The 121896-nt window shown below is 43.7% G+C and overlaps 3 protein-coding genes across 21 annotated transcripts; 1 reads left to right on the forward strand and 2 right to left on the reverse strand.

The window, feature by feature from the left end:
* Window positions 1-33696: 33696 nt before the first annotated feature.
* On the forward strand, window positions 33697-41820 carry NXT2 (nuclear transport factor 2 like export factor 2). Of its 3 annotated transcripts, XM_090061359.1 has the most exons (5): window positions 33715-33820; window positions 34615-34718; window positions 36200-36286; window positions 37596-37740; window positions 38711-41809. In XM_090061359.1, exons 3-5 carry the CDS (start codon window positions 36269-36271, stop codon window positions 38887-38889), a joined length of 342 nt encoding a protein of 113 aa, XP_089917485.1. In that variant the 5' UTR covers window positions 33715-33820; window positions 34615-34718; window positions 36200-36268; the 3' UTR covers window positions 38890-41809. The 3 variants fall into 3 exon arrangements, with proteins under 3 accessions (XP_089917484.1, XP_089917483.1, XP_089917485.1); XM_090061358.1 differs by lacking the exon at window positions 34615-34718 and having other exon boundaries at window positions 33697-33820; window positions 37596-37641; window positions 38711-41820; XM_090061357.1 differs by lacking the exon at window positions 34615-34718 and having other exon boundaries at window positions 33697-33820.
* A 3947-nt stretch (window positions 41821-45767) lies between these two features.
* KCNE5 (potassium voltage-gated channel subfamily E regulatory subunit 5) lies at window positions 45768-49688 on the reverse strand. The gene has a single exon (XM_090061360.1). It carries the CDS (start codon window positions 49545-49547, stop codon window positions 49215-49217), a length of 333 nt encoding a protein of 110 aa, XP_089917486.1. The 5' UTR covers window positions 49548-49688; the 3' UTR covers window positions 45768-49214.
* A 3423-nt stretch (window positions 49689-53111) lies between these two features.
* Window positions 53112-119560, reverse strand: ACSL4 (acyl-CoA synthetase long chain family member 4). 17 transcript variants are annotated; one of them, XM_090061356.1, is made up of 19 exons: window positions 119499-119556; window positions 100480-100533; window positions 97096-97173; window positions 87200-87274; window positions 79792-79836; window positions 76389-76625; window positions 75880-76057; window positions 74701-74810; window positions 74478-74616; window positions 73334-73481; window positions 71924-72047; window positions 69924-69995; window positions 67430-67569; window positions 66745-66917; window positions 66500-66574; window positions 64148-64339; window positions 63213-63327; window positions 60713-60870; window positions 53112-56518 (listed from the first exon to the last, which is right to left on the reverse strand). In XM_090061356.1, exons 6-19 carry the CDS (start codon window positions 76614-76616, stop codon window positions 56361-56363), a joined length of 2010 nt encoding a protein of 669 aa, XP_089917482.1. In that variant the 5' UTR covers window positions 76617-76625; window positions 79792-79836; window positions 87200-87274; window positions 97096-97173; window positions 100480-100533; window positions 119499-119556; the 3' UTR covers window positions 53112-56360. The 17 variants fall into 17 exon arrangements, with proteins under 17 accessions (XP_089917482.1, XP_089917473.1, XP_089917474.1 ...); XM_090061347.1 differs by having other exon boundaries at window positions 73334-73484; XM_090061348.1 differs by having other exon boundaries at window positions 73334-73484; window positions 76389-76628.
* Between the last annotated feature and the right edge of the window lie 2336 nt (window positions 119561-121896).

Consider the following 121896-nt stretch of genomic DNA (forward strand, 5'->3'; position numbering starts at 1 on the left):
ACTCACATGAATACCTCCATTAAGAACAAGGTCACATTCTGAAAGGTGTTCAGCATATGAAATACATCTTTTCTTTACTGAGAGTAGCAGATGCTTAGTCCAGGGCTCGTTCACAAATTTTCCATCAAAAATGTCTTTAAAGGAAAACTGGGTTTTCAACTAAGTTAAGTTATTCTGAAACAGTGTGTGCTTTCCATGCAAGAATTTGTGTTTAAAAAACAAACATCTGAAAACCAGGGAGTGGGGGGGTGGGGTAGTGTCTTTGGGTCAAAACAGATGAAAACTTGTTGCCAGTAAATAGCTGGGTTTGTTTTTTATGTTGTCTGTTTAACCAAAAAAACCCACTTCATTTTAGTTGACATTTCCAGTGGAAAAAAAGACTCATTTTCCATCTATTTCTCTATTTCTCAAGATCTGGCTCAAAGAAGTAACTCACATAAGCAAAGTATAAAGAACCATACAAAATAACTAGTTGTTCCTGGTAACATGTAATCCTTTATATATTTTTGCAGCTAGGAAGTATCAATGCATATGGTAAGTGCTTATCAGAATAATTTAGATTATTTTAATAAATTTTATTTATACTGCCCTTATCTGCCATGGCAATCCTGAGAAACTCATAATGAAAGTGCATTAACAGCAGAGATAAATCCTGCTAAAACCATTTTAAAAAAAATCACAATTTGGTGCAAACGGCTGAGAAAAGAATAAAATGCATCTCTGAAAGTCTATTAAGATAAACCAAATCTATTACTTGTGCTAGCTCTTTCCCCCAAAATCCCATCCAAAGCAAAAGCCCAAGTACTGCTATTGCCAAAGCTAAACATTCAAAAATCATACCAAGATACCAAACACTGCAAGACTGAGTTGACAATACTGAGACAGCCTTGGCCTAAAAGTGATCTGGTTTAGGGTGTTAAGCCATTTATGGGTTAGAAAGATAACACTATAAAAGTGGACACTTCATGGAGTGGATAGTGACAGGGCAGAGGTGGCTTTAACTAACCTCAGCAATGTTTTGTCGTGATATCCTTTATTGGACCAACTGTATAGGTGGGAGAAATGTTAGACTGTGATAGGTTAACGATGTTCTGGGTAGTACTTTCCTGACCCCCTCCTGTGTCCTGGTACACTGCCTGTGCGGGCTCTTGTTGCAAAAGTTGATTCCACTTTTGATCCACAAAAACCCTTTGCCTCTCATACATTTCCTAGACCATTGTGGCTACAATAACATTCCAACGCTACTTTAAGTCATCTAGTTACTTTTACAATCCCTATTTTCTAGACCCTGTGTAACTTCTAAGTCTGAGGAATGGTGAAATTAAATCGTAATTTCAGTACCTCCTAGTTCTGCATGGACTGGGAAAAGCAGGCTCCTCCTTTCTTTTTAAAACCCTTTCAACCTCCCTGCTGGGTTTTAGAAGTTGAGCTGAATATACCAGCTCTCTGCAAGCCAGAGATCCCCAGATTCCTAGGGGATGTCTTCACCTTTATGGCTTTTCTCTGTCACCAGAGCTATATAGCAGGGGCAAATGAAGAATTATTCAGGAAATAATAACCCCAAGAGGGCTGGAAGCTTCTAAATGTCACAGTATTGGAAGCCCAACAAAAAACTGTTTCAACATGATGGAAACACAAGAAGAATGGCAAGAGACCAATGGGGCTGCACAAAGAGCCTCTAGGATGCCTCAAACGTAAAAGACAGCATACAGGCAATGGAAAGATGGTCAGGACATGAAGGAAGTATCCCAGGAAACAGCGAGAACTTGCAGGGACAAAACCCAGGAAGGCAAATATGAAAAGAAAGACTTTCAGCTGGGAAGGCAAGCTAAGAACAAGGGCTTCTATAAATATATTGGCCAGATCAAGGAAGCTGTGGCTCTACTACTAAATAACCGAAGAGAACTCTTAACAGAAGATGCAAAGAAGAAGGAGATGCTCAACAACTCTTTTGCCTCAGTCCTCAAAAAAAGTTAGGTTGCAACCAGACAGGTAATAAGGATCATTTGAATATGGAAGGAGAAAAGCTGAGGGATAAGATAAAATAAACAGTCAGAGATCTTTTGATTGGTTAGAATGAATTCAGATCAGCATGGCCTGATGAACTTCATCCCAAGGTACTGAAGGAACTGGCAAAGGAGATCCCAGAGCCCTTGGCAATAATAAATACAAAAGTCTGCGAGGCATACAAGATACCATAGGACTGCAGGTACCAACACAGTGCCCCTCTTTAAAAAAGATGAAAAGGAGGACCTTGGGAAATAAAGGCTGGTTAGCCTCACCTCAATATCCAGGAAGTAACTGGAGCATATCATAAGGGAGTCCATTTGCAAGCATTTGAAGAAGGAGAGGCTGATCGCAAGCAACCAGCATGGATTTACTACAAGCCCACTATGCCAAACAAACTTGCTCTCCTTCAACAAGAAAGCTGCTGGATGAAGGGAATGCTGTGGCTATCGTATATCCAGGCTTCAGCAAGGCTTTTGACAAAGCCCCACATGACTTCATAAACAAATTGGAAAAATGTGGGCTAGGCAAAACAACCTTAAAGTGGATAGATGACCAGCTCAGTAGTAGCAAGCAAAGAGTAATTATAAATAGATCCATGTCAAAATGGTAGGAGGTTTCTGTGGAGTCCCACAAGGGGCAGGTTCCTCTATATATTTATATCTAGATCAGAGAGAGGTAGTGAGCCATGTCAGTCAGTAACTTGTTGCAGCTGAACAGCTTGAAGTTATTTCTAGTTGAAATGCATTAGCTTTTACATGGGCTAGATTTCCAAAATTGCTCTGCACCCAGTAGTCATTTTAACACTGCACTAATCGGTTTTGAAAATCCAGTCTTAGTTGTAGGTTAGATCTGAGAAGGCACTGATTCTTGACTATATGAAGCTCAGAGGCTTATGGAACTAATATTTGTTCAGTGAGTTTCAGTATAAGGAAGGTCCTTTTCTTTAAAAACCAGGAGGGGTGTTTATCAGGATGAGTCATTAGACTCCTGGAGCCTCAGTATGATGAGAACTTGAGGTGAAGCAGTGCAGGATTCAGAGTCCTTGTGGGAGTCTAACTGCAGCTGAGAGATCCTGTATTACATCAATCTGTTGTAATACATCTGTTTTTTTGTTGAAAATGAGGCTCCAGCAGTAGCTCTCACTGAACCCATTCCAGTTTGGTTAATCCAAATACGAACTGAAACGCATCTGGCTTTAGTGCTTTTTCCAGTAGATACTAACATGGGCCACAGCTTGAGGGATGCTGAGGACCTGTGGGTTATCCACATCCCACTGAAATCAACAGGCCAAAACCTGGGATTCTCACTCAGTTTTTGTTCAGGCAAAACTCTTCAATAGCACTTCAGTAAGGATTTGACCCAGTAGGAACTGTGCATGGCCAGCACATCTCCGGATTTTACCCAGTGTCGGTAGCTACGTTGGCTTAGTAATCCCATTAACTTCAAGGGAAGATCTGAACACTGTCTCACAGGGAACATTCAGCGTCTTACAGGATTCAGTGTTTTACATGATAGTATCTACAATTGCTACACTGTGAGGAGCTGTAAACTTTCTGCTGTGTAAGCTTTTAGGCTGAAGTGTGATATCTCACAACATTATTTCCCTGCTGAATCAGTGGCCTGGATGGAAGCCTTCCTGTAAACAGCATCACATCTGTTAAATCTGTGTAGTGTCATTAGACATTATTAACAAGTATGTCATACAAATTTTAAACAGATGTTTATTAACTTAATTTAGGAAAGGAAGACCCACCACTGCAATGTAGAAGATCTGTGGCAATGGTAAAGTGGTGCTGTGAAGGCTGGTAAGCAGGGAAAAAGATACTAACTTACAAGTTTAATTTTAATTCACAGGTGCAGGACAAAGGCTGTCCTGCTACAAAAATGGACAACACTGCTGCCCTCTACTGCCTTGAGAGTTTGTTTTTCAGGTTTTGTCCAGCCCTTACTCACCTCATGAGGCTGCCAAATGCACTCAGTAATAGGAGGTTCTTTTTAGAAGAGATTTGTTTTCACATTTGGAGGATATTCAGTTCTGTTTGTGTGGCTTTAAATGAGAACAGATTAGAAACCAATACTAGTGGGCATCCAATGGGAACATTTACCAGATTAAGACTGCTCATATCAAAGGTTTGCAAAGCGCAAGACTTAAGAATCCAGTTCTGCTCCTACTGAGGTCAGTGTAAAAAGTTCACAATAATTTGATCAGTAAAGAACTTGGATCTAAATTTGGAAAGAAACCGAGAAAAACCTAGTCTCCCATTTAGGTTTTGCCAAATGTTAAACCGGATTAATTCAAGCATAATAGAGCATGATATGGGAAACTTGGGTAAGAAGGATGGATTTTTGAAGGTTTCTCTCTTTTAACTTGTTTGGAGAGTGAAATATTAATAAAGTGTTCTTCCCACGATACATCCAGGAGAACACAAAACAACAGCAGACTCTCCCTATGCCTGAAGAAGGGTGTGAAAGTTTGCAAAGAACAATTTTTTCCAGCAATTTAGTTGGTCTAATAAAAGATATTACATTTACCCAACAAAAAATGTAAAACCTGCCGACATATCCCCAGCACTCCTGCAATAACTACAGCCCACAACAGAACCATCACCATTCCTCAATCTTATACCTGCACCTCCAGAAATGTTATATATCTCATCCAGTGCACAAAATGCCCTGATGGAAAATATGTAGGAGAAAACAAACAACAATGGTGTATCAGAATGAACGCATACCAAAAATCTATCAAAGACAGAAATAGCCAATTACCTGAGGGTGCGCACTTCCCACAAGACAACCACTCTCTTTCCAATCCCTCGGTTCGAATCCTCAAAAACAATATACAAAACACCTTTCGTAGATGAGCTTACAAACTTCATAAATCTACTGGATACAAAAAATCATGGACTAAATATAGACATTCGATTTATGGCACATTAGAACCTGTCTGCCGTCTGATAATCCCAAGTAACCTGTCCGCATTTTACCAGCTACAATCTATCACCAGGTCAACATCCCCACATTTTCCCCCCTCCCCCCACCTACCTGTCTCACACCTATTGTCTCGCATGGCCTCTAATCCTCACTGCCATGTATTTGCATTTTCACAGACCTGCATTTTGCATACTGGCTTCTATTCCACCCAGGAGATCACACAATACCAATAGACTCTCCCTACGTCTGAAGAGGAGTGTTTGTGCTGAAAAGCTTGCAAGGAACAATTTTCCAACTAATTAGTTGGTCTAATAAAAGATACTACATTTACCCAAAGAAACCTTGTCTGCCTTTCTACTGTACTGACATTTTCATATCAAAGATTCAGACACTGTGGCCCTGATTGTGAAAAATCAAATCAATCAGAGCTTTGCCATTGATTTTGATGAGTTCAGGATCAGACCCAGGAAAAAACAAAAGGAAATAACACAGTCCAGAGGGCCAGATTTCCTATTGCAGCTCAGTACTTTTCAGGAAAACAACTCTCTCCTCTCTTTTAAATACAATTTCATGGTTGTGGCATTTAGACTCTCAAAGCACAACAGTTTTTGATTAAAGCAGTGTTCAGTCCTCTTAACTTGGCATTCCCACTGTGTGCTGAGCAGAATGTGTGCCTGCAGTATTAATGTGCCAATGTTTTCAGTGCAAACTATTTGGAAATTTTCCCTGCAAATAATAATTAAAACAGGTTATACCAATCTAATGCCAAAAAGCTAAAGGACCGTATTCTCCTCTCAGTTATCCTAGCTAACCCAAAGAACCTTACCAGGGTCATGTCTGAATTTGATCCAGGATATCTAAACTGACACAAAGCAAGTTCTGTTCCATATTGTAGGTGGGTGTACTGGAATACCAGATTCTGAAATCTTAGGGTAGAGGGCTCTTTTGTTGAATCGTTAATATCGAATACTTGAACCTTGCATAACGGTACATTGCAATTGCTGTTGAGTCATTCTAGCAGACGAATCTTTTAGTTTCAATCAGAATGTAAGTGGTAACTTGGGAGAGGGGGTCTGGTAAGAAAGTATTGTGAGCAACTGGGCTTGGGCAAAAATATTTATAGCTTGTTGTTTGAATTATTACTGAAGTTACACTTCTCATACAAAGTATGAGAATATTCTGCTCAGCACACAGTGGGAATGCTGTATGCTAGCAGTGAACCTGGAGGTCATAAACCCCTAAATCAGAAACTTACTCAAGCAAAAACAACTGGAGTCTTACTGTGAGCCCTTGATATAAGACAAAGACATTTCAAATGGAATTTTTCCCCCTCTGTTACTGGTGCCTTCTTGGTACAGAAAATTAATATTCAGAGAGCCTGTCTAGGTTGAGCATCTCAGAAGCATAGTTCTGTTCAAGCTGCACATGATTGAGGAAACAAGACTACAGTAGTTAGGTCATAGTAGTTGTGTTAGGCTAGGATGAGAGAAAAAGCAAGTGTGAGAGTCCTGAGATTCAAGCCATGCAGGAGGTGTTACTGCCAGGAAGGTCTGTATTTCAGTAGGAGTTAGTTTCCTAGAAAGATTACTGTAGAGCTTCTAAGAATGATAGTCCAGGATCACAGACTCTGGAAAGTAGAAGAACTATCATTAGGAGAAACTAACAGAGAAGATGACCTTCACTAATAGTGATCTTCATCTTGGGGGCTTATATTCATGGGTGTGTCTACATGTGTAATTAATGAGAAGCAATAAACTCCGGAGTTGATTGCTCCCGGGCATGTCATTTGAACATGCGCTCAGGACCACAGCATGTTGAACTGGGTTGGAGCAGCCCTGGTGGTCCACCTGCCAGCCCAGACTGTCCCCCCCAGCTCAACATGTTGCAGAGGGCGTGCCAAGGGCATGAAGGTACTCCAGTGTGGGCCTAGCCAGCAGGTAGCCCTTGGACTGAAGCACCCTCACGCTCGAGCTAGCCAGGGTAACATCTACACTTGTGCTACTGTGGAGTAAAAAACTGCCACAGGATAGTATTACTCTGCTGAGGAGATCATTAATTTACTCCAGCCTAATAGCAATGCATGTGTAGATACTCAACATTTATTGTGGGGTTAATTAGTCTACTCTGCAGTAAATGTTTTATGTAGATGCCTCCTTTTTATACTTCTGCAAAAAAGGAACAAGAAAAAGCTTAAGCTCCAGTGTTTGGGTCTGCTCACCTTCAAAATGCTTACTATCAGGTGCAGTGCTTACTTCCTTGAAGAATAACAATACTCAGCTCTTATATTTTACAACTAAGGTAAGCTTTACTAACTCCATGTTATAGATGGTACCTAGCTACCAGCATCAAATATGCCAGCAGTGCCACAGAACGGTGAATTGCCTAGGGTCTTCCAGCAAACTAGTAGCAGAATAGGAAATAGAGCACAGGGGCATTTATACACATGCTCTGGGAGTGGTGGGGGAGGGGGGTGCTGGTGCTTTAATTAGAGTGCCTCTGATTGCTGCTCTAATTAAAGCGCCCAGAGCATCTTGTGTATCAGCATTCCTGCACTGAAAAATGGTTGCAGGGTGGGGGTGTGCTTTAATTAGAGCTTGTTGAATGATACACGAGATGCTAGAGTCTGCTGGAGCATGGCAATTACCAAGCTGATTAATTAAGTCTGCTCCAATGTGCTGTAATTACAGTGCATCAGAGTAGCCTTACTGCTCATTTATAGGTGCCCCAGGTTTCCTGAGTCTCAGTCCAATGCCAAGTCTACAAGGCCTCATTGAAGGTGGGTTTACACTGTGGTCACAATGCCATCAGTGGACATTTGAACTAGCTTCAAACAAGTTCATTTTGGCAGCTTTCTTTATGCATCAGCATGGAGTTTAGCATGGTAAATTAGCCCATGTTGTATTCCCCACTGGTATAGCTAAATTGCTACTGGTGTAAGGGTCATTCTGAAAGGTATCAGTGCAAAGTTAACAGAATGACTGCTTCCTGCTCTGTATGTTCTGGATTTCATTTTTTCCCTTGATCATATCATTTCAAATATAGCCAAAAGGATCTACTTTTCATCTTCCTTCATGATAAGTTATATTCATACAAAATTACCACTACCCTCCTCTCCTGAATAGAAGGCACAACTTTTGCTTTATCACAGAGTTGCTGTGTAATTGTACAGCAAACAGAAAACATAAAGCAAAACTCTGTGCAAGTAGAACCACCTCATTTACTCATATCTCTCAAAGCTGAAAGTGGACTTGGATGTGAATACTTCCCTCATTGTTAGTATTGTATACAAAGTTTTCCATATCTCTTGATAAAGCCAGATAGGAATCTGAGATTCAGATTTTTTAAATCTAATTTGAATAGGGTTGCAGCAGCATAAAGAGTGATCTACATATAATGGAATCATAGAATTTAGAGTTGGAAGCAGCCAGTTAGAACATAGGTCATCGTTGCCAGGACAGAATTGTTCCCTAGAGTGTTAACAGTACCATCCACCAGAGGACACGCAATGCTAGCTAGAAAACATATGATCCTTTTTTCATTCACAAATATTTTAGAAAATTGGATTACTTTTGTCTCTTTGGAAATAAAGTAAATCAGAAGATTGTGTAAGTAAGAATCATGTATTGAAAAACTATCACTGCACATAGGGAAGGTAGGTTATTTGAGGACTCTTGACATATTTGCCAAGTCCCGGTCACTATTCAATTCCTTTGTCTGTTGAATGAACAACACTAAAATCTGGGTGTAAAATTTATTTTCAGCTACTTTTGCACATCATGTGCAGTACAGCAATCATTGAACTTGTTTATATGCACACTGAAGACACTGGCAAGAGATTCTCATTAACTTCAGCTGGCTGGGAACAGTGACATCTGCTATTTAAAAAAATATTTGAATTTTTCTTTTCTATTAAGAATCAGATTTAATCTTTATTGTAAAAAACAATTTTATTGCACTATACAATTACATGGCATTTTACAAATTTAGGTCTAGTCCTTCAAGATGAGATAAAAGGGAATTGCATGTACTATTATCTACATTTCTGCACAGACAGTCCCACATGATCATTATCTATTTAGATTGCCGTAGTGGCTAAGAGACCATTGTGCTTGGCACTGTACAAATCCAAGAAGTAAAACAGGAGATAATAGTGAGGGAGAAGAGAGAAGCAATGATACAATATTGGTTAGCATAAGGAACAGTGGTCTCAGCACTCCTACAGCCTACCTATTGTCAAGCAACACTGTGGGCACTGACAGATGTCAGGGCCCCACTCTAACTCATGGCGCTTTATGTAAAGAATCATGTGTTAGAGTGCCCCCCTATTGTGGGGGGACAGATATCAAGCCTACCTGCACCAGCCCTCCTGGCCAGCAGGTGGGGGTACTGGCCAGGACCGCCTGTCTCCCCAGCCCCCACCTCTTCCCCTGCAGCATCATAGTATCATAGTGCTTAGGGTCAGAAGGGACCTAAACAGATCATCAGGTCCAGGACCCCCTGCCCTGGGCAGGAATGGGTGCTGGAGTCATATCACCCCAGCCAAATATCTGTCCAGCCTCCTCTTGAAGACCCCCAAGGTAGGAGAGAGTACCACCTCACTTGGGAGCCCATTCCAGAGCCTGGCAGCCCTAACTGTAAAGTAATGTCTCCTGATGTCCAGCCTGAACCTTCTCTCTAACAATGTGTGGCCATTATTCCTAGTAACCCTGGGTGGTGCCCAGGGGAACAGAGCCTCCCCCAATTCCCGCTGGTCCCCCCTGGTGAGTTTGTAAACGGCCACCAGATCCCCTCTCAGCCTTCTCTTGTGGAGGCTGAATAGGTTCAGGCCCTTTAGCCTCTCTTCATAGGGCCTGCCCCACTGCCCCTTGACCATGCGAGTGGCCCTCCTCTGGACCCTCTCAATGCTAGCCACATCCCTCTTGAAGTGCAGTGCCCAGAACTGGATGCAGTACTCCAACTGTGGCCTGACCAATGCTGCATAGAGGGGAAGGATCACCTCCCTGGACCTGCTTGTGATGCATCTGTAGATGCACAACAAGGTGCAGTTAGCCTTACTGACTGCTTCCTCGCATTGGTGGCTCATGTTCATCCTGGAGTCAACAATGACTCCAAGATCCTTTCTGCCACCGTGTTGACAAGAAGGGTGTTCCCCAGCCTATAGGTGTGTTGCTGGTTCCTTCTCCCTAGATGCAGCACCTTGCACTTGTCTGCGTTGAATTCCATCCTATTCTCATCCCCACCTCTGTAATTTGTCTAGATCTAGCTGGATTCTGTCCCTCCCCTCCAGCTGTGCCCACCTCGCCCCACAACTTGGTGTCATCAGTGAATTTGGACAGTGTGCATTCCACACCCACATCCAGATCGCTGATAAAGATGTTGAACAGTACAGGTCCCAGGACTGAGCCCTGGGGGACTCCACTGCCCACATCCCTCCAGGCTGAAAACGACCTGTCCACCACCACTCTCTGGGTGTGACCATCTAGCCAATTTGCCACCCATCTGACTGTGTAGGCATCAATGCTGCAGTCACCTAGTTTTTTTAAGAGAATGTGGTGGGAAACCATGTCAAAGGCCTTCTTAAAGTCCAGGAAGATGACATCCACCCCGACACCCTCATCCAGGGACTTTGTGACCTGATCATAAAAAGAAACCAGGTTAGTCAGGCAGGACCTGCCCTCAGTGAACCCATGTTGGTTGCCCCTGAGCATTACCTCCCCTGCTGGGCCCTTGCAGATGTGCTCCTTGATAATTTTCTCAAAGGTCTTCCCAAGGACCGAGGTAAGACTGACTGGCCTATAATTGCTGAGGTCCTCCTTTCTCCCCTTCTTGTAAATGGGGACCACATTGGCCCTTTTCCAATCCTCTGGTACCTGGCCAGTGCCCCACGAGTGCTCATAGAGCCATGCCAGGGGCCCTGCTATGACCCCCGCCAATTCCCTCAGCACCCTGGGGTGAAGAGCATCTGGACCTACTGATTTAAACATATCCAGCCCCTCCAAAAGTTCCCTAATAGGTCATCCCTGACCCTAGGCATGGCGGTGCCTCCCCTGGGTCCATCTGCAATTCTAGTGGGGGAGATGTCCCGGTCCCTGTTCAGGAATATGGAGGCAAAGAATTCGTTAAAGAGGTCAGGTTTTTGTTTGCCGCAGTCACCAGATTGCCAAGCCTATCCTGTAGAGGTCCCACGTTACCCTGATACTGCCTTACTTCCTATGTATTTGAAAAAGGACTTTTTATTATCCTTAATTCTGGTCGCTAGCCCTAGCTCCATCTCTGCCTTGGCTTTCCTAACAGCCTCCCTGCAGTCCTGAGCAATGGAGGTGTAATCCTCCTTGGTGATAGCCCCTTGCTTCCACTGTTTGTACGCCTCCTTTTTTGCCCTCAGGCATCCCTGGATGCCTTTGCCAAGCCATGGGGGCTTCTTAGCACTCCTGCCCCCTTGTGCACATTGGGACTGACTCCCTTTGAGCTCAGAGGATCGTCCCCTTGAGGAACAACCACCCGTCTTGGACTCCCATCTCATTGAAGCTCCAAGACCCCAATGCCTTTCCTACTAACCTTCTTAGCCTACAGAAGTCAGCCCTCCTGAAGTCGAGGACCTCTGCCTTGCTGCTTGCTTTCACACCCTGTGCTGGATAGTAAATTCCAGCAGATGATGATCACTGTTACCCAGGTGGTCAAGTACCCGCAGACCCCTCACCAGGTCGTCACCTGTGGCAAGGACCAAGTCCAGCAAGGCATTTTCCCTGGTGGGACTATGCACCTCCTGGGTTAGGTGGAGGTCCTGTATCCTGGCTAGGAACCTACATGAGTGGTTGGACCTGGCTGACTGCACCTCCAGCAGATGTCTGGGTAGTTTAAGTCACCCATGACAACCACATCCCTTCACATTACTGCCTCCGTGAGCTGACCTGAGAATTCCAGGTCCAGCTCATCCCCTGGTGAGATGGTCTGTAGTAGACACCCATTATCAAGTCCCTTTACCCACACCCCCCTTGCATTCTTACCAAGAGTGCCTCATTTTGCTGGATTCTGTCCCTCCTCTGACCCCATCCTGATCACTGAGGACATGTATTGCTCTTTGATATATAGCGCTACACCCCACCCTCATTTCCTTGCTCTGTCTCGCCTGTACAGCCTGTATCCCTCGATGTCCACTGCCCAGTCATGGGTAGAATCCCACCAGGTTTCCATGAGCCCCACTAGGTCTGGGTTTTTGCTAGCTAGCAGGAGGATGAATTCCTCCTGCTTTTTCCCCAAGCTTCGAGCATTTGTGTAGAGACATTTGAGGCCTCCTGTAGGTGCCCCATGCTGCCCCCTTGTTCCTAAGCCTGCCCTGGCCCCTGTCACTTACCTGGGTACTACCTGAGCGCATCACCTGGCTTGACGGCGAAGTGTGCTCATGTTCCTCTGCATCCCCTTCCCCCATGTTAGGTCACAGCTGTCCCCTGTGTTAGGTCACAGCTGTAGAGAGCTTTCGGGGGCCAGATTGCATGAAAAATGCCACTTCTGTTTTTGCCCTGTCAGTAAACTTAAAACTTTAGCATTTTCCTGGTGTTCAGGCTATATGCACTGATAGAAGGAGTTGGGCAAGGAAGAATTGGGCCTTGGGAAAGCTCCTTGTGGTGATAATATCTATAACCCAATAATGGACAGATTCAGAAAAGAACTTAAGTACCTACCTAAAAAAGGACTTAGGCCAGTGATTCTCAAACATGGTGCAGTGGCACTCATAGTTTCAGAGTAGCTAGGGTCAGGAGGGACCTGAACGGATCATCTACCCTGACTCCTGCCACAGGCAGGAATGAATGCTGGGTTCACAAGACCCCAGACAGGTGATCATCCAACCTCCTCTTGAATTTGCCCATGGTAGGGGTGAGGACAACTTCCCTGGGAAGTTGGTTCCAGATATTAGCCACCCTAACTGTAAAATATTGACTTCTGATCTCTAACCTAAACCTATTCTCCATCAGCTTATTACCATTGTTCCTCGTCACCCCAGGTGGTGCTGGGGAGAAAAGGGCTCTGCCTATTTGCTGTTGATCTCCTCTGATGAGTTTGTAGGCAGCCACCAGGTCCCCCCTCAGCCTCCTCTTGCTGAGGCTGAACAGGTTTAGCTCCCTCAGTCTCTCATCGTAGGGCCTGTCCTGCTGCCCTCTCACCAAGTGGGTGGCCCTCTTCTGAACCCTCCCCAGGCTGGCCACATCCCTTTTGAAGTGCAGTGCCCAGTATTGGATGCATTACTGCAACTGCAGCCTCACCAAAGAGATACTCCCATAGAGAGGGAGTATCACCTCTCTGGACCAGCTTGAGATGCACCTTTGGATGCATGACAAGGTATGACTGGCCTTGCTGGCTGCGGTCTGGCATTGGCGGCTCATTTCATAGATTTCATAGACATTAGGGCTGGAAGGGACCTCGGGAGATCATCGAGTCCAGCCCCCTGCCCAAAGGGCAGGAAGTCAGCTGGAGTCATAGGATCCCAGCAAGATAAGCATCCAATTTACTCTTGAAGGTGTTCAATGTAGGTGCTTGAACCACCTCCGCTGGCAGACTGTTCCAGACCTTGGGGGCTTGGACAGTAAAGAAATTCTTCCTTATGTCCAGCCTGAAACGGTCTTGCAGGAGTTTGTCACCGTTCGACCTCGTCATCCGTTGGGGCGCTCTGGTGAACAAACGTTCCCCCAGATCCTGGTGGTCACCCCTGATAAACTTGTAGGTGGCCATCAGATCACCCCTGAGCCTGCGCTTTTCCAGGCTAAAGAGTCCCATGGCTCTCAGCCTGTCATCGTAAGATCTGTTTTCCTGACCACTGATCATGCACATGGCTCTCCTCTGGACTCTCTCAAGGTTCTCCACATCCTTTTTGAATTGTGGAGCCCAAAACTGGACGCAGTACTCCAGCTGCAGCCTCACCAAGGCCGAGTACAAGGGGAGAATGACGTCCCGGGATTTGCTCGAGAAGCATCTATGGATGCAAACCAGCCTTTTGGTTGCTTTACTAGCCGCAGCATTGCATTGCAGGCTCATGTTCATCTTGTGGTCAATGATGACCCCCAAGTCTTTTTCTTCTGTAGTGCTAACCAACGTAGCACTGCCAAGCCTATAAGGGTGCTGCAGGTTTTTCCTCCCAAGGTGGAGAACCTTGCATTTTTCAGTGTTAAACACCATGAGGTTCTTGTCCGCCCATTTGCTGAGCTTGTCCAGGACAGCCTGGATCACCCGCCTGTCCTCTGGCGTGGATGCTTTGCCCCAAAGTTTGGTGTCATCGGCGAACTTGGCCAGTCCACTCCTGACTCCAATGTCCACATCGTTAATGAAGATGTTGAACAGTATGGGTCCCAGGACAGAGCCTTGAGGGACCCCACTGGTCACAGGGCACCACAATGAGTGACTGCCATCAATCACAACCCTCTGGGTCCGACCACGGAGCCAATTTCCCAGCCAGCGGATCGTGGTGGAGCCAAGGCCACAACTGGCCAGTTTGGCCAAGAGGTGATCATGGGATACCAGATCAAAATCTTTTTTGAAGTCAAGATATATGACATCAATCTCTTCTCCCTTGTCCAGGTGATAGGTCACCTGGTCATAGAAGGAAATGAGATTGGTCAAACAAGACCTACCCGCAACAAACCCATGCTGGCTATCCCTTAGGATGTTAGCCTGGGCCAGTCCCTCAAGGATGGCCTCCTTAATAAACTTTTCTAGGATCTTCCCCAGGATAGAAGTCAGGCTAATGGGCCTGTGGTTAGCCGGATCCACTCTCCTCCCTTTTTTGAAGATCGGCACCACATTGGCCTTCTTCCAGTCTTCAGGCACTACACCAGAGAGCCAGGAGTTTTCAAAGATCCATGCCAGGGGCTGGGCTATGATGTTCGCCAGCTCCTTGAGTACCCTGGGGTGCAGATTGTCAGGGCCAGCTGACTTGAAGGTATCCAGCTTCTCAAGGTGTTCCTTCACAAGGTCAGCATTGATGGAGGGTAGGGGATCCCCCTCACCCAGATTTCCCTGTCCCATAGCAGGCATGGGCATCCCATGTGACTGATGAAAGACTGACGCAAAGTACTTATTTAATAGGTTGGCTTTTTCCTGGGCATCAGTTGTCAGTTGCCCCATCTGGTTTAGCAGGGGTCCAGCATTGCCCTTGCTTTTCCTCCGGCTCCCCACATATCTGAAAAAGGACTTTTTGTTGTCCTTGATGCCTGAAGCTAGTTGGAGTTCAGTTGCAGCCTTGGCTTTCCTGCTTTGCTCCCTGCAGGACCGGACCAGCGCAGAGTAATCCTCCTTGGAGATGAATCCCGTCCTCCATCCTTTGTAGGCTTTCCTTTTTAGCCACAGGAGGTCCGCTAGGTCCCTGGAGAGCCAGGGGGGCTGCTGTGCCTTCTTGCTGCCTTTCCTCCGTGTTGGAATAGATTTAGCTTGTGCACTGAGGATCGCTTCCTTGAGAAGCAACCACTCTTCATGAACTCCCATCTCCCTGGGGTCACGGTCCTTGAGGGCCTGACTGACTAGCCTCTTGAGCTTGTCAAAGTCGACTTTTCTGAAGTCAAGGACTTCTGTGTTGCTGACTGACTTGCCAGCTTTATGGCGGATGGTGAAGGTGATCAGCTCGTGGTCGCTGTCACCCAGCTTCCCATCGATCACTAGGTCGCCGATTAGGTCGTCCCCCATAGCCAGTACCAGGTCAAGCAGCGCTTTGCCTCTCGTTGGCCCACAGACTTCTTGAGTCATGTTCATCTTGGATTCAATAATGACTCCAAGATCCCTTTCCACCTCTGTGTTTTCAAGAGGGGAACTCCTCAGCCTGTATGTGTGCTGTGGATTCCTTCTCCTAAGGTGCAGCACCCTGCATTTCTCTATGTTGAACCCCAACCTATTCTCATCTGCCCACTTTTGTAGTCTGTCTAAATCTATTTGCAGCCTCTCTCTCCCTTCAAGTGTGTCCACTTTGCCCCACATCTTAGTGTCATCAGCAAACTTGGACAGCGTGCTTTCCACCCTCTTGTCCATGTCGCTGATAAAGATGTTCAACAGTGCAGGCCCAAGGACGGACCCCACTGCTCACATCTTGCCAGGCTGAGTACAACCCGTCCACCACTACTCTCTGGGTGTGCCCCATCAGCCAATTTTTTATCCATCCAACTGTGCAGGCATCAATGCCACAGTCGCTTCATTTATTGATGAGGATGGGGTGACAGACAATGTCAAAGGCCTTCTTAAAGTCTAGAAAGACTACATTCACGGTGACACCATCATCCAAGGATTTAGTTACTTGGTCATAAAAGTTAATCAGGTTGATCAGGCAGGACCTGCCTTTGATGAACCCATGCTGATTGCCCCTGAGCATGATCTCCCCTGCAGGCCCCCCACAGATGTGCTCCTTCATGATTCTCTCCAAGATCTTCCCAAGCACCGAAGAGAGGCTTACACGTTTATAGTTACTTGGGTCCTCCTTCCTACCTTTCTTGAAAATTGAGACCACATTAGCCAGTTTCCAATCCCCCGGCACCTGGCCAGATGACCACAAATGCTCATACAGCCGGGCCAAAGGCTCCGCGATGACCCCTGCCAGCTTCCTCAACACCCTTGGGTGGAGGTCATTTGGACCTCCAAATTTAAAAATATCTAGCCCTTCCAGAAGATCCCTAACTACATCTGCACTGACTGAAGGCCTAACAGAGCTATCCCCAAGATTGTCCCTACCTCTGGTAGGTGGGATATCCTGGTCCATGTTCCAGAAAACAGAGGCAAAGAAACTGTTAAAAATATCAGCGCTCTTGTCTGGCGTAGCCACAAGATGACCGTTTGCGTCTTGCAGGGGCCTCATATTGCCTGGTGCCCTCTTCTTGCTCCCAGTGTACTTGGAAAAGGACTTTTTGTCATCCTTAATCCTGGACGCTAGCCTGAGTTCCATCTCTACCTTGGCCTTCCTAGTAGCCCTCCTACACTCACGGGCCAAGGAGGAGTACTCCTCCTTGGTGATAGCTCCTCCCTCCCACTGGTTGTACGCCCCCCTTTTAGTCCTCAGGCATTCCTGAATGACCTTGCTGAGTCATGGGGGTTTCTGAGCACTCTTACCTCCCTTGCTTCTCTCAGGGACTGTTATCCTTTGGGCCTGGAGGATTGTCCCCTTAAGGTACGACTATCCCTCATGGACTCCCACTCTGGCATGCCTTGAAATCCTTTGAGGGGTGCAACAGGGAGCCGCAAAATGTTAGCACTGTTAGGTGTGCAAATATGATGCACCAAATAAACTAAAGATTGCAAACAGGAATTTATAGTGTCAAAAACATTCTGACCTTTCATGGTCTGAGTTCTTTGCAACAGAAGAATTGCTCTGTTCTTTTTCTGAAGCCAGAAAGCAAGTGAAAACTAAGATCCGGCATTTTCTGAGGTGTGCCTTGTATCTAATGTGGCCTTGAATCTAACAAGGGGTGTCACGAGTTGAAAAATGTTGAGAATCACTGACGTAGGCAGACTTAAGCAGCAATGTTGTAATCTAGAAAAACACCACTCAGGTGTCATCTAACCCTTAAAGCACCTAAAACTAAGTCCCATGTTCCTCAGCCTGGAAGTTGTCTAGGCACTTTCATTGACACTTCACGTGCTCAGCATTGATCTTGACTGAGCAGGGGAACACTAGTGAGAAATAAACACAGGGCCCATCCAGATGAGCACGGTCATGCAATATGTGGCACTGCAACTGCATACCACACAGTCCAGTGTTCTCTGTGCTACAAGGGTGTACTGCCCAAGTGCGCACTGCTCTATTTTTTTTCCGCAGTTTTTTTTTGACTGCAGGGTCAAGAAAGAATGCAGAAAGAAAAAAAACCCAGAGCAGTGCATGCTCGCAGCACGTGGTGCTGAAAAGCAGAGCCAAGCCACCTGGAATCACACTGCGGGTGCGCAGCTGCAGTTCTGGTAGGCCCCCAGGATCTCAGGTAAGGCTGCTAGGACCAGTACAATGCTGACCCCAGCCTCCCCTACTGCCACCAGGGTAACTTGCCTTGCACCAAAACGTGTGTGGCACAGCCATTTCCTGGAGACAAGTAGCTGCGGCGCAAGGTGCACCACTGTTAGTTGTCCCTGGGGAACCAAGTGTCCATGCAGGTCTGGACGTGGCCACGGTGGCTTATTCCACCGTGGGACTCGGGTAAAAATGCCCCAGAACGTAGGACGCTGCTAAGAAGTGAATGACTCAGTTACTGTGAAGAGGACACTAGATCTTTGGTGCACTCTCACCCCCTACTGGTTTATTAAGAATATGACTGATATTTTTTCAGAAGAATCCTAGTCACTTAAAAGAATAAGAGCAGTGGCATAAAAGAGGGACAGGTGGGAAAAACAATAAAAAAGATTAAATGAAAAACTGAGAGAGGTGTTCAAACATGCTCCTGATTTTACATTCCCAGTTTTGCAGGCACAAATAGTTGTCTCTTTATGTTCCAAGGCACTTCTCACTGTATCATCTGTAGTTCAGTTTTCTACCCCCAAACATTGTTCAGGGCAGGTCATTTAAATGTTAATTTGTGTGTGCAAATGGGGGTCCACATGCCTAAGTGATATTAAATGTGCCAACAAAACTTCATGCTCAAAACAGGCTCAGTAGGGATTGGACTAGAAATCTGGCCCTAAATCTTTCCATAATAGAAATGTTTTCATTTCCTACCAGCTTGGAGACATTTAGAAATGTCACTGAATTGGATGGAAGTGAAGGCACCCACTATTTGGATGAGAGAAATTTCTTTGCACACAGAACTGAGTACATGCCAATTGAGCTGTATTAAGGATATCCTTAAACAGGCAAGTGAGGCAAGGGAGACCACAAATCCCCACTGTTTCATAGTTTCATAGTTTCTAGGGTTGGAAGGGACAGGTTCAGGTCCCGTAGCCTCTCCTCATAGGGCCTGCCCTGCTGTCCCCTGATCATACAAGTGGCCCTCCTCTGGACCCTCTCCATGTTGTCCACATCCCTCTTGAAGTGCGGCACCCAGAACTGGACGCAGTACTCCAGCTGCGGCCTGACCAGTGCCGCATAGAGGGGGAGGATCACCTCCTTGGACCTGCTCGAGATGCGTCTGTGGATGCATGACAAGGTGCGGTTGGCCTTCCTGACTGCATCCCCACACACTGCCGGCCCATGTTCATCTTGGCATCAATGGTGACTCCAAGATCCTTTTCTGCCTCTGTGCTGACTAGAAGGGAGTTCCCCAGCCTGTAGGTGTGGTGCGGGTTCTTCCTCCCCAGGTGCAGTATCTTGCACTTGTCAGTGTTGAATCCCATCCTATTCTCATCCGCCCACCCCCATAACCTGTCTAGGTCCGATTGTAGCCTATTCCTCCCTTCTAGTGTGCCCACATCCCCCCACATCTTAGTGTCATCAGCAAATTTGAACAGGGTGCTTTTTACCCCCTCGTCCAAATCACTGATGAAGGTGTTGAACAGTGCGGGCCCGAGGACCGAGCCCTGGGTGACTCCACTGCCCACGTCCTTCCAGGTTGAGAAGGACCCATCCACCACCACCCTCTGGGTGCGGCCCTCCAGCCAGTTGGCGACCCATTTGACTGTGTGGGTGTTTACACCACAGCCCCCCAGTTTCTTAATGAGAACGGGGTGAGAGACAGTGTCGAAGGCCTTCCGAAAGTCCAGGAAGACTATGTCCACTGCTACCCCTGCTGCTAAGGATTTGGTGAACTGGTCATAGGCCACCAGGTTGGTTTGACAGGACCAGCCTCTAATGAACCTGTGTTCGTTGCCCCTAAGCATAATCTCCCTTGCTGGCCCCTCATGGACACGCGCCAGAATAATTCTCTCAAGAAGCTTGCCCAGGATTGAGGTAAGACTAACTGGCCTATAGTTTCCCAGGTCCTCCTTCCTCCCCTTTTTGAAGATGGGAACCACATTGGCCCTCTTCCAGTCCTCTGGCACCACACCAGAGCACCACTAGTGCCCGTAAAGCCGTGCCAGGGGTCCTGCAATGACCGCAGCTAATTCCCTCAGTACTCTAGGGTGCAGATAGTCCGGACCAGCTGATTTGAACACATCCAGTCCCTCCAGAAGTTCCCCAACTAGTTCCTCACTAATCCTTGGCCTAGGTGCACCTCCCCTGGGGGCTAAGGGGGGCCCAGAGGGGGGATGGCTGTTCCGGTGCCTGCTCTGGTCCGGCCTGTTACAGATGTTGTAGAAAAATGCTTTATTGCAAAATGTCACAGATTCCTATAGAACAATATTTTTCAGGCTAAGGATGTCTAACTCCTTTGGAGAGCTCTCAGGCAATGTATGCAGATCACAGTGAGGTCCCTTCATCTATAATCATAAAGGCTCTAAAACAGTGGTTCTCAATCCTTTTAGACTCAAGACACCCCTCATTCCAAGGGGTGCCTCATTAAAGGCACCCCTTAGAAAATGCCAGCGTTTAGCTTTCACTTATTTTTTAACTACAGAAAAAATAGAGCAGTTCTGCTGCAGAGAACTCAGAAAGACCACAATAGGTCTGAATGTTTATCTTGTGAATTATATGCACACATAATAGTGTTAGAATTGAGCAGCAACCGTGGTGCCTTTAAAATAATCTTGCACCACTCCATTGTGCCATGTTAACCTGTTAAACCAGTTGTGAATCACAATTGACAATACATAGGGGTCCCCCTGAGATTGGCTGCTGGAAGTGGGGGCACCAGGAGAAGCGCTGGCATGTCCCCCCACCGCAGGAGAAGCCCTGGTGGCAAAACTGGAAGTGCTGGTAGATGTGCTGCTGGTACTTCCAGTTTTGCTGCTGACTTGGTGATCAGCCACTGGGGGACACCCCTGACCACCACTGGTTGGCCAGTTGGCCAGTGGGGAACCCCCCCCCCCATTCAGCAATCAGCTGCTGGGGGACCCCTCCCTCCCTGCCAGCAATCGGCTGCTGGGGGATACCCCCCTGGTCCACGATCTGGTGCACCCCCAGACTCAGGAAGCACTAGTCGTCCATGTGAATCACTGATCTAGAAGGTGCATGATTCAATGGCTTGAACATCAGAGGGGTATCTACGCAAGCAGGCAGTGCACTTGCAGCAGATCAAACAGCAGCAGCCTCTTGTGGCACCGCAAACTGCTTTGAGGCTCTGCAGCCGGCACATGCTTGCTTGTCTGGACGTGGCCCAGGAATCAGAGAATTGTGATTGTGTTCAGATACTGGCAAGGTCTATTTGACTCTTCATTTTTTGGAGATGGATATAGGCCAGGGGCGGGCAATTATTTCGGGCGGAGGGCCACTTACTGAGTTTTGGCAAGCCACCGAGGGCCGCATGACAGGCAGCCAGGGGCAGATAAATATTAGTTTTCTAAATGTTTTAGGGATCCTGCGGGCTGGATGGAATGGCCTGGTGGGCCACATCTGGCCCGCAGGCGGCATTTTGCCCACCCCTGATATAGGCCATTTTATATGCAAGAGAAAAGCACAGTCTGAATAAATGGTCACTGCTGGGGTTACATACAGAAAGGGAAAATAATTTAATGCTTGTGAAGTACTTTGAGATCATCAGCTGAAAATCTCTATACCCATGCAGAATATCACACCAGTAATTCATTCAGTGTATGACAACCCTGACAGTGCAGTCCTTTCCTTGTACTGCATGAAGCTGTCAGCTGTGGATATAGGACTGGTTTCTAGTATGGAGTGTGATTCTTGACCTTGCTGCCTAGAAACAAGTGTTATCCGATGCATTCTTACACTGTTGATTATAGTACTAAGGCGGGTACAGAATTGCCAGTTGCTTCTCCCCTTCAGGTCCTAAGCATTGTCACTCTAACTTGCTTTGGTTTTTAAAGAATAAATATGTGGACTGATAAACATCACAGGCTATTTTATGCACAAACATCTTATCTTTTGTGTATACTGTAGATTGTGTGCATAGTGAATTAGCTCTTATTATCTTGAAAACCTAATTTTCTCTCTTCATGGATGCTTTCTAGCCAAGAGTTTTAGTAACTGTGCAGCTTAACAGGAAAGATGCTAGTTAGTTCCATATGGTTCATATTTTTGAAAAAATGGGCTATGATTACTTTCAGTGAATATTGTTGTGTGAATAATACTGTCGGTGTTGCTCCCTTTTCTGTTTATGGATTGTAGGCAAACCAGTCCCGATTTCCTAAAACGTCTTCTCTACTTGAATTGAATGAATAGATTGATGGAAGTAATTTCAATCTATTGGTTTCAAGTATACTCTTCTCCTTAACTATTTGTGGTAAAATCAGTACATTTTATTTACATGATATTTTTTTTTCCTTCTTGTTTGGCTGACTGAACTGTAATAAGGATGAAAATACTAGATTTTCTGACCAATCATCATCAGCACCACAACATTTAAAGCCTCTTAACATTTTCAGGGGCCCACAGGCCTAAGTGACCATAAATGTCCCAACAAATAGCTTTAAGCTCAAAAGTGGTCCCAAATATCCATTTAAATATCTCTTTGAATACCCAAACCCATGTATTTTATTTACAAACACATCTGTGGATTACTTCCTGTGTTGGTCTGTGAGTTCTAACACTAATGCTCTTGGGTATGAAATAGGATCACCAAATAATCTGCTAGTACCAAAACAAATTCATTATAATCCTAATGTGCTCTAGCTTCTGCTTTGCCTGAGATCCTGTTAGACAATAAGCAAACAACTATGGTTCATCTTTTACAAAGAGGGTAGAAGTGCCATTCCCGTGTGTCCCTCTGTAGATTGTTTGACGGCACAGATTGATGGGCAGCTAGGATCTGGAACCAACTTCTAAGGAAAGTGGTGCTCACCTGGGGGGCTTCGAAAGCAGGCTAGATAATCACCTAGCCAGGGTCATATGACCCCAGCATCCTTTGCTGCCCATGGCAGGGGATTGGACTCGATGATCTGCTCAGGTCCCTTCCGACCCTACCTACTATGAAACTTTGAAATTATGATGTAAATAATCCTTTCTCCACCAGACTGTCCTACCTAAAGGAATGTCTAAAACTGAGCTCTGAACATAATTAAATGCTTGAATGCCTTTTTGTGTGCAGTAAACAATATAGAACTGTAGTTTTGACTGCATTTTCCCCAGGGCTGATCCTTCCAAGACACTAAACTTAGGCAACCAAAATGTTTTTTCTTGTAACCTTGATTTAAAATAATGTTTCCCGAGGCTGTTCTTTTCCACAAAGCTCTTGTAAGTAATTTTAACTGCTAACAGAAATTAGTTAGGTGTTGCTGACTATGCTGCCAAAGTGGGATTGATACTGCATGTCGGACAAGCACTTCATCATTCTAACACTGAGGTTCAACTAGAAAATGTTAACGGGGTGGAGGCATTTGGTGTTTTTAATGCAGAACAATGCACGTGGTAGAAATGTGAGGCAGGTGGTGGGCTATATGTATCTACAGTCTCCATATAACCCTGCATGTATTGGAATGATAATGTCTTCCCACTACTAACCATGTGTTTGTTTCATCCACCTACAGCATCTTGTCATTACCCAGGACTGCAAGCAGCCTGTCTCTTTTATGCCTGTAGGGATTAGCACAGTGAGTCCCCTGTCTCTTTTTGGGGTCTGTAGGCATTATTGTAACCCAGATAAATTAACTACATAGGACAAACACCTTATTAAAATCAAAGCTTGGGGTACTGTTATTGAGCACATTCAGGATAAAAAAAAATGAAAATGTGTATTGATTCTTGGCTTCAGACCAAATTCAGCTTTGATATCAGTGTTTTTTCTGGTAGCACAGCATGTGTGTACAGGAACTCAAGTCTCACTGTTAATTTTTGATCAAAGATATGTTCCTTCCCAGCCTGCTCTGGGCAGTGTTTTTACTGGGAGCACACACAGGCTTAAATCAAAGTCCATTAAAATCAATGGGAGACTTATAATTGATTGTAGTGGGTGCCGGAACATGTCCCTGTTCAGATACTACAGGGGTTACACTGCTATGAGCAGCCCCAGTACAGGGTGCGCTGCTGCAAGATTCTTGGACATTTTCTTCTATCCCATGTACACCATCAGTCACTGTCAGGCCCTTTGTCTTTGCCCAGGCCAAACTTCTGTCAAAATACTTTTGCCTGAGTATAGGCCTCAGGATTTGCTCTTGCTTCCTGTTGACCAGGCAGAGTAAAGGAGTTCTTCAGCACAAAGAAGAATCATTTTCCTTGTTTCTGCCTCTGGGATATAAATGTGAGATAAGAGCCACCTGTTCGAGTGTACATAACTAATAGAGATCTTCCCTCCCTTTCTGCTTTTAATAAAGGAATTTTTTTTGTCTCCGTTATTTTGCCAAGAGGAAATCTACTGGAGGAATCAATCATCTTGTTTCCAAAGTTTGTCCTTGTACAGTGATGCACAACCACATAATAAAATCAGAATACAGGGAGTTCCCAGTGCTCAGACAATCACATTTTAAACTCAGCACAAATAACTACTTTTGGGCCGACAGTGAAGGAATGTCAGGATACTGCAATTCTGTAGCTGAGAAGCTACCAAGCACTATCTTGGTTTCGAAGACTCTGACGCCAAGCCAAAGCAAATAATCTGCAGAAAAACCTGTGGTCGTTGGGATGGAGCATTGAGTCTGGCAGGCATTTGCTGTGCCACCACACAGTGACAGAGCTGTGGTACAGATGCTGCATGTTTTGCTGCTGGGAGCTCTGGGAGTGTAACCCATTGTGCGTGCAAGGTGTTTGTTGGGGAGGAGCCAGTGTCTTGCAGTCTTCAGTGTAGGAGTAGGAAGTGGTGAAAAGAGGAAAAGTCACTTCCTAAAACTGGGCCAGAGCATATGTCTCAAGCACCCATTTCAGAAAAACTGCCTTTTTGTCTGTGGCTTCCTTGCAGCCAGTCCAAAACAGCACAGGTTAGTGTCTCTACAAGCTCTACGTTATCATTTGGCCACATCCAGCATGTTTGGTTTTAGGGAGAAAACTTCTCCCCTAAATTGCATGTATGAATTATTCCCTGACTGCAGCTATAAACCCTCAGCTGTCACATGTACCAGAGAGGAAACCTTGAGTGAAGGTCTGAGAAGAAGATAACAGTTGACATGCTCCACTCTGCAAAAGCATGAAATTAACAGGAAGGAAATGTACCACACCTCACATTTATTTAGATAGCTGTGGAATTTCGTTTGCAATCAGGGACCAAGAAGTACAAGTTTTGCACTGGTTTGAATCTCCTGACTTTCATTTTCACCAGCATCCACCATCTCTGAATTTGTCCCTAAAGGCACACAACACTAAATTGTTCTGCTGTTGAACTATACTGCATAGTGACAGATACAGCAGAAGTGAAGCTCTTCCATTTAGTTCTGATACTTAGGTTAAATACAGACGGTTAAAAACCCCAAGGCTGAATCAATTAAATCTTCACAGGTTAGTCTAAGCAGTGTAGATTGAACCAATAAGCAAGTGAGCAGACATTTGTTTTGATTCTGGAAATACAGCCACATGCCTGCAGTGGCTCAGGCCAGATGCTGGGGGGACAGGGACAGGGACTAGAGATTGCATCCCTGTTCAGCTGAAGCAGACAGATTGGGCCAGACCTAGCCCACCCACCCTGCAAGGAGATTGCGGGGGAAGTGCAAAGCATCCTGGGATGCTGGAGACTGAGAGTTAACTTGAATCTGGAAGGGATCTGGGACAGAAGTTCAGTGAACCAGTTTAACCCAAATCAGTTGTGTCTGATACTACATCCATCCAGGTTTTATCTTAAACCAGTTTTGGCCATTTTGATAGTGGTTTACGTACCACTACGTATGCTGGTGGTTTACCTACGCTGAACTTCTGTTGTGTTACAGATCTGAACTGGTTTCCGATCACTTATACCGATTTATGTGCAACTTCTGTCCCTAGCCTTACAGCTGAGTGGCAATGGCTACATAGTCATAGAATTGCAGGTGGTTGGAATTTTGCACATGTGGCTGTCCATGGCGTAAGTAGTTGTATATAATTTGTCCACTGCACCCTCAAGTATTATATTCTTGAAAGGAAATTGTGGTTTTCTATATTTTCTCATATAGTTACAGTATCTTAAAGTTTGCTACAGGCTATGGAAGGCAATTAGAGAGCAATATGAATTTACAGATTACAGGTCCACTACACCCATGCAAACAGATTTAGAGCTATCCAGGTACGCAGAAAACAAGATACCAAAAGGCTGCACGTAGCAGTAAACAATAGTTTGTTATCTCTCCACTATTGCTGAATATCAGAAATGAGGTGCAAATTCTCCTCTCCTTCACACTGATGCAACGCTAATACCTATGTGTTTTAGAAGCCATGAATTAACAATTCTAAAAGCAGCTTTGAATACAAAGCAGATACAGACCGACGAGGCATCTGTTTATGTACGTTAATAACAATTGCTGCAAGAGTAGCAATTATGGGTAGCATTTTGACTTTGTGCCTTCTTTCTTATTATTCTTTTTAATTAGGAATGCTGTACTGAGGATGAAGCCAGTCACTATGGGAGAGAATAAACACATAGACAATTGTAGACAAGTAGTTAGGTTTAATCATGTCCTTTGTCCCTCTGAAAGGCAAGCAGAAAAGATAATAGGCCAAATCCTGCAATTCCAACTCAGTCTATTCCCCAGCCAAAATTGGTATAGAAACCAGTGGTCTCAGAAAGGACTTCTGCACATAAGTACCAAGAGTAGAGTGAATATAGGGGAGGGGCACTCTGAAGTGCTTTGGGTTAGAGTACAAGGCAGTCGAGGGGAAAGAGACTTAATGGTGGGAGTCTACTACAGACCTCCCAACCAGGGAGAAAAGCTTGACCAGGAATTCTTGGGTCAGCTCACAGAGGTAGTGAAGGCTAAGGATGTGGTAGTCATGGGAGACCTGAACTTCCCAGACATCTGCTGGGAAGAGCAGTCAGCCAGGTCTGACCGCTCACGTAGGTTCTTGGCTAGAGTGCAGGACCTCCATCTAACCCAGGAGGTGCACAGCCCCACCAGGGGAGACGCCTTGTTGGACCTAGTGCTGGCCACGGGTGATGACCTGGTGAGGGGGCTGCGGGTGCTCGACCACCTGGGCGACAGTAATCATCGCCTGCTGGAATTCACCATCCAGTGCAAGGTGGCAAGGGCATGCAGTAAGGCAGCGGCCCAAGATTTTAGGAGGGCAAACTTCAACAAGCTAAGGAGGATAGTTGGTGAAGCGCTGAGGTCCCGGGGGGGGAGCCAGGTGTCCAAGGAGACGATCCTCCAAGCCCAAAGGAAGGTAATCCCAATGAGGATCAAAGGGAGCAGGAGAGCACACAAGCCTCCATGGCTTACCAAAAGCATCCGGGAATGTCTCCTTGCTAAAAAGAAGGCTTACACCCAATGGAAAGAAGGGGTCATCACCAGGGAGGACTATTCTGTAGCTGCTCAGGGATGTAGGGGGGTAGTTAGGAAGGCCAAGGCAGAGATGGAACTGGGACTAGCTTCCCAGATTAAGGACAATAAGAAGTCCTTTTTTAAATACATAGGGGGTAAAAAGAAGGTCCCAGGTAATGTGGGGCCCTTGCAGGACACGTTGGGAAACTTGGTCGTCACACCAGACAGCAAAGCTAACATGTTTAATGATTTCTTTGCCTCCGTCTTCCTAAGTAGGGACCAGAACAGCCACCTCCCTGCTGGGCCCCGGGGGAGGCACACCTGGGCCACGGGTTAGTGAGGATTTAGTTAGGGAGCTTCTGGAGGGGCTGGACGTATTCAAGTCAGCGGGTCCGGATGATCTCCACCCTAGAGTTCTAAAGGAACTGGCCGAGGTCATTGCAAGTCCCCTGGCACTCGTGGTGCTCTGGTGACATACCGGAGGACTGGAAGAGGGCCAACGTGGTCCCCATCTTCAAATAAGGGAGGAAGGAGGACCCGGGAAACTATAGGCCAGTTAGTCTTACCTCGATCCTAGGCAAGCTGTTCGAGAAAATTATGCTGGCACACATCCAGGAGGGGCCAGCAGGGGACTGCATGCTTAGGGGCAATCAACACGGGTTCATCAGTGGCAGGTCCTGTCAGACCAACCTGGTGGCCTTTTACGATCAGATCACCAGATCACTAGACGGAGGGGTAGCAGTGGACATAGTCTTCCTGGACTTCCGGAAGGCTTTTGACACTGTCTCTCACCCCGTTCTCATTAAGAAACTGGGGGGCTGTGGTGTAGACACCCACACAGTCAAATGGGTCGCCAACTGGCTGGAGGGCCGCACCCAGAGGGTGGTAGTGGATGGGTCCTTCTCAACCTGGAGGGACGTGGGCAGTGGGGCTCCACAGGGCTCGGTCCTCGGGCCTGCACTGTTCAACATCTTCATCAGTGATTTGGACGAGGGGGTAAAAAAGCACTAAGATGTGGGGGGATGTGGGCACACTGGAAGGATGCAACAGGCTACAATCAGACCTAGACAGGTTACAAGGGTGGGCGGATGAGAATAGGATGGGTTTCAACACAGACAAGTGCAAGGTGATGCACCTGGGGAGGAACAACCGGCACCATACCTACAGGTTAGGGAATTCCCCTCTTGTCAGCACGGAGGTGGAAAAGGATCTTGGGGTCATCATTGACTCCAAGATGAACATGGGCCGGCAGTGTGGGGAGGCAGTTAGGAAAGCCAACCGCACCTTGTCATCCATCCACAGATGCATCTCGAGCAGGTCCAAAGAGGTGACCCTCCCCCTCTATGCGGCACTGGTCAGGCCACAGTTGGAGTACTGCGTCCAGTTCTGGGCGCCGCACTTCAAGAGGGATGTGGACAGCATGGAGAGGGTCCAGGCCACTTGCATGATCAGAGGACAGCAGGGCAGGCCCTACGAGGAGAGGCTACGGGACCTTAACCTGTTCAGCCTCCACAAGAGAAGGCTGAGGGGGGATCTCGTGGCCTGTTATAAACTAGTCAGGGGGGATCAGCAGGCATTTGGGAAGTCACTGTTCCCCCGAGCACCGCCAGGAGTGACCAGGAATAATGGTCACAAACTGGCAGAGGGTAGGTTTAGGTTAGATATCAGGAGGCGCTACTTCATGGTCAGGGCAGCTAGGATCTGGAACCAACTTCCAAGAGAAGTGGTGCAGGCTCCTACCCTGGGGGTGTTTAAGTGGTGGTTAGATGAACATCTTGCTGGGGTCATTTGACCCCAGTACTCTTTCCTGCCATGGCAGGGGGTCGGACTCGATGATCTGCTCAGGCCCCTTCCGACCCTAGAAACTATGAAACTATAGTGACTGTCAGTTTCAAAGGCTTTTTCTCATTTGGAGTTCAGTTTGACACAAGGTTTTCCCACTCCTGCCCATTATGATCATGTACTGTTCAATGAAGTAGTATTTAACACCAGAAAGCAAAGTTTTCCTCAAATACTCACTTACATTTGTGTGAGCTTGTGACTATTTCTGCCAGTAAACTCTCATACCACACAGAATAAATATGGAAAGCAAAATCCAAGTCAGCTTAAACACAACTGATGTGAACTGAATTTATATTTGAGCCTTTACATATAGAAAACAGTCTGCAGTGTAACAGCTCTAATACCAAGTGTCCAAAAACCTTATTTTAAAATCGAATATCAGCTGCTGTAGGGGACATGATTAGAGCATCAGAACCTGACTCAGGAAAGCATGCCAATGAAGAGCAGTACTTAAGCATATGCTTAAGGTTAAGCACATGCTTAAAAACTGAGCTAAATAGGGCTTGAAGTAAGCATCCTGAATTGTGGCTTAAGTGCTGCCACTTAATAGGATATAGATGGGAGTTTCTTACAATAAATACAATTCAAAAGAGTAATTGTGCTTGCTATGTTGTTCCTAAAATCTCTGAAGGAAGGGGGACTCATTTGTACTCAGTCATCAGCTACAAAGATGAAATGTGTAACAAATTATGAACCAGTGTATAGATTCCAAGTAGATACTTTTATTTACAGAATAATCTGAATTATTTCTGAATTAAGAAAGATGCACTAGCACTATGGAGGAGTTTTACAAAGGGTTCTCCCACGATTCACAGTTTTGTAGAAGACTAGGTATGTTACCTAATTAAGGGCCTGATTTGTGGTCTTAGGTGAGAATACCCTGTGCATTAATTGCACTTGATGAGGCCTTATTAAAGAGTCCCCCGTGGGTTTGATACTATTTTGGTTAGAAGAGGTGGAAGTAACATACATTGTGCAAATATCTGACCACTGGAGCCTCACTGCATGCATTTGAGATGGAAATTAAGGCACTCTGATATGAAAATCATAAACATTTATTGAACAAACCACAGCAATTTCTGGAGAGCACTGTACAGAAATTGGAAGAGATGCAGTGATTCACCTCTTAATAATCCAAAGTAGCACTATCTTTTTAGCAGGCCAAGTCACCTTATCTTTGAATATAATTGAAATCCCAGCACCTACCATGTATGAGAGGAAAACAAAATGCTAGCTTAAGTTTTCCCTATTTTTCCTCAACTGAAATTTGTATAGTACTGATATACATATAGGTTCTTATCCTTTAATCCTAAACCCACAGATTTAAAATGAAACGGAAAATGTTTTCTGCTCTAACAAATGCAAGGGATGCGGTAGAAAGGGGATTAACATTTTCAATAAAAATGCTGTACACTAGAAAGCAATTTAAAAGAAGGCTGGTGTCATATCAAAGATAATTACTTAATTTTCATTTGAACCCTTATGACTGACTCATAACCTATGTTGTATGCAGAGCTTCCAAATAAATCGCTAAATTTAACTCCTATGTGACTTAAATAAGAAACATGTGAAGAAATTGTACTTCTCTCTCACAGTTCCAGTGTAGATGGAACAAAATACATAGAGACAGGTTTTTTTATATTACTGTTTCCAGTCAACATAAGCAGCAAAAGGCTGGGTCAATCCTCCCCCTCTGTTATTCCCATAGCCTCATTCTGGCAATTACAAAGACAGCAGAAAGCAGTTGAAAGTAACTCCCTTAACTGGAAATCGCATCAGTTTGGAGAGTTCCCAACAGCTTCAAACTATTAATGGGAGCCAGATAGCCAACTCACCCAGGAAACTACAGTCATTCCTCTTTCCTCTGAACAGCAGCACCTTACTTAACTTACGTTTTATACTGCCGTCTTTCGTTAATGTATCTAAGTATCATTCAGAAAAATCAATAGTGATGCTAAGTTATCTGTGCATTTAATGGTGTTTCTGGCAGTTGTGTCTTTCTGAAGTTTTTCTGTCTTTCTAACTCAAACTCTGCTTGGGTTAGATAAGGTAGGAGCACTGGCGGGGGTTTTGTGTGAAGGGGGATTTCAGTGTTCTATTATTCCTCTGAAGGAAAAAAGGAGGAATGTTTTGCAATTCCTAACAATTTGTGTGGGGTTGCACAAGATTCAAAATAAAAGAAGAATAAGCAATCTAAATAAGACGTGCCAAGTAGAAAGGACATATGGGGAAAACTAGAGGCAGGAATATTCTAACCTGAAAATCCATGCTTTTACTTCTTATTGTTATGAGCTCATAACTTGTTAGCCACTGGGTATAAATATTCATTCAAGTACTTCCAGAAATAGAGAGAGGCTGAGAAAACAGAAAGCTAAGTGCCAGAACTATTATTTTCTAATGACAGATTCACTCCAGATTACCAGAAATCAAGTGAATGCTTGAAAACCTATCTTTTCCACAATCCCATCTTTAACATACTAAAGGACACAATGCTTTCCTCTCTGTTGCCATTTTTAGGATGGTTTTCAATATCAATGACTTCTGTCAATACAATAATCCTAAATCAGGAGTTTAATCAATATCGAGGTTGTATGGCAATATAACTTCAGGGTAGGAAATCACTTGCGTTTGGGTGCAAGTAAATGCAGGAAATTAACTGTCTGGCATTGGGTTCCTCTTAAAGTTTAGTGACAACTCAAAACAAAGCAACACATTCCTAATTTGGACCTGATTTAGCAACACACTTAGGCATGTATGTGGGTCCCACTGGAAGCTGGTGAAGTTTAAGCAGCTACTTTAAGCTGACCATCTGATTATTAAGTACTTTGCTGAATCTGGGCTTGAATTCTACTTCTTTAGATTATGTCCTGTTGATCTGATGGAGGTGGAGAATAACCCTACTTTTCGAAGGAAAAGTTACCACATCTGGAAATCAGTCACACTTTGCGAGGCTTTCACATAATTTCTCCCCTCTAATAGACTGCAGGAAGGAAGGGAACTTCAGGATCTTCGGATGAAATGGACTCTAAACAGATAAGAATTATATTTCTTTCATAAATAAAAGGCTTTTCATAAATCCAGGCCCACAGCCTTGGTAAGCAATAGCTGAGGAAGATGGGTGTCATCCTTTAGAAGGGAGACGCTTCAACTTGGTCAAATAATTAGTACTTCTGTGTATCAGCTGCCTTTCAGCAGCCCTTCGGCTAATTCTGATTGCAGAAGGAGCTTGTTCCGATTGCTATGAAGGGGCTTCCCCTTTGCTGAGGCTCCTAGGCCTTTCTCCAGGCCCCCAAACTCTCTGCTCTGCCCGTTGTTACCAACATGGGTTGGGACAAGGCCTTGCCCCTTTGTCTTTCTAGCTCTTGCATCTTCCTCCCTCCATGAAGCTGTTTCTCCACAGTCATCCTGGCACGAGATTAACTCTGTTCTACTCTTCCTACAACAGGGGTAAGCAATTATTTTGGCTGGAGAGCTGCTTAAGAGCCTTAGTAAACTGTAGAGGGCTGCAAGGGTAGCTCCACCCCTTGATAGGTGCCCTGCCCCCTGGTCACCATCTTGGGACTGGAAGTTCCACCTCTAACCCCTGACCTTTGCCACCAGAAGTCCCTCCACATGCCCCAGAACTACTCATTTTGGGGGAGCAGATTGCCAGCTTGAAACTACAAAACAAAATAAAACAAATCATGTACTAAAAAAAAATAAATCAAATATCTACTATAATTGTATTTAAATAAATTTTGTCCTGATTTGTATTTGCACAGTATATATAGAGGTGATTGCATAACAGTCTTACTCTTGTATATTGGGGGGCAAGGGGGTGTGGTTGGGGAGCAGGTGTGTGTATGGTGGCATGTGAGGGGGGCGTGGGATATGTGGCCGGGATGGGACCTGTGGGAGGGTGCAGGTATGGTAGGGAGAGAAGTGTCTGGGAAAGCGTAGGTGTGTGTGGGTAGGGTGGGGGTGGAGCTGGGAGTATGTGTGGGGGTAGGGACTGGGGCAGGTCCCACTAGGCTGGGGGGGCTGGTTGCTTATAGCAAACAGAGCCACCTCCTGCAGGGACCTGCAAGCTGGCAGCCCAGTGCCAGGGCTTCCAGCAGATCTCTGCAGGCAGACGGAGTTGCCTGGTGGGCTGGATGCCACCTGAGGGTTGTATTTTGCCCATGGGCCATAGACCTGGGGAGGTCCCATCTAGTCCAACCCGCTGCTCACAGCAGGACAGCCCGACTGCATCATCCCTGACAAGGCTCGCTGAGCTGGCTCCTAACACCCCCCAAGGATGGAGTGTCCACCACCAACGCGGTAGCCTGTTCCAGGGCTTCACCACCCTCCTGCTGGGATTGTTTTTCCTAATATCCAACCTAAACCTTCCTTGCTGCAACTTGAGCCCATTGCTTCTTCTGTCATCTGCCGCCACTGAGAAGGTCTCGTTCCAGCTCCCTGCCGGGCCCCCACTGCTTGCACCGAACCGCGGGGGCAGCCCCCGCTCTACCGACACCCACGTGCCACAGCCTCCAGCCCCGTCCCCCTGAGCGCTCAGAACGCATGCGCAAACGCGCGCGGTCTCCCTCCTTCCCCCTCCCCTGTTGCCCTCCGGAAGCAGTTGCGGGGCAGACGGTTGGCGCCGGCGAGCACTTCCGGGGCCGCTGCGAGCACAGAGCTCTCGGCCTTCGCCTCGCTTCGCGTGTTGTCCCCGGGGCCGCCCCTCATGGCCGCCCCTGTGGTGAGTCCGGCCGCGCGCTTCCCGCCTGCGGGGTGGGCGTGGGCGGTGTTTGCCCCTTGGCCGCGGCCCTGAGGCGAGCGGGGCCCCCCTTCCGGCTTGGAGCGGCGCGGCCGGGCCTGGTCGGGTCGGGGCTCTGCAGAGGCTCATGGGAAAGCCGGCCGTGGCCCCGGGAGACAGTCGCGGTGCGGATCCGCTGCCAGATGGGCATAGGCGCCCCCGGGCGTGGGAGGCTGCTTAGGGCGACGGCGCGAGCCCCTGGCGTTGTGGTCAGGCTGTGTGCCAGCCCTGCCCCGCGGGTCGGGGGAGCAGACGACAGTCTGGAGCATTAGGCTTTAGCACTGATAAGGTTTTGGGGGTCGTTGTCACAGGCGGGACCAGGGGAGCGATTAGAAAAAAATAAGAATAAGAGCCAAAGAGAAGAACTAGTGACCTGACCAAGAGGCAGGCAACAACCAGTAGGTGTAATTGGAAATACTGTATTATTATCCAGTCCCTGGCCAGTCGAGTGTATGGGGCAGACAGACGAGGAACGCAAGGACGAGGGAGCAGACGATGACAAGGGTGATGGGGTTGTGCCATCTCCCTGGAGCAATCATACAAGATGCAGCTTGGACACAATTATGAAGTTGTTGAGCAAGTTCCTTTTGGTGATGAAATGTGGGAATAAATTGCTCGGCAGCACGTGGAGTTAGGAAACTTTTAGAAAACTTAAAGAACTGTGGAAGGGAGCTGAAGAAATTGTCCAAGTGACTGTCATGGAACTGGAAACATGTGAAACCATTGATCTTACCCAGGGCAGTTGCATTTAAGTCTGGTCCCAAAAGAAGTCAAACACTCGACCCTTGACGTTTCCATCAAATATCTATGTACGAGAACGAGCCAGTTGCAAGAAAGCAAGGTACTTTGGGGGTCTGTCCTCAGTCCTGAACTGGGGCTTTTGTATAATATAATTCATCATTGGTTCAGAGAATGAACATCTCTTTGTGCCTTATTTCCATCAAAAAGAGCCTATTTGCATGGTCTGACTTAAAATGTTTCACATATTGACTATCTCAATAAAGGACATGAAAGGTGTTAGCAAAAACTTTAGACTGTTAAAGCGGTGCTAAAAATGGCAACATTTTGTAATAATATCCAGCACTGGGCATTGCATTTCACAGACATCACCAAGCAAGGGACTGAGGTTTTCTGATGGAATTTTTGGAAATAAAAGGCAAGGAAGAGTGGAGGTGACACGTGTGGCAAGTTTTCAAAATTCCCATAAAAGAAAAGTGTAGCAAGATGCATGCCTCCTACCAACTCTAGGAGTGAAACTGCAGGCATTAGCTGCTTCGGATAACTGCAGCATTTGGTAGTATGGTAATTTTAAGTATATTGCAAAAATGCTTTTACCTGTTACATGTTTTAGAAGAAATTAGAAAGCAGCTGCATTTTGTGCTTGTTTACAGTTTAAAAGATGGCTATTTGGAGCCAACCTGGCTGGGTAGTTTCTTTATATTCTCCCCCTCTCATAACAAATACAGGAAAAAATTATCCAAGTGAATGCTTTGATATTTGTTAAGTGCATGATAAATGTAGATAGCTTTATTCCTAATTTGCCTGAGGACAAAGTAGTGTTAATTCCTAAGAATTAACTTAACCACTGTAAAAACATTATAGCTGGATTTGCAGTTGGTTGAATAATATTTTCATGGTTAGTAGAAATTCAGTATTAGTTTGACTTCTGAATGCATAGTGTTTGCTAATAAAGAAAATACAAAATAGAAGTGGAAGTGCAATACTGTGATATTTGGGAACTTCCCCCTCCCTCCCTATACTTTACTCGTGGGAGTGGCATATCCTCTTCTTTTCATAATGGCATAGAAGAGGTGTTGTTATAGATGACCTGAGAAGTCCTCGGCACAATCATCCAGTTAAAATTAACTTTCATATAAGCATTATTTGCTTAACCGCAGTGGGGGTAGTGAGGTAGTTCACATTGATCAGAAATAAATGTTTAAGTTGAGGGGATATTTATTCAGGTTACTCAGAACAGTCTAGCAATCCTGGACATGTCATTTGGTTTGATTGGCTCTGACTGCTTGTAAGTGACACAACTTTTTCCCAATTCCCAGTATAATTTTTTTGGAAATTCACTAAAATTCAGATTAGCATATCGAATTTTTATGGAACTGATGCTACAAACAAGGAACTGGAGTAAGGATCCAACTGCAGCCTAATTCCTCATTACCTTCTGTGAGAGAGAAGTAATGAAATTGATCTCCCTTACTTGTGAATCTGGTATTGTTTTACTTGCTTACAGAAACTGTTCCGGGGAATTAATCGGTCAGTTTTTTTTATATATTCAGTTTCTTTGTGCTTTTTTTTCCTTATCTCTAGGATTTTAAAACATATGTGGATCAGGCATGTAAAGCTGCAGAAGAATTTGTCAACATTTACTATGATACCATGGATAAAAGGAGAAGGGTATGTACCTATTATTGGGAGATTAACTTTTTCCTCCTTATTATTCTTGTCTCTATTTGGGGACATGCACGTGTGTGGGACAGATTTTCTTCGTTAATTGTTGTCTGATACGCATAGAGACATCTGGGAGTCTGTTACTGTCCTAATTGCTACCGAATCCAGAGCTCTGCTTGTCTTCAGACCTGCCCTTAAAAGAATCCTCTGCATAACTAAGTGAATTGGGGTTCTCATATTTGTCATTGTGTGGGACCCTTTTCAAGTCTCATGGACTTCTTTACAGTGATTCTGTTCTGCCTACCCCTTAGGATAGTTAGTTTTCAATGTGTACATGGACAGTTCAGGCTTACTTTCACTACATTTTTTTTCTCTCCTCATGGAGTGCCTCTGGTCTCACGAATCAGGTTTTTTCCTATCCTCCTGTGCTAGCTGTGCTGCTTTTATTGTGGTAAAGATTGTCTGTAGAAATATCTGATGAAAAAAGTGGACCCAACACCATAAAACTTGACATTGTTCTATTAACCATAGTTAAGGAAGTGCTAATCTGAATGCTTATTCTGGATATTTGCTTAATGTGGGATTATGTAGATCCATTAGTGTGTGTGGTTTTTAATAGAAATTAAATAAATTTTTCTGCACCAGAAAAAGCAAAAATAACTACTTGTCAAATGTAGAATTATAAAGGTCTTTTATATGGAGAGAATCTCGGTATCTTGCACATTACTTGTCCTTTTGTCCAATGGCCAGTCAAAAGCAAAGTAGTATGGAACCATTTCCTGGAACATGTGTTTTACAGTTATGAGAGGTACTCCTTGTAACAACATATAAAATGGTATTAAAGGTCTAGTCTTGTTATTCAAACTTATTGCACTTTTCTTCTATAACTTTGTTGGCCCCACATGGTATTTTAGTCTAGCTCAGATTATGCTTCCACGTATCTGTGTCTCACAGGTGTACTATAAGTTGAACTTGGAAGTCCTTCTCATAAAGAAAGCAGTGTATTTTGGGTGGGCTGGGGTGTGGTTCTGTTCCATAGCTTCCTGTTGGACAATGTCATCATTGGTTTAGCAAATTAAGTTACGAAGCAGCAAACATTTTGTACGGTTGTTCCAGTCCTTGTTGAAGGACAGCAGTGGCTAAGATAAACCAATGTCCAAGCAGGACATTTCACTTGCTTCTGTTACAGGATCTATGACTTTTTTAAAGTGATTTCAGTGTCATATATTGGCAACAAGTAACTTGATTTTCTAAAAATGCATTTTTATACCTTTTTTTCCCTTTAACTTCCAAATATGCGTTCTCTATCTCCTAGATGTTGGACAGACTCTATCTGGACAAAGCTACATTAGTTTGGAATGGTAATGCATTTTCTGGGCAAGAAGCATTGAATAATTTTTTTGAATCATTGCCATCTAGTGAGTTCCAAGTTAATATGTTGGACTGCCAGCCAGTTCATGGTAAGGTTACTTTATATTCAGGGCCCCTGCTATTTCTTAACTATAAAATGAAAAACAGCTGTAATAAATGGTGCTCAAGATGACTTTTGGAACATAGCCAACTTGCAATTGGAATGTAAAGTTACTTTATGAAAGGAGCACAGTGGGAGGAAGGGTAATAGCATGCCTGAGATTCTTTACAATTCAACTAATTTCTTATTAAGAGCACTTACTTAGGTATGCATTTATCTTCAGGTACTGAAGAGGTTTTGTGGTATATACAGCTGTGGTAGGACATGGGGTGAAAGCTGAGGTACATTCTACACCTGAGTCTGCTGCTGGTCTGCAATGTGTACTTGGGCTTCTCTCTCTATTTCCATTACTTTGGGGGAAAGTACCTACCTGTGTAATCTTCTGAAGTTTGTAAACATACACTGCCAAGTAATTTGTTTGGTTACATTAAGTATTTGTTATGCAAAACTTTTAAGTATCAGTCTCCAGTTTGCATCGTGGATATTTGAGGAAACCTTGCACAGAGAAAACAAAAACTACAGCCTAGCTGTCTTCACTATGTTCTGCAAAAAACCAACCAAGTTATAACTTCACAAGTAAGGGAAGCCAAACATGCTGTAGACATAGGCAGTTTCTCTTTATACATGAACTGCCTGCCTCTCACCTATCTGAGAGCTTACTTCAGGAGAATGTGGCAGTTTAACCTCTAGGTGGCATGCTTGCACAAGTAGTGTGAAATTAAGCTCCCTCACCCCAGATGTGGTAAGTAAGCACATTAAAAAAATCCACAGCTTAATGAAGGAGCCTACTGTGATGGTCCTGGTAGAAAGAATATAGCGAGCAGTTTTTGTGCTCTTTCAGCTGCTTGTAAAAGAAACTGTAACCAGCAGGTAACAATGCACTAGTATTACTTATAAACATCTGAGTTATTGAAAATATGCATAACGTTTTTTCCCCATCTTTCATTCTTTCCGTAAAGAGCAAGCTACGCAAAGCCAGATGACGGTCCTTGTTGTGACTTGTGGGACAGTAAAATTTGATGGCAACAAGCAACGTTACTTCAACCAGAATTTCTTACTGACAGCACAAGCTACCCCTAACAACCCAGTATGGAAAATCGCAAGTGACTGTTTCCGCTTTCAGGACTGGGCCAGTTAGTGGCAATTGAAAAGTGATCACTTTCTCTCTGCATTATGTGAGTTTAGCTGTCTGGACAAACGTTATCTCTTCTCCTGTTGTTCCGTTCATTTTGGAAGTACTGCACAACTGTCTCTCTCTAGTTTCCCAGCAACCATGGACTGAATGGCAGACACTTTTAAGTTGGAGGAGGTTTCCTAAAATTCATTGAACTGTCATGAAATACTCCTGGCACTGAACTGTGATTCACATGTGTGGGGTTGGGATCATTCTATCAATGCCTTATATGTGGTTATGCTGACATTTCAGGAACTCTTCTACGTCCTCTTGAGTGCTGAAGTCTCCCCTACTTGGACACTGAATTCAGTTACTACAGTCCTGTCCAAACATGTTCAGTCATTTTGGTTTATAAACACCACCTTTCATAAGCAGTGTTTTTCCTTCTTTGAAAAAGATGCACACTATGACAGTGAGAAATAGAATTTCTTCCTCATAACATGTCTATATGAAAGTTAAAACTACTTTCTGAGCCTTGAATTTTAATTTAGCAACTTTTTAGAGGAAGTTTTTTCTAAATAATTTCTTGCCTAGTAGCTAGGTAGAAGTCCAGTGTCAAAATTGTAGAGGATGAAAGTATTGTCAGTGAATGTGAGTTGGGACTAGTAGGATGATGGGCAGGATGGGCAAGTCATGTTTCCAGCTGCCTCTGAAAATCTAGCTTTTGTGTGCGAGTAAACTCAGGTGGGAGAAATCTGCTCTAAAACTGTTGTTTACTTTCCTTGGTGTATAAGGATGGCAACACTTGACTTAATATCCTATCCTAATCTCCTAATAGTTGGTTAGGATAACATATGTTGATCCAAATATAAGCGGTGCTGAATAATTCAGCTGTTAAGTCCCCTACAGCAGCATCTATCCTGTATGCCATGATAAAGGATAAGCTCTTGAAGGTGACTGCAGCACTTGCAAAGAAAGGCAATATAAGCTATTTATTGATCAGTTACATCATTCTGTCTTATGTAGCTAATAATTCCATTGTTACTATGAAGGACAGAATTACTCTTTTTCCAACTTTTTTCTTCTATCTTGAAGTTGCAAGGTTTTGTTTCAACCCTTTCAGGAAGCATTGTGATGGGAAATTGATACTAAAACTGTACTGTATGGCATTCAGTTCTTTGGTGCAGCTAATCAGAATAGGTGCTTTGAGTGGTGTGATCCTGGAAGGTTAACTTTTCTGCACGAAGGAAGAGAATTTTTCTTTTGATCCAAAGTTTGACTGAAACTTTCACATGCGTATTTCGTTGAATATTCATCAAAATTTTAAAATTACTGTGTTTTATAGATTTTGTTTTTCAAAGGAAATCTTAGTACTTCAAAGGCTAGAAGGTAGCCTGCCTCACTCTGAATGAACATTGTAGATAGTAGATCTCAGAATGGCAGTATGTTTTGTATTCAAACTTCTGCCTTTTTAAGTTGAGCAGAATTAAAAGGTTTGAAATTCAGTAGACATATGTGAAAACACACTATGTGTATCTGCTTGTAAGTGAAACTGTGATGGTAACTTGTAGTTCTGTCCTGAATGCAAGTATTCTTGATGGATACTTTGGATATTCACATAGCTGATACAGCCTTTTTAATAGAAAAGTAATGTGATTGGACAATTTACCTTAATTTCTTATAACCAGAAAACTATGAAAATAAACCATATGTTAAAATTATGTTAATCTCTAAAGAATACACAATGGTATATTTTGATATTAAGATAAACTAGTTGGTTTTTATTTCACCTAGAGATTCTTGTGACTTGCATCAGAAAGGTAAAAAATTAGTAAACTGGGCACCTATAATTAGAAAAAGATGCCTTCCCTGTAGTATTTGGCCAAGGAACTACACCTTTGGGAAAGAAGAGAAATACTAAAAATAGTGCAAGATCTAACTGTCTAACAATGTAGATACTGTAATTTACGGGGGAAATTGGTACGCTTTTAACCAGCAGTAATCTAGACAGTCTCTTGATTTCCCCCCCCCCTTTAAAATAATAAAATAATCCCAAAGAGAAAAATTACTCTTAAAGCTTCCTGCTAGTTTTAAATGTAGTACTTTTCACATACTATCCTGGTTGTACAAACAAAACTTTCCATCCTGTTGTGTGCAGCAATCACAGTGGGAAGTGCATCTGGACTGTTGCTTAGATTTCTGGAAAACTGGAGAAAGCAAAATTCCACTCCAGAGATGAATGCTTGCCTGCTAGTTCTCCTGTCACTGTACTTTCACTAGATTCATAGTTTAGGTGTTTACTTCTTGGGTTTGCCCTTGCAGTGAGAAGGGTCCTGCACCAGGGCAATTGGAGCAATAGCTGCTATAGGCAAAAGTCCTTGATTTTTTTTTTCCCTCATCCTTACAGAATGACACAAACTAAACTGTATTAGAAGTTCAAACATCCTCATTCCTTCATTTGCCATTAAGGATTGTAAATCACTAAAACAGCCACAATAATAATCACTTTCAAGTAATACCTTGCAGCATTTGAAGACTCGATACCTGCAGCTGTTTTGCTTACCTGATTTCTCTGGTATTGCACACACTAATCTTCCTTTGTTTGCTGTTCTAGTTGTATTATGGCAGGCTGAAGGAGGAAAGCAACAAATTTAACTTAAAATACTAGTGCTGCTGTTTCTTGGAGTGGAGCCTTGTAGTCTTGATGGTTAACCATAAGTGATGAGTTGGCTGTGTCCATATCTGCTGAGGAAATTGTATGTAAACAGAGAAGTGTTTTAACATCAAAATGGCTTGCCACAAACTTACATAGCTTGAATATATCTTGTAAGCTTTTGAAACTGTTTAAAGCCCTTACAGGGGTTTCTTTTTTAAAGAAGTTGCTGTTTTATCTGTTTTGTTTTTTATTACAAATTTTCATAGTGTTTTCTTACCAGATTAAAGTACAGGAAACAACACTGGCTTTTAATCTTTACTGTTTGGGCTTGGGCTTGGGCTTTTGAGTTACTTGCCATTGAGTTACTTGAGTATTGAAGCATTGCAGAACAGGCCTGTCACTGTCTGCTCTTTGACTGTGATATCAACTGGGTCTTGTTGCACCTGATGCTGTAAGCTGCACAAATGTTTAGTGTTGTTTGGTTTAGTGGAGCAGGCGCACCGAAGGGTGAAATACAGCATCTCTGATTGTCCTTCCCATGCACAGCTGTGACTTGCTACTAGGTGAGCAACGGCAGGACCAGCTTGCTGTACTTATTCAATGCATGTAAGATAAGTCTATTTAAAAAATGAGATGGGTAGGATTGAAGTGGGGATTTTCAAGAGAGAAATCCATTGAAAAAGAGTATGGGAAAGTAAGAGAGCTAACGTGATGGTTTAAAAAAAAAAAAAAGGTCTGTAAATATTCCTGTGAATCCTAAAGCTAAGCTCCTGAGAGAGCTCCTCACTATCTCCAGCAGCTGTGGTGCCTCCCACCACTGCCTGGACTGACTTCCTGCTTGAGTTCCATGGGGCCTGATCTTTTTTCTTCAGAGTTCAGGTGGCTCCTGACCAGCCAACAGCCCAGCCAGTGGCAGTGCAGGGTGGGGTGAGCTCCAGAGAAAAAAGAATCAGATCCCTAGGAGCTCAAGTGGCATTGCCTTTTGTCTCCAAAGCTTGCCATCCCACCGGTTCAGGTGGCAGTAGGAGGCACTGTGGCCTCTGGGGCTCCACTCTGGCCAGTGTTCCTGGGGTGGCCCTATTCACCCACTGCATCCTGGGATGGTGGAGGATTTCAACTTGGGTATAATAGTTGTGGGAAATGGCCGTACCTTAATGGAACAAGAGCAAAATTAGGTTAATTTAGAGAGAATCTTGCCCTGGAGTGGTGTAACTTTAAGCCAAATAATAAGTGCTTTAAGCCACTTAAGGTGTTTAATGTGCAGCCAATCTAGGGGTTAAGAGCTTCAGATGGTGCCTAAATTACTATACAACAAGGCCTACTTCTGCAGTGAGAAGGTGGCATTTCTTGTTTGAGCAGTCACCACAACCTGTTCTTGGCATTAGCATTATGTAGAATGATAGAGGTAAGTAACCTTTGACTGGTGAGAAATAAAATTGGTAGGGAATGTTCCTTTATGAAGAATTTAAGTTTATATTGACATCCCACACATGTAGATAAAGCCAAACACGTCATTTGCAAAATGCCTGGACTGTAAATATTTATCCTTAAGAATAAACTGCTGTGCTTGAGCTGTCCTGTCTCTTACAGGCACTCATCCAAGGAACCATCAGTACAGGAACTCTGTGCATATTAAGCTGATGCTAACATTTAAAAGAATAACAGAGAAAAGCAGACCAATTTGGTTATTAATGTTATAAGCCTCCAGGTAGGTACTGATATCCTTCAGGTACCCTAAACTCCATAGCAGTAAGGATGTTGGACCCGTAAAATCCTGGTACTAAATAAGATCCTAAACGCCAAAAGGGAGATTTGGTTCTTAGCAGTGTAGCAGAGAGCTTGCCACCCTGCGGCACTGCGGGAGTGATCCTGTCTTTGTCACATTCTGCATCATTCTGACCCAGACCTGTCCTGGGAGAGGTTCCAGGCTTACCTTAAACAGCCCAGGGGCTCACCTGAGTTGCAGCAGCAACCTGAAGCTGACCTATGGGCCACGGTATGGTAAAATCTGGGAAGAACTGTGGTTTCTAATGCACATTACATGCTGGGCTGGCCCTGTCTAGGTGTCCTTTGTGGCACTATGGCAGTTGTCTGTTGCTTGCTCCAGTGCAATCTTATCATATCACTTTGGCCCTTTTACCTGCTTTCTAAAGGAGCAGGAGTGGTATAAAACCCTTGTCTCAGAAGCTTAAAATAAGATGCACTTTTGTATATAGAGGTTGTGCCATGTGGCATTCTCATCTTTGATTGGGGCCTGCATGTGCTTCTGCTGTGTTATTAATAAAGGTCTGTGAGAAGGAGCAGGGTGGGAATTAATCCAGTTGTTTGTGATGTATCCTCCTGACCAAATGCTGAAGTAACCTCCATTCTGTTTTCCTTCCTGGAAATGAGCTAGTAAACTGGTAGTCTTATAATGATGGGTAAGTGAATATATCCAAAGTTACTGGCACTTGATTATTACTGCTTTAAGAGGGTAGTTGCAATAATATAATCAAACATGTATACAGGTTTCCTTTACTTTTTGCGGGTTCTGTATATGCAAATTTGCTCTTACATGATTACCCTTTTTACACTCAAAATTCATGATATTGGAGGTAAATTCGTTATGTGAGGTAAGCCTGTAGAGGAAGGGGTGGGGCGGGGCAGAGGGGTGCAGGACAGCTCAACAACTGCAGGTAGGTGGCATCATCTGCTCCTGGGGCAGCTGCAGCAAGGAACAAAGCAGAAGGAACTGTCAGTGGGTGTGAGATGGGGGGCGACGTGGCTCTTGCTGCTACGTGCACCCCGGGAGGGCTGCACTGGGTCTTCCTGGGTGACATGTGCCCCCGAATGTGCACGGGACAAGGGCAGGCTGTGGGCTGGGGCTAGCAGCAGCACTGGGCTCTTCCCGGTGGGGGGTTGGGGTGGGTCACCCTACATTCAGGGCAGGCTGCAGTGGCACTAGGAGGGAGACTGCAGACACCCTAAAATTTGCCAGAGCCCTCCCCACAGCCTCCCCTCCCAGCACCACTGCTTGCCCCAGTGCAGCATGGCCCAGCCCCACTACTGGGAAGAGCCTGGTGCTGCTGCTGACCCCAGCCTGCCCTCATCCCACGCCCCCCATCCCATGCCCCGCACCCAGTGACAGTTCCTTCTGCTTTGCTCCCTGCTACAGCTGCTCCAATGCCACCTGACTGCAGCCATTGGGCTTTGCCATGCCGTACCCCTCCCCTCCACCACTTCTCTAGTTCCAACCCCACTCCCTCCCTCACTGCCATGGGAACGTATCCCTATTTGTTACCTTATAAACTGGGTTCCCATTAGCAAATTTGCAGTTTTCTGGGAACGTGTGTACTGCATAAAATGAGGGAGACCTGTATTGGCATCTTCAGAGTCCAAGCACCGAATATGAATTACAGGGACTGGATTGCCATCCTGTAACTAAGGCATATTGGCATGGTGCTAAGAGAGGCATGTAAAATTGCAGGGTCTGCTTTCCTTATCTAAGGTACTGGCTGAGCACCACTCTAAGGCTAAGAGGCTATTTGCCTCTGCTTAGGTTGAGGCAAATGTCTCTGGCTTTTGTGATGTGAACACCCCACTGATTGGTATTAAACTGAAGGCCTTCCCATATCTCTTATAACCCACTAGACCCCCACCACAAACTGTCGGTTTCTCATATATGGAGATTACTCTGCCAGAGGTATTGGTTATGTTATACCAGAAAAAAAGTATAAATTTACACTCTAGTGTGCAAGCATCATGCAGTCTAAAAATAGGCCTTGAAACCAGAATGAATTATGGTTGTTCCTATGTCATGCCTGCGTTAATAGTCTGAAGAACAGTTCTCTTGATGACTGTACCAGATGGCATCCTGTACATTTTCTGCTTATCTAGATGGACTGGTCTGTAACTGTTTGTACTGGGATCCTTTTTTCCTCTTACAGACCCAAATCTCTGTAGGAGGCCCCCAGTCATTCTCGGCTACTTTGAAAGGTTTTGTCAGGTCATTTGCGTATTCTCAACATCGGGGAATTCTGACCTCACCCTTCTGGCCTGTTCCTTTTGGATGCTGAGCCTTCCCAGCTGCTCTTGGATGTGATGGATAGTGGCTTTCCCGCAGAGCCAATAGGGACTAGATATGCAACACTTCGCAGGAAACAACTTTTGTTGTTCCACCCTTCCATTTTTATAATTCATAACTTAACATGGGTAAGAATGGAGTAAGGGCCACAGCTACCAGAAATAACTCACTGGATGCCTGGAGTACTGCAATGTCAGCCAATTTTAATATTTAGTCACAGCTGGGTTCCGTATGTCCTTAAAGTTTAAACTGCTCAGTATTCATAATACAAACAGTTATAAGCTTTGGGAATTAATAGTGTTTGTTTTGTGTCATGGGGTGGTCTCACCAGTCCTGGTTAATTAGTTAGATGGTAAGTAGTTCTCAAACATAAAGGCAAACTGATCTTAGGATCATAGGAAAGTAGGGTTGAAAGGGACCTCACAAGGTCATGTAGTCAGGATCATCCCTCAGTAAACCATCCCAGCCAAGCGTCTGCTGTCCTCTTGAAAATTTCCAAGGATTAAATTTCCATGACGGCTCTAGAATCCAGCCTTGCTTAAAGAGTTGGATTATTGCTAAGCATGTCTCTTGGCTGCTGCTGATCATCTGTTGCATAACTGCTTTTTACCAGAAACACTTGGTGGTATCCTTTTGTGGACTCTACTGTATTCCAGGAAAGCTGATATGTCCATCTTGACAGCTATCAGAAGGGCTGCCTTTTAAAGATGTTTAATTTCAACATGGGATTTATAGCAGGAGTTATGTTGGAGGGCAGAATAGATCGTGATAAATAATAGTCCTTTGAGGCTTTAAAAATGTTAATAATGCTGCATCTTTCCAAGTACTAATGGGACACTGATAATTTCTTTTGAAGCTATTTTCCTGTCAAAAATGGTTGTGTACATCTTTTTTAATAGAAATGTTTTATCCAGGTTTAAAACAACTCAGTGAAAACATTACTGTGTAAAAACCAGTCATTTTTTTTCAGTGTCACTGAACAAGCCTCAATATGCCTGCCTGTTCCATGAAGTGTCACCCTCAATTCACAGGGACACGGAGAAGTACAAGGATTGGACTAGGAGCCGCAGCTGGAGACCATATATGGTTTTGCTAGTAATAATGTGGCTAGAAAATTGTCAGGATATGAATGTAGCCAAAGATTTGATGCATTTGTTCAGTGCATTGTCAGTTCTTGCTTATTTGCAAAGTTCATGAACAGTAACTAAAGTTTCTACTGCACTCTGAAAGGTGCCATAGAGCTATTATGTAGTTCTGTATGCGAAGACTAATGGCAAGCAGTGTTTCAAGGTAAGGTGTTTTCAGTGCTTGGGAAAGGCACCTGCTATCTTTACTGCTCTTTCAGGAGTGTGATTCTACATGCATCTCTGCAACTCCTCAGTATCAAATTCTTAGTAGCCCTTTTGCATAAGTAAGGACTCTTCTGTAGATCACCACTGAGATGTCTGCTGTTAATTTTTTTTTAAACTTATATGTTGAGATATTGTGCATGTGTGTGCACAGGTGAGTGTATGTCTGTGTTAAATCAACATGTGCATGTCCATGCTAGTGTAATCGTATTACTTGGGGTCTAAATGAACTTTAGTTGCAAAGAATAAATATATAGTTCTAAAACATGATTTCTTACTAGCTCTCAGGGATTCCAGATTATAGTCTTCCTGACTATATACTGTTCTATTCACACCTTTTTAATAGCTGAATTAGCAGATGTTTCAATAGTTCAAAGATTTGCAGATTACTTGGCAGGAGATTTTGTACTTCTTTCAGGAATTATATTTGCAGAGTTAAATCCTGCCCCTCAACCCAGATGTAGCATAACAGGTGTGGTTCGTGTGCATGTGCTGAGGAGGGGACGCAGCCCAGGACTGGGGGTAGTATGGCTGTGTGTATCCAGTATGACCTTTTTTGCATGTAGGGTAGCAGCAAGTAGCAAATGCTTTCTCCTTACAAAGGTGTTTACTAGGTGAATGCCAGCAAGCACACCTAGTTGCAAAAATAGTTTCCATTATGAGCATGGTTGCTTTTGTGTGTGCAACTATATGCTGCACAGCTGCTTTTCAAATAGCCATCTTTTCATTCTGATTGTACTCTCCCATTGACCTAGGGATTGTGTGGCACCCATCGCAATGGTAGCTGAATGCCTACTAGGTTAGTAGTTTGCCAGAGACAAATTGCTAGTGGGCATCTAACTTTTTATTTGTGCATAGCAGTTAAAAACCAGCACCCCAGGACTGGGTGACATGCAAACAGAGCTGAGATGGGTGCCTAAACTCTGAGGCAAGGACTGTACGATGGCAATAAGGTCTCTTAACTCTCCCTTCTCTGGTTATGTGACGCTACTTAGGGCGTATATGGGCCGGGAAGGGACAGTTAAGTGTTCTGATGATACTAGAAAAATCTTCAGAGGAGGACTTTGTAGTGTGGATCCAGTCTCTCTTGGGTGGGGTGGGGGGTGTTGTCTTTTTTCTGGAGGCTTTGACCTCACTCCCTGCTACTGAATTTGCCTCTCATGAACTTCATAGAAATCCCAGAGGCAGGGCTGGAAGGGACCTTCAGAGGTCATCTGGTCCAGCCTTTTTCAACCTGTGGGTTGTGAACAATCATGGAAAAATGTGGGAAACCACAGGCTTCCCCTTGCAGGAGGCTAGCTAATTAAACTATTCACTGGGTTGGGACTGGCCATCACATCAAGAACTGCTGGTGTAGTCCAAGCCCCTGCCTGAGCGGGCTGGGCAGGGCTGGCAGCTTCAGCGCAGGCTTTTAAGACGCGTACCACTGCCGTTCATAACGTGCCAACCCTAGAGCCCGTGCCTTGGTAAGATCATGTTGGTACTGATGGTAAAGCTTCCCTCCAGGGCAGCAGTTCCCAGGCTCTGACAGACGGTGCCACCAGGTGAAAACAATACAGTCGTAAGTACCACCAGCAAATGTTTCAGTTCAACCTTAAATACTGCCAGCAAATTTTTGTCATATAATGTAATTATAAGAAGTCTATTAACACGTACCACTGTTCGGAAACCACTGCTCTGGTACTATATTCATTGCCCGTTCACACAATTTAACAGGACCTTAGCTCTGGTTATCATGACACAGTTCCTGGGAAAGGACACCTCAGTTTGTTACAGGACCCAAGGCGCAGGTGTAGTGTGCGCTTTCTACATAGAAAACTAATGTTTACCTGGTCCTGTACCAGTCTCTGTGAAGGATTTTGGCGCATACTTCGCAGGAGCGTGCTACCACTTCTGGTTGCTGAAGTACGGGGACCTCGTGCGAGGCAGTGCTGTGTCTCAGCCCTCCGGTGCTTTCCCTCAGCCCAAACATCCCCCTGGGCCTGGCCGCCGGCTGGCTGAGGGGGGCTCAGGCACATAAAAAAGCTTTAAGGCTCCAGCCCAAATGAGCGTAGTTATTTAGAGCCGGGGTGCTGGGGCTGGCCCTTGGCACGATGAGGTGTCAGTCCTTCCTCTGAAACCGCAATGAAACTCCGGACCCCCCGCAATGCCCGAGTCCAAATGGCGGGTCGCTCACCGCCCCTTCCCCCTCGCGGCCAGCCGGCCCGAGCTGCGCTGGCCCCAGCCAGGCTGTCGCTCTCGGAGAGTCCCGGCAGCCCCTGGCCCGCGGCTCCGGGCTCCGTCAGGGCAGCGGGCGGTCGGGGCCGGGGCCGGGGCCGGGGCCGGGGCCGGGCGCGTCGTCGGGGCCGTCGGGGCGGGCGCGCGGCCCCCAGTCGCGCTCGATGTAGACGTGGAAGGGGTCGTGCTTGGACTCGAGCTTGCGGGAGCGCGTGTAGGCCAGGATGAGCGCGCCCGCCAGGCTGCCGTAGAAGATCATGATGAGCAGGATGTAGAGAGACGCGTCCGCGCCCGCCCCGTTCCCGGCCCCCGGCCCCGTGGCGTTGCCGGCGCCCGGCAGCTTCCGCAGGAGCTTCTCCAGCAGCGCCCGCAGCCGCCGCCACTCGCTGCAGTTCATGGCGGGGCGGGGCCGGGCCGGGCCGGGCCGGGCCGAGGGGGTGCTCAGCGCCGCCGGCCGCGCCGGGGCTCGCGTGGGGCGCGGCGCTCCGGAGCGCGAGGCTGCGGCTGCCGCGCGCGCGTGGCCGGCGCGGGGGGAGGGGCGGGCCGGGCTCCCGTCGGCGCCGGGAAGAGGGAGGGCGACACCCGCGCGGGCGGGGCCGGGGCCGGGGCCGGGGCCGCTGCCGGGCGGGGCTCCCGGGGTCCACCTCTGCCCTGCCCTGCCCGTGCGGGCGGGTTATTTGGGGCCCTCCCTGGCCAGACTCGAAGGGCCGATGCCAGCGCGCTCGGGGTCAGTGGCAGCCCGGCTCGTTTGCCAAAAGACCCATTTCTGCAGCGGAGACGAGGCTCGCACGGAACTAAAACCTACCCCTGCGGCGAGCGGGCCAGCACGGCGCGAGCAGGCGGCGTGCTGTGCCTGGGACGTGCATAAAGCTGCGCGCTGGGTGGGTGCGAGCAAGCCAAGGGCCGTTTCCGTAGGAGGGTGCTGTGTTGCGTTTGCTTTTCCCCAGCGAGGTCTGCATGCTCTGGGCTTGGCTGCTTTCCCTTCCAAGTTAAATCCCCTGCCAGGAAATACCGACCAAGCCCTCAGCTACCCGGGGTGAATGCTTGTACGCTGAGCTGTACAGAAAAGGAACCAGACGACTTGCTGGGCATTAGTGACTTTTTTGAAAAACAGGAACTGAGTTTTATGCTCTTCCTCTGGCCCTTTCTTATCCAGGCTGCTTTAGTCTGACTAGTGCTAACCAGCTTTCTTTTCCAGGCCCCAACTCCTGCCTGTGCTGCGGTCTAATTTTCCGTGGTAAAAATCTGGCTGTGGCAGGTAATTCATGCTAAACTCTTCCCCCCTGCAGGCCATGAGTGTGGGAAGATGTCACCAGCACTTGTTTTTTAAACCAACTGAACATTTTGTTTGTAACGACATGCTAAAATGTGGGAAAGAAATAGTAGGTCAAGTTGCTAGTGTTCGCTGTTGGACGGCATTGGACAGGCGTGCTGTCCCCCCTACTACCGTTTGTGCCTGGGCTGCGCTAGGGAATTGAAGCAGCAAAAGACAAGAATTGGACTGGGGTCTATGGGGCCAACCCTGCTCTAAAGAGGAGAAAATTCACAGCTACCGGGCAAGTGAAAACAGGGCAGAGAAATTACAGGAGTCCTGTCTGCTGGGAGCTGGACAATGTGCAGTAAAGGTCATGTTCTTTTTTGCTTCTGTCTTCACAACAAAATTGTGTCCAGGTGTTTAATGTGAGGAAATGTTTTTGGTCCCAGCTACCAAAGAACACAAGCCAGAACAGGTGAAAAAAATAGTTAGATGGCTTTGTATCAGCAGCATCTGATCAGAGTTTTAGGGCTGTCCTCAGCTGTGCGCTAGTCAAGGGTTCTCGCTATTGTAGTTTGTAAGGCCACTCACCTGAGAGTGGTTGCAAGCGTTTTGGAGGACACTTCTAGAACTCAGAAAACCTCTTGCTAAGTTGAAGTGGTTTGCAATCAATGAGAGGAAATGCAGCAAAGTGCGGAAGTGCTGCATCTGGAGCAGGGGAAAACTCAAATGCAGAAATACAAGCTGGGGAATAATGTTGCAGAAATGACAGGCAGCAGCACGGGACTCAGTGAAAATGTGGACAAGAGAGGTAATTATTGCATTCTGTTAAACACAGGCAAGGTCACAGTTGGAGTGTGGCATCTTGTGTTGCACAGTGGAGGCTTTTAAGTGAGAGACCAAATGGGGGGGGAGCATAGAGGAGAGTATTGAGTGGTAAGACATTAACAAACCTGAAAGAAAGAAAATGTCTAGGAAAGAGGAGATGGGTAAGTGTTCAGCTGTGTAAGATCAATTATTTTCTATGTCCACCAGGGTGCAGGATAAGTAGTAATCAACTTTTTTTTTTTTTATTATTATTATTTTTTACAGAAATTTAAGGTTAAGGCTCTTAATTACAGAGTATAGTTAAGCACTAAAACAGCAACCTGGAGAATCCCTTAGTGGGAGGTTTTAAAGAATGGGTGGATAAATGGTCATTACTGTTTGCTGCACTGTCAGACTTAGCCCATTTCCACAGCACTAGGCCAGCAAAGTCAAAATTTTCCTGCGGCCATAAATCTTGCCCGCAAGCCACAACATGGGCACAATAAGACTAGACAAATCTACTGCAAAGGCCTTCAGTGGGGCGGGTGGATGGGTAGATGGTCCTTCCAGCTCTGTTTGTATGACATGTTTCCTTTTAAGTGGCAGGGTATTGTGGTATTTTTGTACTTTATACATTTCAAGATCCTGGCTTTCAAAAGTGGAGACTATGGTGGGGTTGCTTTGGGGGTAGTAGTGCATGTTAGGTAAATGGAGACAAAGGCAGATGTAATATGTGGACCTCTGACCTGTCATGGCTCAGATTTTAAAATCAGCCAGTCTTGCTCAGTCTTTTACACATACAGAAAACACATTTTTACTTGAAGAGAACAGATTGCCTCCTGTATGGGATTCAGTATAGTGGAGGATGGGAATCTTGATGGAACATACGGTCTAATGTTAATTCAGACAGCTGATTAGGAACTTTTCACTAGAGAGGTCCTGAAAGAATTACTTCAATGCAGAAACAAGAACACACGATACCCAGATTTCTGAATTGTGCCCTGGACCCCACTTTTGTTGGTGGAAACAGCTTGCTTATGGAAATTACAACTACTAACAGCAAACCAATATTTCAGAGAAATAAAAAGCCCTGCCCTAGCACTGCTCATTTCTTCAAATTAAGAAACAGTTTAACAACAAATATTTACTAAGTTTAACTAGCTTTAATTAAACATCTGGTTTAATCTTAGGGTATTAAAGAGATTAAATAGTAATCCACTTTATCAGTCACCTTGTTATATCAGTGCTGGAGCAGTTTTTTAAATTCACACTGATTTTTAAATGCATGCCTTAACATCCCAGGGAGGTAGATAATTATTCTTCTAGGAGCATAGCTTCGCTCTGTCAAGCAGCTATGCCATCTTAGTGAAGAGATTAGTTTTGCTGGAAGTGCAGAGACCCTGTAGGAAAAACTTGTCCTAGTAGGAGCTACCCCTTACAAATGGGGGTTTATAGGCTTAATTTTCATATTGGGAAGTGTTTTTCTCCATTACTTAAGAATTTACTTACTTATTTATTTTACAGCCACGAAGACTGAAAATCCTTAATGGCAGTGAACACGATGCTGGTACAGTCACAAAGTGGTGGTTTACAGGATGATCAGGCCCTTCTTTTGATAGCAGACTCCAAGGAGTAATTGTTTCTGAAGCCTGACTTTGCTGCCCCTAGAAGTGTGCTTCCCCTTCTTTGGTTCCTTCCATTTTAGAAATGAATGACTTTCTGCAATCAATGGCTTTAGGAGATTAAGACAGCATGCACTAAATTACATCTGAAACACTGACTTCTTGAACCAGTTCATTTGTATTTCATCTGTGAAATATTAGTTTAACTTGTATACAGTGCAAATATTAATCCCCTCCCCCCCCAATCAACAAAAGAATTGACAAAGTACGACAGAGGTAAAGAGTAGAAGCCAGTAAGTATATTTCCTCTGGAGGGGGAAAAATAAAATCCGAAGACCTGCTGAAAGATTTCAGTGCAAATAACTAGCTTTTTCTTTCACTTGTTTAATGATCGTTTCCTTGCAGTGGTCTGAAAAGCTATTATTTGACATAAGTAATTTTTTTATAAACACAGAATAGACTGAACAGCTCTCCAAGACCAAATAATCTGAAAAGCTACTATTGACATGGGAAGCATTTCCTGTATTTATAATCCAGTGTATGTGGTTAGTTAATAAAAAAGGTGGGTTTTTCCTGGTCCCTTTGATTGTTCAAATTTCATGCACAACTAGCAGCAGCCGGCTTTAAAAGAATTGATTTGCTTTTCCCTCAAAAGGTTTTGCAAGATCAGTTGGCAGTGTTCGGGGTTGGCTATAGGAGTCATGCATGTGAAAGTTATCACAGTTATCAAAAGTATCCCTTGAAAGTTTAAGGTACCATATTTTTTCGCATACCACTTGTCCCCCAAATGAGATACGCATCTTATTTTGGGAAGGCAAAATGAAGCAAATGTATTTTTTCGGCCCTGGTTAAACACGGACTGCAGCAGATCCTGACTCTGGCAGCGTTAACACACTAGCTGGCCCTGAAGGGTGAACTCTACCCCTTCTTCCCTGCAGCTGGTAGAGGAATAAGCAGGGCAACCGTCTTGCAGCAGTGTCTCCCTGCTTCCATTTGTCCATGTTTCTATTCTAATCAGGTTCCCCCTTTCCCCTCCGTTTAGACACCCCAATTTTGGAGGGCTGTTTTCCTGGGAGGAAATGTACGTGTGGTATTTGAGTAAATATGGGAACTGGTCCCCAGAGGAAGGGTCCACCTAGTAACCTGTGGGTTCCCCCCACACTTTGAAAAGTTGAGAAGATCCACATACACCTCAGATAAAAGGAAAAACTTGCCCAGCTCTTTTAAACCACTACATACTGAAGAGAAATTTCTTATGAAACCTTTCACTCAAGTAGCATTACCAGATAATTGTCCTTTTAACCGTCATATACATAACACTTAAAAATATTATGAATAGAAGAAACTTATAAATACTTCAAGTTATATCGCAGTTGAGGGCCACATCTGTACAAAAGGTAAGCGACATATATAAATGATTAAGAAAAAGTGCAAAAACAGAACAGTATCAAGAGTTTCCACTTTTTACAGTATTTATGGTTCAAGTCTGAACAACAAGCAAGGACGCACGAGCCCGGAGTTTAAAAAAACAAAACAGTTCTGAAGCGATACAATAATGGTCGTTGCCTACCCAAAATTGCAAACCATTATTGAATTGTATCTCTCCCTCCCATCTTAGCACATCTACAACTTCCAGTTATTAAAACATTTTCAAAAAAACTCCCAAACAAAGTTCTGGCTCAAGTGATTTGTCCCCTTGTTTTAAGACAACCCACAGCACACCAAGTTCCTTAACTGGACACCTAGATCATCATCCACAGGTAAAACAAGATAATGGGAAACTTGGCTTCCAACTGCAGCTTGTTTTGATTGACATCTGAAGGGAAACAGAAATCCCTTTATAAAACAGGTAATACAAAATGTTAGTTTAGACCCTGATCCTGTCAACTTACACACTTCACTCACATGAATAGTGCTACAAGGTAAAGTTACATGTGCCTGTAAAAGTTTAGAGGATTAGAGTCTAAAGATCCCACAGCAAGAATGTTACTTTAGAGACAGCTGTCTGATTTGACCATCGCCTGCCTGCTAAGATCCTGGCTCTGTACTAGTATCGGCAGCTTTTCCAGTAGAAGGAAGCTTTAATTCTACATAAAACTTTGTGTTAAAGCTGAAAGTGCTGTTGGAATAGGAACGTCTTGGCAAGTTAAATAAAAAAGAAAAAAACATTTTAAAATGTATATCAAAGAGAACACCTGAAGAATGAAGTTACAATTAACTATTTTAAAGAGCCTTTCAGTTCACCTTTATTAATTCAGTAAGTGTAATTTATGCTCCCTTTTAGGCACTGTAAATATATTCAAGATATTAACTAGTGTGCAGAAGATTCCGTCTGTCAGCAATGCAGTTCTAGTGCCCTATAATATTAATTCTGCAGCACAAACAAATTCCATGGTTTGCAAGGAACATTTACCTAATCATCTGTAGTTCCAATTTCTGGATCTTGCTGAGCTGTGTTCATGGCCAGATGTAATGGGGGAGGGGGGGGGTTGTAAATTGAATTCCCTTTGAATCTCAGATTCCAAATACACAAGGGGCCATAGTAGTCTCCAGAACTGGGACCAAATGCTTTGCTATGCCCTCCAGCTTATTCCCCTTAGCCATGAAGGGATTAATGATAAAGGGTCTTTGGGCATTTATAGACACACTCTGGGAGGCAGGATGCTTCAGAGCAGCTCCAAGAGCTGCTCTAATTAAAGCGCCCAGAGCATCACATGTATCAGTGTCCCTGTGCTGGGGAAAAAAAAAGGTGGTGGGGCAGTGACGCACACGATGCTGGAGTGCAGTAATTACCATGCTCCAGTAGACTCAATTAAATCAAGTCTGCTCCGACATGTTACAGCGCATCCGAGCAGCCTCTGATATATATAGGCACCCTTATGTCTTTTAGGTAATGTTGGAAAATATGAAGTTTGACAGACATCTTTTTAACCACAAAAAAGGACCCAAGATTCCAGATATTAGACCAACACTGAAAGCTGCAAATTGGTGTTTAGTTTCTCCCAGTTTATCTTCACCCTATTTCATTAAAACAGTGCAAATATTAAAATATAGTCTTCCTCACCAAGTACCTTGGCTCTTCCATGAATATCACCACAGATGAGTTAAATCAATATTTTAAACTTTTTCAGATAAAAGGGAAAATTTGAGGGAAAACAGCTGATGTAAAAATACTTGGAATGTGTTACAGAAACACCTGGGGGAAAAAAAAAACAAAAACCAAAAAACAGTGCTCCAGTCACACTGTTTCACACAATCCTACCTAACTCAAAGCTGGAGATGACAATTATAATCATTTAAGTATCTCTTTTCTGCTAGCAGCTAGGTCTGGTTCATTAAAAAAGCATTTTCCCCTCAGCTCTTGGCTTCAAAGGTTATGGAAGTCTGACAATTTCACATACTGTCTTAACTTGCACGTGGTGTCTACAGTAGATAAGGAGGTCCAAACTTCTGAGGCTTAAGTTTGGTCATGGAGGATATGAGAAGGAACCTTCTGCACAGTTTTTAGTCAATACAACTGAGAAGCCTATTTGCCTCCATACATTCGCTCGATATCATTGAGGTAATGGTTCTTCAATTCTTTCCTTTTCAGTTTGAAAGCATCAGTCACTAGACCAGTCTCTGGGGTCCATGGTTCAGGGCTTAATCGTACCTTGATTGGTATTTCAAACCTCTCCAGTTTCACTGCAGAGACAAGGGGAGCGCAAAGAAAAAATGAGTGTCATATATGCTCATCTATTCCCATATAAAAACAGATTCACACTGTGTAATAATTAAGGCTAAAAGTTGCACTCAGCAGTATTCTTTACACCACGGTGCAGCAACTTGCTCAAATACAAGTAATGGAAGTGACACCTGCTGAAGACGACAAATTAAAAAACTTTCCCCCATAATATTTAGCACCAAGTAATACCATCCATGGATTTTGGTAGCGTGTGGTATGTAATTCTCATATTTATAGATCCATTAGCTGGGGAACTGTTAAAGTACCAAAACAAAGAATCTCCACTCTGACAAGCTCAGAGTACAATGATGTACAGTTGTAGAACATAGCCGGGAGCTAATTAAGTAAGGACTATATCAGGCCATCCTGTTACCCATAGTAGCATTAAAGGAAGGTGAAAATCCAGCACCTTAGCTTCCTTTTGTACAGTAGGTATTTCAGAACCAGTCAAACTGTGCATACTTTTACTAGGCAGTTTTGATGCTATTTTTGCAATGCCTAATAAGCTCAGTTTGTAGAAGCATGCATCAAAAAAAGCAAAATACAAGTCAGTAATGTTCTTGTGCACATATCTGTGCATCTGTATTCCCACACAGGGGACATTTTGCATCCTGTTATAACACATGGACTCCACATTTTCTGCACATTGCAAAAATAGGTATTCTTAGTGTGCAGTCTAGGCATTATGATATCAAGCCACATACAAGTTTGCATTTCATCATGTTAAGTATCAGCTATCTAGCTATTCAGTTGCCAGAAAGGTCTTGTCCAAAAGCTAAAAATAAAAAAGTGCTTTATTCCTGGAAGCAAAATGTGTTTAGAGAGTCCAATATGAATGGGCTTCTCTCTCCTTTTGTTATAGTACAATTGCATATTCCTTAGAAGTTGACACGGCCATTAGAGCTCAGTTTTGCATACAAAGCAGCCTTCCTTACAAAGCAAACTAAGGTGAACTTACAACTCTTCTGAAACAGACTGTTAGCAATAGAAAAGGTGTAAATGATTTAACATTTATTAAGACTACATGCTCTTTAGAACAGGGACGGACTTGCTCCATGCTTGTACCTAGCACAATGGTTTTTCTCCAGCAGGGTCCTTTGGGGCCACAGACATGGTTAAAGCTGTCTTTTGCCCCTATATAACTGGAATAAAGCATGGAGAGAGTACAACTCTCCTGTATTCCCTCATATTCAAAGCCCAAGGTGCTGAGGATTCCAAAAAAAGTGGGCCTTGCATATGAACAGGGCTTGTAGCCTCCGGTTCATTAAGTGGCCCTGTACAGGTAGATCTAACTCTAATTACCCAGTCAGGCAGGTGAATAGATACGATGGCGATTATATGTTGAAGGGTCATGAGGGTCTGTAGAAGGAGTACACTTATCACAGTTCACAACTAGCAGCCAGCAGATCAGACACTTCTTAGATTCTGTCTTGCTGTTACAAGCTGCAAAGGGAAACTATAAAAAGGGCAGGGCAGCCCGAACCCTTCCTGCAGAAATACCAGGCACAGGACGCACAGCCTTGACAGGCACTGCTATAGCAGAATTTGCATCAACTCACAGAGTGGAGCCAGGTCAATGCTGAAAGTTAAAGATGTTTTCAAGCCCATACATGCCAGTAATGCATCTGGTAAATACCCAAGTTTGACCTCAGGCAGAAGATCTCTCTCAGATCTGGAAACTCTGCTAAGCTTTCAGGTATAAGATTGACTGTACTATCACTTGCCCTTTTCCATGGTGCAGAGTTGATCAGCTTATTGTAAGCCTCAATCACAGGAATTCTGCCATCAGCAATTCCACAGACGGGGGCGACATGGAGGGGGTGTATGCAGGTACACATGAACCCCGTGTGGCACTGCACCCCCTGCAGAAAAAAGGAGTCTGTGGGAGCTCCCCACTCACTGCTGCCGGCGCAGCCATACCCCACCAGCTACTGGGGGCATGCACTGTTCAGGTCCACAGATTCTTCTTCCTGTCGTCCTACCCCACTTCCTCAAAGGCAAACCCGGAGACCAAGCCTGTGCACAGAGTCCTAAAAAAGGCTACATGCTTATTGCACATGGCACTACGATTCCAGTGTGCATGACTCTGGTGTAGGCATGTACAGACAGACAGACAGACAGAAGCAGCCAAATTAAAAAGGCAGCTAGAGCACCAACTTAAGCAGGAAGGGGGGGGGATGTAAAAAAGTTAATAGCTGCTACCACTGCAATCCACCATCACTTGCTGATGAACAGATGCCATATGCCATCACTGCTGGTTGGCTGAGCTACTATCACTGGTAGCCTTCACTGCTGTTTTGTTACGCTTGCGGCTAGAAGAGACTCAAGGAGTAGCTGAAGGCCGACTTTAAATATGAATTAAAAAACAAAGACAAAAACCACACACCCTGAATTTCCAAAGTCTAACATTAGTACAGCCACTAGATGGTAGTAAATATAGACTGATGAACACCAACCAGCATCCATGGCTAACCCATTAGCAACCTTCAGTCCCTGCAACTGTGGGCTATTATTGAAATACAGACATGTCATCATGTTTAGATAGGCCTATTTGTAACTGCAGAATGTTCTGTTAATTCCAAATTCATGGTGGTCTGTTTAGTAGTTGCAAAGACTGAAGGCTACATAAAAATCTAAATACATTTTAGATAAAAACTATGGCTAACAAGTGGTGAAGGATTTAAGCCAATCCCTAAAAGGAACATAAAATGGAATATATATATGGGATTGATTTAAAAATCAAATAGGTTTAAATTATGGATTTAAAAATCACTGGTCAGGAAGACTTGATTTAATTACTGTTTTCTACAAGAAGTTTATTCATATTGTTTGATATTCTTTATTCCTTTAACTTCTTGAAACTTTGTACTTTTAGAGAAATGTAAGAGCTTGACTAGGTACACATACTTGTGCAGAGACAGTAGGGCTGATGGGTGGCTAATCAGGTCTGTTCTCTCTCATCTCCATATACTGCTGTTAAAAAGGATTTTCTCTGGAGACAACCAACTCACTGTGCCTGAAGAAGGGCATTTATGCCCAACAACTTGCAGAAAACAATTTTTCCAATTATTTAGTTGGTCTAATAAAAGATATCACATCTATCCAAAGAACCTTGTCTGTCTATGATCTCTGGACACACTAATCCAGTTTGAAAACAAATTAAGCATCACAGAGATGCTTAATAGGATCTAGACTGAGCATCAAGCCCCAATCTTTACTAATCTATAGAGGATCCTCTGGGAGCCCCATAAGATTGGGCCCCTAATATATAGCCATAAATAGGTCATAACAGGCCTATGCCTAAAACTTCTGAAAAGGTTACATGAATATATTGTTTAAAATAGTATATAATTAGAAGTTATAATAATCCCTATTCCATGATGGTATCTTTGAGCTTTAACATATATCTTGCATTAAAACTACCTTTATATAAAGTGGTTTTTTTAAAGCATCTTAACAAAAATATGCTTACATCAAAAACCCTGGATTTAATTTTTTTAAAATCTGGTTTCTTGGGTTTTTAAATTTTTTTTTGATGTTTACTCACCCTGATTAAGATAGCAGTGAAGATGGAAGAGTCTTCTTTCTACTCTATTGGTTGGATCATCATAAAAAAAGCCCAAAACGAATAATGCCCCCTCTAATGTTTGGCTTAAAGCCCTTATTATTCTATCTTTTCCTTGAAAAGGTCACCTCAAGTTGTTTTTGATCTTCATTATTTGAAACAACATGGAATTCTACAGGTCAAGCTTGAAGGACAAAAACATTGGAAAGAGACTTTCCCTGACACACACTTGCTCCCTGCCATACCACCACTATCAATAGCTCTTACAACCTACTTCCCACATTTTGTTTGCTCCTTCCAGTCCTTACATGCACTGTACAAGAAACCTGCATCTTAGTTAAAATTTCACAGTTTAGCAAGCAACAGTATCTTTCTCATGGGATGTACTGATTAGGAGACTAGCATGCATTTTTCTAGTAAAAATAAATTGAAGGAAACTCAAAGTCAGTGCATTGTCTTTGCCCCATTTCTAAGTTTTGGGAAAGGAAGGCAGGCAACTGTGAGGCCCCAAGTAGGGCAGACTTCTCTACATATGGTCAGACTTACATTTGGAATTGGCTAGTACAGCAGACAAGCTAACTTTACTTACTCTTGTTTGCAACTTCTTTTATTTCTTTCAGTATTTCAGCTTCCATGATAGGGTTGTTACAGATATCAATCCATGACCCACTGACACTTTTCTGTCCAGCCAATGCTGTCAGCTTCTTTTGGTTAGGCACCACAAAACTGATCACATATGACTGGTCGCTGAAACAGGATGGGAAAACAAGAACTAAAAATAGGCAAGTGGAAATAATTTAAAAGAGTACAAAAATGCCTTCTTCAGCCCAAGAAAATATTCTTCAGTGCTTTCATATTTGTAATCAATATTCCTTTCCCAAACTGTACATATTGGTCCTTTGGTGACAATCTTTGACAATATCTGAATTGCAAGAGACTGCAACTTTTGTAAGTTGTTAGAAGTTGTAAACAAGTTCAAACAAGTTATAGGAAGGTCCAGATTTTCTACTCCATTTATGTTCAGTAAGTTAAGAATTACAAGCGACAGCTCTTCAGGTATCTCCCTTCCATCAGGCTCCAAGTGGCAAGGTAAATATTGCTCTAGTAGTCTCACAGAAGGCAAAACCTGTCCAATGTGGATTTTACTTGCATTTAAGGGGGAAAGGCTACTATTCATTCCTTCATTTGAGACAGGATTGACTGAATTTGGGGTAGGAGAAACATGCACATGGTCACTTTAAGCCAAGGTGGTCCAACTGGCAGCCTGCACCAGTTAAATGAGCAGCCCTGGGCTCCACCTCCTCTTGCTGCTCCAGTGTTTTCTGGAGCTGGAGACCCTAGTCTCATACCACCTGCCTCGACTTTTCCTTCCTACTCCCATTCCAGGGGGCAAGGCCATGCAACCCACAGCACTAGAAGAGCCCATGGTAGGGTCCAGCAAGAGAACTGATGTGAGGGCTCCCCATACATGGTATGGTATGGGGGTAGGGAGGCACTGCCTGTGTGCAGTAAAAGCCACTTGTGTGGTGCAGGGGGGGAAGGGATGCGACTCCGGGAACTGTGGCTTACACTGGTATGACCCACATGGCACGCAGCCCTCAGCCTCTTAGAAATTGGACCACCCTGCTTTAAGCCACCTCTGCAAATCACTACATTCCAAAGGTTCAGAGTGACCCCTAGACAAATTGAGGATTGGGCCAAAAAATCTTAAGGTTCAATAAGGACAAGTGCAAAGTCCTGCACTTAGGACGGAACAATCCCATGCACCAGTACAGGCTGGGGCAGACTGGCTAAGCAGCAGCTCTGCAAGGAAGGACTCTGGTGGGGGTTACAGTGGACAACTAGGTGGATACGAGTCAGCAGTGTGCCCTTGTTGCCAAGAAGGCAACCAGCATACTGGGCTGCATTAGCAGGAACATTGCCACCAGACTGAAGGAGGTAACCATTTTGCTCTTTTCTGCAGTGATGAAATTGCATCTGGAGCACCGTGTCCAGTTTTGGACCCCCCACTACAAAAAGGATGTGGACAAAAGTTGGCGAAAGTCCAGTGGAGAACAATGGGCTGGGACACACGACTTATGAGGAGAGGCTAAGGGAAGCTGGGCTTATTTAGTCTGCAAAAGACAGGGGATTTGATAGCAACCTTTAATTACCTGAAGGGTGGTTCCAAAAAGAGGATAGAGCTAGACAGACTGTTCTCAATGATGACAGAACAAGAGCAATGGTCTCAAGCTGCAGCAAGGGAGGTGTAGGTTGCATACTAGGAAAAACCTCTCACTAGGAGAGTGGTGAAGCACTGGTTAGTGGTTACTTAGAGAGGTGGTGGAATCTCCATCCTTGGAGGTTTTTAAAGGCCTGGCTTGACAAAGCCCTGGCTGGAATAAGATAGTTGGGGATAGTACTGGTTTGAGCAGGAGGTTCAACTAGACCTCCTGAGGCCCTTTCCAGCCCAAATTTTCTATTATTCTACGATTCTAAGCCAGGAGTCTGTACAGTTTAGCTAGCCTCCTACAGTTTCTCAAGGGCACTGAGGTCACAGTGCAGACTGACCATGATCCTTCCTTGCTTCTTATAATAGGAGTTAGGAGCTATTATTCCCAAGCCATATTAGGGGTGGATCTTTAAGAGGCATTTTACTTTATATAAAAAGAGCTTTAGTGCTTCAGTGAACTAGCATTTCAGGCATGTCCTAAATATATACAGTAAAAGCTCTGTTATCCAGTATCCCCTGGGAACAGGGGATGCCAGGTAACAAAATATACTGGTTAATTGAGCAGTCCCAGCCGCCCCCCCTCCTGCAGCATTGCCGTCACTCCTGCAAGGACCTGCGGGCCCCACAGGTCCTGGAGGCAGGTCTCTCACAGCCCCGTGCAGACTGCTTTGCCACGGGCTGTGGGGGCTCAGAGAAACTGGAAGTGCCACAGTGGGCACTTCTGATTTCACTTTATCTTACAAGCCAGCATGCCGGTTAGTGGAGCATGCCAGCTTGCAAGATGCCAGAAAACAGAACTTTTAGTGTATATAGCAAGCAAAAGGAGCCCCTTTAAAATGAATTTCTGAAAAGCATAGAGGAGTGAGAGAACACTCACCTTTTGGCGTAAGCACAAATATTATCAATAAGTGGACAGTTCTTCAGTGCTGCTTCTACTTTGGCCAGAGATACATATTCTCCTGCTTGCAGCTTCACCAAGTCTTTTTTACGATCTAAGGAACAGTTAGAAAAGGAGTTTTGATTACTTCACTTCTATATATTTAGTAGCAAAAGCATTAAGCACATTTTTCTGAAGTTTAACAGAACACTATGCAAGACTTAAGAGTTAAAAATCCTTTGTAAGAATCCATTAGTGTTTCATTCTCAAGAAGGTTTGCTTTATGAAGCAGCTTTCAAGAACAGAGATTTGAATTCTTAACTATGGAATTAATGCTGATTCCCTTGGTCTCCCCCCACCATTTTTTAGACTACATAGGCTGGATATAGACAGGGATATGATTACACATAATAGCATCAGTTACAAAGCATCTCATGATCATGGTAAATGTTTGAGAATGTGGTTTCATGACTGATTCAGCAAGTTACTTATGTGTAGTGATCTACCCAAGTCGCACCGGAAGCGCACTGCACAGCAGCATCTTTAATCTTGCTCTTTTTACCACATGCCCCCCCCCACTTATTGTTGGAGAGGCCCCAGTTTCTACGGATCAGCCAGGAGGCAAAAGCTACCGCATATTTAAAAGCATGGTTTTTCTCTCCTTGCCAATCAGGACCAAGTGGCAAGGCTGTTGGGGTCCCTCAGCCAATCAGGACGTTTGGGGGGGGGGGAATGCCAAAAAGAGAAAGGTTAAAGGAACTATAAATTGTGCTGGAAGAGCACTGTGCAAAATAGATCCCTACTTATGTGTGTATCTTTAAAGCACAAAATAATCACTACCAGCCTCAGTGGGACTGCTCGTGTTTATAGCTATATTGAACGGTCTTAAATCTTAAGATAACAAGATGCTTAAGTTTGCAAAAATTGAGGCCAACCTATGATCTGCAGGCAACCATCAGAATGAAATTCTCCAATATCTCCAGTATAAAACCATCTCTGGCCATTTTCATCCACAGAGAAATCTTCTGTTGTCTTCTCATCATTTTTGAAGTATCCCAGAGAAACATTGGGTCCACCTATTATAACCTCTCCTCTAGGATTGGGCTTGTCTCTGCAAGTGTAGCCCCCTGTAAATTGCAAAATAAATTTGAGTCCATTATACAAAATGCATTCCTCTGCAGGGAACTAAGGGAAACATGTACTGAAATCATCTCTTGGCCACAGTAAAACAATATAAGAAACATGAAATGGCTGTCCATATATCAAGAGATTGCAAAAAAGAACTCCCAGCTGCCGTATGATCTACAGTGAAGTGCGAGTTCTAAGAACTGGACAGCGGCGTCCCCCAGGGCTCGGTCCTTGGGCCGGTGCTGTTCAACATCTTCATTAGCGACCTGGACGAGGGTGTGAAGAGCACCCTGTTCAAGTTCACTGATGACACCAAGCTGTGGGGTAAAGTGAATACACCGGCAGGCAGGGACCGCATCCAGGCAGACCTGGATAGATTGGAGAAGTGGGCGGATCTGAACAGGATGCGGTTCAACAAAGACAAGTACAGGGTGCTACACCTGGGGAGAGGGAACCAGCATTATGGTTATAGGTTAGGGGCTGACCCTCTCGGCAGCACAGAGACAGAGAGGGATCTTGGAGTCAGGATTGACTCCAGGATGAATGAGTCGCCAATGCGACGAAGCAAAAGGCAGAGCCAACCACACCCTGTCCTGCATCAACAGGGGCATTACTAACAGGTCCAGAGAGGTCTTGCTCCCCTTCTATGTGGTGCTAGTCAGGCCACAGCTGGAGTTCTGGGCGCCGCACTTCAAGAAGGACGTGGAGAACCTGGAGAGGGTCCAGAGGAGGGCCACTTGTATGGTTGAGGGCCTCTGTGGCCAGCCCTATAAAGGAGAGGCTGAGGGACCTGAATCTCTTCAGTCTCCACAAGAGGAGACTGAGGGGGGAATCTTGTGGCTGCCTACAACTTTCTCAGGGGCCACCAGCAGGGACTTGGGGAAAGTCAGTTCACCAGGAACAATGACCACAAGGTGAGAGAGGATAGGTTTAGGTTAGATATTCAGAAAGAACTACTTCACGGTAAGGGTGGCCAGAGCCTGGAATAAGCTGCCCAGAGAGCTAGTACTTTCACCTTCCCTGGAGACCGGATAGATACCCGGCTGGGGTCTTATGACCCCTGCCACCCCTCAGTGCTCCTTCCTGCCCATGGCAGGGGGGTCAGACTAAATGATCTGTCTAGGTCCCTCCTGACTCATTGAGTCTATGAACAAGCATAGCAGAAGGCAGGGAAGGGCAGCACCTCAGAGCAGGGGTGGGCAAAATATGGCCTGTGGGCCAGATCTGTCCTGCCAAGGGATTTTAAAATTGGGCCCATGGCAGGTTTCTTAGTCCTGCTTAGCACAGGCAACACCCTGAGCCATGGCATGTGCAGCAGGTCTTACTGTCCCCAGGTACACAGCAAGGCTGGAGCAGCATGGTGGCTGGACTCAGCTTCATGGCAGTAGTGCTTCATCTGGTAACCACTGCCAGTGTCGCCACTTCTGCCAAACCCAGCCCTGCTGCCCAGACATCCCAGGCCTGTCTGCCCTGTACCCACTGCTGGGGGCACTGGACAGAGCGGGCAGGGTCTTCAAAGAGACTCACTTGGGACCCCTGCAGGTAGGGTGCACTTGGCTGGGTGGGTAAGATGATGCCATAGGCATGTGAGGAACAGCATCTAAGAGCAGGATGGGGCAAGGGGGGGCAGGATCACTAATTGATGACGGCACAGGCCTGTGCAGAATGTGGATCACAGCTCTGCCCTGGGCGTCAGCTTTTATCACGTCCCACATGTCTGTCCTGCTCCCAGACAGTTCCCTGTGGTTCCATCCTATCTGCCCAGCTGAGCATGCCCTGCCCATGGGGGGTCCTGGGCTACCCACTCCATCTTGCACCCCTGGACTAGTCTAGTAATCTACCACTTGGGGAGTTTTGATGAGCTGTTGGGGGTAAATGTGGTGAGAGTCAACACGGACCTGGCCTATAAACAGCTTACCAAAACGCCTCAAGTGGCCCTCCAGTCCAAATAATTGCCCACTCCTGCCTTAGAGACTGATTCAGAGACATGGCCTTTCAGATGCAACAGCCTACTACATCAGATGCTAGAAAAACATAGTACTTTGTATTCTACTATATTTTTTAGGGTTTGAAACACATACTTATGTTTTACTATTAGTTTGAAAAACTGAGGCCATATTTACTGAAGTCTTTAAATAAGCTGAAAAAATAGCACTCACCTTCTTGCCAATCTCTCAATTTAATCTCACAGCAAATGAGAGGAGCTCCAACTCTGCCAGTGCTATAGTCAGCAACTAGAAAGATGAACAAAGATTTTTCAGTTTGGCATAGAAGCTATTTTCCTGTTCAAGACCTGGCAAATTACTCTATAGTGTGTAAGAGCTATGACTATTCTCAGTAAATTTTAACTGAAGAGCTGAAATCTGCAACTTCCATTCATGTGTCCAGAAACACGTTAACATACCTTCTGTAATGGTTCCAGCTCCACATGTTTCTGTTAATCCATACCCCTGGCCAACAGGACAGCAGAAACAGATGTTCATGAACCTTTGCGTCTGAGGCGAGAGGGGTGCTCCTCCAGACAACATCATACGCACATTCCCTCCCAGCAGGGCTTTTACCTTTTTAAACAACAGTCTAGAGGGAAAAGAGTTACAAATTAACTGAGCAAGTGATGTTTAAATGCAAGACAGACAAGAGAATAACTACCCTCTTCACCTACTCATCTGACACACTTAGACATAAAATCAAGGGTTATAGAAGGGATCATAAATGAGCATGTAGTCAGTCAAACATTGCAAAAAGCAATGGCATTTTATCTAGCAGTTCCTTTCATCTTGTCCAATACAGGACAAGTGGTTTTAAGAAAACTTCCAGTCTTTTCCTTTTTGTTTAAAAACCACAACAACAAAAACAAACAGAAACTACCTGGAAAGCTTGTTCCAGTGATTAGTTATTCTTACTTGAAAAGTCAGCTTTTAATATCAGAGCTTTGCCGTCTTCCACTTAGTCATTAGATCTTATTCTGTTTGCTAGATTAAAACATGTTGGGGCATGAGATCATTTTTCTTGTGTACAACCTGGCCTGATTAGAGTTCTCAACTTCCCTTGTAAACCACACAGATCTGAACCCTTATAGTCATACTTACAAATTACACAGAGGTGCATCATAGCCCCTCTTGATCTGTTCCTGTTTATAACCATAGCCTATTTTAAACAGAGTTTTCTGAACACAGTTCATCTCTTGGACTTTGCTCATGACATTCTTATAAATTCGGTCCATTATTTCCTATAGAAAAGATTAAAGAGAGACAAGAATTACTACTTTTGACAGAAAGGACATGCATCAATTGTGCTAGAAACCAAGAAATAGTACTTGATTGTCCTGCATGAAAAAAGGCACAGCTATGCCATCTCTGCCAGTTCGTTGGATAATAGTTAACAGTTTGTTAAGGTATCATCTAGTTAATCAGTATATAGCCCGTTGTAGCTGTGGGCTATCCAAGGTGGGTAGAATAGCATTTAGGAAAAAAGTGTTCCCATGTCCTCTACTTCCCCTTTCCTCCTCCATCTCCTCTCAAATTCTAAAGCTACAAAATAAGTCATGTATTGGCATATATTGTAGTGTGATCTTCAAATGCCACGGTCAGTCTGGGAAAAGTAACCCAAGTACCTCTGCAACCACCTAGCACTAGCTAACAGTATAATAGGATTTCTACTAGCCGATTCTTAAATCTTAGATCTTAAACCATTCTCCCCACTAACCTGAGCATAAAGAAGATACCTTCCCCTCCCCACCACTTATTATACAGATGCATTAGTACTTCTGGACTCTGTATGCTGCTTACTCTTATGTACTATTACGCACGTTGAAATCATCTTTAAAATGACAAATCAGTTAAAACAAAATCTGACTGAAAACAGTCACATTCATGTGGACTGGGACAGTTTGTATGGTAGGCCTGAGAAAGTGGTGGTGACATCACATACTGCAGCTGGCAGACATAAGACAATGCACTGAAAACATAGAAGTTTGAATGCACAATTTTTTTCCTGGAGGAGGCTCATAAGCCTATCAGGAATGAGGCTGCAAGAATGTTATTTGCAAAAACAGGAGGCTTTGGGTGTTCAAACTGTTGGTAGCCTTGGAAGGGGCTAAAAGGAGACCCGATTGCTGCATGTGATTCTTACATCAGAGTGTCTGGTGATATGCTGTCAGCACAGTCCTTGACCTTGCTGACAGCACAGGGCCTGGTGGCAGGGGCTGGAGCTAAAGAAATTGGCCTTAAGAGGGAACAGGGGGAAGTCAAAGGTTGAGCAGTGTTTGCTGTTGGGATGATGGGGTTATCAGAGTTCAGTTCCTTATGGTATTTTTTTTTTTTTTTTAAACACACCCTTAGTCTAGACTACAGAGGCTATTATTGCTTTTTTCTGCACACAGGCAAGAGCAAGCTAGGTAGCTGCAACAGCTGTCTCCTTCCTCCCTGAGCCCAATATGCTTGTGGTGCTTGTTGCACTACATTTAATACTGTATTTAAAAATTAAGCATTCCATGCTTCAGGACCAGGGAGGAATTCTACTCTCTCTGTGCCCCCACCCCCCACCTATGTCTAACTCTATTCCATTCTCCCCCACTATCTTCTTCTGAAGCCTGGGATTTCTTCTGCAGCTAGTTATGGGGCACTCGGTAGGCTGTACTGGCAATTCTACATGGTATTGAGGAAGCTCTTGGACACCTGCTGATGTCTTGTTTACATGCTCAGGGTTAAGAATCCCTTAGAATTGGCTATTAGGAAGATTTCCCCCCCCCCCCCATCAGACTGGCAATAACATTTGGGAGTTTCTTTACTAGTATGGGACATTAGTTTCTTCTTCTAGGCCTATTCACCTACAAATGGCAAAGCCAAGGCTTTGCTCTCTCCTGCTGCCTTCCTGTGATATTGTGCAGTTTGAGATTCTTTTGTACTAAAAGGTCCTTTTTATTAGGTGTTGGGGGCTGTTGAGTAGCTTGTGCTGTTCAGGGAAGATGTCATAATGACCCATCTGGAGGCAACACCTATTAAATGGTTACCTGCAGTTCTAGGGCCTGGGCTCTGACCTGCATACTCCCTTCCAGTCTGATGTTTTAAGTCACTTACTTTCCTGTTCAAAAATACTCTACATTTGTGAATGCACAAGACTTTATGAACATGCTTCTTCCACTTTTGCATTTAACAGACCAACAGCTCAAATTACTTGTTTGTTTGTTTTTGTTTTTAAATAAATTACAACATTTAAAGAAGGCAGACAAGGTTCTTTGGCTGAATCTGATGTCTCTTATTAGACCAACTAATAAAGAAACAGTTGGTCTAATAAAAGATATCAGATTCACCCAAAGAACCCTGTCTGCCTATGTATTTAGGCCAACATAGCTACAACCTACACACCGATAACATTTAAAGAAGGAGGTCTCGTGCTTCAGCAGTCTACTGCTGGATGACACCGATTATATCTAGAACAATGAGAACTGAAACTTTCACACATGGCATTTCACTCTTCTCCCAAGGGACAATTTAATATCAATGAAGCAAGTGTATGGTTCATTCCAGCAGTAACAACATAGAAAAAACAGCAGTGCTCTTGCTAAGTCTTCTCCATACTTACAGGCACTGCAGCCATCAATGTGGGCTTCAGTACAGTACAGTCTCCTTTGCTTCCCTTCTTAATTTTACTTGACTGTAATAAAAAGAAAAAAATGTTACTATTTTTTCAGTGTCACCGATTAGAGGAAGATCAGAATGACAAATAAAAATCAGGAGATTACTTAATGGGCAGTTTCCCCAAGAACAACTATTTACTCCAAAGCGGTTCTTTCAATGCGATGGAACAGAAAAGAATATCACAGTTGGCTGCAATCTCCTGCCAAGCAGTTGTAAAATAAAGCCTACTAGAACAAACCCAGCAATATCTCATATTTCCTTTTATTATTTTTCTTCTAGCAGTTTCTATTGTATGGTATAACCTCCAGGTGATTTCCAAGAGCCAGTTCTCCAGGCAGGGTTCTGGCATGTTGCTATTTGTCACTTTAATAGTTCTTCAGTGTTTCTGTGCTATGCATCTGTCTGCTAATGTGTGCAACAAACTTTCATCACTTTTCTCTCCCAGCTGCTTAAGTTCTTCAGCACTTCCATAACTTTCTCAGAGAGACTTTCAGTGAAATAGGTGCCAATAGCTTTCATTACTAGCATTCCCATCTCTACCCAACTCCCTGTCCACAGTTTCTCAAAAAACTGTTAAGCAAGGTAAAAACCTCCAAACCTGAGCAAAGGGGCTAGGTGGCAATTTAGAAAGCAATTACTGGGCAGATAATTTAGGTTAATCTCAGCACAGTCCTTGTCCATACCAATTTATATTGATTTTTATGCAATGGTTACACCAGGGAGGGAGAAAACAGGGGAAAGTGGATTGAGCAACTTTCTGTGATTCTTATTAACGCCCCCCCGCTTTTTTTTTTTTTTTTAAAGTAAGAAGAATAAACAAAAAGAGGCTTAAAAACCAAAAAAGGAGCCAAAACCCACAGTTAAAAGCACAAAGCCTGATAGGAGGCTAGTCATGAAAAACAAGCCACCACCAGAAAACAATTCAAATAAAATGCCAGTGATTAAAAACCTTTGCGCCTCCTCCGTTCCCACACACCTGCAATTACATTTTAAAGAGCCAGCTGGCACTTTCACAGTACATAGTGCCCCCTCTAATGGCCCAGTGGGATACAAATTGGTCAATGTTTTGTTTTTAGGGCAAAGTGCCCAAACTCAAGAGATAAGCATGGGACTGGAGAGAAAAAAAGGGACATCAATAATAGCGAAAACTCTTTTAAAATTTAGATTAAATTGCTAGGCATGGCCGTGTCAAATGCAGTTGGTCTTTGGATGGTAGTTAATTCTCTAATTACCAAATTATTGATTGACACCACAGAAAGTCATAAGCATGCTTTTTCTTTTCACTTACAGATAAAGTCAATGTCACTTAAAAAAACATGTAAGCTCAAAATGCTGATAAAAATTGTGATACAACCTGTTTTAGCTTCATTAGGACCTTATTTTAGGACCGCAAAAGGGCAGATGGAAGGAAGTTAAGTTTTGAGAAGGTTCTGTTTAGGGGTACACAGATAGAGATTGTGGGCTGATATCCAATATTTAAAAGGGGGTACATTGACCAATACTGATCTGATTTCCAAAACAGCTGCCATCAACCGGTCAGTCCGGTGTGGGAGGGGAGGGAACGGGTGTGGGGGAAGCAGATCAACCCTCTGCAGTAAGGGAGGGCAGGAGCAGATGCAAGCGCTGCCCAGCCGGAGGGAAGAAGGCAGGGGACACAACATGTGCCATGCAGATCTGGGGCATGGTCGAGATGGCTGCACGCAGCATGGGCATTTAATCAGCCAAATCAAAAAAAAAAAATGGCCCCATCAGGCTGATAGACAATTTTTCTTATATTCAACTGGTACTGATATCGGACCAATGCATCAGTGCACCTCTAGTTCTTTTGCGCATGATATAGATAACATTTTTCAAGGGTAGACCAATGACTGACCAGCAAGGACACACAGCAACAAAACAGAGCTGAGATTTTGCTTAACCACCAACCTAATAGTTTTACCTTACCTGGTCTGAGAGTGTGAGTGGAGAGGAGTATCCAATCCTGCAGCCATATGCAACACAGGAAAGTTCTGCTGTCAATTCTAATACATGAGCCAGAGGCAAGTACCCAATGTAAGTATCCTTAGATCTGGCAAAGAAAGTACTATGTAATTAAACTATGATACAAGCCTGAGCAGAAAATACTTCATTTGGTTTAGCAGAATAGAGTATATATAACAACAGAGATGAAACATTAGTTTTCCAGAAGCCTACATGACAACAGGTTACTCATGGTGTCTAGCTACCTATATACAATCAAATCTTACCTCAGTTTTGCCACTTATTTCAGTGGGAACACTTCTACGACATTTATAATGGCCCCTAATCTTAAAACGAAGATTGTGAGGGGGAGCAGGGGGCAGGGTTCAGTCACTAGGAAGTTAAGTCATTCATTTTGATCTAAAGTAATTTCTCACCAAGAACACATGAGTTGACAACTAGAAAACTGTTCAAAAAAGGGCTTTCACTAGCATAAAAAAAAAAAAAAGGAACATTTATACCCGACAGCAGAAGAAGCTTCTTTAGCATTAGGTCATTTCAAGTACTGTATGACAACATGTCCTTTATTAACCTGAAGACAAGGCACTGTATTAAACCTGTTTGCCTTCAACATTTTGCATATTTCTTCATGAGGGCTTTCCTTAATTACATTGATCCTAGTGTGATCAAAGCTTAATGATTTATTTTCCCCCACTGTTCTTCTGTTGTACATCGTTTCAACTTGCAACCTTAATAAAATATTTAAAATGAAATTAGCTACCAAATTAATTTAAGGGAAGAAATCTTAACTCTCTGCTTGAGAGGTGAACAAGGTAGTGAAACAGGTTGGTGTAGCACACATACAAGAATCTAGGTGGGCCTAGTCCACCAGGACTATGCACTCACGTTCCTCAAGGCAATGCTGAAAACAGTCTACTCAGAAACACCAACCTATGCACTCCACTCAGGGTTTCATGCTGACATGGTTTGTGAACCTTTAATAAGCTGAAGAGAAACCCTACGTGAAAAAGATATAGAAGTCTCTCCATATAGCAACCTGCTGTGCTGTGTATTTTGAGAGTATGGAGACCTCAAGAGGAAAGAAACAGCTTAAAAGGAACCTGCTGTCTTCTAAAGGAGGTCCAAAATAGGGATAGAAAAAGCACAAAGGCAGCAAAGAGCCAGAGACACAAAATTGTTTCCAGAAAAATAATACATCCAAAGCAACTTTAGAAAGAGACAACTTCATGTAAAGAAAATATTAAACAGATAAGAGGAAGGGGTAGGTAAATCACATTCTTTTAAAAGAATAGTGACTAGAAACCTTGGAATCATGTGAGAAGATATATCCCAACAAAACTGTATTTATCCATATGCATGACAAGAGATTCTTACCCCAGTCCAGGTATTCGCTCACACTGGCCTGTCATTCCAGCTATCAAGTTCTTATGCATCATCATCACTCCTTTAGGTCGCCCAGTGGAACCGCTAGTATACATTACTAAAGCCAGGTCTGTTGGAATGGGTCTGGTTATAGGGATGCCTACTATAAAAAGGTAACAGAAAAAAAAGTTCACGTTACTTTAGCTAGAAGTAATAGACTCAGATTAATGAACAAATGAAAATGGGAGCCCCAGATGAAACTTATGGTGCTTGCCCTAACTGCCCTCTGTAAGAAACACTTGCCAGGATGAAAGGCTAACTGGTAGCCAAATGGGCCAGGTTGAGTGGCTGCAATCTGGCCCACAGGCTGTATATCTGCCACCCCTGCTTTAGAGTGAAATAAGTGAATGGAAAAAGAGTCAGATTTTCCATCCATAGTACTTGCAGAGCCTTCTTTGTATCAGTGTGGGCCTGCCTCTGTTAAAAAAAAAAAAAACTCTTAATGGAAAAACCAGAAGTCAAATTTATAATAAGCAGGTTCATTTTAACTCTGTTTTTCTCTCAGTTCTGTTAAGGGGTCATTAGATTTGGCTAAGCATTATTGGGTATTAAAGAACAAATCCTCATGCCTGGAATTCCCATGCCTGCCCAATATAGTTATCAGGGGTGGGAAGAACACATGTAGGGCTTTGCCCCATGAATTTGAAGGGTTTGGTAGCTACAAAATTATTCAGTGAAAAGGAAAAAGTGTTACTAAAACACGGTGCGTCTCATCTGCTTTTAGGGGGCAGGAAGGGGCGGGGAAAGGAAGATTTTAAAAAGATGACACCAAGCTAGACCTTTAACTCTTATGTGCCTTATTTTAAAAGTGAGCTCAAAGTTGATGCCAATGCCAGTCACGGTTTAAAAAAGTGATGCATTTGGAATATCAAATCAAGTAAAATCCACTTGGCACCTGGCAGCAGTAAGAATCCCACCCCCCAGAAATGTTTCTTTAATGCCATGTTTGTTTAAAAGAACTGAAAAGTTGAATCTTTATGCCATCCTTTCCTTTTCATTAGAAGCATGCATGTTTCTTCTCTGCTACCAAACATCCTAAAAATCAAGGTACATCTTACCAGATTACTTGTTTAGTCCTCCAAATTGCTTCACTTACCGTTTTCTGGTTTGGCTCCCAGCTCTTCTACGGTTTCCATACTATGAATCTGCAGGCCTTCAGGGTATTCTGATTTACTGATAGTCTTCTTATCCACATAAATGATGTGTTTGAGATGTGTGATTTCAGACAATGCAGTCTGTTCAAGAGAACTCAAATTCAGCACTGACTGCACAGTATATTGCAAGATTACACTAAAGACAAAAAGTGGTTCCTAAATTACCTTAAGTTTACTCTCCAGAAGTTCTGTGCTAGTGATCAGATATGATGCTTCACATTCATTGAGACCATAGGTTACTGCCTCTTCACCAAGAGTGGCATATAAAGTAACAACTGTTTTACAAATTAAACAAAACAAAAAAGTTAAAAGCAAGTTAACACTAAACCAAGAGCTTTTGCATCTACATAATGTAGTCAGTAGCAAGTATGTGTGTGTGTGGGGGGGGGGCAGGGGCAGAAAACAGCACTTAATTGCATGTGCCATATTTTTCCATTATGGAATAAAAGCAGCTTTTATTTTTTTCCATAATTTTTATGCAAGAACAAGAGCTCACTGCATTGAGGACTGTTACAGGAAGAAAAGGAAGAAGTGAAGTAGTTTTAGTGATAGCATTTCAGAATAAATTACTACAAGTTTTGTTTATTCTTTCTGGTGTCACAGCTCCCACAAAGTGTTTCTCTCTCAAATCTGGAGCATCTCTTATTTTTTGGTTCTTTAAAACCAGTGCTGTTCAAGGTTTTGGCCCTGTGAGTTAGATGAATGGTACAGGGCTGCTTCTGCCTGGCTGGGATTGGGCCCAATACTGCCTTGCACACTTGACTTAGTGTGCTGGGCCACAGCCCATGAGGCTCCCCACAGATCTGTAGGAGCCCCACAAGATTTATTGAATTTGTTAATAGGAAGCTCCATTTTACTTGTTTTTCTGCATGCATTTTAATGAATAAAACTGTTTCATCGTTTGCTTCAGTCACTGGTTATGTTTAGGGGGGAAAGACTAGATGATTTCAGAGGTTCTTGTGACATGCTTAAACCCTGCTTTAATCCATGTTCTGATAGAGTTTTTGAAAGAAAGCAATTATCTGCAATCCTACTTAGCTTCATTTTTGAAAACAGTGATGAGTACCGTGCACTGAAATTTAATTCTGGCCTGTTCCTCATTATTGGCAGGCACTAAATTTTGACAGACACACACACAACTTTTCTAATCCTAACAAAATGAGCACAAGTTGAAATCTACTTTTCACTATTTGTTCCCCACTTTTTTTTTCTTTTTTTTTTTTAAAAGTAACGCCATTACAGAAACACACTAGGCACATTACAAATACTTATCCAGCAGCTCAGAGCTCAGTATCTAAGAAGTGTTTCTATGAACATACTGCAAGCGAATGGGTCAGCACTCACGAGGAAAGCTGTGTTGGAAGCAGCTCTGTACTGCAATCATCCACTCTGCTCGGGTCTCGCAGAATATGGCAATGGTATTCTTTGGCTTTAGCCCAAGGGCTGCAAGCCCACTACCAAAGTGCTTCACTCTTTGGTGCACTTCTTCATAGTTTAACCATTGGTAGTTTCCTAGAATTAACTGGTACAAGAGGAAAAAAAAGAAAGTCAAAGCAGACATGCACACACCCCACCCCACACATCTGGTGCTACATGAACACAGCAAACAACTAATCATTTTTAAAGTTATTCATTTTCTTTCCCCACCCTCCCTGAAGAGAAGAACATAAAATGGACACTAAACAGTATATGTTGTAGTGTGCACTTTAAAGCCACCATTAAGAGATCCAGTGTTACCTAACCTGGAAAAGTTATATGAAATTAAAGGATCAACAGCCTGTTGCTGGACTAAGACACAGAATGCCTCTCCCTGCTACTGCCCCAACTTTAAATATCCAAAGTTTCAATGTTACCTTTTTAAATACTTTTCCATTCGGTTGCATTTCATTCTCCTCACTCAGTATTTCTCTGGTCCCAAGGCAGTCCTTTTTCCCAAACTTGGTTACAGCATGCTCAAATAACTTGTCCAAAGTATCTGCTCCAGGAAAGTCTATGGTTGCTAGCGACTCGAGATGAGTAACGGAACGGTAGGGACTTCCTGGCTTGTCTGAGGTGGGTTTGGCTTTTAAGCGTTTAGCCATAGCCTTTTTCTTCTTAGCGTTGGTAAGAAAATACCATGGAATAAATACAAGAGCACTGTATACAGATATTAACAAGTACACAGGGAGTAAAAAAAAAGCACGTACTTCTAGCCTAAGTTTCATAGTGGATATTTAAAAGAAAAAAAAGTCTCTTATCCTTTGTGCTGAGGACTACTTCTCTGAAGGCAACAATGAAAGCAGCAACAGTGGCAGTGTAGTCAAAGAAGCAACAATGAATGAAGCTAAGGTAGATCAGATTTAGGGCAACAGCTAAAATATTAGTAACCTTTGCAAGCCAATAGTAGACACCTGTGGGTGAAGATCAGCCAAGCAGACAGCAGGGGAAGAAAAAAAAAAAAAAAGGAAAAAGAATTAAACAGATTAGTAATGCCACAAATCAATCCATTAGTTTCAAGTCTTTACGGTTTCAACTCAGCATGCAGACAAAGAAGGTTGAAGTAACTGGTTTGAGATGGCTTTAAAGACTGAGAGGAGGAGTCTTTATATACTCATTTATTACATCCACAAATATTTACTCTTCAAAAGGCTTTCCCTGTATCTCTGTATAAATGATGTTTCAGGGCTTTTGGAGGTGCACTCTGTCCTTTATATCAAAATATTGCATTTAAGCTACTTGAGCAATCCTAGAGTTGTGTAATTATGGTCAAAGGTCAGCCACTTTTCCCTTAAATATTTGTGCTACTGCTACAAAAGTGCACCACATCTTTTCTAAGTAAAGTTTCAGAATAAATGTATATCAACTTAGTGGTTAGAATAAAGCACATTAATAAAAAGAAGTCTTCAAAATAGAAATCCACACACTATAAACCAAGTTGCTATGTAATAGCCATACACCTATTTCCTCTAGCTTCACCTCACCAACTACATTCAAACCTAAAAACAGGACTTAGTAATTCCCTGTAAAATGTTAGGATCCTGTGCCAGGCTTTTTTACATTAAAATACATATTTAAGGGTTATCATAGAAGCTAGAAACCAATTCATCTTCCAATACAACACTAAAATCCTCTAATAGCTGTTCTAAAGTTAAAAACACCCACAACCACTTGAGCATGGACTCTCAACACTATCTACATGACAATTCCTTGGCAGAGGTTAAAACGAACAAAATGGCTGGGATGAGTCAAATGACCTAGTACGAGTCTGCTTTGATACATGGCAGGCTGGTTCAAATCCACTAGCCTTACCTTGCATCCTGTACAGATGAAGGTCATGAATGCCATACAGGAGATGAACACATGGGAGTGGTGCTGACTGCCTTAGAGCAGGGGTGGGAAATTTCAGGCAGAGGGCTGCTTACTGAGTTTTGGCAAGTCATTGAGAGCTGCATGACAGGCAGCCAGGGGCAAATAAATATTAATTTTCTAAATTTTTTAGGGGCCCCACAGGCCGGATAGAATAGCCTGCGCCACATTTTGCCCACCCCGCCTTAGAATAAGACCCATCTTCTCCCCCTGCAAAGACAGTGTCTGATAAACAGAGTAGGGAATTTCTCAAAAGCTCCATTCAAAAAATAAAACAACAACAACAACAACATGTAGACAAACCCAGCATTTTATATTTAATATTAAATATGCAACCTTTCATTCAAGGGAGACTGTGCCTGAGTTTTCAAATTAAATAAAAGGCAACAGCAGCACAAACTAAAAGGTAGCAGCAACAGCAAGTATTAATATAGAACAGTGGTTTTTTTTGTTTTGTTTTTTTTAACAGTACAGGAACACTTGCAGTCAGAAAGCATTCATTAACATAGTGACTATTTAAAACTCTCATGTTTTATTTAATTAAATAAAAGTTACCCCACAAATATGCCATGCTATATGCTAAGAAATAGACTAAAACGAATTCAGACTTGTGTGCGTGTGTGGGGGGGTATATATAGCTTTGTCTAAATACAAGAGCCAATAATATTCTACCCAAGATTTTCACACAGTAACACCCTAGCCTGCCATCTTAGCACACTTCAAAATGTCCTTAATTCTTTTTCCCCTTTATTAGCAGGGCACCTCAGTAACATAAAAAACACCCACAAGATGTTAGATCAGAAAGGGTGCTCAAATCAAGCTTTATTATACTGATGGTATTAAAAGCAAACTGAAGATTTGCTCAAAGAGAACATGAGTAAGTTGTGTCCCACTTCACTTTCACTAGTAATTTAATTTTGTACTCCATACACATACACTACAATCCTGTAGTAGTTGTTGTGTGTCTGAATTCTATTACTTTGGGGGGGGGGAAGTGTGGTAGATCTTCTGGAGAGACCACTATACATGTGTTTTTTTGTACTCCAAGCTCTAGCCCCTTCAAGTGAAGAAAAGGCTGATTATTGGGTTTTAAAATATTTTAATAATTTCATTCCAGTTAATTCAGCATTCCAGCTGAAGTAGCTCAGGTTGTACACAGAACAAAAAGCAGCAGAAATGCCAAGATTACAGTTAAGGCTCCAGTGTGCAACGGTAACAGGCACTACAGTGTGCTAAAACAAGCATTTTAAAAGGGAATTCAGTCACTTTTTCTCCACACCAAAAAACAAAAGCATGCAACAACAACTGGACCAAAGAACAGACTATTGTACACCAATGCAAACTACTTATATGATGGGCATGGTTCTGCTGCCTTTACTCAGGTTGAATAATACCCTGGTACTCTTATTGAAATAAACATTTCTCTTTGGAGCAAGTATTCCTCAGCCTCAGTAAGACAGCAGAACTGGAACCCAGGAAGTTAGAAGAGACAAGCAGAAGGACCATAGCCTTTGACAAATATTCCAGATTAATGGAGTTTGACACAATACATCTTCTTGACGGAACATAAAATTGGGTTGACCAACGTGCTCATAGAGGAGGGAATGCCTTGTAATTTGACAAGGCATTGCAGTTGCTTGCCTTACTATTATGAAGCAAGTCAAAGCACTTTCTGCCTTGTATCTCATGCTTATGCATAAAATAAAAGCAGAGGCTGGATTTGTGGAAGTTTTTACTTAGAATAAATATCTGTAGCAATTAAATCTAAATGGGGCGTTTAGGTAAATTTTCTCCATAAGTTGAAATTAAAAAAAAAAAAAAAAATAGTAAAAGTTAGTAATAAACTTTCCAATGAGGAAAGGACATTTGAAAACTTTTTGATTTAGCATATGAATATTAAAATACACTTACACTATCTAGAAGTTATGACTGAATCTTCTTCAATGTCGATTCAATCTGCAGTAAAGGAAGAGAGATTCATAAGACTATGTACCAAATAAAAAAAACGCAGAAATGTTGAAACCAAACATTTAAATCTTCCATTTATGTACCTGAATAAATTGGGAATGAATTAATGCTTGCAAGAGGCAAGGATTTCTTAGGGCAATTTCTTTTATTGGTTAAGTAAGAGGAACATTAAGAAGATTCAAATACATCTGGATAAATTTCCACCCAGTTACAAAATGCTTAAGATATTCTTTGAGCAGGTTTAGTCAATTATATGCTCATCGGCAATCCCTTGTAGTCGAGAGATGACAGAACAAAGAGCAATGGTATCAAGTTGCAGTCAGGGAGGTTTAAGTTGGATATTAGGAAAAAGAAAAATTTCTCACTAGGAGGGTGAAGCACTAGAACAGGTTACCCAGAGAGGTTATGAAATCTCCAGCCTTGGAGGTTAAGGCCTGGCTTGACAAAGCCCTAACTGGAATGATCTAGTTGGAGCTGGTCCTACTTTGAGCAAGGGGTTGGATTAGATGACCTCCTGAGGTCCCTTCCAACCCACATTTTCTGTGATTCCACGAGGATGATCGTTCTCCATGATTGTCTTATCTATGGGTCCGAAGATGGCTCACCAGGCCTATCAGGGATTGACAGACTGCTGCAGCTCTGGCACATCTTTCCATGTGGAGTGGATGGCTCTGGGTTCTTGGTTCAGTCTGACATGCTGCTTGTGCTGCTCCCATCTTTCCATCTCCTGTGGTCGTCATAAGTTTTTAAAGTATTGACATCTTTGTAGAAGGCTCTTCCTCCATTTGGTGTGGTCCTGAGCAATAATCTCCCCATGAGTTGATATCAATATTGCATTTTTTTCCCAAGTTGGCCTCGAGGACATCCTTGAAGTGCTTTCCCTCTTGAGCATACGCCTTGACTGAGGTGGGAAAATAAAACTTGCTTTGGGGAGTCTCGAGTTGGACATCTGGATGACATGGCTGGCCCAGCAAAGTTGATGTCAGATGAGCATTGAAGCGATGATCATACTGTTTATTTATAAAGTGCCGCCAATGTTGCATTGTCTACCCACTGGATTTGAAGGATACTCTGCAGGCAGCATTGATGGTACTTCTCCAGAACTTTGAGGTGTCCCCTGTAAATTGTTCAAGTCTCAGATCTGTACAGTAAGGTGGGGATCACAACTACTTGATAAACAATGAGCTCGGTATCAGATCTGATGTTGAAATCTTCAAACGCCTATTTCCTCAGGTGTCCGAAGGTTGCACTTGCACATTTGAGATGATGTTGGATTTCTTCAATGTCAGAACACCAGCTTCACAGAATCAAGAATAAAAACTCATAAGCCAATTCAGTGAGTTCCCTATTGGAATTAATGACTGCCTCATGACTCTCCATCTTAAACCATCAGGGATCCAGTATGCCACTAATCAGTGCATGGGCCCCAACTGAATACTGTGAACAAATCCAAGGAGGAATCTACCAACCAGCCTTGACCAAATCCTTTCTGGCATTCTAGAGGGAGACGGACTTATTCTTCTCGGTGATTTCAATTCCAGAGTTAGAAGGGACTCCAGCCTCTGGAATGGAACCATCAGCAATGAAGGAGTAGGATCGGTCAACTCCAGTGGCATCCTCCTTTTGATCAAATGTGCAGAACATGGACTCAGCATCACCACCACCCCATTCCACAGACATCGAAAACAGAGAAAAAACACATCACGGCAACACCTGCAATTCAAGCATTGGCATTTGATTGACACTTCAATGACATCACTGTTCATGCCTGGGATTGCAAAGATGTCCACATCACCTGAGCTATGCTAGGAGCTGATGACTGCTGAACTGATCACCAACTCATCCACTCGGTTATGCAATTCAAACTGGCTCCCAAATGATAGGTGCAGGAGAAACAATGCTGACAGAGGATCAACTTTGAAGGACTCAAGGACCCAAATCAAGCAAAACCTCTTCCACCAGTGCCTCAATGGAAAAAAAAAAAAAAAACACCTCTCAAATTCCAATCAACAACAGTAGGAGAATGTCAGTAGTTCTTAGTGTGCCTTCAAAGTCCACCATCATCAGTGCCTGTGAAGAGCAGCTGGAGCTCTCTACCAGGAAACATGACTGGTTTGATGAGAAAATCACCAGAAGATCCAAGCGTTGATCAACCACAAGCAGAAGGCCTTTTGTGCTTGGTAGGACAAGGTCAACTCTAAGCAAAAGAAACTGAATCAGCAAATTAAGGCAGAGGTCCAAAGGAGGACCCCGTGATATGAAGAACAGATGGTGGGAAGATGAGGCAAAGGAGATTCAACATCTGGCTGACATCTGAGATATGCAGTTTTTCAGCGCCAACGCCATCTACAGGCTAAGCACTCAGGGACAATTCCCTCAACACTTAAAGGATGGAAAACACACGATCAAGGAAAGGGGAGCCATCAATGCCTGTTGGAAGGAGTGTTTAAGACCTTTTCAGTCAAGACTGTTGTTGACAAAAGTGCTCTAAAACTCCATCCCGCAACACAGTCAGAAATGATCTTGGAATCTCTCCAACCTTTGACCACGAGGAAAGCCATCAAGCAGATGAAGAATGACAAAGGATCTGGAACTGATGGAATCCCCACCAGAAATTTTCAAGCAGTGGGGAGAGGAGCTCATATCAGAGCTCCACGCCCTCATCTTAAGGACCTGGAACAATGAGGAAATCCAAGTTAACCTCAGAGAAGCCAAGATTGTGACAGTCTTCAAGAAAGACCACAAGTCCAAATTAGGAAGTTACACAGGAACATGCTGTCCATCATAGGAAAAAACCACTGCAAGAAGAGTGTTGCAGAAAAGACATAGCCTTGCTTAACTCCTGTCTTAACCTCAAAGGGCACATGCAAGTGAGTGTACATGTACAGTTTGTGGCACCTCAAACCACACATGGCGCATTCACAGAAGTTTAGGTCTGGGAGGGACCTCGTAAGATCATTGGGTCCAACCTCCCTGCTCTGTGCAGGAATGACTGCTGGGGTCAGATAACCTCAGCAAGGTATGCATCTAGAGTTCCAAGAATTTTTTGAAAACCACGAGGATTGCTCACTGTGACAAAGCATTTCAAAATAAAATGTTCCTTAAATATCAGTAGTAAACAACTATTGAAGGTATAGCAATTGTAAATTTGAAGCTTCTCAGAAAGTAACAAGTAAGGTCAAGTCTCTGCTAAATGAGGGAATCCATTAACTGGTTCAAAGATATGATTCCACATTTGGTGGTAAAAGAAAGGACACGCTGAAGTAGGTGGTGGTAAAATATGGCAGTAGAAGAGGATGAAAATGACATGTTGCGAAGTGATAGCCACAATGCTTGAATACAGACAAAGGCAATTCGTTTTCAGGAAGCAATCATGCAAGCAATTATAATTCAGCCTTTTCAAATAGATGCTTATTTTGAAAGTCTCAGAGACGAGTTGCAGGGCAGTCTGGTTTGGGCCTTTAAGTTTATTTTCTCTCGTGTAGCTTGGAAAAAACACTCAGTACACCATAAGGCAACCACCAAAACATGAACCCTATGAACACCTAGCCTGCAGTGCTGCCAAGAGGATGGCATCCACATGTTGCTGAAGCAGTTGTCACAGGAACAGCTGTGAGTGGGGAGGTCAGACCAAGTTCTCCTCGTCACATCCCCAGTTGCATGAGACAGTTTTGCACTCCTCCCCTAGGGATATCACATTGGTTGTACATACCCACAGCCCTGGAAAAACAAAAAAAGGACAGAGGAAAGTGGGGTTGGCCTTCCTGATAAATCCCCTGGGCTGAGTACACTCCACTTGACACCTACTCTATATAGCAGAGGAGGAGGAAGAAAAGCTGTAAACCAACTGTATCTCCCTCTCCCCAGGATAAAAGCCTTTGGCTGCTGCCAGCTAATACGATTAACTTTAGAGTTAAAAAAATTAGCCATATTAGCTAAAGCTGAGCAGAAGGCAGGTCATGGCTGAACCTTATACAGGCCAATTTGTTCAGACAAGCATGAGCACTTGTAGTTTACAGACTACTTTGTCAGACACTTGGCATCTGATGAAGTAGGCTGTCATCTATGAAAGCTCATGCCTCCAAATGAGTTGAACCCTGCTGTGCCTTCATTAATGAAGTCAAGATTCAGAGTTCAAACTTTGTGCGATAAATCAGAGAACTCTTTCCATCACCGGAAGTCATACATCTCCAGAGACAGAATTAAGGTTTATGAACAACAGGGTAAGATTAGAAAATGTCTGAGTGCCTGACTTTGCAACCCAGCTAATAGTCTAGTAATTCATTTTGTTATGTTAAATTAGATGGCACCCGTGTGTGCAAAATGTTAACTGCACAACACTGCAGAAACATGATCTGCCAGCTTCCCAACACCCTAATCACCTGAGCAGCACCAGCCCTAATCCCCTTTCCTAGTTCTCCCTCTTCTGTTCCCAGCTGGGAACTCGCCTCTTTTTTTTTCTATCACTACTCCTCAAAATAAAACTGTACAGAGTGCAGGCATGGCTAAGATTCAGCTTTGCTTCAATAAGTTTTCTTGGGGTTTTTTTTTATTATTATTATTATTATTATTATTACTACTACTACTACTACTACACAGTTCAATTTATTAAGGATGCTGGCTAAATGCCACGCTCCTGAAAACAGCATAAACACACACACACACACGCACACCCCCCCATAATATAAATAAGTTTGAAAAAAAGTAACCCAACTGCAAATATTATACTAAAAATAGAGCCCAGCAACATAACAATATAAATATAGTAGTAATCAAGACATGAATCTATAATATTGTTGTACACAGAACCACAATCGAAACAATAAAATCAAGTCTAATGTTCAAATGTATCGTTCATATCTATAATACAGGATATTTTACTCCAATTATTACACACATAGATGTATAGAACATGTCTCTCGAATTAGTTAATTTTCAGATACAAAATACTTTAGATTTTAAAAAAAAATATTTTTCTATTAGCAAAGACATTTTTTCCTTCTGAGCCTAATAAAGTACTGATTTGTACAAGCCGAGAGAGATAGAAGTCCCAATAATTTAAATTAAACATCTCTTCAGAAATATTCTGTACTTCTCCCCCCCCCCCCGAAACTAAAGCAAATACAAGGAACGCAATGGTGCAGTAAGTTTTATTGGCACTCACATGGGACACTGTCTGTATCTCTAAAGCTCTGACACTATTACTAATGTGACCAAACTTGTGCTAATCTAAGAGTCTTATACCACAGAACACACCAGACATACAGACAGTTTGTGCAAAACATCTAGATACCGATTTCAATTGCTCACAAGCTGACATTACATTTTTGGAAGTCTGCGCCTTGTTTAATCAGTTCAAAAGTTTTTTGAAATCATTGTCCTTGATGCTTCACTGATTATTCTCAAGGCAAGCCAATAAGTCATGCTACAGTACAACAGTTTACTCAGTATTCTCCATGTATACTAGCAAACTATTCCCTCTTTCCTCACAATTGAGTAGCAAACATTCACAAATCTGTCTCATCAAAATTAAGTTAGTTTGAGTAGGCTTAATATTTACTTTATTTTTCTAATCTTTGTATCCGTTTCAAAAGTGTTCTGTAATATAGTTAAATGTTACGTTCCAAATTCTTTTGCCTGCAAGCTACATATTTTAGACAGCAAAGCAGACCTGGTTTCTGAGGCAGGAACTATATGTTCACAGGAACAGCAACTCACATTTGTGGGGCACTACTGTAATCCGAGGAAGAACATCCATTGCTGCCGTCTTGTCACTTTTACTCAACCCGACTCATGGAGAGAAAATCTAGTGGTTTTACTAGTTTTAAAATAAGGCTTAATTTGTCACCAGCCTCTCTGTCTAGACTAGAATTACTTGCCTAATTCTGGTTTGTAAGGAAAAAGTAAGTGATGCAATTACTTATATCAGCATGACCATCTGCAGGAGGTAATACTATACAGTATTTTCAAATCAACCCTAGGTTTGACAGTCAAGTAAAAGCGTCAGACAGACTGAGATACACATCTCTATTCTCTTCTAGCAAATAGGTCCTTAGAACTAAATCTAAAATAGGGCATCCAGGCTGGGGAAGGGAAAAAACAAATCCCCTTCCCACCCCCCCTCACAAAACAAACAAACAAACAAACAAACAAAGAAACAAACAAAGAAACAAACAAAGAAACAAACAAAGAAACAAACAAAGAAACAAACAAAGAAACAAACAAAGAAACCCCCTGCCCCCACCCAGGAGGCCCTCAGTTTTCATTACTTTTCAAAAGGTACATCCATGGAATAAAACGGCAGGCATGAGATCTCATTTTTCTACTAATTGCTCTTAGTTTCATCATCCAAGTTCAAATTAACTTTGAAGCTAAAGCTTGGGGGAAAAGGAAGCTGAGGTTATAGTGCTAGAAAAATGGAACAAAAGGGCTATTCACAGAGTACAAAAATACACTGCTCTGGAGCTCAATATTTAGATCAGAGAAAAGTAGAACCGTCTCAGTGTTTGCATATGCAATTAGAATTTCAAAGTGAAATTTAAAACCCAGCTTGGAGTGCCTTCATCTAGAAATGTGCAACTTAATTGTGAGGAGCTGCAACTTAATGGTTATTTCTACTACCAAAAGTTGTTTTTTTTAAAGCATAAAATTCAAAGAGGAAAGACTTAAAGCATACAACATATAGAAAAGTCTGTTAGTTCCTCAAATTATTTAAAAGACTCCTCTGCATGCTCATTTCCTATATAAATAATATGAAAATTAACAATAATAATAAACAATAATAATTAATAATATGAAAAATAATACAGATTTTCATTTCCCAAATTAAATCCTGGTCACACTGATGTTCAGCGGCAAAAACTCCTACCAACTTCAAAAAGGACCACAATTTCATTGTTAGCACAAACATTCAGGGTTAAAACCTTCCATAAAAAGATAATGAAACCTTGCCCCTCCTCTTCCAAGAAAGTCAAATATGAATAAAAAGTGTTTCTGGAATTTCTGCGATTCAGAGTAATTGAAACAGTTCGGAAACCAATGTAAAATATTAATAAAGTAGTTAATGAAAGCCAGTTTTACACATTAAAATTATGTAGCAATACCCTTCTTAAATTAAAGCAGACGTTATTAACTATGATCTGTTCTGAACGGAATATAATAGTTCCCCATTATCTAAATTGCCTGAATTTCTTCAAAATACTAGATCCGAGTATGTTCTTTAAAGTTAGTTTGGTTTTGAAACAAGAGACAAGAATGAAAAACTTTAGATATTGAAAAATTCCATTTGCTGGAAAGAACTGGGACTAGGTTAAGCAAACCGGGAGAGACATATACAATACAAACTACTCACCAAATTTCCTTTCAAAGTTTTAGTGCATCTCAGGCAAGCATGTACAGAGAGCTTTTAAAGGCAAAGAGGTTATGTCTAAAAAAGAAAATAAACATTGAAGAATCTTAGAATATATGGTGGGATTTAACAGTCAAGAGAAGTAAAGCTAACGGAAGTGATTCATATCTGAGATATGTCAATATTTTTAAAAGGACAAATTGTGCAAATGCTTGTACAGTTTATTCACCCTAGGAAAAAACTATACAAAACCCAGTGGCGTCACAAGCCACACAAAGCCATGAACAATCTAATGAGGGCTTTACAGGATATGAACGGATTTTAGAAGTATTACAATACCAATGAATAATTGGTTTGGTCAGAAAAGTAATAAGACACCCCCAGGTAGATAAAAGTCACACAGATTTTAGCATGCAAGTATGCTCAGCACCTTATATTAATCCTCAGCAGTACAGGAGTCTTCACAAGTAAAGAAGCCAGTGCTAGTGGATCCTGATACAGGCTCAAAACTTATGTTTGTCAGTGAAACAGGTTAGGTGCCCAAGGGCCGCTGCAAGGACTCCGACAGGCCCCCTCATCCCTGTTGGTCTCTCTCTGCCCCATCTCTCAAGGCCTTGCTTTGCCGCTGTCTTGATGGAAACTTGTAAAGGGAAGCTGCTCTCAGAGACTGATGAGCCTCAGGCACTCTTTCTCTAGCCCTACATGCCTTTAACAGGTTAAATTCACGACTTCTAGCCACCCCCATAGTCACAGGTGTTTTGTGTCAATCAGGTGAGACCCTTGTCCCCCAGTCACTAGGCCACCCCTTTATCCCCTTGTGGGACTTCAGCCTTCCTGGCTTCTGCTCCTCTACTCTGGCTGCTCCTTTAGCCGAGGCCTGCTGTTCTGAACCTGGCTTCCGGGCTCCAGCCCCCAAGCTCTACCCTCTGATAAGCTCTGGGGCCTCTTTCAATACATCCTGGTCCCACCTGGCACCTGGCCCCCCTGGCCAACCCCGCACTGGGCACCAGACTATTTCCCCATGTACCTAGTCCCTCTTGAGCTCAAGCTCTCTCTGTGGGCCCCAGGCCTATGTCCTCCAAGGCCTGCTCCACCCACCTCAAGGGGCTCAGGGTCTCTCTCCACCCACCTCAAGGGGCTCATCAGTCCCTTCCGCAACTACCAGTAAAAACAGTAACCCCAGTAGTAAGCCCTCTGAAAGACACCACTAAACCTGCTCTGGGTCCAACCCTAAATAGCAGCTGCCTGCCTGGGCCCCTCTTTACCCCAGATAGTAATTCCCCTGTTCCCAGGCCTGCAGAGCTGCTTACCCCTGCTCTAATGTTAACCCAGGAGCCCTGCTACCAGCAGCTGCTCTCCAGGCTAAACTGCCTGCTCTGGCTCAGGCCCTGGGCTTATATGGCTCAGGCCCACTGGGTTATACGACTCCCATTAGCCAACCTGACTACAGGGCTGTTCCTTAACTCCTTGCTCTGCTGGCAGCCTGAGCCACAGCTACAAAAAACACCTCTGCTCTTAAAAGGGTCCACACACCCCTTTCCTGTACCCAGGTATTGGGTTTCCTGATCTCCAATACTATTCGTTTCACCAGAAGAGAGTTCCTGTAGTTTAAGGTGGTTGCAACTAAGTTAATGGCTAATCATTAATGGTGTTCATGGATTTGCCCAATTATGTTAAGAAATAACTCCATATCAAGTTGGTTTCAAGCAGTATTATTTATTCCTAACTGCCCATTAGGTAGCACTTAGTGACAGTACAAGTGTTAACTACTTTTGGAAATTTTAATGCTTTAAACAAGGGGTGATCAACCCACAGCACATGTGCCAAAAGTGACACAGGCAGCCTCCATGTTAGGCACACAGCAGATGGGACAGGGAGCAGAAAGCAGTTCAGACTGTGAAGGCGGTTCAAGTATCACACATTGGGTTTAGGGCTTGCCTTGTAGCATGCCTACTAAAAAGGCTGGGCCCTGCTGCTTCAAACCATGTAGTGCACCTATTGGGACACCCTCCAAAAAATTAAATCTTTAGAAGTTTTGTACCCATTTTCTGCACCCGTGACCAATACACTGAAACCAAACCAATTTTTCACACCGAGGTGAAGGTTATTCCCCCCTCACTTTAACTAGAAGGATAACCACAACAACCTCAGCACAAGGTAAGGCAAATGTTTGCCCCAAAGGAAACAAGTGCTGTCATGTGCTCCAAACAGTGTCAGCTCCAGCAAAGGAAGCAAGAGCTCCACAACTAGGGGCTCTGTACTGAGGATAACTTTGAACTGGGAAAGTATCTTCTGCAAATGCACCTCTATCCTCCTCTCCCCAGTTAAACTTTTCCACTTTAATGCCTAAGATAGCACTTCACTAGTTGTAAATCTGCACCATTGGATTTTCACTGCTGCTTGTCCAATAAGGGAAATCCAAGGGAAAATGTTGGGACAGGGCTTTAAGTCAGGTGTCTCAGGTTATAAAATAGTACTGAGATCCCTAGTTTTCAGGATGTCTAATGGTGTCATCCAGGCAGCTGTCACCAGTCCTTAAAACAGTTGGATTCAGTGGGATGCACCCATCTTGCCTCAAAGATATCTGGCAGCTAAATCAATGGGGTTAGTTGAAGCGAGCAGAAAGAGACAAAACCCCCTACATTTATTTCAGCAACAAATCACCACAACCACCACCACTTTCTCCAGCCTTCCAAGGCTCGTGAGAAACTAAATCTAGACAAGCAGGTGCAATTTCTGTTCCTTAAAAACACAAAAACCCCTGCCCAGTTTAAAAACAGTCTAGCAAACGTTACTGTTACCCTGATCCAAGCTATACTAAAATCTCCCTCTCGGTAAAGACTCTGTAGTAAATAAATGGATCAGTAACCCTGTCACTGCCAGATACAGAGGAAAAATACTATGGGGGTAAGCAGTCAGGCGAGATGTTTTGGTGGAAAGGAGTCCATCATGCTCATGTCACATCTTTGCTCAGTATTATTTTTATAGGAGACAAGAGAGAAGAAAACAACTCTCCAGTAGACTCCAATAGACAAAACATTTGGGTTTCTTTTGTATTCACTTTATTATTACATTCCCATTTCTGCCCAAATTTCAAGAGGGGCTCAGAATCAGAGTTGAGGGGAGGGATTTCACAAGATAGTTTTTTTAAACACAGTCATAGTACTGCAAAGAGCAATGCTGTGCATGTTTATCAAGGCTATGCCGTATCACTCTTTTTTGAATTACCATCTGTTAATAGTATTACAACCGGGAGGGTATGCCACCAATCAGAATATGCAATATGATATTTGTAGTTTTGCCTGGGGTGATTATGAATGAAAATGCAAGATTAGAATTTCTTTTCTATAAGCAAAGTAATCCTTTTCTATAAAGAAACTAATATCCCCCACTATTTGCCTATTTACATAAGATATTTTACCTGGGAATGAAAAATACATAAAGGTGGTAGCTTATAAAATAAGCTATAGATGTGTTCACAGGTTGTAAGACCCGTTTTCATATGAAACATGAGGATTTGTTAATTGTCTCTTTGGAACAGAGTATAAAGCCTCCTTTTTATATTCAGTCACCAAAATTATACAGGGAAAATTTGAGAACATTTAGACCTCTCAAGTGTTTCATTTTCCTTACCAGCACCTACTCATTTCCAAGACCTTTTAGTGCATCCGTCTTTCAGGGTATATACTTTGCTAACAGGTCTTTACTTCTACCTATACAAAAATCAATTTGATCTTAAATCTACAACTTCATTTCCCATGTCTAGTCTTGTTCCAATTTTCAGACACCAGTAAGAAAGCATCAAGAAGATAGTAATGCTAAATTAACATGCACATACCCTATCAGAGAATACCAAAGAAGTAGAAAGGAGATGGAGAGCACCTCAATGCATGGTACCTGAACATTCAATCAAGTACTAGTCTGCAAATGCGCAGCTTCATACTATTAAAATGTCATACCATTTCTATTACTCCAGTACATAAGCTTATTTAGTTTTTATATAATAATCCAGTCCTCTTCAGCATTGACAACACTTCCTACTGGTGCACTCTTTATGAATTTCATAAGTACACACTGATTCTTGCACCTGGGTCATTAATGAAAATAATGACCAAGACAGATCCCCAGGTAACACCACCAATCTGTCTGGTTTGATATACAACCTGATATTTCCAGACTGTAGTCTCTTATTTAATCTGTTCCTTACCTACCCTACATTTATTGTATTTATCCCCAGATTTGCCAATACTTTCCTGAGAGGCATGATGTCAAATGCTTTGCTTAAGTAGAAAACGAGAGACTAGGTCTACCACAAGCAAGAGCCAGAAGTCAGATATTCTGACTATCCTAGAAAGATATTCGATTTATCTGACATGATCTTTCTTGAATAAAACATGTATTTTATCCCGTTTCCTTTCATATCCATTATTATCCTTTCCTTTAAAATCTGTTTTAAACCTTTCATCACATTAAAAGTCAGACTAAAGAGCAGCTATCTAGGTGTGGCTGCACCTCCCCACCCCACTTTTTTTTTTTTTTTTTAAATACATAGGCAACTTTTTGGGAGTAGCACCATGCAATGGGAAGAGAGAGAATTGACAGATTCAGTGAAAATCTTTACTGCTGGGGTTGCAATATCATGTCCTAGTTTTTTGGGGGTATTAACTCTATGCATCAAACTACCCATGCGTGGCAGCCATTAAATAATCTACCACTTCATCCACATCATCTCACTAGAGTTTAGGACTGATGTCCCTAGCAGTTTACAATCCAGACAGAAAGAACAGTAAGAACTGTGGAGAAAGAAGAAAGTGTCAGCAAATGGCATTTTTGCCCAAAAAAGCATTTATTCTGCAGTGGACCCTACTTAACAACAGTCCTAGATCTTGTCTTCTTTTCTACCTTCCACCCCCACCACTCACGGATCAACAAATGGAGGAATTCAAGGACCCCATGGTGTGTGCGAGATGTCAGTCCAGAGAAGCAACACAATGCATGGCACACTGGGCTAATATTTTGGGGAAAGAGTTAAGACTTCTGCTGCAGTCTGAAATACAGAGATACCACATAACATGAAGATTGCTCTTGTTTCCAGAGGGTAGAAAGACAGATTGTTTTGTTGCTGCAGAGACAGAATGAGCACCTTAGGGATCATAATACAGTTTGTAGACTAGGCATTTAAATTAGGGAGGTGGGGTTGGGGAAGGGGAGGAACAAGACCTCTGACTAAGTAATCTACCACAGCCTTTTGTACAAAACTGTCATTGAGTTTGGTATTTAGCACCAAAGAGGAGCAGCAAGCAAAGAAGCCACCAAATCGCCAAAGAGGAAGAAAACTAATGAAAGGTTATGGTCAAATTGGACATTTTTGTCTTAACATGAGGAAGAAAAAGAATATCTATATGGGATTAATTTTCACATGACCACTTGGAAAAATAAACTGTATCCACTAAACAGCTAGGTATCTGTTCTAGTAACTGTAAGAAAAGGTATTACACAAGCTGTTAGGAAAAAGAAAAAACCCCCACCACATTTACTTCAATAGAGCATCTATGCTGAATGTAAAACCTGAGATCTAGGGTTCTTCTGTACCATTTCTTGGTGAAGATGGTAGATGTAGAAAAATTTTTACCAGCATGGGTGACAGCAACCATAACATGAATGTTTTCAGTAGTTCAGCTAAAGAGACTACCATAACCAAAACTCACAATATGCTTACACCATTTTTAGGAGGTGAAGGTTCTCCCTCAAGATACAGGAGCTGCCCTCCCTATCTACGTTAGATTGGTGGGGCTAAGAAAAAAAAACCACGATTACCCTGCTATGCAACTGGAAAAATAAATAAAAAATAATAATAATAATATCAAAAGAGAGAGGAGTACTGGGCAGATGGATTCTTAGAACAGGAACCTCAAGCAGAGTCCTTCTAGGAATCACATGCCCACTATTCGTGCAGCATTGCAAACAGACTTCCTGCACTCAGATACTTCACATAATTCAGTGCTCAGATGAGTTCCTACAGAATTACTGCTGTAAACGACTTCCCCTTAAAAATGTATTTTATATGCAGACTCAGCATTGCAAGAAGGAGGTTTAAAGTCTAAGTTGTTTCTGGGAAGTCTTGCTATAGCTCTATTCATCTGCTGAGCAGGAAATACAAAACCGATTAGTATAGTATAGATTAAGATATACTAGGAAAGTTGTAGACCAGAGGTCAGCAACCCCTGGCACACATGCCACAGCATGGGATGCAAGGATATTTAGCCTGACACACCATAGCTGGCCCAGGCTCTGGGCAACTGTTACCAGCCACAGAGCCCAGGCTATTCACAGCAGGCAGCTGGGAGGCTGCAAGCCCTGCTGAAAGAAGCCTGGGTAGCTGCCCAGAGCCTGGGCTAACTGTGGCAAGCAGCTGGGAGGCTGGAAAACAGCTGCACTGGGGTCCAGAGCCCCAGCACAGGCTCTGTGGTAGTGGTGGCTGCATGTGCACCACAGGGCAAATGGCAGGGAAGGGGCTGGGGCAGCACAACCTGACTCCTTCCCTACTGTTTGCCCAAGACGCGCATGCAGCTGCTGCAGATCGCAGCTGGAGCTGCAGACCCTGGCGCAGCTGTTTGCAGCCTCCCAGCTACCTACCAGTTGGCCCAGGCTCTGGGCAGCTACAGTAGGCAGCAGGCAGGCTGTAAACAGCTGCACCAGGGTCCAGAGCCCAACCAGGCTACCTGGCAGTGACAGCTGCATGTGTGCCTCTGGGCAAACAGGGAAGGGGCTGGAGCAGCACAACCCCCACCCCTCTCCCAGCATCCACCTAGAGGTGCACATGTACCCGCTGCCAGCAAGGAGTACTGGGCCCCTTGAAGATCCCCTGCCATCTGCCCCAGCACACCAAGTTGAGGCATACAACTTTTCTAAGAGATATATTCGTAATACAGTTGTGAGGTTGGTTAGTTATTATTGCAGACAGATATTTGGAGATTAGCAAAGTGCATTAAGTAATGGCAGGGAGGTTATTCAATTCCAGGCACAAATCTGTTAAAATACAATTCCATCAGCTACTTGGTCTTCTAGGGTTTAAATAAAGAACAGCCAACTCCTTAAAAATGTTGTTTAGAAAATAACTCCACTTGTATTCAAAGCACTTTCAACATAAAGAACATTTGCAGGAAAACAGGATCTGCTCAGAGTACTCAGAAGTCATAATCCTACTAATCCTTTTAGCAGCCATCAGCTGTAGTGTCAGTGGATTATGACATCAAATAAGAAAATAGGGAGTAGCTTAAAAACTCAAAGATCTCATGTTTAGTTATAAAGATGAGGAGAAGAAATATAGACAAAGTTGTTTTTGATTCTGTGTGTGCTGCAGGCCAGAACAACCCAGCTCTGGTCCAATGCAGGCCAGGTGGCTTCAGTGGTGGGGCAGGGGCTTTGACCATGCCTGCACCAGAGCCAAGAAGCTGCGCCTGTGCTGCTGCTGCTTCTCCTAGCCCCTATTCCTTAGCTGCAGAGCAGGCTTAATTTCCAGCTGTTCAGGAGTTGTGCCAACCCTGTCCGCTGCTTCTCCTCACTCCCCACACCACCTGCTGGAAGCTGTCCTGACCTAGCACAGCTCCCCACTGGCTGGGAGTCTTCATTTACCATTCTACAGGCCCAGGACTTGTGAAACAAGATATGCTTTCCTTCTGTACTCTAGGGTCAAGCTGATGATACCACACGCATGTCAATGGAAACTGTACTTATTCAACGAGCCAAGAAGCTCATTGATTAAATTGTTTGAACTCTATAAAAATTTTAAAAATATACGATTTGCTAAGCTGTGGTTCCCGACTTCAATGCGTCACCTGGCAGGTGTTTTAAAACACTTCTATGTTTCTAATTCACTCATTGTAAAAAACAGGCAAAACATTCCCAAAACAAGATTGGAAAATTATTACTAAATAAAGGGAGAAAAGGCAGGGAAAAGTGAAGACTGAATCCATCTGTACAATATGTTCATGCACCAGACTCTTGGAAAGTAACGTTGTGTGTGCATATCTGTCTCCTGGTAACCTACTTCCTCAGGAAAGAAAACAATATCAGCATTGTCCTACAATAACTTTTGGCCAAGAGGGCGATTCATACTACAGTAAAATCTCTGTTATCTGGTACTTCACCAACCAGAATACCTTATTAACTGGAATTTCAGTGCTGCACCGTGCCACTTTGCCTCCTGCTGCACCGCTTTCAGCGGCGGGATGCACACAGCTGCGCTGTGCCACTTTGCCTCCTGCTGCATGGCGGGGGGGAAACGGGGGGGGGGGCGCGGGAGAAGGAGGAGAAAGCTCACACACAGCAGCCGCCACCACCACCCACTAGCCTGTGCTGTCACCACTGTGTGAGGCCACCCTTGCTCCACATTTGGACGGAAACCCTGTACTTCAGGTAACTGGCACTTTTAGCTTACCGGCACCCCCCCCCCCCTTCCTCACTCATGCTGGATAACAGGGATTTTACGGTAGTAAATTAGAAAATAAGAATGTGCACAGTTAAAGGGTAGATGCTTGCTGAGTAGCTATGTATGTAATGTGTACCACTAAACCCTCTACATACTCTATTAAAAGATTCAGGGTATGTGAGTAACAGCAGTAATAAAGTTCACACAGTAAATGTGCCCTACCAACGACTCCTTTTACTCCAGAAAAAAGGACTGTTTGTTTCTTAATTACCCAATTCCCTTTCAGTCTGCCTTACTCATTTGCAACTAAAAGCCATGACCACTGGCGCATAAGTTACTACTGACAAAACTTAAAGTAGTGAACAGCATGTACTGTATTAAATGGGACATCTGGTTGTCTGGTATTACCAATATTCAATTTCACATTATAAAAAGATGCTCTGACACTCTTCTTACCCTTTAAGCACATCAGTCACCAAAAAAGTATGTCAGTCTTGGATTTGCATTGTTTCCCATCTTCTGATATCAGGTATCGAGTTTGACAGTAAAATGATCGTTTCATTTTTACAGGAAGTCAAACTCCTTAATTTCCATATTTCCTACACAAACCATTTTATTTAAAAAAAATGCTCTGCAAAATTCTCTATTAACAGAGCCAGAAATCGCAACTTCAACAAGATAAATAATTTAGGATTATATTAGTTAGTCTTTGTTTCCCCAGGTAAAGTTATTTTCAAGGAATAGCTATAGAAGTCTTGGGGGGGGGGGAGGAGGAAGGCAGAGGGGAACATCCATGCATGACCCTTCAAGCTACTGAACCGCTCTAAAAACTACAGGTTCCTCAGCTCCATAAAAATTCAGTGGTCTTGCACTATAATGGTGTTCCATCTGCCCGAAAAGAAATACAAAATTTCTATCCCTTCTGGGATATAGGGTTTCTCCCTTCCTACTACTGGATCTAATCATCCCTCTCACCTGTGCTGTAGAACTGCATAAAATTGAAAGTAACATTTTATGCGGAATTCCAAAAAAAATAATCAGTACTTGTGTAAAGGATACAGTATTAAATGTTATGTCATTTAAAGGACAGGTTTCAAGAGAGGCGTCTCCTGAACAAGGGTCATTTGAGATAGAAGCCCCTAGTATTTCAAGTGCATCTAAAACAAGGGCAGGCAATTATTTCAGCCGCACGGCTGTTTACTGTATTTTGGTGAGCTGTCAAGGACCACAAGGGTAGCTCTGTCCCTCGACAAGTTGTTCAGAGTACACACACGATGTAGCTCAGCATACTGGCCTTCCCTTTGTTTTAAAAGTAAAGGACAGAAAGCTATACAGAAACAGAGTAAGACAGAAATAACTGAAACCTGTATTCATTTGACATTTTAGATTTTACATGCCCAACGCCTACATAAAATATGGCTCAAAGTTTCTGTAAGAATTTCCTAACTTTTGTTCACATCTCACTCACATCTCACTCATAGTACTCCCGGAACAGCAGACCGAGACACCTGTTTCTTTTAGTGGGACCAGTAGGTTGATCAGGGAACTGGATGAGAGAGAGACAGAGAGAGAGAGAGAGACAGAGAGAGAGAGAGAGAGACAGAGAGAGAGAGAGAGAGACAGAGAGAGAGATAACATCAGTAGCTGTGGCAAATGAACAATGCTGCAACAATTCTTTGAATTTAAAAGCATCTTAAAAAGAAAGGAAAGTTACCAATCAAACAGTAGTATTCTTCTTTTATATACAAAAAAAGCAGGAAACATTCTTCCCCGCCCCCATTTAACAGCTAAAACAAAAATCAAAAACCAGACCTAGAGGTTGCTAAACCTCTTGACCACCATAAAGATAAAGTTGCTTCCTTCAAGGCAACCTGAAGTTTTGAGGCTATTTCATATCCATTACCTTCAATGGTTAGGAACAAGTGAGAAACTAGTACATCACTAGAGACATGAAGGGAAGAATTTTAAAGGGAAAAAAATGGAACTACTGAAAGAGTAAAGTTTTAAGGGGTAAACTTGTGAAAACAAGTTTGTCACTTCCTTTGATTTACAGCCACAAACCATGCCTGCAGAAGAAAATATAGGCTAGCAGACATCTACAGCTGGTCCAACAGTGGTATAAAACAGCTCTTGCTAAAAAAGCAAAGGTGTGCAATGGCTGAGTAACCACATAAGTCACCACCAGACTCTAATGCAGGGATGGGCAAAGTGTCCCACAGGCCAGATTTGGACCTCCAATTGATTGTACCTGGCCTGTGGCTGCCCCTGCCAGTGCTCCACATGGAATCAAATCCCACCTGCTCTATGCCAGTCCCACCCACATCCACCCTGCAACCACTAACAACATTGCACCAGCCCTGGCCAGGACCCACTGATTACTAGCAGGGCTGCTCCTGACACTATCTGGGTACTGTTTGGCACACCCACCCTACCGCCTCCAGCATCTCCTCCTTGTCCTGTCCCTACTGCACTGCTCCAGGCAACAGGTAACATGAAGACGTGGCAGGAGCCACAGGAACATGTGCCAGGCATGACACACCCAACCAGGAAGGGAAGGAAGCTGCCTTCCACACACTGCACTCCTCTCACCATTCTCTACCACCCCCACCACCACACAGACAGTATACAAGAGTAGGACTTTATTTACCAAAATAATTGCTGTCCTGATTTTTATGCTTTGAGTAGTACATGTAGAGTTGATTTGCATAATAGCTCAAAATAAAGTTAAAATGTTGTAGTAGAAGTTTGGTTTTTATTATATGGTTTTATTTAAATCTATAATTTGTTACATGCACCACATGTAGTATGGGTCTTGGAGCTGCCAGGGAAGGCAGTGAAGTGTCTGCAGCACAGTGCCCAAAGCATGTGCATACCATCTGGCCAGGGTGGGCACTATGTGTAGTATAGCACTCACTCCAGCCAGTATGGCATCCATGGTATGTCCTCCCAGCTGGATTGTGCTAAACATGGTACCTGTCCTAGCCATTCCAGAATCCACACTGCATGTGGGGGAGGGGGAGGGACCTAATCCCACCCACAGACTGGCCCTGCATTCACCTGAAATTAAGAAGCTTGTGGCAGGGCACTGTTTGTGCCTGCCACTTTAAGGGCCTGAAGACAGCAGCCAGCAGGTGTCTGATTAGGGCAGCCATTTTGGATTCAGGGCTGCCCATATAAACAAGGCATTTCGCTGCTGGAATGAGGGCAACATTGCCTGGCTGCAGGTATCAACTGAGGTATGGGAGGAGCTGTAGGGAATGGTCAGGAGGCTCCTGGTCCTGGGAATGACCTAGAACTGCACCCTGCCAGGAGTGGGTGGCCTGGTGGGGCTCCCAGTGACATGGGAGCCCCCAGGAAATGCCAGGCCAGTTACCACCCTGGTGGAAGGTGGGTCAGGGAGCCTTAACCCCAGCTCCCATAACTAGGTGGGTTACCCCCTTGTAGGGTCTGGAAGATAGACACCAGCAAGAGAGCAGGGCCATAGACGCAAACCTGTCTTGACATTCCCCAACTAGTCCATGCTGGAGCCAGGACAGGAAGGGTCGAAGGGCAAGGACCCACCGCAATGGACACCCAGAGCTGAGGGCCTGGGGTTCTGACTGGCCTGGAGGTGGGCCAGGGCCAGTAGAGCCAGGTCCTGGGGGGACCACACTCATAAGGGGGAAGCAGCTCAGGGAGTTATGCAGCCTGGAATGAAGGTGGAATAGGCTGCCTGAATGGAGGGATCAAGGCAGGGTTCAAATAGTAGGATTCTGGGGCCCAGTGTGGGGTTGGTGAAGTGGATAACAGCTAGATGCCAACTGCGAGGCTTGGGCTGCGGTGTAGGGGAGGAATGGAGCCGCAGATAGTGTCCCCTGGCATCAGGACAAGAAATGGGCAGCCTCTCACTTAATTAACAACAATTAATTATCATCAAGGCATGGTGGATGAGAAGGCAGGCAGTTAGCCCAGAAACAGGTGGGCAGGCCACAGGAAAAAAAAAACGGTCCCGAGAAGGCCCCCTATTACAAAGCTATACAATTATAATGTTTCCATTTCCACCCAGGCTAAAGGTTCCTATGAGCTGGAAGCAGCAAATCAGAACACTGACTTTATTTGATAATAAAGCTCAAGTGCAATAGTCTTCCCAGAAGTATGCATCAGAAATTCTTGTGTTCAGGGTATCCCTGAAATTATCATTTTCTGAGATGAACACTTCTAAGCATGACATTTCTGCAGTTCCACTTCAACCCAAAACAGTTCTGCCCAGTCAGTTTACCATTCCTAGATACCCATACTTTCCCTTTGCAGAGTGCTTCATCTCCTTCGTAACCAGAAATCAGAAGTGGAAACCATGGGTGCCTATAGACATGCCGGGAGGCTCTTCTGACATGCTGTAATTACAGCGTATTAGAGCAGATTCAAAAAAAATCAAGTCTGCTCCTCTACTGCACATGTAAAAAAAAAACAGCCCATGATCTATTTTATCAAAACTGGATTTGGTTTTCACTGTAATGATTACTTAATTTGTTGGCATGAGGCACATAGTATTTTTTTTTTTTTTGCCAAAGATGAAGTATTTAAAAAAGAAAACCCTAAAATTCAGTCTATACAAACATTTTTTTCTAACTTCAGAGTGCTTACAGCTCACATTTCAGTTCCAATGACTCCATAATTATTCATGAGGTTAGAGAGTTAATGTTTATTAAAATTCTATACTCGCAATTAAAAAGAGCTCATGAAGAGCCACTGGCTAGTGTTAATCTTCTTATATGTGACCTCTATTGCAAATAAGTAACAGTTTTTATTTTACAATGAGCCATTCACACTCAAAAAGGTATGTGGAAAAGTATACAATCAAATTATAACCGACCTTTTCTGTGACTGTGTGAAAGGCTGCTTGACAGGAAGGCAATTTCAGAAGAGTCTAAAAGGAAGAAGATAGGAAATGGTGAAAGTATGCACAATTTACAGATTATGACTACATCTAAACAGGTATGGTCTAAACACAGACAACAACTTACCCCATTACCTGGATTAGCTTTTGTGACTCTTATTGTGCTTATGAGTTTCTTCAGTCCACAAAAAAGTGTGCTCTATTGTGGCTAGTCTATGAAGTGCATATGTGCCCTGATTTCTATTTGACTTCAGACTAGCATGGTTAACCATGTTCCCCTGGTTTGCCTGTCCAAGAACTGCCTCCCCCCAGTCTGTTGTATTCAAATCACCCTCTCCATTTTACACGCTACTCTGTGCACGTCCTCTCACCGCACCCGATGAAGCGAGCTTGGGTTCAGCTTATGCTCTGGTCTCCCCTCTCTCTCTGGTTTAGTAAGTCTATAAAAGTCTACCCTGCCTTCTGCCACATCTAAACAAGCCTTCTGGATAGTAAACCATTTCTTGGATTACTTAAATTTGAGCTGTCAACAACCTACTGGTAAATCACAATATCTCCAGGTGCACAATGCACTCCATCTTAAAAAGGAGTGCACTGACCTTTCACTTAAAAAAAAACAAACAAAAAACCCAAACAAACAAACAACCCAAAAAACCACCAAACAAAAACATCACAGTTTATAACACATTACACTCCCATTCTTGGATTTTATGCAAATGTTATACCTTGTGTACCCTCAAATATTCAAATCCTAGAACATATTCCACATTTCAAGGTGTTGCCAATGATAAAAGATTTCAAATGTAGTCTCCAATTAAATTAGTGCTATACTATATATTAGGGCTGTGCAAAGCTTCAGGTGCCGATTTGATTCAGAGGAGATTTGGCCCTATTCAGCAGCCAAATCCAAATCAAGTCAGGGGACTGATTAAAAGGTGTGAAGCTCTCAGAAGCAATTCAGAAAGCTTCAAAGATTCGGGCAGTTCCCACCCGCTGCAACAGGGAGCTGGAGCTGGACCCAGACCCAGACTCCATGCTGGAAAGTAGGGGGCAAGGGAGGGGAGGCTGGAGGAGGAGGAGGAGGGAGGAAACATGGGGGGGCCCTGCCATGGCCCATCCCCTGCCTACTCCCTCAGTCCCCCCTAGCACCCCATGGGGGGGCTTGTGGCAGAGCCCCCCATGCAGCATAGGTCAGTGGGAGGTAGTGGGGATTGTCCCCCACCCCGACCACCTCACAGCACCTGATGAGTGGGGGATTTTTTTATTTTATTTATTTTCAAAGAACTGGGAGCTAGGGCCAGACCTGGCTGGGAGAGCAGGTGGGGATGGTGCTTGTGTGATTTCAGTGATTCAGCTGATTCGGCAGCAGCTGGATCTCCAAATCAGATTTGGCTGAATTGATTTGGGACAGTGATTCAAAAATCACCAAATTGAATCACTGTCCCCCCCAAAAAATCAGCCGAATCTGAAGCGAATATTAGCCACTCCACACAGGCCTTACACATATAAAACTTTTACAACCACTTCAAAATATTGGGTTGCTACAACCTTTTGCTTTGCTCCCAAATGAAAAGTTTACTGCATTTAAAGGGAACTAAGCTGAATTTTAAACTGAAAACGTGAACTGGAACAACTTCCTGGGGTCTGTTTTATGTTCACAAACAGCAACTACATTTCACTGCTTTATGCAAGAAGCCAAATGAAGACACCATCACTTCCCCATCAGACGTGTACCTCGCCTTTGCCCACAAGTGGAACCTAGGAAGGATTTTTCATCATTGGGCCTCTCTCCTTCAGGTATACAGTGTACATATACAAACAAAGTAAAGATCCAACTGGATAAAACTCAGTCAATTAAAAAAAAGGGGGGAGGAGGGGAAGCAAGCAACAGGCTACTGATTTTTTGGCGTTACCTAAAATACCCTGAAAAAGCATTCTCTTGTCCTTGCTTTAGCATTTTCTGTAGTTTCCTTTATGTAAAATATATGCTTAAGACCCAAAGGCAGCAGTCCCCTGAACACAATAGTTTTGAAATTGGAATCCACACACCAGTTGTCAAGAGTCCCAGATTCTTTTCTGACCTTTTCTATACCTGAACTATTTGGGTAAGTTATGCTCCCTTCATTTATGCTGCTGAGAACACTGACCACCACCAACATTACAAGTCTGAACTAAAGTTTTCAAAATGCTCCATTTTTAAGTCCCATTTTATTTAAGGAAACTAACCAAACCAGTCATTCCTGCTAGAGGCAAGCAACGGGATATTATTAAAACACAGACCAACAACAGGAAATCTAGTCAGAAAGATTCATAGTTTAGGCTTATAAAAAGGCAAACACTGTAGACTAGTATTGAAGTAACTGTCCAACAACTTAAGCATATGTGATCCGAGTCATGAAATACCCAATGGAAGTATCAAAAGATACCACTGTTATACAGGTTGGCTACTCTTTACTCTTTTCTGAGGCGTAAGCCTGCTATACAATCTCAATGAACAAAAATAAATTTGTTCCACCTTCCAGCTGTTTTGCTTCCTCATGCAGATATATTTAAACAATTCAGAAATTACTGGGAGAGAGTTGTTTAAACATGCAATAGCCCATAACATGCAAAAATCTATTTGCATGTTTGTGAAAACAGGACATACAAAACCCATTTTTTAAATGTAAATGAAAGACAAATATTCAGGTTAATAATACAACTTTAGAGACACAATGAACAAACAATTGATGCAAGAATTCTGTAGAGGACAAGGAAATAATGTAAAAACACAAGTCAGAAATATGTGTTGACACGTTCATAATGTAATGTAAAAATATTATAGACTAGTGTCAGTTTTGGTTATTGGGGAAAAAGATACAGTGCAACTTGTATCCTCACACACTTCCTTATTAGGTGGCAACTGTAAAAAACAGGAAGACAACATCAAGTATCTCCTGTTCCCTTCCCCTATCACTTCCTTACCACACATCATGCTGACCCATTGCATGCTATAGAAGTCTGAGAGGCTGAATATTATGTGAAGCACGCAACACACCTTTAAAAAGCTAAAAATGGTAATACAAAACTACACACTACCTGCCTTAGTTACCTGTTTTTGACTCTTTAAAAACAGGAGCCCACAGCAAGATCAGCGAAGAGATTATTATATATATATATTTTTAAAAACAGGGACACTTTATGAGATAAACAAAGGTCACAAATTTTAAACCAATCTCAATCTCAATCTGAAACAGGGGTCTGCTGGAGCAGACTCCTAAACCCATTCACTGACTTGAAATGCACATGGACACAAGAGGTCCGTGGTCCCTGGCAGGAAACTAAACTTGGAGAAACTAAGTGGCTTAGCTGTCCCTGCCCCCCACCCCTCCCAATATATTCAAACAAGTGATCACATCAATGCCTTATGACATTCAGCAAAGAAACCTTATGCAGGATATTAAAATAATGTAAGTTTCGTGGTGGGGCTGACTTGGCTGCTTATCAAAGAGCGCGAGTTATATTACAGCATCATAGAACATTTAAAGTAAGACAAGTTCTAGAAAGGTCTGGTGCAAGTTTTCAGAATTAAGCACTTTGGAACCTTATCTTAAATACAAGATTCAGGTTTCTAATCTTGTAGGCATCTTACAGAGCTAGACTTTGGTGCCCAGATACCAAATACAGTCAATACACTGTGCATATTTGATTCACATGCAATGTAAAAAACGGGGAGGGGGCAGGGAGGATATTTGGCTAGAAGTTATTTTGTTCTTAGCTACTATGCAGTTTTGCAGCAGACCAATTAGGAAACAATATTTCTGGTCTCAGATTAGCCATTGATTATTAAGCCCACTGGTTTCAGATGATCTGACCAAGATAATTAGCTCTTGGTTTATGTGCTGTGCTGTTCAAAAGAGCCTTAGAGCACGATTGTTTCTTCTGATATGTGACAATGCTTCTTTACTTAATTTCACCGACAGCATGGACTTCACTTACACATATTGCTCAAATTTTACATAGCAGTTCAGCAATTTTCTGGTACAGAAAAAACATAAAATAAATGATCATTTCCACAGCATATTCAAATATCACAATCAGAAGGCTCCAAGACACTGAGCAGGCTTGCTAAATGATGGGCATCAGGGACTGACATTCCTTACACAGAACAGCATGCTGCATTTACTGTACTCCCATGACAAGTGCCAACTAATAAGGCTAGTTTTGTCCACACTTCCATGATCCAGCTGGCATGGCATATTTTCCTAGCTTTGTGAGAAAGGATTGCCAGCTGAGGTGGCACAAGCTCTTCTAATGCTCCCCTGACAATTCATTTGATTCAATATCAGTGTCTCAGCCACATAGCTTCCTGAATGTCATTTGTACTCTTGCTTTGAACTGAACTCTTCCACAAAGAGAAGAGCTATTCTCACTGCTTTACAAACCAGAAAGACTTTACGAGGAGTCATAGGACTTCTTTAGCCTACGGCAACTGAAATTAGATCCATCTCATTTATTATGACATCTCCATGCCTGTAGGCTGGATTAGCTTAAATAGTTCAACATCAATCTTAGTCAAAGTGGGACATCTGCATACTATGGGGAATAACCAAGTAGTTATGCAGTTGACATACTGAGCAGTTTAAAAAACGTATGAGTGTCCCCATTCATGAGTTGAGGGGGAAGGAAGGCAGAGGGTTTTTTTTGTTTGTTTGTTTGTTTTTGTTGTTTTTTAGTACCTAATTGCTGAAGGTGCTTCATGGCCATCAGCTAATGCACAATTTCTAGTGTCTGCCATGTAGGAGCCTATTTGTAGGAGTGAACCAATAAAAATGTTCTTGGTATATACAAATTGCTGATAATCAGCCATATCAGCTGATGCTGATATTTAGTAACAATGCAAGGCATTTGAAAGTACAATATAAATAAACTTGGGGGGGGTGGGGAGGGGCACAATCCAGCAGCCTCCTGCATCAGGTATATCAGCATCCCGGTGCTTAAAAATGGTAGTGGGGACACTTGAGCTAAAGTTTGTCAGGCGAGCTATAGTTCACACATCACTGCCACAATTTTTAACAGCAACAGAGCCAAGTGGGCCTCTACTTTTTTTGACATGTTGACAAGCTACCCAACAACTCTAATTCCCAGGATAACTTCTGTACAAGTTTCACTTGTGTGATAGAGTGATTCATAATAGATTAATGTAAAACAAAATAATTCCCCCTCCACCCCACACTTTTTTCCAAAGGCCATTGTCTATATGACTTATAGGCAGCATTCCCTAGTACACTTAGTGTCCAAGCTTGAAGCCTTTTTTGAAATATGGTCATTTTTCTTCCTCATCGACCTCTTCTGGACAAGATAGTTGTGTCATCTTCACATCAACTGTCTTGCCATGGCCCCACTGCCTAGCAACATCCTTCTCCATACCCTTCAAAAATCAAACTGCACACTGATGCCAGCTACTCATCCTATAATACAGGGGACAGGAGCAATAGTGTTCAGTAGTGTGTCCAACTGCAGTAAGTCCATTTAAAAGTTAGTAACTTAGTATGGAATTTGAGATCAATAGAAGGCTTTATAATTCAGACTGCAAATCACCTGTGTGATGAACCTGCAGCTTGATTAAAGGACATAGTGAGTTCCCTCAGATTCTAATATGGAATGAGAAACAGTTGCTGAGAGTTTGCAAATTAATGTCTGGACTCCTTAGTGCCAATGATCCTCATAACTAGTACTGGAGTTCATGCAATTAGATTATCACGTCTTGGTCCTATTTAGGTGAAAGGATGTCCTCTTGATTCAACTCTGAGTCAGATGAGCATTCAATCATTCTGGAAAAAGAATTCTTCATTCTTCAGGGAAAAATCTTCCTTGAGGGTAGGGTTTTCAAAAAACTCACCCAGCTCCAGACTGGATTCCTCAAGGGCAGATCGGGACCCACCTCCAGGGACAGGGCTAGTGGCATCAGCGAGCCATAGGGGTTAATGCAACCGTCACTTGCCTCCTACCACTGACATGCAGATCCAGTGGTGGGGTTCCTTACCCCAGATTTTGGCAGGGGGTCCCACCCCCATATTCCCAGCCCCTTCAAGAACCCCCCAGGCTAGATAATAGTTCCCTTGGCCAGATCTGACCTGTAGGCCATGTTTGACACTTTTACTTTAGGGAACATATTTGTACCAGACTGGGTTGCTGCTGACTCAGACAGTCTTGATGCTGGATATACTGGAATCAGTTACCTGGTTTTCAGGAGGCAAAAGACCTAAACTACAGTAGATCCCAATACAATTTCATCAACTGTAGCCCCAAACATGAGCACAAAGTTAGTAAACCCTCACTCAAGGAATGTTTATAGTTTATAAGCCACAACAGTAGCCAAAATAAGCCTGTTTTGTAACGTACACATCAACAATACAGAATTTTTCCCAATGCCAAGTACAGTCACCTTCTGAGTGTGGGCATAAAATCTTTTTGGGTGAACTGAAGATTTGTAAATTATCCAAGGCTACTAGTGTCAACAGCACAGCTGGCATTTAGAACTTTCCAGTATGAGAAGAGTTATCGTCTTTCATGACCTGATCTGTCGTCACCAAGCCATTTGGTTTCCACTGAAGCAGCTGACAAACTTAATACGTAGCTGTGGGTTCTGTTCCTGTACTTGACAGATGATTAAAACAGAAAAAATTCAAGGGGAGGGATACTATGAAAAAAACCAAAAAACACACAAACTTTTGGACCAGTGGATGTTCAACAGAACAGCAGAGATTGTGGTGTTAGTTCTGTTCCTACTGAGGTACACAGCAAGAACGTTTTCAGGGAGATGCCCGAGGGTGTACTTGTACTCTACTAGAACACTTGCATGCTTGTGCAGCATCTCCAACTTCCTTTTCTAGGAGGCTGATTAAGGGAGGGAGGAAGAGAAAACACATCTAGGACAGAAGAATTCGTGAGCAGAGGAATTCTCCTTAGGGCATACAAAATGAGAAAGCTGCTTCTTAGTCATCAGGAAAGGAATCTATATGGGCATGCGCTTGAACAAAGAATGGTTATTTACCTAGCCAAACGGGTTTTTAAAGGTGCACTGCCCACCCCAATTCTATTACCCACCCTAGGTTCCTATTAACTGGGAGTCCACATGTAGGATTTGTTTCAGTGACAGAACTGAGCAGAAGTTGTACCAACCCTTAAGGCCCCTGAAGGTTTTAAAGGGCACAGGAACAGGCACAGCTACTCAAAACTAACCCTATTCAAAACTAACCACCTGGACATCAAAAGAATGTCAGTGGATATTAACTGGAAAAAAAGTGGTTAGTATATACCAGTAGCCTTTTTCCTTAGTGCTTGATCACACAGGATTGTTTTTTGGTGAATAGCAGGCAGTTTCTCTCCACACAAGGTAAAAGGGGGAGGAAAGGGGAGCAAATTTTACATCAAGTGATTGCAGGACACCTAGGGTCAGACCTGGAAAACTTTCACGAGAGTGATCTGATGTGAACAAATGGCCAGAGCTCTAGAGAACAGCACTACACAGGTGAGATCAGGTGAAGGAAGTAGCAGAGGATACATGAACCTATGATACTCAGTCACATGAGCCAACAGTCCTGCAGTCCTAATGAAGTAATGTCAGGGGTCTAGATTTTTCCAGGGAACCAAAAGCAGTATGCCAGACGATTCAAACCCTTTTTGCTGGGACTGGGTACTTAGTCTGCTCTCGATGTCAGGGCTATGGAAGTAAGTGAATCAGAACATGGTAGGTTCAAGTGTGTTTTTGTTGATAGGCATCACGCAAATTCAGTCTGGTAGAAGTCCATGGAGGAGCTCTAGCAAGATACACTGCTTGTCCCAATTTGCTTGCAGCAAAAGTGCAAAGTCTCAGATATATTGGAAGGCTTTGATTTTGACCTGAAAGGCTGAAGGGTTGAAACTGCCTCAGCAGCAGATAAAAATATCCAGACTCTGCTCCCACACACCAACAGTAAAGGCTGGGCTGAGAAAGGGGACCAGTACAGCACAATTTATTCAGGACAACAGACACAGATGGACACTCACTCATGGTATGTTTCGAGTTATGACAATTCTTCTAGTGGAGGTACAGATATTTTGAGGATACTGGATCTGTGTCCTCTTGGACCTGGTGGATGCCCAGGGACCATGTGCCTTAAACATTCTAGGACTAAAGACTCCAGATCCTGGCTGTGTCTCTTTATCTCATATGCTGTTACAGTAGCTCAAAGAATGAGAAAGATGCAGGCATTGTAATGACAGATACTGTTATTCAGAAAAAAGTCCAATTTCAGCATGTGAATACATCAAGAATAGAGACTATGTTGACAAGCACTTGAAGAAGAATTCTTATGTCAGAGTTTAAAGGGGAAGAGAACAGAAACTTAAAAAAAAAAAAAAGGTCACGTAACAAATATCCTCAATCCATACCAACCGCTCACCTAGGATCATGCATAGAATTTGTATGGGGCAAGGGCCACAGAAGTGTGGCTTATTTATAAAGATATTAAAGACATGATTATGTGCTACAAGCAAGTACACTACTCCACATTTTCTGTTTTTACTATTGTGTCCTAGAACAGATAACATTTAATATACAAAGAGTTAAAATATTTCCACACTTAATCTAGCACCTATGTCATAATAGCATCAAAATATTACTGGTAAAAGCATCTAACCTAGGAGAACTAGGGACTGGAGTTCCTTCTAACATCAATCTCACTCAAACAGCAAAATGTCATAAAAAGTAGGAATTAGTGCAGCCAGACTGCAAGACAAGTAATTCTGCCAAATATAGTCTACTAACAGGATGTCACAAAAACAGCTAATCATATCTACGCTACAACACAAGCACAAAGAAGGAAAACTAAGAAGGTCATTGAGCACTTTCCTTGTTTTCACAATTAAAAGATGCCACTCTGCCCCTCTTTCTGCTTGTTTCTACAAAACAACCTTCAATAATGAACACACGGATACGTGGCATTTTTTGCCATACTCTCAGTATCACTAGTTTAAATTCTGTTTTTATAATAAAAACAAATTTGCTTTAAAACTAATCAATCAGTTAAGGTTGCCAAGACTAAACACGTTAAACTTTAAAATCAGACCAAGTTTTCCTGTGAAAGCACAGAAAAGTGTTGTGCTATTTTAAGTCTGTCCCTTATGATGTCAAATTGTTTCCAATTTAATAGACTTTCAGGAGTTCCAAATTAGTTTAATATATTTAATGGCATATATTAACATTCCTACTGTCGTAATGGTCCAATTCTTAAAATAGAGACCTTATCAGGGCACGACTGAAAAGGCATCTTTCCACACTAGGAAATTGATGAGCGAAAAAGTCACAAGGTAGAGAAGCATCACTACACTGGTTAAAATAAAACAGACACTGCTCAAGAACAAACAAACAAACAACAACAAAAATGCAAAAAACCCCTATCTATCCCCACCAATTGCATCTTTGTACAGTGTATCACTTCTTTTGTTTTTGAACCTTTGTACACTCTAGTCACAGGTGATGAGCAAAGCAGCAAATTTCCTTTTTGCTAACAAAAAGAAGTTATGCTTTACAAAATATGTAGTCAACTCTGTGAACAAGAAGATCAGTACAATTCTACTGAAGTCAATACAGCTACACAAATCTGAACTGCCCAAGATCTACTCCCTTACATTTTCTTTGCTGAAAGCAATGGCAACGGCGTAAGACAACCCTGATATCAGATATATTTTAGTGACCCATCAATAGCCAATTCAAGACAATTATGTTTTCTCACACAATAGGCAGAACAAAGTGGAATGCACTAATACATAAAATACTATTTCTCCAAAAAGGAGTGATGAATATGAAGTACCTTCAACTCATATTGACTTAAGTGGAAGTTGAGGGCATTCATCTTTATGGAGCAAGTTCTAAAGCAAGGAACTAGCATTTTATTTTGCAATGCCTTCAACTTGTATGGCTATTTTTACTAGTGCAAAATGGATGTAAAGGAGTGTTAGTTAAGCAGCATGGTGGTACTTTACTTCCACTACCCATAGCTGGCAACTGGCAGCAGTACTGAAAGTGGCAGCCAAAAAAAGGTGACCGTAGAAACCATGAGACAACAGTAAATCACATGCCCCAGCCCCAGGTACCTTTTTATTAAATTAAATGTGAATTAGGTAGCTATATAGACTACATCTGGGCCCAGAAGCCTCCCCCTAGTTCTTCTGAGATAAATTTTAAGATATTATTAAAAGAACTGAAAAGTTAAGGAGTAAGTACAATTTCATTAGAAAACATTTATGTACTCTTTACTGCCATGGCCAGAGGTCAGACTTGATGATCTGCTCAGGTCTCTTCCGACCCTACTAACTACAAAATTAATATTAACCAGATTCGACTCCCTGAGAGAATAAATCACTCAAATAGTTTTAGTTTATGTTTCCTCAAAAGGTGTCTCAGGAATTCATTAATACATACATAAATCAGTGCTTTGGCTTCAAGTGGGCCAGAGGAGGGTATTTTAATTTTAAATTAAAAATCTAACATGAGGGTAAGAATGAGATGGAGGGGGTATTCAAAAACACATGGTTTTAGGATCCATCTCTCCAATGCTTTAGACATCATCAGGCTTTGTGAAATCTCAGACCACAGAGTTAGCTCTCATAGGAAGGAGTATGAAAGAAGATGGCAAATGCACCCTACAGAAGGACAATAGCATTATGGGTTTTCTACAGTGTTGAAAAGCTTGTTTTTCCCCTAAAAAGGTGAACAGCAGAATAACTACTAGCATCACTAAGCAAATGAAAACAACCATAGCCAAATTAGCAGCAAAAACAAAACAAACAAACAAAAAAACAAACCAGAGTTCAGAGATGTTCAATTCACAAGGCTTGCACTCACTCCCAAAGTCTGAGAAAAAAGTAACAAATACTAATTAGATGTGACAAAATGTAACAAATACAGAATTTATAGCCCACATATGCAATTTATAAGAGACTATATAGTTGTTCTTCAGATTTAAGTTCAGATCTTACTAGTTAAGCCGCTATTTTCTAATGATGTGCAAGACTACTTATCTGCATATTTTGCATATTCTAATATTATAAAAGGCCTAAGTATGTCCGTCTGTGTGTAACACTTTGGCTGCCAAGACAGTTAATCAGAAAGCAAATTATCAGTGCCCTACACTGATAGGGACAGACAGCAGAGCACAGCCATGACAGTGGAAACCAAGAGGCCATAGTGCCCCCCCCCCCCCCGAAGTCCAGCAGAGCTGGCCTCACCCTCCTCCCCTGCTCCTTGGAGGCAGAAGAGGATGACAGGGACCAAAGAGTTGCTATAATAGAGGTGACAGAAAGGTGGGGGCGAGGCCATCAGCACTGGCCTCGCGCCTCCCCCTCCCCCTGGGTCTGCTCCTTGGAGCTGGGGGCTGATAACCCCCCCACACACGCACACACCCCACAACAGCCAGCAGGGTAGAGGCCACTGGTGGCTGCGCCCTGCCACGGTCATGGGTGCCGGCTGCAGCTGAAAACAGCGGGGGCAGGTGGGAAGCAGTTTTGGCCCTGGCTGGAAGTGGTAGTGGGACAACGACCCTGGCCCTGGCCCTGGCTCCAGCCCAAAGCAGGCTGGGCTGGGGGGGGGGGGGGGGGCGGGGCAGGAGAGAATGCACCAGCTCCAACCCAAAGTAGTGGGGGCAGGAGGAGGCAGCAGGGAGCCGCCCTGGCCCTGGCCCAAAGCAGCAGGGGTAGCGGGGGGAAAAAGGGTCACAGACCTCTGGCCCCTGCCCCCATCATTCTTTATGGGCAGTTGGCTAGTTTCAATAGAACAGCTGAACCCAAAGGTATCAGAGGGACCAGCCAGGCAAGACACTGCACAAACACAAATGCAGATCCATCTGCCTCTGGAAAGCTTACAGCACAATACTTAATCTAAACCAATGGGATCACTTTGGACTATAAAAAGTGTTTCCTGTAGGGACAGCAGATAGATCATACATGCTTTTTCACTGTTAAAGACTTCAAGACAGTGAATTAATGCCCTGAATTTTCTAATCCTCTTTTCAAAACATCCAATTCAAACTCAAATTTCCTAGTTCTCAGAGGTTTAAGATGCAAGGTACCCACTCACACAACCTTACCTCTGTCCCTCTGGATTTGCTAAGTCAGTAGGAATTAATCTACCCACACTCCAGCTGCATTCACCTAGTTAGATGTAGGGATAGTGAATTTGCTGAAACAGCTTGGCAGAGCTGTATTTATGACCTGAGGCAATTTGGCAGAAGCACACTTTCTTCCCAGCCCTACCAAAAGAAATGCATGCATTTCTTTACAACTCCAAGATGCTAGACCTTAGGGATGCACTGTGTATGCTGTGTTGGTTTCAGGGTCTTCTTGTCATGTCAAGTAATTAAGTGAGGGGCCAGTCTGAGGTTAGCAATGGATAAGTAAAAGCAACGCTAGCATCATGTACTGCAGGGTAAAGGAGTTGATATTAAGCAGAAATGTCTGAGAGCAGACTACATGCATTACAGCAAATCAGATGAGGTACATCCCGAGTGACGAAAGCAGACAGAGAACATATGTATTCTGGGCACAGTTGGGCATCTCCTGGTCTTCAGGGGCATTTATACATGTGCTTGGGGGCGGGGTGCGACGACTCTGCAATTACAGCTTGTTGGAGCTGCCTCACTGTATGTGTATAGGTACCCCAGAAGCCTGAGTTTTCCTGAACTTGACCTTATAGAAGGCCAAAAGATACCACTGAGCAGCCTTAAAAAAAAAAAAGAAACTTTAGTAGAGAACTCCCATTGAATATCTTAGTGCTATTTTCAAAAGGGTGAAAAGTACTATTTGTAGAAGATGGTGATCATTGAGACAGCTGTAGGTTTGCAGTCAAGATGGTGTGGTTTAATAAAGATGCTCTGTAATTCTTCAGTGCTTCCCACCCTGCCCCCATACACTATATTTTAGTGGAATAGGGGATTCTGGATGTGCACTGATATCTTTGGAGAATGTAGTTGCTAAGAGGGCCGGTGGGAAAAAGTCAGACATGATTTTTATCTCAAAATCTTGACTGATTTATTACATGGTCATTACAATTTTATGCAAGTGAGCCTCTTTCCTTCTCTTCATTTCTCTACATGTGGGCTTCCTGCCAGCACTTCTAGGTTACTTTCCACTTCCCACCCTTACCTGCTACTGATATCCAAAATGCTAACAGGAGTTGGTCTCTGCTGTCTGGCACTCTCTACTGCAAACATCCATCAGAGCAAGCAGCTCTCCCACAGGGTCACAAGCTTTACCAGCTTGAGCCATACATTAAACCTGACCCCACACACTCCTATTATATCTCCTAACATCCTGGCTCCGTCCTTTTTTTGACCCAGTCAGCCTCTATGACTCTAGACCCCTAACCAGCTCTTTGGCATGCCAGCGCCCCCGCTTCTCTCCCTTCCCACCTGACAGACCTCTCATCAGACACTGGGGAGGGAGGCACCTTAGCTTTTTTATCTTTTGCTCCTCAAACTAAAGTTTGCTTACTTTCAGATGGCCTCCAATTCTTAACTGGAACAGAGGGCAATGGGCCAAGATCACTTTAGGGCAGTGTTTCTCAACCCGTGGTATGCACACCCTAGTGGGTAAGCAAGACACGGGCAGGGGGTACATGGGTGCTGCGTTTTGAGTTTGGCTCACCCCCCTGCCCAGCAGGTTGGAAGCATCTTTGCCTGCTTGGGCCAGAAGTTCTGGCTGCCACCCCTGCTAGCAAGTCCGGTGCCCCAGGGCTTTCACTCCCCAATGTCACTGTGCTGGGGGATAGGGAGGGAGGCCTCGAGCAGGCTGCTTTGCCCCAGGCCATGGTCCACAAGGAAAAATAAAAATAGTGGTACAGCCCATGGAAGTGAAACCGGAAGTGCCACAGTGGGATTTCCGGTTTTGCTTTTGCTATGTCAATCAGCAGTGGTATGGTATGTAAGGTACCAAAGGTTGAGAACCACTGCTTTAGGGAGGCAGGGTCTCTGCAGGGACAAACACATACAGAGGGCATACACAGTAGGGCTGGGTGAAATTTCATCACCAGTTTCATTTCAACACTGTTTTGAGGTCAAAACAGCAAAATCAAAACAGAACAAATATAATCAAAACAGCCTCAAAACAAAGTGAGGCAAATTGAAATGTTTTGCACATAGGCTATAATGGGGGAAGGACAAAACCACTTATAACTTTGTCATTTCTGGCCTGATTTGTATGAAACTTGCAGGAATGGTAGCCCCTTCTGGGGGCATGAAGCCTGCCAGGTTTCAAGGAGATAGGTGCAGGCAGGGTTCAGGAAAACTGCACCCCAAAGTTTTGAAAGCAAAACTTGTGTTACATGTATGTGTTAAGCCACAGTGGGGTCAAAACTGCATTCATGCTAGCCCCTGCTAAGGCCACAAAGCCTGCCAAGTTTCAAGGATATAGGTGCATGGGTTTCGGGGAAATTGTATCTCAAGCTGCAGACAAGCAAAACCCATGACATGGGTGCTTGTGCAACTGACTGTCTCGGTCTTGGGGTAGAAGCAGTTCAACCCAGCTTTGTATGGAGTCTTTCCTCTCCTTAGTCTGTGGTTTTGTATGCATTAATTCTTGTTCATTAACTTGTTATCTTCACTAGCTACTGTGTACTGAGCTGGTCCCTAACAGTAGTTAGCTAGCACAAGCACCTATATCATGAGTTTTGCCTGTCAGCAGCTAGGGGTGAAGGGCCCCAGAACCCCCATGCACTTATCTCCTTAACAGCTGGCAGGCTTTGTGGCTACAGCAAGGCCTAGCAGCCAGCCCTGCAGTAGATTCCCTCCCCCCTGATCCCTACCCCCTGGGTGTCTCAAGACAGACACAGTTGCACAAGCACCCATGTCACGAGTTTTGCCTGCCAGCAGCTAAAGGTACAGGACCCTAGAACCCAGAATCCCCTGCACCCATCTCCTTGAAAGCTGACAGACCTCATGGCCTCAGCAGGGGCTAGCAGGCCTGCAGCTTTCACCCTGCTGTGCCTTAACACAGTGTCACCCATGTCACAAGTTTTGCTTTTTCACAGCTTGAGGTACAGTTTTCCCCAAACCCCTGCACCTATCTCCTTGAAACTTGACAGGCTTTGTGGCCTCCACAGGGGCTAGCATGCCAACAATTTTGATCCTGCTGTGGCTTAACACATACATGTGACATGAGTTTTGCTGCACCCATCTCCTTGAAACCTGGCAGGCTTCATGCCCCCAGAAGGGGCTACCATTCCTGCAAGTTTCATCCAAATCAAGCCCGAAATTACTAAGTTATAGGCTGTTTTGACCTTCCCCATTATATCCTATGGGCGAAATGTCAAAACAGTTTCACCGTTTCAACAGAACAAAACGGAACGGTTGTTTCAAATAGAAACAAAATTCAAAATGAAATGCTGGTCCTTCAAAATGCTGGTTGAAACAGAACACTGCCATTTCGCACCACTCTAGTATAGAGTCCCATCTTGCACTCAGAGGCAAGGACCTCATGGAACCTGGCTCTTGAGGGAGCAAAGGAAAGGACTCATACTGCCTTACAGCAAGAGTTCTCTTTCTGCTCCCACCAGGAAAACAAACAAGGAGAACAGCAGACTGACAGCCAACCCCTCACCAAGCCATCCATGCTTACATCACACCTTCTCAGTAACTCACTTCTCTCATCACACCATCTTATCCCCACCCTTTGCCTTACATGTGCAACATTTCTCCCTAACACCCAATCCTATTTATCCCCCCTCCCTGTAATCACATTTTTCCTTAAATCTCTCATCTTTGCAAGGATCTGCCAATGTCAATTATTTTCTTTTTTTGAAAATTCACATGCCTTCCGTACTCAGACAACCTCTTACCAGACTAAGAAAGCCTGGAATGGAAACAAATTCTATAAATATGCACCTTTTACTCTCTCCAATCCCATAGTTTCTGCCAAGAGTCAAGAATCAAATAGATCCTGGCTATGCAATAGCTGTTGTATTGTCTCTTGAGCCACTGAGCTCACATAAAAACAGGGCAGAAAAGCCTTCAGCAAATAATCTGCACATGGACAACCCAATAGTAGGGGTGCACCAATAAAGATTTTGAGGCCAATACCAATGGCTGATTATTAACAAGCCATATTAGCCAATACTGATCCGACTGCAAATATGCAGCCTGGCAACTTGGAGAGTAGCATCAGGCTGGTAAGTCTGCTAGAAGGGTGAGTTGGGGCTCCAAGAGGATGGACAGCTCCTGCCACAGCATGAACCCATGGGGAGGTGCTACAACCACCCTAAAATTTTCCATAGCGCCCCCTCCCAGTGCCGCTGCTGCCTATCCCAAGTACAGTCCCAGCCCAGTGTCTGTCCATCTCTCCTCACCGCCCCCTCCCCACAACTGGGAAGAGCCTGGCCCCGAGTTCACAGTGGCACCCCAAGCACAGCCCTGGCCCGCATCCCACCCCCACCAGGAAGAGCCTGGCACTGGCCCAGAGCATGTAACAGCAGCCCACCCTCGCTCCACACACAGATTGGGTGGGGGGGGCACACGCCCCATGCCTCTCCCTGGGGTGAGTGCAGTAGCAGGAACCGCCCTGCCTCCCTCCCGCGTCACCTATTCCCCTCCCACAGACTTAGCAGCGAGACACTGCTCTCCAAGCTGCCAGGCTGTGTTTCTGGCCGCATGCACGCGTGTGGCATTTATTGGCCACATCAGCCAAAAAAGCCAATTGCTGATGTCAATTTTCCTTTAAATCGGTGCCAATACAATATGGACTGATATATCAGTGCACCTCTACCCAAATAGGTCTGGTTCACAAGGGTTTGATTGACTCCTATTCTGAGACAATGGGGGGTGGGGCAGAGAAACTTTTGAATACTGCACTTCACTGTGCTCTCCCAAGCTGTCACCAATACTAGTGTAAGTGTAACACTGGACAATGTATATGTTAAACAATTAAAACGATTTGAAGCATAGCAAGGGCCAGAGATTTACTGTGAATTCATGCAAAAACAGTTTCTAGAATCTGTCAACCCTTAGGAAAGCTAGTGTTTTTAGGGGTGAGCTTTTCTTCAGGAATCTGTTGCTTAAGAGGCACCTCAATACAACTGTGGACCTAAAGGACTAATACCACTTGAGTAGTGTTACTTTACATCCATACTATAGACAAGGCTTATTAACAATCAACAGAGCCTAAAGCTCGACAGCCATCTTCCTTTTGGGCCAGCTAATCCAATTTAAAAAGATACCACCCTTGAGTTTCAGTTGCAGGTTTGTGGTTGGTATTCTAGTAGCAGGGAAAAAGAATCTTGTGTTATAAAACTTAAATTCACTGTAAAGTCAAGTGTAGTCCTAAATCAGTCATTCTCCTGGCTGTTCTAGGAAGCAGGATGACTGATAAGTACTGGCAGGGAAAAGTATGTCTCACCAAAAAATGACATAAGTTGGCTGATGTCACACCATCTAAAAATGAATCAACCAAAATACAAAACTAAAACGAAATATCATTACTGTAAATCTTGTGACTTTCTGGGAAGTGACTACTACTTCAGGCTACCCCGAGGAGATAAAAAATCCTGAAGATAAGAGGTTACCGAAACAACCAGCTACACAATGGAAACTCATTTCAGCATTTTTTCCAGACTCTCTACAATTTCAGTAGTTAACTTTTAACAAATATTTATTAGGGGGCAGGAGGGGGGGAAAAGGAGAAACGCTCAGTAAATTTCCTTCTCAACTACCAACTACCTGTCTAATAACTTTAAAATGACAATACTTGTCTGTTATTCAGTTAGTTGGCTCAAACCTAACTCTAGTAGCTGTTTCATTCAAGCACTGTGTTTACTCAAATCCAAAACAAGCCTCTTGGAGTAAAGGGAATAAAATAAAAGGGCCTCATCTACAATTCGGGTACTGGACCTAGGGCAGGCTGTGGCTCAACTCTGGTTTTGGCTAAAGTGCTGACGTCAGATCTGAGCCACTGCCAGCCACAGACCAGAACGTCTCATTAATGGGGAAGGAGGCTCACAGCCAGGTGAGTACAGGGGAGACCACAGACTAGTGGTGGGAGGGGAACCTGTAGCCCACCCTCCAGCACCTGCCCCCTCCCTCCCCTACCTTCTGCTCCTGGTCCTGACAGCCTGGAGCCACCCAGCCCAAGTGGGAGCTGCCACTGTTTCTACCTGGAAGGACTGGGGTTGGGGCCACTGCTGCTGACTGCCCCAGAGCTGGAGCAGAGGTACAGCAGATGGTAAAGGGCAGGAGCTGAGGGCAAGAACAGGCAGCAGGGCTCATGGACCAGTGCGAAGAAGGGCAAGGGGGCAGGCTGCAGGGGAAAGCGTGGGAGGTGGGGAGGCTGCAGCAGCTGGTGCAGCAGACATGGAGGGGGCAGGCACAGGCGGATGAGGGGCCAGGGGAGCAGAGCACAAGGGTCTGGCCCTCCCCCCTCTCTCCTGCTGGCTTCACCAGCACTGCGCTTGTGGATGACAAACTGAAGATGGCCTTTGACCAATTAGATTCTATGTGTGGAAAATGGTAACAGATTTAGTGTTTCCCACATACACACTCTAGATATTGAGCATGGGCCTTGCACCCAGATGGGTCTCGAGTTCAGGCCAGGACGGCACGAGCTGCTAACCTCATTAAAAACCACAAAAACCAATAAGCCCACCACCCAGGGTCCCCTCAAAAACAGGTGAACGCCCCCCCCCCCCGCTCCAATCGTTATTAATTCAAACGCTAAGAAACAGCGCTTCCTCCCTGGCCGCAACCGCCGCTTCACTGGCCCCGTGTGATTCTCACCGCGCAGCCGTGACGTCGGCATGCGTGACATCACGGCCCGGGAGCTGACGTCAGGAGGAAGCGCCGGGCCTCAGGGCCCCCGGGCTCCCCCAGGGCTGGGCGGGCCACTACCAGGGACCCCAGCCCGGCAGCAAGCGGAGGGAATGAGCCGGGGCCGAGCCGCGCAGCCCCCTCCCCGAAGCCCTCCGGACCCCGGCTTGGCTCGCTCGCACTCACCCCGACAGCGCCGATCCCTATTCGCCGCGCCGGCCCCAGCAGCCGTTTAAGATGGCTGAGGGGGAGGGGCGGCCGCCCGCGTCCAATCCCCCGCGCGGCTGACGCGGGAGGAAGCGGGGGGCGGCGCCGTGAGGAGCTGAGGCGGGAGCGCGCAGCCCTGCAACCGCGAACAGCCCCCGCCAACACCTTTCGGCGGGCATCCAAGCCCGGAGGCTTGGGGATGCCCCCAAGTTTCCCCTGCCCGGGGGCAAGGTGGCGAGGGAGCCTCCCATTTCCATAAAGTGGGCTTTAAGCCCCGACACCTGGGCAGGCCCTGAGCCTGCCAGAAGAGCAGTGACCCCTGGGAGCGCTTAAGGACAAGGGACCCAGACACATGGTATTTCCCCTGCCAGGTAAGCCCTGCGGGGCTGGCACCCTGCCTTGCCAGTGCAAGCTGGCCCGCTCTGCTCTTCTGATGGGAGATACCTGCCAGGAGGCCTGCTCCATCCTCTGACCCAGTGACCTAAAATTGAAACTCAAAGGCCCCTCCATTTTTTGCCCAGAATGAGTAACGGGTCTTGTCAGCAGCCTCCACAACAACAGCTTGCATTACTTGCTTCTGGGAGCACTGACCTCTCTCTCTGATTCATCCTGAAATTTGCCAGAAGTTCCTGCATTTCATCTGGACTGCTAACTGTGTCCCAGACAAATCAGTCATAATACTAGCTCACTGGGAAAGCATGTAGCTAGTAGTACTTCCTCTTCTTACCAAATACGTGGAGAAAAAGAGAAACCATTCTCCCCTTGTTCCCTTGCTCATGTTGAGAGGAGGAAAAGCACAGATCCACAGGGTCTAACACAGGACATGAATAAAATAGATCTGCACTTCAATGGATCCTCTTAAGACTAAGACAAAGCAGCCAAAGCTATAAGCATATGACACTGCTTTTTCTAAGGTTAAAAATCCTTATAAGGTCAAAGTTATTACAGCAGTTGTGAAATGTTCAAAAGTGACATCTTTTGGTTCCTCTTATTTGGGGTGTAACTAAACAACTTCTCCTGAATGGACTCAGAGCTGAGGTATTGTGAAGTCAATGTGGCTTTTACTTTGCTTACAGGATGTGAAATCCTGGACTATATTGCTTTCAGCATTCACTGCTTTGTTTATCATCAGGTAGTAAGAGTCATCGGTATTGAAAGTGGCTGTCTTGCACAAGATGCCCCAGAGCACATTTTTGCTAGGTTAAAAGTAACTTGACCTGCCTAGTATATATTTAGGAATGATTAGGCATGAACTTAAATTTGAAACAGTATTTTTAATAAATAAATGTATCATTTCCAATGTTTATGAGAAAAAATTAAAGTAGTAAGACAGTACAGAAGTCTGGAATCTGTTCTGACTTATGGTAATATGTCCGCAGCCTTAGGCTTCAAATTAACTGAGTTTGTGTTTATAGGTGAACAGATGACATCAATAGGCAAGGAGGCACATGTTTAAACACCTACATTTTATTTTTAAAATAATACTTTTAAAACATGTTCTGGCAATTTAAGTTTTTAAAAGAGAAATCATCATCTTGAAATTTGTCCAATAAGATAAATAATTACAGATAATAATATACCTGGCCCTCAAGTTTCCTGCTCACTTTTTCTGGTCTTAATCATATTTTTCATAAACACCTATGGAGGGAGGGGAATCCAACAAGGGAGAGCAGCAGGAAAGCTTTAGAAGGGTGAAAGGCTAGGTCACCCCTGCATAGGTTCAAATGTGATTTCAGGAAAGGCTAATAGGAATTCTATTAGCATCCTAAATCATCCCCACCTAGTACATGCAAAAGTTTCCAACTTAAAATCAGGAAATCATGTTTTTTCTTTTTATACTGAGGTTTTGTAGGTAACATTACATACTTCTGTAAGAAATCCTTTATATTAGGTAATCATTCTGACCTATATCCTCAAAGGTATGTGTCCAGTTCCCCTAAGGCTGAAAACGGATGTCTCCTTTGTGCCGCCACGAAAGTTTTACGGTGCTACAAAGCAAAAGCAAGCAGATCTCCACACCCTTTGTCATGCCAAACGACCCATATCTGTGGCCACAAGGAAAGGTAGTATTAATTTGTGCTGTTAGTTTGCAGTGGACATCTGTTTTTTTTATGGCAGGAGGGTGTAGGCAGCCTGGAGCTGGATTGGGCTTCTGAAGCCAAGTGCTTGCAGAAGTGACCCTGGGTCCCCCAGCAGGAGATTCCCCAGATTTGTGTATCGTGCTGCCATAGGGTGTGCCTCCACTTGAAGCTGAAGCCCTGGAAATAGTAAGGGCCTGAGTCTGCAGGACAATGGTCAACATCTGTGTTGCCCAGTGAAGCAGATCAGCTATGCCAGGACACATTTCAGAGTGGAGTCTCAGTTTACTTTTCACTCT

The sequence above is a fragment of the Crocodylus siamensis genome, chromosome 8 (assembly GCF_052110815.1).
Source record: "Crocodylus siamensis isolate JL-2025a chromosome 8, ASM5211081v1, whole genome shotgun sequence".
NCBI lineage: Eukaryota > Metazoa > Chordata > Crocodylia > Crocodylidae > Crocodylus > Crocodylus siamensis.

Bases quoted from the DNA above. Each gene is read 5' to 3' on its own strand.
- KCNE5 (XM_090061360.1), bottom strand. From the start codon at position 49,547: ATGAACTGCAGCGAGTGGCGGCGGCTGCGGGCGCTGCTGGAGAAGCTC.
- NXT2 (XM_090061357.1), top strand. The intron at 36,287-37,595 runs GTATGTACCTAT...TCTATCTCCTAG, and splicing joins CCATGGATAAAAGGAGAAGG to ATGTTGGACAGACTCTATCT. The intron at 37,741-38,710 runs GTAAGGTTACTT...CTTTCCGTAAAG, and splicing joins GGACTGCCAGCCAGTTCATG to AGCAAGCTACGCAAAGCCAG.
- ACSL4 (XM_090061341.1), bottom strand. From the start codon at position 76,739: ATGAAACTTAGGCTAGAAGTACGTGCTTTTTTTTTACTCCCTGTGTAC. The intron at 72,048-73,333 runs GTAAGAATCTCT...TTTCTTTGCCAG, and splicing joins GAGCGAATACCTGGACTGGG to ATCTAAGGATACTTACATTG. The intron at 66,918-67,429 runs GTAAGTATGACT...TTTTCCCTCTAG, and splicing joins GATGCACCTCTGTGTAATTT to ACTGTTGTTTAAAAAGGTAA.